The following is a 144179-nucleotide window of genomic DNA, read 5'->3' as shown; positions in this document are numbered from 1 at the left end:
GCAGATCATAGGACTCAAGGAATTTATCTATGCCTTCACTATCTTCTATTTTATTGGAGTATAAGGATTCAAAGTAATTTCTGATTATCTTCTGTATTTCTGAAGTGTCTGTTGTGATATTGTCTTTTTCATCCCGTATGCTAGTAATTTGGGTTCTCTCTCTTCTTCTCTTCGTTAGCATGGCTAAGGGTCTGTCAATTTTATTTATTTTTTCAAAGAACCAGCTTTTAGTTTTGTCAATTTTTTCAATTGTTTCTTTTGTTTCAATTTCATTAATTTCAGCTCTGATTTTAATTATTTCTTGCCTTCTACTTCTTTTGCTGTTGTTTTGCTCTTCTTTTTCTAGGATTTTGAGATGAAGTATGAGATCATTTATTTGTTGGTTTTTTCTTTTTTTGAGGAATGAACTCCAAGCAATGAATTTTCCTCTTAGAACTGCTTTCAATGTGTCCCATAGATTCCGATATGTTGTGTCTGTGTTTTCATTTAACTCTAGGAATTTTTTAATTTCCTCCTTGATGTCTTCTAAAACCCATTGATCACTCAGCAACCTATTGTTCATTCTCCAGGTGATGCTTGCTTTTTCCTTTCTTCTTTTATCATTGATTTTCAGTTTCATTCCATTATGATCAGATAAGATGCATGGTATTATCTCTACCCCTTTGTATTGTCTAAGAGTTGCCCTGTGACATAGTATATGGTCTATTTTTGAGAAGGTTCCATGTGCTGCTGAGAAAAAAGTGTAGCTACTTGATGTTGGGTGGTATAGTCTGTATATGTCAATTAAGTCTAGGTTGTTAATTGTGTTATTGAGTTCTATAGTTTCCTTATTTAACTTTTGTTTGGAAGATCTGTCCAGTGGTGAGAGAGGTGTGTTGAAGTCTCCCATGATTATTGTATGTTGGTCTATTAGACTCTTGAACTTGAGAAGAGTTTGCTTGATGAATACAGCTGCACCATTATTTGGGGCATATATATTTATGATTGTTATGTCTTGTTGGTGTATGGTTCCCTTGAGCAGTATGAAGTGTCCTTCTATATCCCTTTTGATTAGCTTTGGCTTGAAATCTATTTTATTAGATATGAGTATGGACACTCCTGCTTGTTTCCGCGGTCCATATGAGTGATATGATTTTTCCCAACCTTTCACCTTCAGTCTATGTATATCTTTTCCTATCAAATGCGTCTCCTGTAGACAGCATATTGTTGGGTCTTGTTTTTTGATCCATTCTACTAGCCTATGTCTCTTAATTGGTGAGTTTAAGCCATTAACATTTAGGGTTATTATTGAGATATGGTTTGTTCTTCTATCCATATTTGTTTATTGATGTTACTAAACCTGATTTGTTATCCTCTTTGACTACTTTCCCCCCTTTACTGTCCTACCTCCCATTGTTGGTTTTCAATGTTGTTTTCCATTTCCTCTTCCTGTAATGTTTTGCCAAGGATTTTTTGAAGAGATGGTTTTCTAGCTGCGAATTCTTTTAACTTTTGTTTATTGTGGAAGGTTTTAATTTCATCTTCTAACCTGAAGCTTAATTTCGCCGGATACACGATTCTTGGTTGGAGCCCATTGTCTTTCAGTGTTTGAAATATGTTATTCCAGGATCTTCTAGCTTTCAGAGTCTGTGTTGAGAGATCAGCTGTTATCCTGATTGGTTTACCCCTAAATGTAATCTGCTTTCTTTCTCTTGCAGCTTTTAAAATTCTCTCCTTATTCTGTATGTTGGACATCTTCATTATAATGTGTCTAGGTGTGGATCTCTTATGATTTTGCACATTCGGCGTCCTGTAGGCTTCTAGGATTTGGGATTCTGTCTCAATCTTCAATTCTGGGAAGTTTTCTCGTATTATTTCACTGAATAGACTGTTTATTCCTTTGGAATGGAGCTCTGTGCCTTCCTGTATCCCAATGACTCTTAAATTTGGTCTTTTGATATTGTCCCATAATTCTTGGATGTTCTGCTCATGGTTTCTTAGCAGACTTGCTGAGCTGTCTATGTTCTTTTCCAGTTGAAATACTTTGTCTTCATTGTCTGATGTTCTCTCTTCTAAGTGATCTACTCTGCTGGTAGTATTCTCAATTGAGTTTTTAAGTTGGTTTATTGTTTCCTGCATTTCTAGAATTTCAATTTGTTTGTTTTTTATTACCTCTATCTCCCTGTGAAATTGATCTTTTACTTCCTGGATTTGTTTGTCAATGTGATCTTTCATTGTCTGATTTTGCTGTCTCATGTCTTCCTTGAGACTCCAGATCATCTGAAGCATATATATCCTGAACTCTTTATCTGATATTCCATCTGTTGCAGCTATTACCTCTTCTAAAGTTGAGTTGACCTGCATTGCTTGTGGACCTTTCTTTCCTTGTCTTTTCATACTGCTCGCGTTTCTTTCTGCTTGGTGCAACTGTTGTGTTTTGAAATTTACCCCCTATTTATTTATGTTGCTCTTGTATACTTGAAAAGTCTCCCTTGCAGGTGCAGGCGGCGGCTGTGCCCCTACTCCAATTGGGGTGATGTGTCTACCACGCTGGCGGCTCTCTGGGCCTGTTCCGGGAGTGGAAGGCGGCTCTGCTCTGTCCCTATTCCAATTGGGGTGTCGTGACTACAATGCTGGCAGATCGCTGGGCCTGTTCCGGGCGTGGGCGGTGGGCTTGGCTGGCGGGATTCCACCTAATGGCAGTCCCTAACCTCCCTGCTTGCTAATTAATGGCTTCTCTGAGGCGCCACGCCTTCTGTAGCTGCGGGGCAGGCCGCGCGAATCAGTTGGCCTGGATCTCCGGGGTCCTGCTGCTGGCTGTTTTGATGTTGCAAGCTGTTGGAGAGTGGTGGTGTATTCTTCAGCTTTCCCGGATGGTGTCCACTGACTGCCTGGATGGAGTGTCCGCTGTTTTGATGTTGCACTCTGAAGGAGAGTGGCGGTGTATCCTTCAGCTTTCCCGGATGCTGGCCGCTGACTGCCTCGGTGGAGTGTCCGCTGTGGGGGATGGGACTGTACCGCTTCCTTCCCCTTCTGAGAACCCGTGCTCGGCCCAAGGGTCCGTGTGGGCTTGGCTGGTGGGATTCCACCTAATGGCCTTCCCTAACCTCCCTGCTTGCCAATTAATGGCTTCACTGAGGCGCCACGCCTTCTGTAGCCACAGGGCAGGCCACGCGAATCAGTTGGCCTGGATCTCCGGGGCCCTGCTGCAGGCTGCTGGGATCCCTGGCACTCTATCACTTTGATTTTTTCTGCTTGCCCCTCCCCCAGCGCTGGCTAGCCAGGTTTCCTTTTGGCTGCTACTGGGAGGAGGGGTTGGAGGTCAGGTGTCTCTGGTTTCCCCCTGGCCTGTATGGAGGCTCAGCTTGATACTCCCTCTCCCGGCAAGCCTAGGAGAGATTTTATGCGAATTCCCGCTGTCTGGGGGGTGAGCTGAATGACTCCGACCTGTTTTGATGTCGCACTCTGAAGGAGAGTGGCGGTGTATCCTTCAGCTTTCCCGGATGCTGGCCGCTGACTGCCTCGGCGGGGTGTCCGCTGTGGGGGATGGGACTGTACCGCTTCCTTCCCCTTCTGAGAACCCGTGCTCGGCCCAAGGGTCCGTGTGGGCTTGGCTGGTGGGATTCCACCTAATGGCCTTCCCTAACCTCCCTGCTTGCCAATTAATGGCTTCACTGAGGCGCCACGCCTTCTGTAGCCGCAGGGCAGGCCACGCGAATCAGTTGGCCTGGCTCTCCGGGCCCTGCTGCAGACTGCTGGGATCCCTGGCACTCTATCACTTTGATTTTTTCTGCTTGCCCCTCCCCCAGCGCTGGCTAGCCAGGTTTCCTTTTGGCTGCTACTGGGAGGAGGGGTTGGAGGTCAGGTGTCTCTGGTTTCCCCCTGGCCTGTATGGAGGCTCAGCTTGATACTCCCTCTCCCGGCAAGCCTAGGAGAGATTTTATGCGAATTCCCGCTGTCTGGGGGGTGAGCTGAATGACACCGACCTGTTTTGATGTCGCACTCTGAAGGAGAGTGGCGGTGTATCCTTCAGCTTTCCCGGATGCTGGCCGCTGACTGCCTCGGCGGGGTGTCCGCTGTGGGGGATGGGACTGTACCGCTTCCTTCCCCTTCTGAGAACCCGTGCTCGGCCCAAGGGTCCGTGTGGGCTTGGTTGGTGGGATTCCACCTAATGGCCTTCCCTAACCTCCCTGCTTGCCAATTAATGGCTTCACTGAGGCGCCACGCCTTCTGTAGCCGCAGGGCAGGCCACGCGAATCAGTTGGCCTGGCTCTCCAGGCCCTGCTGTAGGCTGCTGGGATCCCTGGCACTCTATCACTTTGATTTTTTCTGCTTGCCCCTCCCCCAGCGCTGGCTAGCCAGGTTTCCTTTTGGCTGCTACTGGGAGGAGGGGTTGGAGGTCAGGTGTCTCTGGTTTCCCCCTAGACTGTATGGAGGTTCAGCTTGATACTCCCTCTCCCGGCAAGCCTAGGAGAGATTTTATGCGAATTCCCGCTGTCTGGGGGGTGAGCTGAATGACACCGACCTGTTTTGATGTCGCACTCTGAAGGAGAGTGGCGGTGTATCCTTCAGCTTTCCCGGATGCTGGCCGCTGACTGCCTCGGCGGGGTGTCCGCTGTGAGGGATGGGACTGTACCGCTTCCTTCCCCTTCTGAGAACCCGTGCTCGGCCCAAGGGTCCGTGTGGGCTTGGCTGGTGGGATTCCACCTAATGGCCTTCCCTAACCTCCCTGCTTGCCAACTAATGGCTTCACTGAGGCGCCACGCCTTCTGTAGCCGCAGGGCAGGCCACGCGAATCAGTTGGCCTGGCTCTCCGGGCCCTGCTGCAGGCTGCTGGGATCCCTGGCACTCTATCACTTTGATTTTTTCTGCTTGCCCCTCCCCCAGCGCTGGCTAGCCAGGTTTCCTTTTGGCTGCTACTGGGAGGAGGGGTTGGAGGTCAGGTGTCTCTGGTTTCCCCCTAGACTGTATGGAGGTTCAGCTTGATACTCCCTCTCCTGGCAAGCCTAGGAGAGATTTTATGCGAATTCCCGCTGTCTGGGGGGTGAGCTGAATGACACCGACCTGTTTTGATGTCGCACTCTGAAGGAGAGTGGCGGTGTATCCTTCAGCTTTCCCGGATGCTGGCCGCTGACTGCCTCGGCGGGGTGTCCGCTGTGGGGGATGGGACTGTACCGCTTCCTTCCCCTTCTGAGAACCCGTGCTCGGCCCAAGGGTCCGTGTGGGCTTGGCTGGTGGGATTCCACCTAATGGCCTTCCCTAACCTCCCTGCTTGCCAATTAATGGCTTCACTGAGGCGCCACGCCTTCTGTAGCCGCAGGGCAGGCCACGCGAATCAGTTGGCCTGGCTCTCCGGGCCCTGCTGCAGACTGCTGGGATCCCTGGCACTCTATCACTTTGATTTTTTCTGCTTGCCCCTCCCCCAGCGCTGGCTAGCCAGGTTTCCTTTTGGCTGCTACTGGGAGGAGGGGTTGGAGGTCAGGTGTCTCTGGTTTCCCCCTGGCCTGTATGGAGGCTCAGCTTGATACTCCCTCTCCCGGCAAGCCTAGGAGAGATTTTATGCGAATTCCCGCTGTCTGGGGGGTGAGCTGAATGACACCGACCTGTTTTGATGTCGCACTCTGAAGGAGAGTGGCGGTGTATCCTTCAGCTTTCCCGGATGCTGGCCGCTGACTGCCTCGGCGGGGTGTCCGCTGTGGGGGATGGGACTGTACCGCTTCCTTCCCCTTCTGAGAACCCGTGCTCGGCCCAAGGGTCCGTGTGGGCTTGGTTGGTGGGATTCCACCTAATGGCCTTCCCTAACCTCCCTGCTTGCCAATTAATGGCTTCACTGAGGCGCCACGCCTTCTGTAGCCGCAGGGCAGGCCACGCGAATCAGTTGGCCTGGCTCTCCAGGCCCTGCTGTAGGCTGCTGGGATCCCTGGCACTCTATCACTTTGATTTTTTCTGCTTGCCCCTCCCCCAGCGCTGGCTAGCCAGGTTTCCTTTTGGCTGCTACTGGGAGGAGGGGTTGGAGGTCAGGTGTCTCTGGTTTCCCCCTAGACTGTATGGAGGTTCAGCTTGATACTCCCTCTCCCGGCAAGCCTAGGAGAGATTTTATGCGAATTCCCGCTGTCTGGGGGGTGAGCTGAATGACACCGACCTGTTTTGATGTCGCACTCTGAAGGAGAGTGGCGGTGTATCCTTCAGCTTTCCCGGATGCTGGCCGCTGACTGCCTCGGCGGGGTGTCCGCTGTGGGGGATGGGACTGTACCGCTTCCTTCCCCTTCTGAGAACCCGTGCTCGGCCCAAGGGTCCGTGTGGGCTTGGCTGGTGGGATTCCACCTAATGGCCTTCCCTAACCTCCCTGCTTGCCAACTAATGGCTTCACTGAGGCGCCACGCCTTCTGTAGCCGCAGGGCAGGCCACGCGAATCAGTTGGCCTGGCTCTCCGGGCCCTGCTGCAGGCTGCTGGGATCCCTGGCACTCTATCACTTTGATTTTTTCTGCTTGCCCCTCCCCCAGCGCTGGCTAGCCAGGTTTCCTTTTGGCTGCTACTGGGAGGAGGGGTTGGAGGTCAGGTGTCTCTGGTTTCCCCCTAGACTGTATGGAGGTTCAGCTTGATACTCCCTCTCCTGGCAAGCCTAGGAGAGATTTTATGCGAATTCCCGCTGTCTGGGGGGTGAGCTGAATGACACCGACCTGTTTTGATGTCGCACTCTGAAGGAGAGTGGCGGTGTATCCTTCAGCTTTCCCGGATGCTGGCCGCTGACTGCCTCGGCGGGGTGTCCGCTGTGGGGGATGGGACTGTACCGCTTCCTTCCCCTTCTGAGAACCCGTGCTCGGCCCAAGGGTCCGTGTGGGCTTGGCTGGTGGGATTCCACCTAATGGCCTTCCCTAACCTCCCTGCTTGCCAATTAATGGCTTCACTGAGGCGCCACGCCTTCTGTAGCCGCAGGGCAGGCCACGCGAATCAGTTGGCCTGGCTCTCCGGGCCCTGCTGCAGACTGCTGGGATCCCTGGCACTCTATCACTTTGATTTTTTCTGCTTGCCCCTCCCCCAGCGCTGGCTAGCCAGGTTTCCTTTTGGCTGCTACTGGGAGGAGGGGTTGGAGGTCAGGTGTCTCTGGTTTCCCCCTGGCCTGTATGGAGGCTCAGCTTGATACTCCCTCTCCCGGCAAGCCTAGGAGAGATTTTATGCGAATTCCCGCTGTCTGGGGGGTGAGCTGAATGACACCGACCTGTTTTGATGTCGCACTCTGAAGGAGAGTGGCGGTGTATCCTTCAGCTTTCCCGGATGCTGGCCGCTGACTGCCTCGGCGGGGTGTCCGCTGTGGGGGATGGGACTGTACCGCTTCCTTCCCCTTCTGAGAACCCGTGCTCGGCCCAAGGGTCCGTGTGGGCTTGGTTGGTGGGATTCCACCTAATGGCCTTCCCTAACCTCCCTGCTTGCCAATTAATGGCTTCACTGAGGCGCCACGCCTTCTGTAGCCGCAGGGCAGGCCACGCGAATCAGTTGGCCTGGCTCTCCGGGCCCTGCTGCAGACTGCTCCTGAAATATTTATAGAGTGCTCAGTGTTTCTGGAGTAAATTATACCTAGATCTTGGTAAAGCTAAAATCACTTAAATTACCTTTTTTGCTCAATTATTTGGAAGAATGGAGAAAGAAAGCTTGACAGAATAAAAAGATATATTAAGCAATGGCCATTTCATAGCTATAATTGCATAGCTAAGTGGATATTGATGCCTTGAGGGCTATATGCAGTCACCACAGCTATTTTTACCAAAGGCTTCAAATAAAATCCAAATCAATTTATGTTATGTGAGCATACACATTATACTTGAACATGAAAGTTCTTAAGCCAAGTATTCCATCAGTATGTATGTTAGGAATAACATAGAAAAACACATATTAGCAGTACACAAAATGAACGTATGGTACTATGTTAAGCACACAAGTATAAATACCTTCCAAAATAACCACTCAATTCTAGAAATATTCTTATGATATGCCATGAAATTCAGAAAATGTTCCAAATTTGGAAATCACTGTTATGGACTGAATGCCATTCACCTTCCCCAAGATTCACATGTTGAACCCTGAGCCCTCAATGTGATTATATTTAGTCCTCTAAGGAAATAACTAACCTTAAATGAGAAAGGGGTCCTGATCTGATAGGATTAGTGTTCTTATAAGAAGTGACAGACAGCTCTCTCTTTCTCTGCAAACTGTACTGAGGAAAGGCCCTATCAGGACATAAGCAAGAAGGTCAGCTACAAGTAAGGAAGAGACCTCTAATCAAAAATTGACCCTGCCAGGCTGATCTGGGACTTCTGGTCTCCAGAATTGTGAGCAAATAGATTTCTATTACTTCAGCCACCCAGTCTATGACATTTTGATATGGTGGCATATACAAACTAAGACAATCACTATTAATATGACTTTGATGTGGAGAATCCTGTTTTAAAGTTACTATATCACTGTGAAGCACTGCATGTGAAAAGTACATTAGACCCACTCACTCAGCAATTCAATCTTTCTTATATCAAAAATGTGATAACTATCAAAAGTATATGGGAGTGTATACACACACACACACACACACACACACACACAACTCAATTCATAAATGCCTTGTGGGCTCTACTTCTATTTTTCAAACCATTAAAGAAATAATGGGGGAAATTTCACAATGAAAGACAAGTCATCAACTGAGGCCACAATGTCAGATATTTGATTTTGAAGGCTCTACAGCTGCCCAAGTCCAAGTTAATTAGGGTTGTACTAAAGATCTGGAACCTGATCTTGTAGGATAATATTTCACATAATTACTTTTAACTTAGGAACTGCTTCCACAGTAAAATATAACGGTACTCCCCTCAAGAATTATTTCAATTATTTTTGTCACTATATAAAAAAGTAATTTTAAGTTTAACAAAAACTTAATTTATGAGATTACAAAATTATTTTTAAACAATTAGTAATATTCATATATGACTATGTATTTAATCAACACTATACCATTTAAGTTGAAAATTATATACAGAAAACATACAATGCCAGCAAATATTTTTAAAGATTTTTTTTGGGAAAAGTCAAATGTATATTAAAATGACCAGATTAGAAATTCAAAATTTCACCTACATGTAAAGTATAACAACATGCATTCATCATTCATATCATATATTGTCAGAAATATCATAATTTATACAGAGACCAAAAAATAGGAAAAATACCATGCCTAATTTCATCTGATTAACCACAAACATACAATGTATAGTAGTTTTTGATTCATAATTCACCAAGTGTGATACTGGTTCTAGAATATTATAGATCATTAGTAAGAAATGCTACAATAAATGTTGTTGTTTGTTTGAGGGTGAGAAAATAGATTTGAAAAGGGAAACCTAGGAGTATGGTCAACAGATAAGAAGACAGTGCAATAATACAGGTAAGAAATAATAAGTGCTTGAAGAATGGCAAAAAGCAGGATACAGAGAAATAAATGTGTACCCGAGTAGTAGAACTGACACTATCCATGAACCAACTGGCCGTAAGGGCTGGGAGAAGACTGTTAAGAATGACTCTAATGGAGATTTCTAATCTCACAGTGATGACAAGTAAAATTTTGCTATCAACCTCTAGAGGCTTGCTTAGACACATGGACACACACATAAATATATGCAAATTACCCTATGTTTCTGCTTAATAACGCCATTGTCTCATGCATCCCTCTCTCAGTAGCTGACTGTGCACACCATTTACACAATGAGATAATTAGATGTTAACAAATGGTAGGGATGACACTGTGTGCTAACACTATAATTCTAAAATGCCCCAACACAAACTAGAACACCATTTCAGTATGAAAGGAGGACTGCCAACATGGAGACTGGAGATAAGAATTGATTTTGCAATAGAAATTATTTGTGTCTCTCTCTTATCTCTAGACAAAACATTTCAGCAGCAAAAAAAGGAATCATCTCCTATAGCACTAATTAGCAACATAAATCTCACCAGGAGCAATGCCAAAAGATTGCAACTTAGTGAAGCTGTAAGAAAATCAACAAAACCCTTTTTCTTTATAGAATAATTTATTAAAGACTGAGAGTGTTTTTAGCAAAAAAGCATATCTGATTTCAATTTGTAATATGAGAGAGATCTTGCAAAAATAAAAAAAAATAATCAGTGACACTCTTAGTGTCAAGTATGTAAATAATTTTAAAGTAATAGTGAGCTAGTTGGAAAACACATCTAGGTTGTTAACTGATGCTTTGGAAAGTTAGTCTGCTCTCCAACATATAAAAGTGAGAGAGGAATTCTTTATTAGGGTGTGTATAAGAAAAAAGGGGAGTTTTGACACAGCTTTTAGTTGACCCAGACTGGGTCAACTTTAGTGGGTGATTAGGGTTCTGCCAAGATGATAAATTCTTGATTTATTTGAAATAATGTGATTTTATCTAGTCTTCATAAACAAAGATTGAGATCTAATATAAATCAGGCTTGGCTAAGGAAAAACATTTCAATGAAAAGTAAATGTATGAATAAACACATAAAACAATATTTAACAAAAAGTTAACATTCAGAATATTTATGCAATTATGTAATGATGAGTAATGTAAGAACAATGACAACTAAAGAAAAAGTGAATTAATAAAAAAACAAATAAATAATGTAATGGATTAATTAATGAATGAATAACTAACAAGTACAAAGATGTAATGTGACTGGAATTGTCAAAGTCAGCTCATAACCATGAAAAAGTGTAAAGGTACATAGAAATAGTGTTTTACTACTTACTGAGACATACCCTATGAACTATAAATTCCACTCCTAGGTGGGAAGAGTTGAACACAGAACCCATTCACCTGGCTCTCTCACTTGGGATCTGTGCAAAAAATTATCATTTTCTTTCCCCTCAAATTTTATTGCTGCTTCCAAGAACACTAACCTCTATATTGGGTATCATTGTAGACTTGTAGCATCTGAACCCCTCTACTGTTCAAGTTTTTCTTCTCTTTTTTCATTGCTCTTTTTCTCCCTACCCCCATATCATCCACCAATACTTATTTTGTATAGCAAAATCTACATACTCAGCAATCACCAGTCTTATATCTTACTATATCCATTTCCTACCTTGTGTATGACCACTTTGAGATCCCCTCCATCAAAACGTCAATAGTCCAAAGTGATCAGAATTGGGGGTAAAATTTGCAGAATATTAAAGGTCAGTTACATAACAAGAAAGCTATAAAATGTGGGCTTCATTTAAAAATAAAAAGAAAAAGAAAACCTTTAGACTTCACTAGTTAAAATAAAGGATCCAAGATTTATGAGTCTCAATAATTTGAATTATACTTGTGAGTCACTTTTTTGTGGGGAAGGGATATAAGGACATTGCTAATGAGTTTAAAGCTCAAACTATTTTTTATGAGACAAAGAACAGAAAAGTTAAAAAATATTAAAGTAATTGAGATATCATTTTAATAAATAAAAATATATACATATTTATTCACAAATTGCTTTAACCTTATAAACAGTTATAAGTGTCAATGCACTTCTCTCTGCACTAGCTCCTATTATTGGAAGAAAACTTTGCCTTAAAATAACCCCATACACAGGTATTTAATGCAATTTACAGGCCATTAAATAATAATAATAATAATAATGATAATAATAATAATAATAATAAGTGAGGTGTGGAGGATTTCAGGGTTGTAAAGCATACCTGTAATATAAGTTAATTGAAAAGCCATCACAGGAGAATTTTATACACTGACATATATATTTAAGACATATATGTAAATATTATTTATAAAAAGTGTTTATGGGTTCTGTAGTCTTTTTTTTCCCCACAGTCTTTTTTTTTTCTTGAATATTTTTTGTTGTAGATGGATACAATATCATTAGTAGTTTGTTGGTTGGTTGGCTTTTTAATGTGATGCTGGGTGTTCAACCCAGTACCTCACGCATGTTAGGGAAGCACTCTACCATTGAACCATAACCCTAGTCCCCAAAGTTCTTTACTTAATTCATTTTTTTGGAGGGAGTGTGTGCGTGTAGTGCAGGGGATTGAATCCATGGCCTTATACAAGCAAAACAAGCACTCTACTGACTAAGCTATATCCTCAGCCCTGATCTGGAGTCTTTAAAAAAAAATTAAAAAGCGAGAGAGAATTTCTGCAGACATAGCACCTTTGCTTGTACGTGGTGGTGAGGATCGAACCTGGGCCACACTCATGCCAGGCGAGCGCGATACCCCTCGAGCCACACCCTGAGCCCCAGATGTGTAGTCTTTATACAGTGACAATGGAGCAGCCTGTCATTCAGACTTTGATTGTGTGTCCACTTGGCTCAGGTTGGGGGCAGTGCCTGAAGCCTTGACCAATCAGTCACTTAGGTGAGAACTGTCCAATCCTCAAGCAGCCGGTGATGAGGGGGGGGCTTCCACAATCTTCCGTTCCCTTTTCGTATGGAGCCCGCCATTTTTTCAATCTTTTGGTAGGCTTCTGTCCTGGATCCGGAGCCCAGGTGTCTGTGCTATGCAGAATCTGAAAACAAACCACAGGGAGAATCCTGAGAACCCTGAGAGCCAGGAAATGGTAAGTGTGCCTTGTTATATTGAGACTGGGTAGGAAGGTGGCTTAAAGCTGACAGGAGTGGCAATGGTGGAAACTGGCAGTCATGGCTAGGGACTCCTCGTGGTCCTCTCCAGAGTCTTGTGGCCAGAGGGTCTCTCTGTGGTAGCTTAGCCTTCACCTCCCTCTGACTAGTCTAGTGAGGCTTAGATCAGCAGTTGAAAACCTGGGCATTTTATTCCATAATTGTATGGTGTTTTCAGCTTCTTTCTAGAGCCCTTTGTGGGCTTCCATGTGCCATGAGTCCAGCATGTCTCCAGATTGCATAGTGAAGACTGAGATAATTACCAGGAAAGAACTCCAAATCCATTTATTGTATTCATGCATGAGAGAGGCTGTTGATTTTAGGGCTTGTTACTCATGAGGGTTTTGTTTGTTTGTTTATTTATTTATTTATTTTGTATGTGTCAGTGTTTGTCTGTGTGTGTGTGTGTGTGTGTGTGTGTGTGTGTGTGTGTTGTTTTCTTCTTGGTACCAGAAATTCAACCCAGAGGTGTCCATCCACTGATTGACATTCCCACCCCCTTTTTTAGAAATATTTTTATTTAGAGACAGGGTCCCTTTGAATTTCTTAGGGACTCAGAAATTTGATGATGCTGGCTTTTAACTCATTCTCTTCATGAGTCCTGAGATTTTTAAATGTAGCAGAAGCAGTATCTCAAATCCAGAACAAAAATCTGAAATCCAGAACTTCAGCTCAGCTCTCCATAGGTCTCAGAATAAACCCCTAGTTTTCTAGCTCTCTGTTCACATATCCAAAACTAGGGTTCTCTGTTCACAGAGAATGAGTATAAAATAGAATAGATGATATAATGACCATGTAATTCGAATAATGGGCCTCACTCAAACACACCTGGTGGCTAACTGAAAGATATGTTAATGAGCACCATTAAGGCCTATTTGACATGTAAAAGACCTTGAAGCCCACTTGTGGGAACACCTTCTACAAAGTCCTTTGCCCCAGAGGTGATTCCTGATTGAATTTGAAGAAAAAAGGACGGGTCACAGAAAGTGAACCTATATGGTAGTCAGGATGCCTTTTCCAAAGCCTATTCTAAATGCAGTATGCTCCTTGTTCTGCCCAAAACCATCAGTAAAGTTGTAAGATGGTACACAAAAATGAATTTTTTTTCTGGTATCATTCCTCATACCACATGGTGGTCATTCTATTTCTTTTTGCTTAAATAGATTTTTTTCTTCAAAATTTATGAGACAAGCACCCAGATTCAATTGGCAAACTGAGAAATTTTGGTTCATCTCAAAACTGCACTTTCAGCATTATTAATCATTATTTTCCCATGTTTTATTTCAAATGTATGCATCATTTATAATGTTTTTCTTCAAGAACTTGAGGGCATTTTTAAAAGATTTTAATTTATCATCTGAGATTTTCACATGAGAAAAAAGCAGAATAAAATTAGGTGACATTAAAAAGAATGAATCTCTCCTAAATGAGATTTATGTGTCCCATTTAAGGATTTTTAAAAAGTTTAATGGGTCATCAATTGAGGATTTATTCATTTATTAATTAATTTGTTTATTTACTTATTTATGGTCAGATCATTTCATTAAAATAACCCACAGAAGGGGATGGGGTTGTGGCTCAGTGACAGAGCACTCACCTAGCATGTGCAAGGTCCTGGGTTCGATCCTCAGCACCACATAAAAATAAGTAAATAATAAATAAATAAATAAATAAATAACGCACAGAAACGTTCCAAACATTTCAGGAAACTCTTTTATTCTGGTGTGGCAGGAAAAAATAAAAGTGGGACTAACTTGAATTTAAATTACATGCAAGTTAAATCTCTCTCTCTCTCTCTCTCTCTCTCTCTCTCTCTCTCTCTCTGTGTACTGGGGATTGACCCCAGGGCCTCATGCTTAGAAGGCAAGCACTCTACAAGCTGAGCTATTTACTCAGCCCCATTTATTTTTTTTTGGGGGGGGGAGAGACCAGGGATTGAAGTCAGGGGCACTCTACCACTGAGCCACATCCCTACCCCTATTTTGTATTTTACTTAGAGACAGGGTTTCACTGAGTTGCTTAGTGCCTCGCCATTGATGAGACTGGTTTTGAATTCATGATCCTTATGTCTCAGTCTTGTAAACAGCTGATATTACAGGCATGCACCACCATGCCTGGCCAACTTCAATCTTAAGGGCTAAAGTACATAGCAAATTAGATCAAAGTCCATGTCAATATCTTGGTACTATATATAAAAGTTGTTGATAGACCTTATATTTCATTTACTTATATGTGGAGCTGAGAATTGATTCCAGTGCCTCACATGTGCCAGAAAATTGAGCTCCACTGAGCTCCAGCCTTAGGCCCCTGGTACTTTTTTTATGGGGGATATTGGAGATTGAACTCACGAACACTTGACTACTAAGACAAATCCCCAGGATTTTTTTTTTTTTACTTTATTTAGAGACAGGATCTCACTGAGTTTCTTAGCACCTCACTTCTGCTAAGGCTGTCTTTGAACTTTTGATACTTCTTCCTCAGCCTCTTCAGCAACTGGGATTACAGGCTTGCACCAACACACCCAGCCCCTGGTACATTTTAATACTGTTTTATGTAGATTTTAACCAGTAGCTTTAACTTTTTTTCTAATATATATTTGATTTGAATCCATAACCCAGAAATCAGTGAAACAGAATCTATTTTTTTTTTATCTCCAACACTGCTTTTGGTTATGACAGTGTCTGAGTTCAGATTCCCCATTAAAGAGTTTACTGTGTGTTGTGTTCTCATTCTGACCCCCCATATGACCTATTTCTGAGTTTTAGAATATCTGAAACAAGGTTCCCAGAGATTCCAAATTTTTTGGAGTATTTAGAAAACACCACTATCTAAGTCTTGCCTTCTAGGGACCAGTTTGAATTTTAAGTGTATAGCATCTGAAGGGATGGAGTAATTAGATGCTTTGCAGTTGGAAGACATTTTCTGATATACTTTCTATCTAAAAGGTACTTCATTTGTTTCCTTTAATTAGATACTGTGAATAAAGGTACAATAAAAATAGATGTGTGGCAATATATTTAGCAAAACGATTCCAATTTTTTTACATATATACCCAGAGTTATTATTACTGGATTGTATGGCATTTTTTAACCAAGAATTATTATTTATATCTTTTTATTTATTTAAATAATGGAAATTAACCCCAGGGCACTTTACCAGTGTGCTACATACCCAGTCTCCAACACTTTTATTTATTTATTTATTTTTGAGAGAAAGTTTTACTGAGTTTCTTAGGACCTTGCCAAGTTCTTGAGGCTGGTCTTTAATTTGAGAATAAACCCATAGTTTTCTACCTCTCATCCTCCTAAGCCACTGGGAGTACAGGCATGTACAACCTTGCACTGCTACCCCAAATTATTACTAGTGGATTATGTGGCATTTTTATTTTGGGCTTTTAAAGAACCTTAACCCTTTTATAAAATATATTTATTAAATTTACTTAAAATATATTTATTAAATTTATTTAAAAATGTCACCAACATTTTTACATATTTGTGTACCCTGGAATCCCTATTAATTATGAGATATTTGCTTGGTTTTGTATGGTTTGGTGCTGAGTATTGAACCCAGGGGTGCATACCACTGAGATACATCCACATTCTTTTTTATGTTATATTTTGAGATAGGCTCTCATTAAGTTGTTTGTAGCTTTGTTATGTTAATGAGGCTGTCTTTGAATTAACAATTCTCCTGTGTCATTTTCCATAGCTTCTCGAATTTCAGGCATCTGCCACCATACATGACAATTTTATATTTTTATAATAGCTATTCCAACAGCACTGCATAGGCTGCAGAAAATCTATTTGATTACTGCATTAAATCCCTGAGGCAGTTTATGTGAAGTAGCCAGTGTAGGAGTGTTGAGTAAAGATTATCAAGGATTGTGGAATGTGATAGACATTATTATCTAAAGTACATGTATGGGGCTGGGGATGTGGCTCAAGTGGTAGTGTGATCACCTGGCATGCATGCGGCTGGGGTTTGATCCTCAGCACCACATACAAACAAAGATGTTGTGTCTGCCGAACACTAAAAAATAAAAATATTAAAATATTCTCTCTCTCTCTCTCTCTCTCTCTTTTTAAAAAAATAAAGTACATTTATGAAGACAGGAATTGATGTGAACATACTTTATATACAAACAGAGGTATGAAAAATTGTTCTATATGTGTAATAAGAATTGTGATGCATTCCGCTGTCATTTATTTTAAAAATTTAAAAAAAAAAATCTTTATATGTATTGCTGAGAATCAAATTCAGTGCTTTGCACATGCTAGCAAAGTAGTCTACCACTGAGACATAACTCTAGCTCATGTACCCAGCTTTTTATACTCTCTTTGTAGTAATCAGAAACAACTTTAAAAATTAAAATTGCATTTATATCATTTTTCCTAGTATAGTAATGTATTACTAACTAAACTTATTCTTAGTATTTTTTAAAAATAATCTAATGGATGACTGTTATTTTTTCCAGAGATTATTTTATCACTTCTTTAGGGCTTGGTGAAGAGTCTTTTTTTTTTTTCAGAATTTAGATGTCTTCTATTATCAAATGGGTCCATGCTAAGTGTGTTGAAAATAGTGATTCTAAAAGTTTGCACAATCCACACCTTTCCAAGACTATAGGAGAAAGGGAAAGACAATATTCACAACCAAGAAACCATTTCCCATGGAAGCATAGTATCAATGTCCAACCTTTCAGTGGTAAGGTTGTTTAAGAACCACAACCATAGGTTTCTGGGATCCTCTAAAGAACACTGAATGGCTAAAAATGACTTACTCTTCTTCAAAATAAAATTTTTGCTACCTACTTAAAAAATAAAGCACTATGAATGAGAAAGGTGAATGAGACTTAAGTTCTGTGGAGGTACTGAGGTTGACATTTCATTATAGTTTATAAATAGTCAAATAAGAAGGGCCTTAGAGTTGTCTCATCTTTTCCAACACATGATATGGAATACTTAGATGAACTGACATGAAATAATGAAAATGCATTTCAGGGAAGTGATATCACAGAAATTTTCAGGGTAGAATCTTGGAAATGTGGGAAAAATATATTCATATTCATTTCTATAGAAAAAAATAAGTGATAAGTACATGAGTAGGGTAAATTCACTGTGCCTCATGTATTGTAGGTTGAAAGTAATGAGAAAGTAGAACTGAGGAGATCCAGAACTCTATAATTGTAGGAGAAATTAATAGCAATTTAGAAAAAGAAAATATAGTTAAATCCCTTTAGATTTGCCTCTGTCCTCTGTTCCTCTTATGAATTTGATTCTGTCAAATGAGATTATGTGGGTATGGTTCTCTTTGAATTTGTTTTCTTTTGTTTTTAGGATTTTGTCAGCTATGTCATGTAAAGCCCTGTGTAAACTCACTTTGGGGGCTCTTTTACCTCCTGTTCTGGACTGCAGAGCAGAGACCCACCTCACTCATTGTGTGCAATGAATTGACTTTTGTCAATCTTTGCCAACAATGGTTGGAAGAACAAGCATATTGGAGGGTCTTTCATATCCTATAATATGGTTGTCAGACCCTGTGGGTTAAAGGGTAATTACTTGCTATGTTAAAAACATCTTCCCTATGAGAAGGGCTTACCAATATATATATATATATATATATATATATATTGTTTTGGAAGCCCCATAAACACAAAAGGGAAGCATTTATGCTCAAAAACAAAGGAAAGCCAGAAGCCATTAGATGTGAAAAAATACAAAAAATAAAATCTTCTCTTAGAGCTTTCAGAAGTAAAAAGTTTATTTCTGTTTTGTGCAAGAAAACTAAAATTTCTCTTTGGCCTGACAATATTTTGATGTTTTAAACTTACTTGTAATTTCTACCTGTGTTTTGAATTCACCTATGCCTGGCTATCCCTTACCAGATAACAACCCTCTCTAAAACCTTACTTGTGCCTCATAAATTCTGGCTTCCACTGACCAAACAACAATTCTCTCTAAATCTCAGTGGCAGCTCATAAATTCTAATGTCTGGAGCTGAATTTATTCCCTCCCCTGAAATGTTAGTGATGTAGATCCTTAACCTGCTATCTGCCTTTGTATTATGATTGTCAAAATCTTGTTAGCTGTAAGCACCCTATACACCCACCTCCTTTGTAACTTTTTGTGCTTTAAAAACTTTTTCCTGAAGATCAGCGGGATGATCTCTAGCATGGAATCTTGAAAGAGACAGTCCTGGCCAGTTTTTGTGTACACAATACAATCTTGATTTAATTTGATTTAAAATTGGAGTTGGTGGTCTTTTCTTTGTGATTTGGTTTAACATTAACCTTTTTTTAACTTCACTGTAAATAAAACCAAAGAACACAACAAAACTCCTGTAAATGAGCCAGGTGCATAAAAATAGTCATTCTTTACTGAAAGCACAGTATTCATTATAGAAATGATATAAGCTTAAAAATTAAAAGATAGCTCAAATATCAAGGTAGTTTAGGAGTTAGAATTCTTTTCTTTCAGAATATAGGTAGTAAAATAGGACAAAAGAGAAAATGTGAAGCCTAAATATATTAAGTAATATGCAAAAAAAATCACCAAAATATTTATTATAAAAAATTGTTTCCACAGAAATGGTTCAAAAGAAGCAGTCTTTTTGTCAGGAATAAACATTTGGACAGGAATGGAAGTTTTGGTTCTCTCTTTAAGTAGTTTTACTCATGGTGAATAATCTTTACACTATTTCTGCATTTTACTGGTTGGAATTAATTGTAATTCATATGTCTGCAAAAAAGGTACTAAATGCAGAAAAATATTATCTCTGTATATTAGCAGCAACTGAGTTATAAAATTTGCTATGATAACTTGTCTCTTCATGTACTTAAAGACTATGAATTTGCTGCTTAGCACTTAGGTATAATTCTCTATGTTGTTCTCTAGTTATTTATGTCTCTATGTTTTATACCAAGCTCTTAGTATGTGCCTTAATTACTGTGTGTAGCAATGTAGGATTTATGTCTTATTTGTGACACTTTGTTCCCAGAACTGTGTCTAAAGGGAAATATTAACAAAATGATTCTCTCTAATATTATATTATATTTTATATTTATTTATATATTTATGTATACATATATTTATAATTTAGAAACATACTTTGGTCTGAAACTACAATGATACTAGTGTATTTTAGCTTGAATTGGTTGTGAGAAACAAACTAAAAAGACTTTTCTTTTTGTTGGTTGGTGATTTCTGCAACCTCAGGAACCTAATGAATAATGGCAGAAATAAATAAGTAACTCTCTAGTGTGAGGCAGAACCACCAAACTAGATGATGTTTTGCTTCTACTTTCTATATTGATCATTAGAAACATACCTTTAAATTTACATGGAACACTTTTGGAATTCTGTTCTGTTAGTTCTTCTAAAAAAATCAATGAAAGTGAAAAATAATGCAGGAAAGATAAATAATTAATTTCAAACAATTCATTTCTTAAAATAAATATTTTTTTCAAATCACCAAAAATTCTGAAAAGTTAGAAAAGTTGAAAGCTTTAGAAATAGCCTAAGGTCTTTAGTCTGCATTTATTCTCTTATTCAGTTGTTAGATCTTCTTTTAGATCATTGGACATTTTAATAATTAGTTTTTCATTATCTTTATCTGTGATTTTATGTACTTCCATAACTGTGGGATCCTTTGTTGGAGCATTGTGAAGGGGGGGGCGCGTGCCTGTTTCCTCATGTTTTCTGAGATCACGGACTTTCACTTCAAATGAGATGGATTTTCTTTCCTCTTTTTTTACATGTGTCCCTTTGTTGGTATCTTTCTCTGTTTCTGATACGAGTAGATGTCCAGGAGTAGAACCTGTGCAGAGGATTTTTTAGTTTGATTCATCTTGTTTATCTGTTTTTGCTTTTGTTTTCTAAAATAGGGGTCTTGTCTAAAAAATCTTTTCCCATTACAATAGCCTTAAAATGTTTAAAAATAAAATTTTATTTTTTTCAATTAATCCCTGGTTCTCCTGCATGGTAAGCAAGCATTTTACCACTGTGCTACACCCCCAGCCCATTTAATCCACTTTGAGTTGATTGTTTCTGAGTAAAGAGCCACAGGGTTCTAGTTTCATTCTTTTTCCTGTGGATTCCCTACCCTGTTTTCCCAACACCATGTATAGAAAAAAATGTCTTTTTTTTAAGAGAGAGGGAGAATTTTGTTTAAGATGGACACAACACAATGCCTTATTTTTTTATGTGGTGTTGAGAATCGAACCCGGGTCCCTCCTGTGCTAGGCGAGCGCTTTACCACTGAGCCACAATCCCAGCCCCAAAACTGTCCTTTTTCTACTGTACATTCTTACACCTTTTTCAAAAATAGGCTGCTGTAGGTGTGTGGGTCGAATTCTATGCTCTCTGTTCTGTTCCATGGGTCCATGCTTCTGTTTATAAGTCAGCACCATGCTGTTCTGATTACTCCAGCTTTGTCCTGTATTTTGAAGTCAAGTCATGGAACTCCTCTTGCTTGGTTCTTTTCATTCAGGATAACTGTGACTCTTCAGGAGCTTTGTGGTTCCATAGAAATTTTAGGATTGTCTTTTCTAGTTCTGTGAAGAATGCTCTTGGTGTTTTGGTAGGGATTACATTGAATCTGCCGATCTTGTTGGGTAGAATAGACATTTGAACAATATTGGTTATCTTTTTATTTGTGTGTGTGTGTGTGTGTGTGTGTGTGTGTTATTTTCAATTTCTTTCCTCATTGCTTTATAGTTTTCATTTTAGAGATCTTTTACCTCTTTATTTTAATTTGTTCCAAGGTTTTATATTTTTTGCAGTTATTGTAAGTAGTATTGTTTGCTTGATTTCTATTTCAGATGATTTGCTATTTGTATATAACAACTCTAATAATTTTATTTTTTGTATCTTGCAATTTTGCTAAATTCATCTATTACCACTACTAGTTTTGGATGAAGTCCTTGGAGTTTTCTAAATGTAACATCAGCTCATCTGCAAACAGTGAGAATTTTATTCCTTTTTTCCCAGTTTGGATGCCCTTCATTTTTTCTCTTGCCTGATTGCTCTAGCAAGCACTTCCAGAATTCCATTGATTAAAAGTGGTAAAATGGGCATCATTCTTCTGTTTCAGATCTGAGAGAAAAAACTTTCAGTGTTTATCCATTTGATATGATGCTTGCTGATGGCTTATTTGACACACCTTTTATCATGTTGAGATGTATTCCTTCTATACCTAGTTGTTCAGCATTTTCATCATGAAGAGATGTTGATTTTATCAAGTGCATTTTCTACATCTATTATATCGGTTTTGCCCTTCATTCTGTTAATGTGGGATATTACATTTATTGATTAGATAGTGTTGAACCATTATTGCATCCCTGAGATGCATTCCACTTGGTCATGTTAAATAATCTTTCTAGTGGGCAATTGAATTTAATTTGCTAGTATTTTGTTCAAGATTTTTGTATCTTTATTCATCAAAAATATTAGCTGTGGGGGCTGGGGCTGGGGCTCAGCAGTAGCACACTTGCCTGGCATGTGTAAGGCACTGGGTTCGATTCTCAGCACCACATATAAATAAATAAATAAATAAATAAAAAGTTTTATCAACAATTAAAAAATATTCTAAAAAAATAGCTGTGGATTAGTTTTTGTGTGTGTTGTCAGGTTTTGGTATCATGGAATTGCTGGCTTCATCAAATGTATTTGGAAGAATTTCTTTCTCTTCTATTTTTGGGAATTACTTAAGGAGAACTAGGAACTGTTCTTCAAATATTTGGTAGAACTTTTAGCAGTAAAGCTCTCTTGTATTGGAATTTTCTTTTCTGGAAGGCTATTACTACTGATTCAATCTTGTTACTTATTATAGGTCTGCTCAGCTTTTTTATTTATTTATGATTCAACCTGGGTAAGATATATATGTGTAAGTGTTCAGGAATTTTTCCATTTATTCTAGGTTACCAAATTTTTGCAAATAATAACAAACATGGGTATCTTTGTTCCTAATAATCTCAAATGATCCTTTGTACTTTTGTGGTGTCAGTTGCAATCTTTCCCTTTTCTTGTCTGAATTTGAGTCTTCTCTCTACTTTGCCTAGTTGTCTAGCTACTGACTTTTCACCTGTGTTTAGTTCTTTGAAGAACCAGCTCCTTATTTCATTACTCTCTCGTGCTCCTTTTTAGTCTCTGATTCATTATTTGTGCTCTGCTCTGAACTTATTATTTATTTCTTCCTTTCCACTAATTTTGGTTCAGGTTTGGATACCAGATGTTTTTAATACACTTGATAAACAATAATCTCCCAGGCTTTCTTAAAAATCACAGTGGACTGGTCATTTTTCTGGCTTTTCTAGTATATCTAACCTGGCATATACAATTTTATGAACCACAAAGCACATACTTCTGATTCCTTCCTTTACTACCTTTCTTCAAACTATGAATTTTTCATTTTATTCAGATTACAATATCACTTTCCAACCTAAAAAGGGCAATCTCCTGGGACAGTAGTGCCATCTCCTAACAGTCAAGCTAAAAGCTATGAACCATAATTATGAACTCTTTCTCATGCAGCTGTGATCCCATCCTCACTGCACCCACCATGACTCAGCATGCACAGTCCCTTCTCCTGCGTCTGATCGTCCTCTGCCAGGCAGGCCCTTCCCTCACAGCAGGCCTGGCACTGCCATTGCCAGGTGATGTTCTGCTGGGTGTAGGCATCTTTCAAAGGGCAGAGGGGAAGTGGGCCTCCTCTTCAAAGGAGGGGAACATGCCCAACTTAAACAGGTGAAGCAGAGAGCTTGGGAAGGGTCATTCTTGGTCTGCCAGCTCAGCCCTTCAGAGGGATGGGGAGGGGGTGCCTAAAGGGTCCTTTCTCACCAGCCCAACCCTTACTCGCCCTTTTCCCTCACAGGCACTCACTCCCTTCACTATGACTTCACCGTCAATTCTAAGGCAGCACCTGGACAGCAATGGTTTACAGTCCATGCCCAGGTGGACCAGAAGAATTTTTTCTCCTATGACTGTGGCATGGACAAGGTCAAATCCTTGAGTGCCCTGGGAGGGAAAGTGAGTGCCACAGTCACCTGGGAAGAGCCCAAAATGTCACTGAGAGATATTGTGAATACGCTAAAACAGAAACTGGCTGACATTAAAGCAGAAAATGACATGGCCAGAGGTATGTAAGGATAGTCCAGGGATATGAGAGAGCTGATATTGGTTGAAGGAAATTGATTGTGTGCATATATATAAAAAAAGAGTTAGATGTTGGTCCCTCTAAAAGCCCAGACATAACTGTTTTGGAGGACAGAACACAGCCAGATTAGAAGGAAAACAGGGAAGGTGGTACTGGGTTGGACAAAGGATTTGTTAAGAAAGGAGGCTGATTTCTCTCTGATGGGGGCAGGTCTGAACACCCTGGAGGGCAGGATGTGTTGTCAGCATAAATCCAACAGCTCCTGGAAGTTTGGCTTCAATGGACAGATGTGGCTCCTTTTTGACTCAGACAACAGAAAGTGGAGAGAGATACATCCTGGGTCCAACTGGATGAAAAAAATGTGGGAAAATGACAAGGAGGTGACTGAGTTGTTACACAGGTCCTCGATAGGTGACTGTAGAACCTGGATTCAGAATTTGAAGGAATGGGAGGCAGAGTTGGAGCCAACAGGTAACTGGCAGGAGGGGGAAGAAGTGGGATTCACATGAGATGCTTCTACGTGTGTGTGTGTGTGTGTGTGTGTGTGTGTGTACAATCCATCAAGCATGAGTCAGACCTGGGTTAACATTCATAGGTATAGTCTTCCTATCTTTTTCCCTTCTCACCTCCTAATGCCTCTTTTTTAGTGCACATTCTTTTGGTCTGACATTTGCTCGTCTCTTTTTGGAAATTCCTCTAAATCACTTCACATGTCAGCTCCTGAGACCCTTCTCCACCACCATCCTCATGGGTCTCCTCATATTCTGCCACCAGGAAGGATGAGTTGTATGGTCACCCAGGCTTCTCCCATTAGCTGTATGAGCCCCTTAAAGACATGGCCCGTTTCCTGTCTCCCTCATTTCTCAGGACCTGTCACAGCAGCTGCCACATAGCAGAGATCTAGGAACTATCTGCCTTCCTGAATGACTTGGGGCAGCAGGATCTAAGCAGATATGTCCTCATATTTTGGTCTGAAGAAGGGCTAATACTCTTATGTTTTCATTTCAGGACCTTCAACCACCACCCCAAACACAGTAATTGCGAAGTCCTCAGCCAGTACCTTTAATCACTGGAATTCAGTACCTTTAATCACTAGAATCCTCATCATAGGATGCATCATAATTTTTTTCTCACACGTATTGTAGGCAGATTGAAGAGAGGGATGGGGGAGATGGGGAAGCAATGAGGACAGGAAAGTGAATTCCCAAGATCCTAGTCTGTACCTTGACTGGTCCTTCCCATTCTGAGGTGAGACAGAAGAATCAGGCCTCCTGTCACTGGAAGCAATAGCTTGACCATGCTCAGCCCTGAGTTCTGAGAAATCCTCCCTGTCAGGGCCCATGGGAAAGAGGAGTGGCCATACCAAGGCAGCCTGTGGGCTCTAAAGGGTTTTAGCTTATGCAGGTCTGATTCAGACCAGATTTCTATTAGAGGGACACAGTGGGGCATGGTGTGGAGATAAAAGGAACACAGGAAGGAAATACCCAATCCTGGAAGATGGCAGCATGGTATCTCCATTTAATGTGTACAGAGAAAGGGACTTCATACCCACAGTCAAAGAAGAGGGTCCTGGGACCTCAGTCCTGGCTCAGTGGTAGAGTGCTTGCTTAGCATGTGTTAGGCACTGAGTTTAAACTTAAAATCAAGGTATTATGTTCATATGTAAAAGAGAGGGAGAGAGAGGGTCCTAGGGCTAACACCAGGGTAAGGCGCAGGGAAGGCCTTTCCCAGCCCAACCTGGAAGGCTGGAGTTCAGGGCTGCATTCCGACAGGAGGCTCATTTCCAGAAGCTGAGTTGAAAACAGAGTGGAGTCTGTTCAGGATGAAGGCAGAGGATGCCAGCTCTCTGGGGACTCCTACAACTCCAGGATTGGGCTGTGGCCCTGGAACCCAGCCTCCTGCAGACTCCAGATCCTGAGCCAGCTCAGCAGCCTCTGCCTTGAGCAGGGCCTCTGCAGAGACTGGTGGGGCTGAGCAGCTGCTGGAGCCTGATGCTCCAGCTGACTTAACCAGAGTGGAGGGAGTAGGCAGGGCCAGTCACTTTTAGAGCTGTGCTGCTCCCAGGTAAGGAGAGGTTGAGGGAGAAGGGGGAAGAAAGATGTCATCTGCAACCCCACCCAAAGTCTGGGAACTAGGTTCCATATCCCCTCTCTTTGGCAGGACTCTCCGCATCCCCAGGTCCTATGGACCCTCCTATCGGGGGAGGAGCAGACTTCCAGTCAGGGAGCAGATCCAGTCATTAGGGCTTCAGTCCTGAGACCAAAGCCTATAGCAGGGCAGGAACTGATTCTGGCCTGTGGGAAAGAAGGGAGGAGGGGATAGAGGCTGTTGGATCCTTGGGTAATGGATGGAGGGAAATACATGACCCAAGCTGAGCACCCAGAAGAATTGAGATAGAATTTCTTCAGAGAGTTGAAGTAACACCTGTTTCTTTTCTAAAGGTTCTCCCAAGAAACTTCTGAAAATGTGATTCAGTTAAATAACTGGCCTTACTGGTCTTCTGCCAGTCTACTCCCTGCTCTTCCTCCATAGAGCAGATGAAGATTGAAGTACAAATCCAGAGGCCTCCAGCACATCATCACGTATTCTAACTTAGCCTACAGCTCTCCGTTCAGATCCAGCATGGGTGAGGTACCCATGGGAGAGATGGGCTGGCTGTGAAATAAAAACTGTGAAAGTAATCTATCAAGAAATAAATACAAAACGACAAGAATCATATTTTCAAAGCAGGGCATGACCTGTTGGTAAAGTGCTTGCCTTGCACAAGGCCCCGGGTTCAATCCCTAGCACCACAAAAAAAAAAAAAATTATATACATCATATTGTTAACTTTTAAATAAGCCAGTGTGTCTTAATTGTCTTTTAGAAATATAGTTTACTTTGCAGTGTAGAGAGTAACATAAAATTTTATAACGTATTTATTTAAATATAAAATATTAAATGACACCATTAATTTCCAATTAATTTGTTATTATTATATAGTTTAAGAGCTATTGTTGTAGAAACTTTTGTTTGAAGAACATCAGCTTAGTAAAATGTTCTTTTAAATCTTGTACTTTAATGACGTGTGTATTTGGGAAATAAAGATACAATTAATATGTTATTAATAATTATCATAATTACACTGATTTTTTATATTAACCAAGTTTAGCTTTTAAAGAAAAATTTGAAATATGGAATGTAATGTGGTACTTTTAAAATAACAGTTATTGTTTAATCAAAATGTTATATACCTTAAATCCTTTAAAACTAGTGTTTTTTTTAAAATAATAAAACTCAACAGACATAAAAAAATATTTTATTGGAATGAGAGTAGATTAATATTTTCAGTATTTCTTATTTCTTTTATCCTTTAGTTAGAATTCCCAAGTAATAAAAGTCTGTGAAAAGATCTTATCTATATTGGTAAATAAGCCTCATGTCAGAACCTTAGCAGGATTTAAAGAGTAAAAATCTTTCAATAACTTCAGCTGATTGTGTTAATTTCATGTAACCAATTTAGCTATATGTAAACATTTTGAAAATTATTTTGTACATATTTTGTTTTAATTTACTGAGACATTTATAGCCTTTCACTTTACTAGGTTAAATTTTTCTTAAACCTTTCTATATAAATCACACCTGATAGAAGTTTAACTCCCAGCCCCTTGGTTCTCATGAGGACATAGAGAATAAAGGAATTTTAGATCTTATTTTATATTAACCAAATTACAAACACATCTAAAGTTTAAGTATATTTTAGTTAATAGGGTCTGATGTTTTTATATTTAGTAGATGATATTTTAGCACCCAATGGATGACATTCTAGCACTCTAACCTTGCAAATCAATAAGTACCTCTTTTAATAAAGACATATAATTACTCCCCTTTACCTTAAATGTATTTATTCTTAACTGTAAGATACAAGACATCAAACAAATTTAGATAACAGTATTAATTATCTTTTTCCTGTTAAAGAAAATTGTTAGAAACAAATAGATATAAATTTTAAATATCATAGGGATTAACAACTTTATTATTATTATTATTTTAATATCTGTATTTATCAAGGGGGTCAGTAGATAGTTTTCAATGTGGTAGGAGGCTTGTTTTGGTGCTTGTTTCTTGGTGTTGCAGGGATCTTGAAGGAAATAGGTTGTTTGGTCCTAAAGCTGTGAGCCAAGACAAGGGCCAGCATGATCTGGGCTTTCTTGAACTGGGGAATTTCACCCAGGAGTTCCCAGAAAAGTGGCTTCTGTGCCTTAATGGCTCAAACAAACCCCTAATTTATATATGGTTCTTTTGCTTATTCACATCCAGTCAGGATTTAGAAGACCCTCAGGTATTTCACTTTTAGGGACACAATGGGGTGGACTATTCTGATAGCTGCTTTCACTCTCCTGTCTATTGCAGCAGCCACACCCACCTTTTCTTTGCCACCCATTGATTCCTGCTACCCCAGGATATGATGACCCTCATGAAGATCCTGTAACTTCAACTTTGAACTTTTTTTTAAAAGACATTTATTCAGCGTCATGATCAGACTATTACATTTAGCAATCAACAGCCCAGGTGCCAAAAACAAAGTAGATTAATACCCTTTGTGGAATGCTTTGAACTTTTCACAGAACAGAAACTAAAAATAGCCTGTTATACAATTAGTCACAAGTGTAGCCCTTGAGTTTTTTGCCCATACATATGAGTATTGTCTAAACCATGTCTTCTTTGTAGCAGCTAGGCCCTGCCAATACTGCTTGGCTGAGTTCACAAATCTATTGTAACCTTTAGCTTCCCTGTCACTTCTCTGGCTCTCCTCTCCTGCTAAGCTTTGTTTCCTGGCAGTATTAAAACCTTCTGCCACTGCCATGGCTACTGCTGCTGCTGCTGGAACCACCATTACCATCATGGTTTCATAATTTGGCAAATATTGGCCTCTACCACCATAAGGTCCAGAGCTTCTGCCTCCAAAGTTTCCACCCTTCATGGGTCCAAAATTTGATGACTGATTGTTATAACTCCCAGAATCATTGTAGCTTCCACCATCTCCAAAATTGCTTCCATCATTACCAAATGCATTTTAGCCATCCCCACTGCCACCATATCCACCACCATCATGGCTGCCACCAAAGCCACCATGACCACTGAAGTTCCCTCCATGACCAAAATTGTCATTTCCACCAAGACCACCTCTATGACCACCACCAGTTTCCAGAACCACTTCGACCTCTGGCTAGATGAGGCACTAGTCACCTCTTGCTTTGACAGGGTTTTCCTCACTTCACAGTTGTGGCCATTCACAGTATGGTATTTTTGAATGACAATCTTATCCACAGAGTCATGGTCATCAAAGTTACAAAAGCAAAGCCCCCTTTTTTTCCACTGCCTTGGTCAGTCATGTTTTCAATAACTTAGATTTTCCCATATTGTTCAAAATAATCTCGTAGGTGATGTTCTTCGGTGACTTCTTTAATGCCACCAACAAAGATCTTTTTCACAGGTCAGTGGGCCCCCGGTCTTTGAGAATCTTCTCTTGAGACAGCTCTCTTTGGTTCCACAACTTTTTTATCTACCTTGTGTGGTCTTGCATTCATGGCTGCATCCACTTCCTCCACAGTGGCACAAGTGACAAACCCAAAGCCTCTGGAGCGCTTGGTGTTTGGGTGTCTCACAATCACACAGTCCGTGAGTGCTCCCCATTGCTCAAAATGGCTTCTCAGACTTTCATCAGTTGTTTCAAAGCTCAGCCCTCCAATGAATAGCTTCCACAGCTGTTCGGGCTCTTTAGGGGACACTGATTTAGACATGATGGCAGCAGGAAGAGAGACTTTGACGATGCTTTCTATGCTCATCCATGGGCAGAAAAGCCAACTTTGAGCTTTTTTATTGTGTTTTGTGATAGTTCAATTCTGCACTTTTCATTAACGTGATAAGCCATGTCCTTTGCTAACCTGTGGAAATATACACTTAGCCTCTGGCTATTGGAACAAGAAATAACAATAGTTTCCATCTTGGTTTGTGTAACCAAATATTTCTCCGCACCTTGAGTTGACCTTTGTTATCGTTTAGAACTGGGGTATCCCCCAAAGATCCATGTATTGACTATGGTGCTATTGAGAAGTGAGGAAAACTTTATGAGGACAGGAGCTGGGTCACTCCCTGAAGGGCTCTTTGTGTCCCAGGCCCCTTCCTCCCTCTATTTCCTCTCTTCTCTGTCTCTCCCCCCCCCCCCGCCTTCTCTACTTTCAAAAAGAATAAATTGTTTACCATTGCTACCATAAAGGGAGCAGTCTCTTTTGCCACAGATCCTACTGTCAGGATATTCTTCCCTACCTCAGACCCTAAAGCAATGCAGTCAGCCAAACTTGGACTAAAAATTCTGAAACAGTGAGGCAGAAATTAATCTTTCCTCCTTTAGTTTACTGTCTTCAGTAGTTTCCTCACAGTGATGGAAATCTAACAACCTTGATGGTGCAAGCAATATTGTTTGTAAAATACCATGGCAGACTTTATTTTTAACTTCAGGGACTCTCTTTATATGATTTGTTGTACTTAAATAAACATCTCTGTTTTTAAGCAATTTTTAATGAATTGACAATTTTTTAATGCAGTGAATGTGATGGTTAATTTTATGTGTCAACACACTGCCTAAGGAATACCCTGATAGCTGGTAAAACATTATTTCTGGGTGGTGTTCTGAGAGTGATTCTGGCAAAGATTTGCTCTCAAAGAAGTAGACTGAGCAAAGTCTCCCTTCTTAGTAAAGCAAGCATCATCCAGTCCTTTTAGGGGCTCAACAAAACCAAAAGTCAAAGGAAGGGCAAATTCCTCTGCATGATCTGAGATGTCCATCTTTTCTGGTTCTGGGATATGACAAACCTTCACTATTTCTCAGTCTCCATGACTCAGATCAGGACTTAAACTATCAGCCCTCAGTCCCAGGTCTTTGGTTCAAACCGAATTATACCCCTTGCTTTCCTGATTCTCCTGCCTGCAGACAAACACTAAAATTTCTTGGCTCCATAACCCATCAGCCAATTTCTACAATAAGTCTCTTGTTTCTGATTCCCTGCAGAACTCGGACCAAAAAGTCTTGGTAGAGAATGAATGATATTTTATACTTTCTTCATATTATAGAGTAAAAACAAAACAAAACAAAAACCAGTGATTCTGCTTAGTTGGTTCATATAAGTAGAATGTAACGATCACTCTTAACAGGTAGTCTAGATTGCAATCTCAAACATTTTGCTGGCTCAAAACAAATGTTCTTGTGCTTAAGGTATGAAATTTTACCCCAGTGAACTTCACCCTTGATAGTGATTTTTTGTTGTTGTTGTTTTAACCACAATAACCTCAACCTGACCTCACTTTCAATTAGTAGTCCTGCTGCTTCCACCCGCACCCAGAGGTCCATTGCCAAGTTGCCTGCAGGTTTGATTGCACACAGCCATCTCCATCTTGAGACACTGTCCAGTGCCTGGGGGATGGGGGGAAGGATGCTTGCAGGTTTGCTGCCACCACCACCTCACCTCGTGGTGCAGCCAACTCTGTCTGGGGACACCAGCCAAGACCTGGAGGTCCTGTGCCAGGGTGCCTAGGGTTTGGCTGCCCTAAGGTCCTCCTGCTGGGAGTGCTGGTGGCCACCATCTTGCCAATTCTTTGCAGGGTCCCTCCTTTGAGCACATCCCTCATGGTCTTTCTGCAAGGTGAAATGGTGTTCAGATCCTAAGACTGCAACATGGCTGAGCCTGGGGTATCTTACATCCTTATCTGTCAGATAGTGAGTGGGTCTGCATGGGTCATTCATGTCCAGGCAATCCTGTGAAACTTCACAGACGAGGGGCATTTTGCCTGGGGGAAGCATTGGTTGGAAATGCTGGAGAGAGCCAAGTTTCCCAGCACCACTAGTCCTGAAGTGTCTGGGGACAGATGGAGCTGGTCAGAAGGTTGTAAGAGGGTGTGAGGGCATCTTGCTATCAACTTGCCCAGCCAACCAGTCTGGCACCCACCAGACTGGAGCTATCATCAAACTCTAGATAATCCCACCTATCACAACTCTAAATGATCTCAAGTCTAGCCTATTTTGCAGCCATTCTAACATGTAGTAAGGTGGGATGCAGACTCTTATTTCAGGTAAGGTGGGGATCCTGACAAAAAAAAAAACACAATACAACATTACATCTGAAACATAAATTAAACAAAGACTAAGAGAAATTTTAACTTTCTTTTTGTGAAAAAAAAGCAGCAAAATGCTTCCTTGTTTTACAACTTCACCTTTAAACAGATCAGACTCTCATTATTAGCTTCCAAAAATGTATTTAAATTCCAATTCCAATGTGAAGATTAACACCAAATTATATATATAACTTATTCAACATGTTACTTGATACAGCTATAAAACCTCAAATGACATGAATAAATACCAACCAAATTTGTTATTTTTATACAAATAAGAGATTTTGCTACACATAATTTTAGTTTGGAGAACACCAACTTGGCAAAGCTTTGCATTCAACTAAGTTTAACTTTAAAGTGCAATTTAGAATCCAGAGTGTATGGTAACACTAATCACAGGTCTGTATGGATTAACAAAATCAATAGCCTTAAGTTTCTTATAAATTTAGGAAACAGGGTTAATGATAAGAAATTGACTTACTCAAAGCAAACATATATAAGACAGGTCTTCAATTGAGAGCATGGTCCTTCAATGTCAGATACAATGTATAAAAGAGAGCACTTAGTGGTTATCTTGCCAGTAAACTTGCATATACTTTCATTTTATTAACTTTTTAAAAAATATTAATTTTCAGTTGTAGTTAGACACAATACCTTTATTTTGTTTGTTTATTTATTTGTTTGTTTGTTTTTATATGGTGCTCAGGAAAGAACCCAGGGTCTCTGCTCTACTGCTAAGCTACAACCCCAGCCCCTCGTTTTATAAATTTTTACATAATACTTATACAAGGCTTAGATAGCCATAGTTCTCAGTATATGTGACTAGGCATAATGAATACATTATACCTAGTCACATATACTTAGGGTGACATCTATATTGGTAGGTTTAAGTAACAGTTGTTTGATTAACCAGTTACAAAGTAATTGTTTCAGACTTTCAAACAGATACAAACCCTAATGACTTTAAGACTTAGTTTCCACAAGCCGAACAAATAGAATAAAATTATCTTGATAGATAAATTATAGCCAAATTAAACAAACACACTAAATTTTTGAGATTCATCTTCTTCAAACTTTCTGCAACTTACTTAGACATTCACAACTTTAAATCCTTAGTTTTGTCATCTTTAATCTGGGACGTTAGCACAAGAATATTACTTTACCAGACAAAATATTTTCTCATTCAGAAACATTTCTCTTACTTTCTAATTTTCCATACTAAAATATATTTCTATACCTGTAATTTTCTTTTATCTTTACTAGTTTGGGAACTTTTTTGAAATTCATATTTTGAAACAATCCTTATGGATGTTATCTGTGCATTTAATTTACACAACAAATTTCATTCCAGGAGAGGGTTGGACAATGCAACATATACAATAATTATGATTTAATCTTTTTTCTCCTATGTTGCTTTCAATGACATTTTTGAGCCTGACCTGTCTCCATGAACACTATCACAATGCCATCAACTTTAAGTGAGTTCCCCACTGTCACTTGTACCCAGAGGCTCCTTTTGGGCCTTTTCTTATACTAGCAGACTGATATGCAATGCAAAAAGCCCTTTCCATTTTTCTCTTTAGGGGTTCTTGAAGATCCCTTTGCAGAGGCTGCCTATGAAACACAGGTTGTCCTTAGTTTCTGTCTTTTTCTTTTCTGGGTGCAGTTATTTGTCCTGCCAGACTCCCCAGGCTTTTAGTTTATGGGATAGTGTTGTAGCAACAACACCGCTTTGTCCCAGTGATGAACTTGCCCTGGCCAAATGGAGTGTCCTGTCAGATCTTAACAGTGGAGACTATTCCTGTCCCCAGGTCATAAACTGACAGTTCTGGGACCGACTATCACATCCTTTGTAGCCAGCGGCCTCCACCCCCCACACACACCAGAACAAAAGGGGCAGAAAGGCAGGACAGAGGCCAGGCTCTCTTTGGCTATTGTTCTAGAGCCCAGGCAGTTTTCTGTGATTTTCCCCCAGGTTTAGGGCTGGTGTCCATGACCCACAGTGAGATGACCTGCAGCTGACAGGGGCCAGGATGAGGAACAGTGCTAGGAGTGCCAGCTCTGGGTTTAAAGACTGAAATCTTTTGACCCTTTCCTCTGGTGTCTTGCTATTCTTGCACACCAGCAGCAATGCCTTTGGCACCTTCCACTTAGTTCCTGATGGTTGAGAACCCTGATCTTCCTAAGTGCCCGCCCATACAGGATCCTTCATATACTTTACCCCTGACAGGCCTACTTCAACTTCTGAATTGTATAATAATCCAGAAAAACCATTCAAAGGTAAGACGGTGTTACAGTAAACTGTCTTTCTCTTAGGTTTATACCTATTCATGGTGAAAGGAAAGTAATCACTACACTCGGAGCAATCAAGGGATCTTTATTGCAGCGGTGTCTGATTGACTCGGAGAAAAAGAGGAGAGAGAGAGGGCCCAGCAGGAGAAGGTTTTTAATAGCCCTTTACTGTGCTAGCTGCCTTGTTGGTGTACAGTGATTGGGTCACACTGTAATTGATAAGGGTGTCATCTTCTGCCTTCAAGCAGATTGGGCATGGGCTAGGTGTGGGTTTCAAACTAAAAAACAACAAGAGGAAGTAAAGGGAAAAGGTGCCAAATAATCATCCCAAAAGAAAGGGCTAATGAAGGGTGGGAAGCAGACAGGTGAGGGTCGGGTGTTCAGCCTGCCCCACAGCTAACATTTGTTCAGCCTGATCCGCAACTAACAGTACTTCCTTATATGTGGAAGGCACTGGGTTTGACACTTAGCACCACATAATACTAAATAAGATAAAGGTATTGTGTCCATCTAGAACTATAAAAACTTATTTTAAAAAATGTAAAACCACGGACTGGGGCTGTAATTTGGTGGCAGAGCACTTGCCTAGCATGTGCAAGGCACCGGTTTTCATACTTAGCATCACATAAAAATAAAATAATTTTAAAAAGTAAAACTATGAAAATGGTATTACCTAATATTTTCCATAAGGTTAGTCCTCTATTCAAGTTCATCTGAAACATGAATACTGTTCAGTCTTACTGTGTGCACATTCATCATAGCCCAGGAATGGAACTTACTTGAACGGGAAATTAGAACTCACTGAGAACACTGAGGACTGTCTTTATCCTGGCTCTCTGCCCCGACCCAGCACTCCCATTTTCCTGTTACCAGGTCTATTCTCTTCCTCTAAGTCCAAGATTCACTCCACTTGGCTGAACACTAGAATTCTTGTCTCTATTAAAGTTAGGCAGAAAATCATTCAGTGCTTGAAGCTGCCAAACATGAATGGCAATACAAGAGTGGCACCCAGTCTGAAGCAAGGGATGGTGATCAGAAAAACATGGAAAGGACCAGACATTGAAGGGAGGTTTATAACCAATTATTGTAATTTCTGACTGTAAAATTGATTCATACGGATCACACACCATTTGAAATGTAAGAATACATAAATAACAAAATTAACTTACATGTACATTAACAACCCAAAGATAATTAGTGTGAGTGACATTAGGAAGATAGCCATGTAGGAGTGCTTCAGCTTCATCCTGCCCCTCCCATACAAATTCACCCCACAAATATCCACAGACAAGAGTGACCAGAGACAAACATTTAAATCCAGAAAAGCAGGGTTCAAGTGGTAAGAGAGACCATTTTTTCCCATGTTCTCCCTTCCCCAGCTGGAATGAAACCACACACAGCCCATCCCCCTACACACCAGGGTTTCTACAGTGGAAAATGTGAGGTGAAGATGGACATTCAGCTTCACCACCATTCTGGAGCCCTTCACAAGAGGCAGGCCCCTGTCTCTCCCCACTAAAAACATTGAGAAACCTTTCAAAATTGGATCAACTGTAGCAACTATAAACAAAGACAGAAGAGAGCTCACAGCAACAGATGTGTAGATCTTGGTGGTTGCCCTATGCTCTGGGCCAGGGCACACTGCAAAATTCTGACCTGGCTGGGCAGTTGTGGCAATCCTAGTCATATAGTGATAACTAGTGGTCCAACAGGTTCTGCAGAGAGACCAATCCAGATAGTCTGATGGGACTTTCTGAATAGGATGCCTCTTGGAAAACCTCACAGGACAAAGTTAACTAGGAAGAATGGAGTAAGTATACATACTTCAAGCTTTATAGTGTACATGACAAATATACACAATATTATCTGTCCATTTTTTAAAATAATAAAAATTGAAGTTTCAGCCAATTAAAAATAAAAGAGAGCTAGGTATGGTGGCTCATGCCTGTAGCAGCTCAGGAGGCTGAGGCAGGAAGATTGCAATTTCAAAGCCAGCTTCACCAATTTAGTGAGGCCCTAAGTAAGCAACTTAGTGAGACTGTGTCTCTAAATAAAATATAAAAGGGCTGGGGATGTGGCTCACTCGTTTAAGTGCCCCTGGGTTCAATCCCTGTTACCCCCCCAATATATATATATATATATATATATATATATATATATATATATATATATTTTCACATTTCACAATCAATTAAAATATAGCCTATAGGATCTGGAGTTGTAGCTCAGTGGTAGAGCACTTTCCTTGCAAGTGTGAGGCACTGGGTTCAATCCTAGGACCACATAAAAACAAATAAAGGCATTGAATCCATACACAACTAAAAATGTTTTTAAATAATTATTTTTTTAGCTCTAGGCGGACACAATATCTTTATTGTATTTTTATGTGATGCTGAGGCTCGAACCCAGTGCCTCAAGCATGCCAGATGAGAGCCTACCACTTGAGCCACATCCTCAGCCCCCCAAAATTTTTTAAATAGAGTAAAATATACCTATAGACTACATAAATTTCTCTCCCATGCAAGCTTGCACCCTGACATTAGCCACACACTCAAGATAAAAAATTTTATGGGATTATTTGTTATCCTCCCAGGGAGTCTTAACTCAACTCATGGGAATCTATTCTCCACTGGAAATTTTGTTACTGTTAGGCTCACTATGAATACTGTCACATTCTTGTTGAGAAAAATTGGACCGCTTTGCATTCCTACCATAGTAACAATTTCACTTCCCTTGTCAACGCTGGGTCTTAACAATTACAAGTTTTTACAAAAAAGTTGCCCTCGATGAAATGATGCACTTTTAAATTGAATCAATTTGCACAGCATTTTATTCTAGGAAATTGTATACAGGTTTAAACATGTATGATTATTGCAATGTTCTCTTTTTGCTAAAGTAACTAATGGGAGACCATCCTCATCTTCATCAAAGAGCTGGCTGCATATAAATCTGATGGACAGTCCATAGATTGCCATGCAGAAGGAAAAAGAAAAGTCCTTATAAAATGAGCTAGTCTGGGAGGATCTTTAAGATGTAATATTTTAAGATATATACTGAGAACAGCTGAACGTATATGGGCTCCATATTTGCTTTGAAAATAAACATTAATACTAGACACAGCTCTCCTTTCCCTAACGAGAAGTGTTCCCAAACTCATTCCAGGTTTTCCTGTCTGATGTCGAAAAATAAATGTATTTGAAAAGCCACTAGCATTAGTTATCAACTCCCCTGATTTTGCAGGGTCCGACAATCAACCTAGTTTATTGTCAAATTAGAACAAGAACATGGACCCAGCTCAGAAGCTTAAAGGTGTTGCTTGCTTTGGTAGCAAAGAAAAGCAGAGTGTGCTGGACATGACTAAGCTGGGCCCACTTCTCTGCCCTAGCTTCCCTGGGCCAGGTTCCAGGATCTGAGTGGGCGCCTGCTCCTCACCCACCTCCCCACCAAGTACAGCAACAGCTGCCTGACAGGACATTACCACTAGACAAAAAAGTGCTGTGCTTTTTTAAACACACGTGTAAGAAAAACAGAAAGAAAGAAAGAAAGAAAGAAGGAAAGAAAGAAAGAAAGAAAGAAAGAAAGAAAGAAAGAAAGAAAGAAAGAAAGAAAGAAAGAAAGAAAAAACAGCACAACTCGTTTGGGAAGAAAAGACTTGCAAAACATGTTTTTGAAAAAACCATTTAAAATTTTTTTTTAGTTTATTTATTTTTATTTTGTTATATGTGACAGCAGAATACATTACAATGCATACTACACATATAGAGCACTTTTTTCTTATCTCTGGTTGTATGCAAAGTAGAATCACACCATTCGTGTCTTCATACATGTACTTAGAATGATGATGAAGTACATGAAGATGTATGAAGGCACGAATGGTGTGATTCTACTTTGATAAAACCATTTTTATGGAAAAGAAAAGGGCGGAGACTAGAAACGATGATGCAGAAATCAAGGGAAAGCGGCCTCACTCCCTTCAGTGAAAAGTCTCGGGCAAGAGGAAAAGAGAAATCAGTAAAGTACTAAAGCGGAGGCCTAGAAAGTCTCCAGGATGCATCCCCACCACCGTGCCTAGCCCGGCCCACACCCCCGCGCCTCCCCCGCACCCAGAAATTCCCAGCACCCCCTGCTCGCCCTTACCAGCATGCACAAATTCCCTGCTCCCTGCTCCCCACTCCGCCCGAAACCCGCTCCCCCCTGCTCCGGGTGGATCCCAGAGCCCCACTCCCGGGCCCCAGCCCCGCCCCCAGGCCCCAGCTCCGCCCCCTGGCCCCAGCTCCTCGGGACCGCCCGGCACCCCTCATCAAGCTGCGCCCACAGAAGGTCTGTGCTACGGGCCACCCGCCCAGCATCCAGCTTCTCGCCTCATCCTGCCTCCTGCCTCCTGAGTCAAAACCGGTCTTAGCCCTATGTATAGAAGTCTCCACGCCCAGCTCCGCTCTCTGCCCCGCGCCCGCGGATCTTTTAAAAAGCGGCCGGCACACACGGGCACCCCCTCGCGCTCCAGTGTAATCCACACATGGCTCTGGATACCCTCACCTGGCTGCTCTTTTCGGTCACCCTAGCTCTGCTTCTACTGCCCGACTGTTTCTGGTCGGCGGGGACCGGTGAGTTCAACTATAGAGGACTTGGACCAGGTGGGACTGAGCCTGTGGGGGCGGTGGAGGGGCCTGAGGAGGGGACCCAGGCTCAGTCCTGCCATCAGGTGTACATATGTGACGCCTGTCACATGACTTTCTGCCACCCCTTAAGTTGTATCTTGTCTGGTTCTCATCCTCAGGCCATTGAGAGGAGCTGGAAAGAAAAAAGTAAGGGCAGGAGGTGGGAGGGGCAAGAGGAAAGGAGAATGCAAGCTGGCAATCCCTGCTGATGTCTCCCAGCCTCACCGCTGTCTCCCCAAAGCATGCCTGAGCCACAGCCACCAGGGCCAGGTGCACAGAGGCGTGACCCCACAAGGTTAGGACAACAGATATCCCTAGGCCCATCTCTGCTCTACAGACTCTCATCCCAAGGCTGTTGACCCTTGAACTTCCCACCACACTTTGGGAATCTCAGCACCTGCGCCCACAGAGCCTCAACTGCCACCAGCCACAATCACTTTTTTGTGATTCAGTGAGCCACCACCCAGCTCACCTCCCTTCACAGCTTTTCTCATCTAGCCACGCCCCATCCAGGGCCTCCCTACCTTCCCATCCACCTAGGGGACCCTAACCTCCACCAGGACCACCTGGCACCATATACCCATGCCTGAGGACATACCCTGCAAACATCCCCGCCTCACCCACAGATCCTAACACAAGAGGAGGGGGCCCCATTTTTCCAAGTATGACCTTGGTAATGGTATAGAGCTGGGGTCATCTAAGAAACAGATAGTGCAAAGACCTCCTCTTCAAACCCCAGTTCTTTTGATCAAGTCCTAAAGATTTCAGACATTTTACCAGAATAACAAAAATGAGTTTATTGAAGAGAGAGGAAAAGGGAAAGGCAGCACTCTCAAGGGAGAGAGTGGGTTCTCTCAGAGAGGAAAGAGACAACCTGCCTCTCCTGTGCTCCAGTTGTATTGGGGATCCCAGGAAAGTTTCCAGAGAATCCTGCCCAGGCCCATCTCTTGGCTTTTATATATATATATATTTTAGGTGTAGTGGGACACAATACCTTTATTTTATTTATTTTTATGTGGTGCTGAGAATCGAACCCAGGGCCCTGCATATGCTAGGCGAGCGCTCTACCTCTGAGTCACAACCCCAGCCCACCTCTTGACTTTTGACTGACATCAGGGTGACATCAGATTTCAAGTTAGCATTGCCATGACAACTCTCTCTCCTTGGCCCATGCTGACTGGTTCTAAAAGGAATTTTAATCATTTTTATAGGTTTTATGGTTAGGAGGAATTATCTTTATATTCCAAAATCTGTTCTGTGAAACACCCTTCACATAGCTCTCCCTTCAAAGTAACTTGGGTTCCTCTTATCAACATTATTTTCTGCCTAAATTTCTTCCAGATAACAGGTACTTTGCTGAGGAATGTGACATATCCTGTCTAGTAGAGTTAGATAAATTGCTTTTTAGCAAAGAAAGCATATGGGGGTCAGCACATTGGGACATTTTATAATTATTATTCAATTATTCTCTTGACATCATGTTCCCACCATTGTCAACTGTCTGTCTAACAGCAAAGGTGCCATCTATATGTTTCTGTTGTGGGAGCATCTATAGACTCCTGACCTTGGATCCTAAGCCTATGTAGTCTATCTCTTGGGGAGCCAACATCTTATAGTGGTATAAAGTAGGCACAAGTTGCAGACAGTAAAGGCAGACAGTAAGCACTTTCAACTCTGCAGGACACACTATACCTGTCTCTATATCAAGTACTCAATTCTGCTTTACTGTGAGAGGAACTAAAGACAACATGAAAATGAATGGGGCACTAGATTTGCCCACTGTCCTAGTCATCTGACCCTAGATTAGAGTGTCTCCAATGTTGGTGCCCATTCCCAGGTTGTCTTCCCCAAATAGTTCTTCAGATGCATATTTCATAGGGAGACGCAGGTCCTATGTTCCTGTGGCTTCAGGTTGGACTGGTTTTTAGGAGGGGTTCCTGTAGATTGGGGCTGACTATCACCCAAAACACACCATTTGCTACCCAGTGGATTCCTTGGTTCACTGGGCAGTAGGCTCCTTTCTGAAGTCACAGGTGTGAGCTGAGGGTGAGGTGTTGCACTAAGTAGAGGACAAATGTGTGTCCTCCAGGATGACATACTATTTTAAACAAACTGTCTGCGCAAGGCATTGTCAGAAGATTGTACTTGGCCTTCACTAAGAGTTGTCCTGATCTCACAAGTGACTTACTAAGTCCGTGGATGATTCATTTTGGTTATAAATTGAAGGAATTTGAAATGACCATTGAGGTTGGTCTGTGGTCGCAGACCTCTGTGAGCAGGACCTGAGTCAGGTCCATTCATTCCTGGCCTCACATGCACCTACCTTGTCAGTACCAGGGGGCCATGTGATACTTCAGATGCCTGGGCATGAGGGCAGCTCACACTGCCTCCAGGATGAATGTCGGCATGTTTTCTCTGTCTCTATGCACACAGACCCAACTGAGTGGGTGGATGGCCCTGTGGGACAGGCTGAAAGGGGACACTGACTGGCTCTGTGGTTGAAGGGTCCCTCCTGATAGGACCCTGGCCTCTCCTCCTAGGAATGAGTTCAGGCTCTGAGACATGGCTGAGGTCTGGAAACTGAGCCAACAGCCAGACTTTGGCGGGCATCAGCCATCCTTGGGTTTTGCTTCACTTCTTGGAACTCAGACAGAATCTGGGTTGCCTGCCCAGGTGCTTTGCCATGAGGTACCCTGTGATCTCTCAGCCCAGGCTGCCTTTCTGCTTCTAAGAATGTGCAGACTCTTTCCTTCCACCTGTTCATCACGTCCATTTGGGTTCTGTGTTACCAGAATTTTTCTTCTCCATTACTTGCTGAGAGTCCAGTTCTGGAATTCTGTCACCCAGCAAGCACTTTGGCCCTTAGCAGTCATCATCAGTGACCTCCTAGACAATGTTGGTGCCCTTCTTGCCAGGTTTTTTATTTTGTTTTATTTTTAATTGCTACATATAAACATAAAATTATATATATTAAAGGAGGTGCCATGTGAAGTTTTAATACTGTGTGAGATTTAAATCATGTTAAATGTGTCTGTCGCTACAAGCATTTATAATTTCTTTATGGTGAAAACTTTCAAAATCCTTTCTTTTAGCTACTTGAGATACACAGGACTTTGTTGTTGTCTATAGTCACCCCCACTGTGCCATAGCACACCAGAACTTCTTACTCCTACATAACTGTAACTGTAACTTAGGACCCATCAGTCAACCTTTCCCCAGCCCTCCTTTTTCAATTACCACATACAGCCTCTGGAACCATTCTCAATTCTCAACTTTTGGGATCAACTTTTTCGGATTCTATCTCCAAGTGAGATCATATGGTACTAGTCTTCCTGTTCCTGACTTACTTCCTTAACATAATGATCTCCATTTCCATCAATTGTGTTGAAGATGACAGGATTTTGTCCATTTTATGGATGAATAGTATTCCAGTGTGTGTTTTGTATCACATGGTCATTATCTGTTCATCAGTAGATTGTTTCTGTCCTTTAGCCTTTGTGAATAGTGCTACAATAAACATGGGAGTGCAGGTGTCTTTGGCCTTTGTGAATAGTGCTACAATAAACATGGGAGTGCAGGTGTCTTTGATAGACTATATTTATTTCCTTTGGCTAATACCCAGTAGAGGAATTCCTGGATCATATCCTGGTGTTATTTCTTAATTTTTTGAGGACACTCCATACTGCTATTCCTAGTGGCTCTATAAATTGACATTCCCACCAATAGTATATAAGGGTTCCAAGCCAGCACTTATTATCTTTTGTGTATTTAATAATGACCATTCTTAGTGGAGGGAAATGATATCTCATTGTAGTTATGATCTGCATTTCAAAGACAATTTTTGGTACTGAGTACTTTTGCATATGCCTGTTGGCTATTTGTGTGTCTCTTCTGAGAAATGTCTGTTCAGATTTTTCTCCATTTTTTAATCAGGTTGTTGGGTTGTTATTTTTTTTTAGTTCCTTATGTAGTCTGGATATTAACCTCTCATCAGATGTGCCATTTACACACATCTTCTTCCATTCAGTACAGTGTCTCTTCACACTGAAAATTGTTTCCTTTGCTGTGCAGAAGCTTTTTATCCTGGTCTAAGTCCAGGCCTTCTGGAATGGTATAGTGAGGATGCCTAAAAATCTGTTCCTCATAGAACTATTGAGAACAGGTACAAATGTTTTCAACAATCAGCTTTGTCAGGCCTCTGAAGATCAATCAAAACTTACACCAACGTGAGGAGCATTTATTCAAGAAAAATGCCAAATTTCAATAAGAACTGTGAGATTTATGGCATGTTAACATGACCCATTCCCATTCCCCACACCCATCTTGGAAGTGGCCTGGAAATGGAGCGAGTGCACAATCTTCTAGGAAAACTAGCATCCCAGCCCAGAAGGTGCACTCTGGCCTTGGTGCACTCTGGAGTTGCCCCATTCATAGGTCTCATCATTATTTGACTACACAGAACTCATTCTTGGCAAAAGTGGGCAAGGGGAATCCTGACAGCAACTTTGTCTTTATATATATATATATATATATATATATATATATATTTTTTTTTTTACTTGTAGATGGATATAATAACTTTAATTTAATTATTTATTTTTATGTGGTGCTGAGGATCAAACCCAGTGCTTCACATGTGCAAGGCAAGCATTTTACCACTGAGCCACAACCCCAACCCCTACCTTCTCGTTTAAAAGCAAACTAATTTTATTCTTAAGGGACTCCATCTTCATGGCCTAATGCTGCTACCTGAACTGCAGTTAATTCAGGAAACCAGACGAGGGGCAATAGGGGATTAGAAAAGATAAATAGATGGCAGAGTGCTTGCATTGCATGCACAGGTCCTGGATTTCATACTTAGCACCATAATAAAAAAGACAGACACAGAGGAAGAGAAAAAGCTGGGACCTGGTAGATATTACACTCTGGTGGAGTGCAGTGACCATGAGTCAGCTCAGCACATTTATTATATGTTTTATCACTAAAAGGGTTTTGTGAGAAAGTTTCTTTAAAGCAAGCAGAATCAAGATCATAGCTATAAGCAGCCCAATTATGATAATTAGCTTGCACCCATAACTTTCTACCCCTGAACAGCTGGCATCTGAACCTCAAGGTCAAGAACTGGATAACTCTGTGGCTAACAACCTCCTATTGAGCAGGGTGTCACCACAGCAACTGGGCTATCTTAATAGCACCTTCTCCCTGAGAGTTCCCAAGAGAGGCATCGCCTCTGTCACAGGACAGTTCAAGACCCATACTTCAGTCACCACTCCCAACAACCTAACTACCAACCAATGACTTTGTCACAGGAGAAGAAGTTTCTGGAGAAGGGGTCTGAGGATTCCCAGAAGCAGGCTGACTCGGCTCAGGACTAGCTGGGTCCTTGGCATATGCATCAGAGAAGAATTTCAGCATGAGCCAGACAAAGACATAGACTGGGCTTTATTTAGGAAGGTAGATACACATCCAAGGGAGAATGCAGCTGACTTGAGTGAGGAGCAGCCCTGACTTGGGCTGGGGGCCCAATATTTAGAGATGAGCTGTACTAGAAGCTGGAGTGGAGATGGATCCAAGGTGGGGCTGCAAAATTTCTCCCAAGTTTTTCTGCACTTGTGTATTTCCCTCATTTTACAAGGGCATGGGCCAAGGTTTGCAACTGTGTCTTCTGCATCTCGGTGGCATGATTCTGCACTTCAGTGGCTTGAGGGTGTTTCCCTTAAGATTCCATATTTCTCTCTCTTTATCCTAAATCCCTAATACACATTGTTGATTAGGTTTCAACATATAAATTTGAGGACAACTCAAATATTCAGGCTATAATAATCCTTCTGCTGAATTGTCTCACCATATAGATGAAGAAACTTGAATAAGGCACATAGCCCTTGTATTTGTCACTTGAATATGATCAGAGTAAAAACCAAAGGCCTAGGTATCTCTATAGTCAGGCCAACCATTCCCTACTCTGTCCCCTGCTCACTTAGTCCCTAACCCAGTGTTTACTCGCTGGTCTTCAGCATATTGCAGAATTCTCCAGCCTCAGAGCCTTTGCACTGCCATCCCTTCAGACTGGACTGTTCTTCCCTGAGGAATCTACTTGTGTCATTCTCACATCTAGTTCTCAGGTGACACACCCTTCCATGCCTCCCCCTTTTGAATCCTTTATTCATTTATTCTTTATTTAATTTTTAAAATTGTCATATAATAGAGATATATATTTCTTTAACCATTTTGTTTGTAAAGGTATCTATTTAAAATTATAATACCTCCACCTGCTGGAACAGTCCTGAACCTTCTCAACCTGAGTTTCCCCCCCCCCTCATTCTGTGACCTATTTAAACACACTGTGCCAGATTTTGATTGCTACTGTAATAAATTACATATATATATTCTTTCATTGTTCTGAAGATGTAAACACCAAACTCACAGGGTTATAATCAATAATCATTTCTTTGTAAGGCTGTATTCCTTCAGAAAACTCTAAGAAAGAATATATTTCCTGGCCTTTTCCTGATTCTATTCTTTAAGTCTATTGATGTGATGAATTCCAAAAATCTAAATGGAACACTGGACATCATTTTTTGTTTTAAGTTTAGTTTTAATTTACACTTCTCTAATTGCTAGAGATGTTGGACATTTTTTCATATAGCTTTTGACCATTTGGATTTCTTCTTCTGTGAAGTGCCTGTTCATTTCCTTTGCCCATTTATAAATTTTGTTTGTTTAGTTTTTTGAGTTCTTTGTATATCCTGGAATATGATGCTCTGAGGTACAAGTTGCAAATATTTTCTCCCATTCTATAAGCTCTCTCTTCATGTTCTTAATTGTTGCCTTTGCTGAGAAAAGGCTTTATAGTTTAATGCCATCCCATTTATTGATTCTTGATTTTATTTCTTGTGCTTTAGGAGTCTTCTTGAAGAATTTTGTTCCTAAGCTGACATGATGAGAGTTGGGCCTACATTTTTTCTACTAGGCACATTGTCTCTGCTCTACTATCAAGGTCCTTGATCCACTTTGAGTTGCGTTTTGTGCAAAGTGTGAGATAGGCGGTCAATTTCATTCTGCTATGTATGGATTTCTAGTTTTCCCAGCACCCTTTGTTGAAGAGGCTGTCTTTTCTCTAATTTATGTTCATGGTGCCTCTATCTTGTATGAGATAACTGTATATATGTGGGTTTGTCTCTTCTATTTGTTTGTCTCTTCTATTCTGTTCTATATATTCCCTTCATACTGGCCTGTTCTTCATAAATGTTTTTATGCTAATACCATGCTGTTTTCATTACTACAGCTTTGTAGTACAATACAAGGTCTGGTACTGTGATGCCTCCTGCTTCACTTTTCTCACTAAGGATTGCTTTGGCTATTCTGGGCCTCTTATTTTTCCAACTGAACTTTATGACTGCTTCTTCTATATCTATGAAGAATGTCATTGGAATTTTAATAGGACTTGCATTAAATCTGTATAGGACTTTTGCTAGCATGGCTGTTTTGACAATATTAATTCTGCCTATCCAAGAACATGTAAGATTTTTTTCCATTTTCTAAGGTCGTCTTCAGTTTCTTTCTTTAGTATTCTATGGTTTTCATTGTGGAGGACTTTTATCTCTTTGTTAGATTGATTCCCAAGTTTTTGTTTGTTCTTTTTTTTAGGTTATTGTGAATGGAATAGTTTTCCTAAATTCTCTTTCAGCTGATTCATCATTGGTGTGTAGGAATGCAATTGATTTATGGGTGTTAATGTTAAACCCTCTTACTTTGCTGAATTCATTTATGACTTTTAGATGCTTTTTGGTGGAGTTTTTGGGTCTTCTAAATGTAGAATCATGTCTTGGCAAATAGGAATAGTTTGAGCTCTTCTTTTCCTATTTATGTTCCTTTAATTTCTTTCTTTTGTCTAATTGCTTTGGCTAGGGTTTCAAGAACTATGTTGAATAGGAGTAGGAAAAAGAGGGCATCCCTGTATTGTTTCAGTTTTTAGAGTGAATGCTTTAATTTTTTCCCCATTTAGAATGATGTTGGCTTGGGTTTAGCATGGATAGTTTTTACAATGGTAAGGTATGTTCCTATTATCCCTATTTTTATCCTGTTTTGAGCACAAATGGATGCTGATTTTTGTCAAATGCTTTTTCTGCATGTACTCACAGAATCATACGATTCTAGTCTTTAGGTCTATTGAATTACATTTATTAATTTTCATCTGTTGAAACAACCTTGCAGCACTAGAATTAACCCCATTTGATCATGATGCAGTATCTTTTTAATGTGTTTTGATATGCTACTTGCAATTATTTTATTAAGAATTTTTGTATCTATGTTCATCAGGTATATTGATCTGAAATTTTCTTCCCTTGAAGTGTCTTTGTCTGGTTTTGGTATCAAGATGATATTAGATTCATAGAATGAGTTTGGAAGGTCCCTCTTCTTTCTTACTTCATGAAATAATTTGGTGTAAGTTCTTCTTTGAAGTTCTGGTATATCTTGGCTGAGAGGCTATCTGGTCCTAGGCTTTTCTTTGTTGATAGCATTTTGACGGTGTCTTCAATATCATTGTTTGAAATTGGTACATTCAAATTTTCTATGCCCTCCTGATTCAATTTAGTAGATCATATGTTTCTAGAGATTTAAGACAGAAACTTTTGACAAACTGGTAAACTGTTTTCTTAAAGAAACTTTCTCCAATACCAGAGATCTTGAATAGCCTCCAGATCAATAATCCAGAAACATCTCTCCACATAATTGAAGAACTTGGCTTCCATTTTGGGAAGAGAAGGACCCTTTTGTACTTTCTTTCATTTCTGTTTTTTTTTTTGTTGTTGTTGTTTTTGTTTTTTTGGGTTTTTTTTTTTTTTGCTTTGGCAGAAGTGGGTCTTTGGTTTTTCAGGAGTTTTTCTCTGTGTTCTGGAGGATTCTTGACCTCTTGATCTAGGTGTCAGTGGTTTTTCATCTTCCCTGTTCTTATGTCATTGTTGTGCAATTTTAGCTGGAGAGTCACAAAGAGGTTTCCTCACTAGTGCTTTTATTTAGTTTCTTCATCAACAAAATCATCACCTTTAGCAGAAACAAGTTTTACTGCTTTCTGTTGAACCTTGCTACTGCTTCTAGGGTCCAACAGCTTTTCAGATTCACTAAAGAGCTTGACATCCCTGGGATATTCCTCCACAGTGTGCACAGACCAGGAACCACACTTCATATCAAGACCATACATGGTGTAATTTTCAAGTCCCCAAGGGAAATTATTTACTGCACAGATATTTTTCAAAACTGCCACCATTGCCTTACTGGGACTGCCTTCATAATCTATTGCCTCTGTTTCAGCAAGGTGCAGTTCATTCTTTGCACCACCCATCAAAAGACCATTCTTAAAAATTACTTGTGTTCATTTTCATCATTATCCACCTGAAAGTGATCATCTTTGTCAGCCTCTATTTCTCAACCAAAAAGGTAATTCTGGGGCTCTAGGGCTCGTGTCTGTATTGACTGAATCTCTCATTGTGGGGTATTGAATGCAAATGGATCTCAGTCTTTAAGAGGAAGGGTTTGAAAGGTTAGAGGTAATGGGACAGAGGAGAGTGAGGTTGGGAGAAAATACAGACATGGGAAGAAAGCAGATAGCAAAAGAGGCAGGGAAAAGAGGAGAAGCAGTATGTAGAAGGAAGGAACTCATATAACCTCCAGCAAGCTCTGCTTCCCCTACAGAGACTGGGTATTCACAGTGAATTTTGTTTTTTAACATCTGCATTTCTAATTTTTAGAATTCTATTAATAAGTAATTCTGTTTTGCATTACCTGCTAAACATGCCTTAAACAACCTTTTTCTTCATTGAATTTCAATAGACTGGTCCTTAGTCCTCCAATGGTAGGTTTGGGGCATGCCCACACCCTAGAGGCTAATTTTGCGTGTTTCTCTGAGACTTATTCTCAATAGAATGTCTCCGGTATATTCCAATAGCTATCTTCTTTTGCTACTTATGCTGCTAGTAGAAGCTTGGAAGACTGTGAGTCATGAGCGTTAGCAAGAACTGGTTAGGGGTTGGGTTTGTAGCTCAATGGTAGAGCACCTGCCTTGCATGTGTGAGGTACTGGGTTTGATCCTCAGCACCACATAAATAAATAAAATAAAGGTTTTGTGTCCACCTAAACTAAAAATAAAATAAAAATAAAAAAAAGAACTGGTTGGAAACAGGGAGAAGAGATTGGGGCTCCATGCTGGGCACAGATAAGTGGATACCTCTTCTAAAGAATGGGGAAAGGGTGTGGTTTGGCTAGAGAGGTTCCCTGGAATCTGATGATCAGCTCCTAGGGCCCCAGCCTAGGACACCAGACTAGGTTCTGTGCTCCTGTGTGGCAGCTCCCCTCTGCTGCCATGTTCCTGTATCTACTCCATGATGACCTCCCTGAACACCAAGACCATGATGAATTGACCTGTGATCCCTGATGCCTCCTTTTTCTCTCTATTGGAAATACTGACTGTTCAGCTAGGTTTTAAGTTTAAGGAGAACAGATATCATCTTGTATTTTTTGTACCCAGAAGTTGGTAGAGGTCACTGAAAGTGCTTTCAGATTTTCTCCTGGTAACACTGTGCCTGTGAGGGGTCCCTGATAGCATGAGAGCATCCTACAATATCAGTTAAATGTGACACCAAAATAAGGATCTAGAAGATTGAGGGGGTCTAGGATGAAGAGTCCTCTATCTGCCAGCCTGGCCCTTCAGAGGGAGTCTGAGAGTCACAAAATGATGGGAACTAATGGCTGTCTTCTCCCTGTCCTGAATCTCACATCCACGTTTCTCTCACAGGTACCCACTCTCTTTGCCTCGACTTCACAGTCAAATCTCAGTCCAGACCTGGGGAGTCCTGGTGTGAAGTGCAGGGCTCAGTGGATAAGACCACTTTCCTTCAGTATGACTGTGAGAGCAACAAGATCAAACCTTTGGGTCACCTGGGAAGGGAGGTGAATGCCACCAAAACATGGACACAATTGACCGAAATGCTGAGAGAACTGGGGCAAGATCTCAGGATGATCCTGCTTGACATGGACTTGGAAAAAAAATAAGACCATGGGTAAGTATGGAATGGGGTGAAGAGATAGAGCAGGAGAGAGGAAGGGGTGGAGTGCACATGTGGAGGAGGCTCTGGATGTATTTGTGTAAAAGAGATTAACATTGGCCCAGCCTTAGAGGGATGTGGGGCTTAATGGGCAAGAAAGGGCAAATCTGGGAGAAAAGAATACAGGCCTCTAAATGTGCAGAGAAATTCTCAACTTATTGGGAGGTGATGAATCTATCAAGAGTGGAAGATGATAGTTTTGTTGTGTATTGCAGGTCATCTCACCCTGCAGGCCAAGATGTCTTGTCAGTTTGAAGGAAAAAATCACATTGGTTCATTCTGGAATTTCAGCATTGATGGACAGCCATCTCTCTACTTAAACGTGATGCACATGGAGTGGACAGTGATTAATCCTAGAGCCAGAGGGATCAAGGAGAAGTGGGAGAATGAGAAAGAACTGACAGAATTTTTAAGGAAGGTCTCCATGGGAGATTGCAATCACTGGCTCGGGGAATTCTCAGAGCACTTGGAGGAAATGCCAGGTAGAGAGCTGAGTTACTATGAAACTCAGCAGGATGTGAAAGATGTAGGAATTCTCTTTAAAGGTCTGATGACTTCCCTGTGGGATGTGAGCATGTGCATATAATGGAAAATTTGATGGGCTGAATGACTGACTTCTTCATCAGCTTCTTGACTGGACAATCAGTGATAGCCATGTGGATTTGTCACTAGCCTCCTTTCTCATCTCACCTCCCAAGGTCTCTTCTTTACAGGAGCCCCCATTGTCCATTAATCAATGATGCAGTCATTAATGGTCGGCCAACTAGTTCCCAGGTCTATATACATTTCTGTAAACTTCCAGGCCTTCTCTTGTTACAACAAATTGGATGAACTTTTGCTGTCCCCTTCAGTTGTAATGTGAGCTCTATAAGGACATAGCACAACCTCTGTTCATCTCTGTACTCCCAGGACCTGGTAGAATAATTGTCCCATAATGAGTCAGTATATATGAGTTGAATGCACTGTATGGGGAAAACGGGTGCTGAACAATGGATATTTTTAATTTTGACAGGGATTTTGCTCTTTTGTTTGTTTTAGCACCAACATCAACAGTCCCAGTTACCAGCAGATCTCCACGTACCTCATCTGTTTCAGTGACCAGCTTAGGGATCATCATTGTCTTAATTTTAGTCATCAGTCATCATCATCATCTCCATGGCCAACAAGTTCTACAGGAAATAAACAGACACCATGAAAGGTGAGGAATAGTCTGTCCTCTGGCCTTTGGGTGGCGCTGTCTCAGTCTGGTAGGGCCTTAGGACAGGTGTCCCACCAGTTTCACCCAAGCCCCTGGCCACTGATATCTCTCCACAGAAGTAATGCCCTTCCTTAGCCTTGAGCACTACCCACTCCACAGTAGTGCTGGAACGACTGCTGCTGAGTAGAGGAGGCCACTGTAGGTAGCACAGCAGTGCAGTGAGAGGAGGGACACACAGGAGTCTCCTCCTGAGTGGGGCAGTGCCTCAGATCTGGAGAATCTGGTGGGTGTTGGCTCCAGATCTTTGGTTGAGGAGTTATTTGCTCTCTGGGATAATATAACACAGGTTAATAATTTTCCTTAATGTTGTAGAAGCTGTTCCATCATCTACTATGTCTTCTGTGGACCACAGGAAGGCAACATCATCAGACCACCCTTGGTGGCAAGAAGTGTCCTTAGATGACTGTCTCTACTCTGCCACTCTTTCCAACAAACTTTCCTCCATTTGAGTGGAATTGGAAAGCCTGCAGACATTTCCCTTATTTATAGAGGAAGATGATTTAAAAGGATATTTATCTTGGTTTAATGAGGTTTATCTATGTATTCACACTTATTTTTGTATATAATTAAGTTACTGATGGACAGAAACCACAAGTCAACTCTGCTAACTCACTAGATATTATGACACAAATGATTAAGGCCATAGAGTGAAGTGACATGTGGATATATTAACATCTTGTTAACACTATTAGACTTTATTAGCAAAAACTCCTCCTCTGGCTAGTAATGTTTCTGATATGGGGCTCTGGCTCCAACATCTAAATGGAGAATCTCCATTGTGACCTGAGCTGCAGAAGAACAGTTCTTCCAGCTAATAAAGACTGAGCTGACTCAGAGCAGAACATTCAGTTGGGTTTCTTGGAGGCTTGTTTATAAAGACCATTCTCTGATGGAACAATTCCATCTTCAGGACGCCAGAGAGCAGCAGGGCTTGCAGACTGGCAGGCTGTTGGTGAGGACAATTATGCCCATCTTCAGAGGAGTTACTAACACCCCCCCCAGGACTTTACCCTCCGTGTGCCTTGAAATCTGGGGCTTGGGAGGGGTCCCCAGTGGCATCTGCCTCCTCCTCCTCCTCTAGCCTGCCTCAGAGAGACTGGTGTCTCTTGTTCTCCTTGATCTTCAGAGAGGATCTTACAAAACCCTCTAATACTTTTTTTGGCATTTCTAAAAGGAAATCATTATAATGCCAACTTCTTCTTAGCATTCCTGTGGTTTTAAAGCCTGGGCATTTAGGCCACCTATTAGAGACTGGACCAACAAACCTTCAAAGAAAACAAATTTCCTCTTGGTCCATTTGGCAGAATTATACTGGTCTGGGCTAACAATTGCAAAGCAATGAACCCCCAAAGAAAATCATCAGAGTTCTCATGTAATAGAGATATTTTCCCCTTTGAACTACCTTTTTAGAAGGTCATCAGAACACTAGACAATCAGCTTTCTTCAACTACTTGCTCAATGTTTTTAGCGAGACTCCTTTGGTATGAGTTTCTCTCTCCCAAATAATCCTCTAGTCCTTTTAACTTTTAGTTCAGCACTAGCTACTCTAATATTGCTATCTGTGGATGTTACATTTTGCCTATTGAATTTCTGAAGGCCAAGTTCCTGATTTGTTTTTCCTTCTATTACACTCCAGTACCTAAAATAAACTTTCCTCCATTTGAGTGGAATTGGAAAGCCTGTAGACATTTCCCTTATTTATAGAGGAAGATGATTTAAAAGGATATTTATCTTGGTTTAATGAGGTTTATCTATGTATTCATATTTATTTTTGTATATAATTAAGTTTCAGAGGTCTCAGTCCATCGACAGACGACTCCATTGCTCTGAACTGGAAGTAAAGCAGAACATCATGGCAGAAGGGTGTAGAGGAGGAGAAACAGCTCAGGAGGTGACCATCAGGAAGCAGAGAGTGCTCTCACTGAGCAGGGACAGAGGCATACTCCAGTGACCTAGTCACATCCTACCTGTGGATTTAGTTACCACCTAGCTAATTCCTATTGTTAATATATCCACATGTCACTTCACTCTATGGCCTTAATCATTTGTGTCATAATATCTAGTGAGTTAGCAGAGTTGACTTGTGGTTTCTGTCCATCAGTAACTTAATTGTCCTCTGCCTCAGAGCATGTCACATTTTCCATCTTGTAGTAAAGCTGTGTATGTATATTTTGTCTCCCCAGTATAGGGACAAAAGATATTTATGGAAGTGTAGGATAGGTATTTCTGTAGTTCAAATTCAGAAGTTAAAAAGGGTAAACAGAAACTCTTAAGCATGACACCATAGTACCCAATTCCTTTTCCCCCAGACTACCAATGGGACCAGTTTCTTCGAAATTGTTGATGTAAAATAATAACTCAACTTTAAAGGAAATAAGAAAATAGTTTACTTTGAGCCAAATATCAGTGTGACCATGGCCTTGAAACACAGATTCAAGTTAGTTTGGATGACGTTCCACTGTGAAAGAGGTTACATGAACTTTCATAGTCACAGAATAAAAAGTCATGAGTCAGTGTACTTACTAAATACATGGGTGAGGTCCTCCAGCACGTGAACCCCAGTGAGATGGCGCAGTCTCCTCCACAGGGTTCAGGTGTCTCAGCTTTGAGGTTGGTGGAGGCTAGAGGTGTTTCAAGCTTAGCAATACATTCTGAGAGTTTTTTCTGTAAGTCACAAGGGTGTCAGATACAGAGGTTGATAAGAAGTGACTGTTAAAAGGGACAAAAGTAGCCCAAGATAACTTTGACTTCCAATCTACACCACACCTCTGATGTTCCACTTAGCCAGGGTCACATGTCTGTAGGGTCTTTGGTACACAGATGCAGCTTCTTCAACCTCAGTCCATAGCAGAACCGTACTCATCATGCCATGTATTATTTATTCCCTCTATCAAAAAGCAGAAATGCTAATGTGGAGGAGGAAAATGTTTTCTACTCATCTTGGGTTCATGATTAAGATCTTATAACCAAAAATCAAAACAGAAAACAGAAAAGCATACAAATTATAACTTCCGCATGACTTGAGAGCCTTTATAACAAAATGGGAACTCAGTTAAATTAAAGTGATTTTTATAGTGGACTTGATGAGGAACGGTCAGTCATGGAGAAATATGATTGAAGGCAAAAGGATATGAGGTACCAGTGATCAACAAGGGACTTAGGAAGGCCTGTTCGGATTCTTCTTGGCTCATAGTCCTGGAGGGAGGATGCTCTTTCCTCCAGGTAGCCAGGAGGGCACTTCCTATAGGAAGGTCTCATGACCTGTGTTTTAGTCAGATTTCTCACTGCTGTGACTAAAAGACCAGACAAGAACAATTTTAAAGGAAATATTTATTTGGGAGCTCATAGTCTTGGAGGTCTTAGTCCATAGACAGCTATTTTTTCTTTCTTATAGAAAAGGTAGCATATCATGCATGTTTTTCTTCACTTTGCTTCCCTCAACACTGTCCCCTGGCAATCACTGTAGTGAGAAACCCTCCTTGGTGTTTCTACAGTGTATTTTGCTGTGTGGTGGAAGCTCTGCCTATTTAACTATTGACCCATCGGTTCCAGCTGCTGCTAGTCTTTATCACCAATAGTGTTGCAATGGTACCTGCACATCTTGTCTTGTGCTATTCTTGCTAGTATGTTTTTGGGATAGTGTTGTAGAATTTCGATTCCCAAAAGACTAACTTCCAGGGTGACTGCTTTGTCAAATGGTATCTTTCTGCTAGGTTTGGCCAAGTTCCTCTTCATCTGAATTGTGCCATTCTCCCCTCCCTCCAGCAGTGCCAAAGGGCCCTCCTGCATCACGGTTGCCTCACCAGTAGAGCACGTGCCACATTTTAGTTGTTTGCCAACCTAACCGGCAAGCAATGGTATCTTACTGTAGTTTCAATTTACATTCATCTTGTGATAAGAGAAAGTGATATTGGGCACCTTTTCAAAGGGCTAACAGTCACTTTCACTTATTTTCTGTGCATTGCCTGTTCATATCCTTGATGAAGCTTTTCTTTTTATTTTGAATTATTACCTTTCTGTAAACAGTATCAAATCCTAGCAAAAATACTCTGTCCAAGAGACCTCAGCTCCTGTGAAATACAGTGGAAGGTGGCATGGGACTCTAGAGTGTAATAAGGAATATTGGATTTCTTGGGTATTTTAATTCACATAATTAACTAATCAATTCAACTAATAATGTTTGCATACACACTGTGTCTGAGCACTGTTCTCTCTCAAAGAGTGGTGGAGAAGAGTTTCCTCCACAATTTGTTCTTGTCAGGATTTTTGTCACATATAGCAACAAACCACAGGGTCTTGAGAGGGGAAATCAAAGGATCCCATCAGGACTTGACAGGGGCCTATTACACTCAGTGAAGAAGATCCTCTGAGGATCTTTGGAGATAGGGCAGGAAGAAGGGTCGCTCATGTTCTCCTGGTTGAAATCCTATATAAAGAGGTTTAACTGAATTTGTGACACAGGAATGAAAGAAAGGCAAATGTGAATCAAAGGCCCCATCCCATTATTCCCACCCTAACCTCAGATCCCCTCCCAGCGCCTCTAAATCCAGGGAAGCCATTTCACACTACTCTCTAAGACTGTCTTTAAGCCCACCCACCATACACATGCACAGCAATTCTCTCACACTCTCCAGATGAGCCACTTCTGGAGGGTAAGCCTGGCTCAGGGGATAGGGCTGTGGTGTACAATGGGAAGCCCTTTCCTCCCCTTCCCACTAGGTGTTTATGATTATGCACAGCTTCCCTCTGGAAAGGAAAGGCATGAAGTCATGTCTCCATTTAGGGTCTGTGTGGCTTTGAGCTCCTTCTCAGCCCTTCTCATACTATCTGTTACCCCAGACAAACACAGGACTGAGACTGCATCTGTCCTCACAAGTCTACCTGACATGTGGACAAGGACATTCTCACGCCCATGGGTTTCCTGGTCACTAGAAACTACTAGTGTTTTTTCAGCTACTTGTGGTGATAGGGACAATTGTCCTGGGCTGGGCTGGAGAATCATTATGCAGGAGTGAGAACTTATGTTTTTATGTATGTCTATTTCTCTATTTTTTTAAGGTACTGAGACTGAATTCAGAACCTCACCATACCAGCAGGTGCTCTACCACTCAATGTACTAGTGAAGCCAGACTTTGAGAGCAAACTCCATTCTCCTCTTCTCCTGGCAGGTGGAATCAGCTCAAAGTGTGGCACCTGGAAGAGCCAGCTTCTTCCTCTGGTATTGAGAGTGTGTTACGGCTCTCAGGGTGGGAGCTCAAGATGGTGGGCCATGCCCACCACTGTTGCCATGGACACCATTGCTCATCACCAACTTTTCCCTGGGTTCTTGTCTTACAAACACGACAACAGAATCCAAGGGTGGAAAGAGCAGGATTTATTCAAGTGTGAAAAAGAACAGAAAGTATATCTAAAATGAACAAATAAAATTAGAAAATAGAAACAGAACTCTCACAGGGACAACAGGTGAGCCTAATAGAGGTTGCCGCCTGAATGTGCTAGTCTAGGGGGCTTTTCTACACTTGGGTTAACACCATTGGTCCAAATTCATGCTCATCAGGGCTTGGGAAAGTGCCATGCTATTGGCTAGCCCTACAATCCCATTCAGCTCTGCCTCACTTGTTTTATACCCATTTGTTGGGAAGCGAGAGGTTCGTGAAATTGGGGATGTTGCAGGGTGTGGGTGTATGTAGAGCAGGTGTCCACACCAGGCCAGCCTGCCCCTGTGAGGTGACAGGTCTGCACCCTCTGGCTCCCAGCTCCTGAGACCCACACTGTGATGGTGGTTCTGTGGCCCTCCAGGGCCACAGCTCCAGGACAAGGACTTGGCTTCATTGTTTAAATATACTTCAGTGGCACTAGAAGGAGCTTCTCACCTCTGTGTTCAAGTCGTGTTCAGAGCACTGTGGCCTCTGACATTTTGTTTTGGTTGGGGGTAGGTTAAAAACAGGTCCCAGAAAATGAGAAAAGTTGAAAAAGGCTGTTGACAGCATTTGGTAGAGTCAGGGTCTGAGGTCATTAGTTAGAGGCCTCTTAAGTGCTTGCCAGCCTCCTCTGTGACCTGTCCAACGTTCAGGTAGCTGTGCTGAACACCAGGGTGTGCCAGCAGGACCTTGCTACTCCCATGGCACCCCTGGCCTTTGCATGTTGTCGTGTACAAATGTTTGTCATGTACATGTTTGTCATGTACAAATTTCCTGAAATATTTGTGCACTCAATTATCCTCCCTTAACTATCTGACTTTTATTCATCTTTCATATCTACTCTGAAAAATCCAGCCTGGGTTAAGTGTTCCTGCTTCCTGTTCCCATGGCGTCTTATACTCTCAGTGTCATATCATTGACCTCACTGCATTATAATTGCCCATTTATTTGTCTGTATCCTTCACTAAGCTGTAAATTCCATGACAGGGACTCCTTTCTATCTTATATGTGGCTGTATTTTTATAGCCAATCATGTCAGTAAATTATAGGCTTTTGGTTAAATAAATAAATATTTTGGAGACAAGATTTCTCTCTACAATATGTGATAATTCATAAGCATCAATTAAATATTTATTCTTATCAAATACATTTAATATTTTTAGTCACTAAAATGTATAGCTTCAAATTGTCACACACTTGAATTTCATTTGGAGACATTTGAGATGTTATAAATTATATCAAGAGTGACACTCTACTCCAGGCACAAATGCACACAGCCAAACACAAGAAGTGTTATTAGACACAGTACTGCACAGGAAATTGGGACATTTAAATTCAGATCCCCATTTCACCACAAACATTGTGTCTTTGGCAAATCTCATCCTTTTCAGGATTCATCCTCATTTGTAACATAAAGGGATTATATTAAAATGTTCCACTTGGTTCTCAAAGATCTAGCCTTAAAATTCTGAGTACTAACAATATTAGCTTTGAAATCTGGTATGTCTTAGTTCAAAATCTGGTCCTTAAACTTACTGGCAGGATTTCCTAGTCTGTATAATGGGGGTAATTGCTACTCAATAATGTTGTCATTGATGAATTAAATAAGATCAAGTTAGTTCTTGACCTGGATCAGGTACTTAGTAAGTGTTCATTTCTTTTCCCTTTAGGAAATGTGAAATATCATAAATAGGATTTAACTGGGATAAAAGAAGATAGTTTATGTAATAAGTTCTGTTTTTCACCTTGCTAACTGCTAACACTGCAGGTGTGACTAGGGAGCAAATACCACTTGACTTTTGGTTTCATTTTCTTAGAACCCTATTCTATTGCCAGACACCCTGGTGTTGGTCATCTTGCTTAGGAGGTAATTAAACCTGGAAATTTGAACATGACAGGATAGCAAGTACCAAGCCGTTGATGTATGTATATAATGGGGGAAAGGAGAATCTAAATTGATGACCTTATACCACCTCCAAAGATAAGTAAAATCATACTTGATCATTCAAAAGAAGGACACAGATTAAAGTGATTCATAAAAAAAAGACCCAGATACTGGTGAAATCTGTTTACCAAGCCTTAAAATTTGGATACCATTATTAAGTCATTTCCAAGCAATAAGGAAATATAGGAAAAAATGGTCTTCTGATTAGAGCCAGTTCCAGAAGATAGACACCAAAAGGGTTCCCATTGTCAGATTAGCAGTTGAAAGATATCAGCAAAGTTGCTGAATTTTTTTTTCTATTTTCAAGCTATTCTTAGTTTTATATAGTGATTTTAGCCTTTATTTATTTGGTAATATTGAGAGCAATTTCATGTAGAATGTATTTTTGCCTTGCTGAAGTTCCTTGTTATCAATAGTTTCCAGAGAGTCCCACCAGGCCCACCTCTTGGCTTTTGACTGACAGCAGGGTGACATCAGAATTTCAAGTCTGCTCTGCCATGACAACTCTGTCACCTTGGCCCATGCTGACTGGTTCTATCTGGATTCTTAATCATTTTTACAGGTTTTATGGTTAGGAGGAATTATCTTTATCTTCCAGAATCTGGTCTGTGAAGGGACACATAACTTGGGTTCTTCTTGTCAATGTTACTTCCTGCCTGAATTTCCTTGTAGATAATAATTTGCTGAAGAATAAGACATATCCTTTCCACTTTGGTTAGGCAGAGCTGCAGGTAAATTGTTTTTTGGCAAAGAAAGCATGTGGGGGTGAAGAAAGCATGTGGGAGTAAGCACAGTGGGACATTTCATAGAATTATTCTCTTAATGTGTGTTCCCACCCTCCTCATCTGTCTGTCCCCTAACAGCAATGGTACATCTATACATTTCTGTAGTAGCATCTATAGACTTCTGATCTTGGATCCTAGGCTCATCTAACTCTTGAGGATCCAGCATCATATAAGGGTATAAAGTAGGCACAAGTTGTTTACTTTCTCCGTAAAGGCAGATAGTAAGGGGTGGCAGGCCTCTGCAGGCCACACTATAACTGTCTCTATATCAAGTACTCATGAGAGCAACTGAAGACCACATGCCAATGAATGGGGCACTGGCATAGTTTTCTATGCCCTAGTTTTCTGACCCTAGATTAGGGTATCTCCTGTGTCTCCAGTGTTGGTGCCCATCCTTATGCTGTCTTTCCCAAGTGATTCTGCAGATGCATATTTTAGAGTGAGCAGCAGGTCTTATGCTCCTGTGGCTTCAGATGGTCTGGTTTTTAGGAGGGGTTCCTGTAGATTGAGGCCTACTGTACCCCCACCCACACTCACACCCTTTGCTGCCCAGTGGATTCTTCGGTTCATGTTGATTATAGGGTACACTTTCTAAAGCCACAGGTGTGAGCTCAAGGTGAAGTGATACACTTAGTAGAGGACAAATGTGTGTTCTCCAGGATGAGATACTATTTTAAGCATTGGTCTGGGGAAAGTAGTGTCAGAAGATTGTACTTGACCTTCTCTACCAGGGTATCCCTGACCCCACAGGTGACTCACTAAGTCCATGGATGATTCATTTCAGTTACAAATTCAGAGAATTTGAAATAACCATTGAATGGATCTGTGGCCCCAGACCTCTAGGAGAAGAACCTGGGACAGGTCCATTTATTCCTTATTCCTGGCCCCATGTGAACCTTGTCAGAACCAGGGGGCCATCATGATGCATCTTGAGACAGGGTCTCCCTATGTTGCTTAGGCAGATGAACTTCTAGTCCTCCTGACTCAGGGTTTTGGTACCTGGGATTACAGACACATGCCACCATAACAGGATCAACTTTTAAAAATTATTGTTATATACATTTTTAATGGTTGATTTTTTTGCCCATTTCATTAAACTCTTATTACAATATGATCATTTCTGTGTTTTTGTTTCTGATATGAGTGAGACATGATCTTTTTGTTACCTGCTCCCCATTCTTGGTATCTATTCCATTGTTGTGTAAGTGATAAATATTTATTAATATTACTTATTAATATTGAGTTGATTTAATAGTTTAGTAACAATGATCATGCAGAAGTATAGAAAAGATGTTCTTGTATTAAAAAATAAATAGTACTTCTTAGTGAGATAAGAAATATTAGGATTCTAGTCAACTAGATCAAGAAGGTCATGGAGAGAGTGAATGTCCATTTTAGATTTTCCCTTGCCATTTTGTATAAATTTATTTAGGCTGTAATTCTCTCAATAGCCTGTAAAGGAAGTAGCATTTTCATTTTAGAACTGGGGAGATTAGAGTATTTATGTAAATGTTCAAGTTATTGTTGTAATTGTAGGGCTAGGTTTTGATTTAAACCTTCTACTTTGATCTTCTGCTGCTTCCCCTTTGCTTGTCAGACTTAAGTTCCCACAGTCCTTTCTGTGCCTCGAATAAGGCAAACTGTTTCCTACTTGGAAACTTTGTTGTTGCTCCAGCCTGTTCTCTAATACCTGGGAAGCCCTTATGCTAGAGCCACTTGTGGATGATTCCTCTCATCTCAGGTCTTGGCTCAAATGTCTTCTTACAGTTTAGTTTTGAAAGGCACCCTGTCTACCTTAGCTACTCTACCAAGTTCTCTCTGCTTTTACACAGCATCCTGTTTGTATCCTTCATACCACTAATCACATCTTACATTATCTTGTTTATTTGTTGGCATATTTATTGTCTACTTTTCCTTAGTAAGGTCTAAGGTCCAAATATGAGTTCTTGATTACTGTGTATCTTTAGCACCTAAAACAGTGATTGGAACATTGTGAGTACTCGGTATGCATTTATTGAGAAGAAGAAAGAGATAAAGGATGAGGAAGAGCTAAAGGGAGAGAGAATAAGAGTGAGTAATGAGAATCTAGGTACAAGTTTCCAACTTCTTTCTCACTGGATGATTGACTCCTATTGGAATAAGTTATGTAATTACAACCTGTTCTTTTTGAATTTCCTTATTTAGGAATCCAATATGCCATACTCCTTTTAACTCAAATCTGCAAGACTCCAAAATTAAAGTCTGAGTAATTAGAGTAAAAACCATGGGTTGCACAATTAATAATGCTAAATATTCACCTTGAAATAATTGCAGGTAGTCACTAGAACCCATAAATTGGGGAATGAAACAATAAATTTCATAAAATACTTTTCCAGATACAGATAGAATTGTAGATCAACCAGGACACAAGAGGTGATAGCATTATGTTGTTTGATGACTTCCCTGAGGAGAAAGTCTGCTGTGTGTGTGTGTGTGTGTATGTGTGTGTACACAAGTGTAAATATATATATATATATATATATATATATATATATATGCACACACATATATGCATGTATATATGTGTGTACCACTCAATGTACTAGTGAAGCCAGACTTTGAGAGCAAACTCCATTCTCCTCTTCTCCTGGCAGGTGGAATCAGCTCAAAGTGTGGCACCTGGAAGAGCCAGCTTCTTCCTCTGGTATTGAGAGTGTGTTACGGCTCTCAGGGTGGGAGCTCAAGATGGTGGGCCATGCCCACCACTGTTGCCATGGACACCATTGCTCATCACCAACTTTTCCCTGGGTTCTTGTCTTACAAACACGACAACAGAATCCAAGGGTGGAAAGAGCAGGATTTATTCAAGTGTGAAAAAGAACAGAAAGTATATCTAAAATGAACAAATAAAATTAGAAAATAGAAACAGAACTCTCACAGGGACAACAGGTGAGCCTAATAGAGGTTGCCGCCTGAATGTGCTAGTCTAGGGGGCTTTTCTACACTTGGGTTAACACCATTGGTCCAAATTCATGCTCATCAGGGCTTGGGAAAGTGCCATGCTATTGGCTAGCCCTACAATCCCATTCAGCTCTGCCTCACTTGTTTTATACCCATTTGTTGGGAAGCGAGAGGTTCGTGAAATTGGGGATGTTGCAGGGTGTGGGTGTATGTAGAGCAGGTGTCCACACCAGGCCAGCCTGCCCCTGTGAGGTGACAGGTCTGCACCCTCTGGCTCCCAGCTCCTGAGACCCACACTGTGATGGTGGTTCTGTGGCCCTCCAGGGCCACAGCTCCAGGACAAGGACTTGGCTTCATTGTTTAAATATACTTCAGTGGCACTAGAAGGAGCTTCTCACCTCTGTGTTCAAGTCGTGTTCAGAGCACTGTGGCCTCTGACATTTTGTTTTGGTTGGGGGTAGGTTAAAAACAGGTCCCAGAAAATGAGAAAAGTTGAAAAAGGCTGTTGACAGCATTTGGTAGAGTCAGGGTCTGAGGTCATTAGTTAGAGGCCTCTTAAGTGCTTGCCAGCCTCCTCTGTGACCTGTCCAACGTTCAGGTAGCTGTGCTGAACACCAGGGTGTGCCAGCAGGACCTTGCTACTCCCATGGCACCCCTGGCCTTTGCATGTTGTCGTGTACAAATGTTTGTCATGTACATGTTTGTCATGTACAAATTTCCTGAAATATTTGTGCACTCAATTATCCTCCCTTAACTATCTGACTTTTATTCATCTTTCATATCTACTCTGAAAAATCCAGCCTGGGTTAAGTGTTCCTGCTTCCTGTTCCCATGGCGTCTTATACTCTCAGTGTCATATCATTGACCTCACTGCATTATAATTGCCCATTTATTTGTCTGTATCCTTCACTAAGCTGTAAATTCCATGACAGGGACTCCTTTCTATCTTATATGTGGCTGTATTTTTATAGCCAATCATGTCAGTAAATTATAGGCTTTTGGTTAAATAAATAAATATTTTGGAGACAAGATTTCTCTCTACAATATGTGATAATTCATAAGCATCAATTAAATATTTATTCTTATCAAATACATTTAATATTTTTAGTCACTAAAATGTATAGCTTCAAATTGTCACACACTTGAATTTCATTTGGAGACATTTGAGATGTTATAAATTATATCAAGAGTGACACTCTACTCCAGGCACAAATGCACACAGCCAAACACAAGAAGTGTTATTAGACACAGTACTGCACAGGAAATTGGGACATTTAAATTCAGATCCCCATTTCACCACAAACATTGTGTCTTTGGCAAATCTCATCCTTTTCAGGATTCATCCTCATTTGTAACATAAAGGGATTATATTAAAATGTTCCACTTGGTTCTCAAAGATCTAGCCTTAAAATTCTGAGTACTAACAATATTAGCTTTGAAATCTGGTATGTCTTAGTTCAAAATCTGGTCCTTAAACTTACTGGCAGGATTTCCTAGTCTGTATAATGGGGGTAATTGCTACTCAATAATGTTGTCATTGATGAATTAAATAAGATCAAGTTAGTTCTTGACCTGGATCAGGTACTTAGTAAGTGTTCATTTCTTTTCCCTTTAGGAAATGTGAAATATCATAAATAGGATTTAACTGGGATAAAAGAAGATAGTTTATGTAATAAGTTCTGTTTTTCACCTTGCTAACTGCTAACACTGCAGGTGTGACTAGGGAGCAAATACCACTTGACTTTTGGTTTCATTTTCTTAGAACCCTATTCTATTGCCAGACACCCTGGTGTTGGTCATCTTGCTTAGGAGGTAATTAAACCTGGAAATTTGAACATGACAGGATAGCAAGTACCAAGCCGTTGATGTATGTATATAATGGGGGAAAGGAGAATCTAAATTGATGACCTTATACCACCTCCAAAGATAAGTAAAATCATACTTGATCATTCAAAAGAAGGACACAGATTAAAGTGATTCATAAAAAAAAGACCCAGATACTGGTGAAATCTGTTTACCAAGCCTTAAAATTTGGATACCATTATTAAGTCATTTCCAAGCAATAAGGAAATATAGGAAAAAATGGTCTTCTGATTAGAGCCAGTTCCAGAAGATAGACACCAAAAGGGTTCCCATTGTCAGATTAGCAGTTGAAAGATATCAGCAAAGTTGCTGAATTTTTTTTTCTATTTTCAAGCTATTCTTAGTTTTATATAGTGATTTTAGCCTTTATTTATTTGGTAATATTGAGAGCAATTTCATGTAGAATGTATTTTTGCCTTGCTGAAGTTCCTTGTTATCAATAGTTTCCAGAGAGTCCCACCAGGCCCACCTCTTGGCTTTTGACTGACAGCAGGGTGACATCAGAATTTCAAGTCTGCTCTGCCATGACAACTCTGTCACCTTGGCCCATGCTGACTGGTTCTATCTGGATTCTTAATCATTTTTACAGGTTTTATGGTTAGGAGGAATTATCTTTATCTTCCAGAATCTGGTCTGTGAAGGGACACATAACTTGGGTTCTTCTTGTCAATGTTACTTCCTGCCTGAATTTCCTTGTAGATAATAATTTGCTGAAGAATAAGACATATCCTTTCCACTTTGGTTAGGCAGAGCTGCAGGTAAATTGTTTTTTGGCAAAGAAAGCATGTGGGGGTGAAGAAAGCATGTGGGAGTAAGCACAGTGGGACATTTCATAGAATTATTCTCTTAATGTGTGTTCCCACCCTCCTCATCTGTCTGTCCCCTAACAGCAATGGTACATCTATACATTTCTGTAGTAGCATCTATAGACTTCTGATCTTGGATCCTAGGCTCATCTAACTCTTGAGGATCCAGCATCATATAAGGGTATAAAGTAGGCACAAGTTGTTTACTTTCTCCGTAAAGGCAGATAGTAAGGGGTGGCAGGCCTCTGCAGGCCACACTATAACTGTCTCTATATCAAGTACTCATGAGAGCAACTGAAGACCACATGCCAATGAATGGGGCACTGGCATAGTTTTCTATGCCCTAGTTTTCTGACCCTAGATTAGGGTATCTCCTGTGTCTCCAGTGTTGGTGCCCATCCTTATGCTGTCTTTCCCAAGTGATTCTGCAGATGCATATTTTAGAGTGAGCAGCAGGTCTTATGCTCCTGTGGCTTCAGATGGTCTGGTTTTTAGGAGGGGTTCCTGTAGATTGAGGCCTACTGTACCCCCACCCACACTCACACCCTTTGCTGCCCAGTGGATTCTTCGGTTCATGTTGATTATAGGGTACACTTTCTAAAGCCACAGGTGTGAGCTCAAGGTGAAGTGATACACTTAGTAGAGGACAAATGTGTGTTCTCCAGGATGAGATACTATTTTAAGCATTGGTCTGGGGAAAGTAGTGTCAGAAGATTGTACTTGACCTTCTCTACCAGGGTATCCCTGACCCCACAGGTGACTCACTAAGTCCATGGATGATTCATTTCAGTTACAAATTCAGAGAATTTGAAATAACCATTGAATGGATCTGTGGCCCCAGACCTCTAGGAGAAGAACCTGGGACAGGTCCATTTATTCCTTATTCCTGGCCCCATGTGAACCTTGTCAGAACCAGGGGGCCATCATGATGCATCTTGAGACAGGGTCTCCCTATGTTGCTTAGGCAGATGAACTTCTAGTCCTCCTGACTCAGGGTTTTGGTACCTGGGATTACAGACACATGCCACCATAACAGGATCAACTTTTAAAAATTATTGTTATATACATTTTTAATGGTTGATTTTTTTGCCCATTTCATTAAACTCTTATTACAATATGATCATTTCTGTGTTTTTGTTTCTGATATGAGTGAGACATGATCTTTTTGTTACCTGCTCCCCATTCTTGGTATCTATTCCATTGTTGTGTAAGTGATAAATATTTATTAATATTACTTATTAATATTGAGTTGATTTAATAGTTTAGTAACAATGATCATGCAGAAGTATAGAAAAGATGTTCTTGTATTAAAAAATAAATAGTACTTCTTAGTGAGATAAGAAATATTAGGATTCTAGTCAACTAGATCAAGAAGGTCATGGAGAGAGTGAATGTCCATTTTAGATTTTCCCTTGCCATTTTGTATAAATTTATTTAGGCTGTAATTCTCTCAATAGCCTGTAAAGGAAGTAGCATTTTCATTTTAGAACTGGGGAGATTAGAGTATTTATGTAAATGTTCAAGTTATTGTTGTAATTGTAGGGCTAGGTTTTGATTTAAACCTTCTACTTTGATCTTCTGCTGCTTCCCCTTTGCTTGTCAGACTTAAGTTCCCACAGTCCTTTCTGTGCCTCGAATAAGGCAAACTGTTTCCTACTTGGAAACTTTGTTGTTGCTCCAGCCTGTTCTCTAATACCTGGGAAGCCCTTATGCTAGAGCCACTTGTGGATGATTCCTCTCATCTCAGGTCTTGGCTCAAATGTCTTCTTACAGTTTAGTTTTGAAAGGCACCCTGTCTACCTTAGCTACTCTACCAAGTTCTCTCTGCTTTTACACAGCATCCTGTTTGTATCCTTCATACCACTAATCACATCTTACATTATCTTGTTTATTTGTTGGCATATTTATTGTCTACTTTTCCTTAGTAAGGTCTAAGGTCCAAATATGAGTTCTTGATTACTGTGTATCTTTAGCACCTAAAACAGTGATTGGAACATTGTGAGTACTCGGTATGCATTTATTGAGAAGAAGAAAGAGATAAAGGATGAGGAAGAGCTAAAGGGAGAGAGAATAAGAGTGAGTAATGAGAATCTAGGTACAAGTTTCCAACTTCTTTCTCACTGGATGATTGACTCCTATTGGAATAAGTTATGTAATTACAACCTGTTCTTTTTGAATTTCCTTATTTAGGAATCCAATATGCCATACTCCTTTTAACTCAAATCTGCAAGACTCCAAAATTAAAGTCTGAGTAATTAGAGTAAAAACCATGGGTTGCACAATTAATAATGCTAAATATTCACCTTGAAATAATTGCAGGTAGTCACTAGAACCCATAAATTGGGGAATGAAACAATAAATTTCATAAAATACTTTTCCAGATACAGATAGAATTGTAGATCAACCAGGACACAAGAGGTGATAGCATTATGTTGTTTGATGACTTCCCTGAGGAGAAAGTCTGCTGTGTGTGTGTGTGTGTGTATGTGTGTGTACACAAGTGTAAATATATATATATATATATATATATATATATATATATGCACACACATATATGCATGTATATATGTGTGTACACATATACAATAAATTTCATCATAAAAGGAATATTAGAATTATAACCTTGCTGCTACAAACCTTACCAGTGTGATAAGTATTGAGGGAAATCTACTTAGGATAAAGAATAAGATGTGATTATCTATTTCTCTTTAATTAGTCATCTTCAGTATCAATCTTTTAATTAAAATACTTCAGGAGAAGAGGTATTCTCTTTCACTGGTACCCCATATCACCTAGGAACTTGTACATTGGAGAACTATTTTATGGTTCATTTTCTATGAGGGCTCTGAGACTTTCCTTGGAGATCTTACAGTACCTGCAGTCCACAATGGACATTTTTATTTTGCTATGACACTCAGTAGTCAATTGCAGAGTCTTGAAATGATAGTGAAGCTCGGAATTTAAAATACATATATTAATGTGTGGTTAATACACTATAAAATATGATTAAAAGTATCAGTTTAAGATATAACGTATAAGACTAACTAATATATAAGTCTTACATAACATGTAAGATTAAGATATAAGACTAATGTTGGTCTATGTCTTTATTCTAGTCCTAAAGAATATTCTCACATATAATAAAGAATTTCCATTTGATGTTCGGCCTGTCCCATTAAGGTAAATAAATAAGCATCCATATTTTGTCTTCTGATTTTATTATCTATTTTATGCCTGTTTTTCAAATATTTCTGGATTTTTTCCCTATCAAATTTGGTATTGGTGATATGGCTGATACCATTGGTAGCAATGAGATGATTGACATTGACATTGATATCAACATTAACCTAATAATCAGCATCTTATCTGGGAAGTTAGTGGCTCTGAGGGTTAGCTGGTATATTAAGTGGAGTAGCTCACTATTTTTTCTATCCTTTTTTATATAGGAGAATTTCAGCCCCTGGTGAGGAAGAGCATTTGGAATTTGAAGAAGATGAAGAAGAAGGTGGCGCTGGAGCAGGGTCTCCTGATTCTTTTCCTGCTAGAGTGCCTGGTGGGTACAAAAAATGTACATTATATAATTAAAGGTCAGGTGTTTGGAACTTACTTTTGTACTTGTTAGTGGCAGGTAAAACATCTCCAGTTTTGCCAATCTTAAGCAAATTATCATGGCCATTCTGTTAGCGGTAGCTATTGGTTTATTGTGAAAGTATCTTACTATTTGTGTCAGGGATCCTCAAAACATCCCGTGTTTAGTGATTGGCTAGGAAGAACCACAGGACTCAGCATATAGCTGTACTCACAGTTGTATTCTGAGTCATTACAACAAGAAAACACAAGAACAAAATCAGCAAAGGGTAAAGGCACACAGGCAAATTCCAGAGGAAACCAAACTTCTAAGAGTCCTCTCCCAGCAGAGTCAAATATGTACTTGATTCTCTCAACATTCTTTCACACCTGTGAAATGAAAAATATTGTCTATTGGGGAAACACTGTAGAGATTCAGTGCACAAGACACTTATTGGGGTTAGCATGAACCAAAACTACAGACTCCAGGAAGAAAGCAAGTGTTCAGCAGAAACCATATTGTTTGCATGGATGGTTTAGGCACAGTGATCTTCTTAACAGGGCATGATAGGAATCCTGCTGAAATCCAGGTTCCCAGATGCTAGCCATGGGCCAACATTGTAAGTAGGCTTTCTAGAGTAACTGTTTGCTATGTTAATTTTTTTCTTTATATATCTAGCTGTTCTTTAAATAATCATATATGATTGTGAAACCTGGACCTGGAGGAAAGGATACTAAACAGTTGCCCTTAACGGGGAAATAAAGAATACATAGCAAGTCCTTTTTATTTGTGGAAGATCTTGACAAGGTTGTAAAATACCCTGGTCAAGCACCCTGAGTAAATTTTTTGCCTCTTCCACTTCTATACTTTCTTCTGTTCTTATACAGTGCACAGTTTTTACTTCTGATGAACTAGTTCATTTTTTGGAAGTGTGGATATAACACTGTACTATTGTGATGCATTTTTTATGCTTTATGGTATAATTAGATATAATATACATATCATCCAGAAAACTTCATAATTAAAGTCATATTCCAGTAATTTAAATACTCTTTGGTAGAAGACGTTTGAAATATAAACAGTATAGGCTTAGACAAACAAGATACCTGCACTTTTGAGTCTATCATCTGCCAATCAGTAGTTAAGTGACTGTACGTAATTCTTTATAAAAGGAGATGTTGACAATGCCTAATTCATAGGGTTACAATGAAAATTAAGGCACCACATACAAAGCATTTGGCATGATACTTTTCATTTGCTGGAGTAGTGGTGGCTACTGTATTTTCATTATCACTTCTAAATGGTGCTAACAGTCCTACACCATAGGATTACTGGAAAAATTACAATCACTATAATATGTTATTGTTAGTGTTTCTTTGATACAAGGTAATTATTTTCAATCTGCTTGTCCTTATGAAGAAAGAGCTATATTTTACTTGTCATATTTGTAGGAAATTTCAAGATTGCTGAGATGATGAGGTAAATAAATTTGCTAAAATTTTTCTGTATTTTTTATTTCCTTTTCAAACCACATGCTGTACTTGAAATAGATTCCAGTTCTATAAATTTCTGGTTTGATTATTTGTTCACTAGCTATACTTCTGTAGCAAACAAGATCCTTGAAGCAGATGATGTAAGTCATGAAATGGACAGATTAAGGTCTTTATGGGTTTCAGGTTGCTGAGTTGAAAAGAAACTCTGTAAATTAAGTCTATTTGCTATGAAAGATTAATCCCAAAGTAATTAAATTTTTGTATTCTGATATAGCATTTTGGTATTTTATTTCAGAGATACAGAAAGCTCACTAAACCCTTCTATTCCCTGAATTATTTTCCTCAAAGTAAGAAAGAGTACATATAGTTCAATTGGCAATATTTGATTTGTAATCATATTTTCCAGGGCCTATGTCATTATAAAATTGAAAATGTCATTGAAGGACAATTTAACCTTTAACTTAATTGTAGAATGGGAAAAAATTGTTATACTGTGGACATCCAAGATTTCAGTCGTGATAAGGCTGTTGTGTCTATATTATCATGGAAGGGTGCTTCTAAGAATTATAACATTTTTATTACCTTTATTTTATGTAATTTATATAATTGTAAGTTTGTTGTACTTTTTTTTTTGGTACTGAGGATTTAACACAGGGGTACTTTACCAGTGAGCCACATCCTCAGCCCTTTTTACTTTTTATTTTGAGACAGGATTTCACTTAGTTGCTTAGGGCCTCACTGAGTTGCTGAGATTAGTCTTAAACTTGGGATCCTCCTGCCTCATCCTCCCAAGTCACCTGGATTCCAGGCTTGTGCCATAGCATCTAGCTTATTATGATCTTTTGAAAAAAAATATTTATTAAGGTGTCCCTTGCATATATAAAAGGCATCTTTTTTAGTGTGCAGCTTTATGAGTTTTGACAAACACACATGCTAAACACTACTACTGTTAAGCTAATGAGATGAAGTATAATATATGACTATGGTATGACCAAGAGTAGTTTATTCCCATTTAAAATTAAAAATGGATTTTTATCCAACCTTTCTTGAAAAGAATAAAAAATTGTTAAACCTTTCTTTGACATTAATATCATTTTCAAAGCCTTCAATTCTCATAAGACAAACAGTAACTTTTGTGTACTGCTTTAAACACTAACTGGCTTAAGTACATATAGTAGTTTAATTTTCTTAAGGTAATCTCAGTAGATTTCATTTAAATAGAGGATATAAATTTATAACCTATTATTTATTACCTGAAAACTTATTTATCATGTTGAATATTAAAGCTTCTAAATGATAAACCAAAGTAATACAAATTAAAAAAAAATAGCTGGCCAGGATTATATGCTTATAATCCTAGCTACTTAAGAAATTGAGGCAGGAGGATTGCAAGTTTGAGGCCAGTGGGGGCAATTTAGAGAGACATTGTCTCAAAATAGAAAGAACTAGGGATGTAGCTCAGTGGTAGGGTGCTTGCCTCACCTGTGTGAAGCCCTACATTCGTTTCCTAGTACCACATGCAGAAATAGCCATGACATAATTTTAGACAAAATTAAAAAAAAAAACATTTCTGAGTGACCTAAACATAAGCCTAGCAATCTCAACATTATTCTAGATTTGTATTGGTTATTCATCTTTTATATAGTCTTAGATATGTACCAAAAATGTTTTTTTGAAACTCAAAATGAAGAGTGAATCTTACTTCTTTAATATCAAACCTGTACTTGTTTCTTTCCTGCATAAATATTCAATTCTGAGTTGAACTTGAGAGTTAAGCAAATATGGATTTCATTTTCAGCTAAAGTGCAGTTTTTTTCTTACCCATGCATATAGGAAGTTGAAAACTGCAACAAAATATTCATTGCTGTTCCATGAATATTAGGGCATCCTTTTTTCACAGAATTTTAGAATATATTTAGGGTTAAGCAGTAAATACCCTCAAAGTGTGCAGTTAGACTCTGGCTCTCCGTGCACTTCCTTTCTCTCAAAGTCTCAAATTCTCAGACTGAGCCGAACAGTCAGAGCCAGAGTCCCTCATCCAGTCATGTACTTATTTTTTTTTTAAAGGAACAGTTTCTTTTTTTTTTAATATTTATTTTTTAGTTTTTGGCGGACACAACATCTTTGTTTGTATGTGGTGCTGAGGATCGAACCCGGGCCACACGCATGCCAGGCGAGCGCGCTACCACTTGAGCCACATCCCCAGCCCCAGTCATGTACTTATATTGAAAGGAAAGGAAAATACCATTCAATGTTATCTGGTAGTTCTCCTAGCTGTTTTTCAATAGTTTTAAGGCTTGCTAATATTCTATTACTCTCAAGCAGTTTTGGAAACATTTTAAGATTTCTTTTTTATAATTTGTTTCTTGTTTGTTTGTAGTACTGGGGATTGAAGTCGGGGGTGCTCTACCACCTAGCTACATCCCCAGCTCTTTGACTTATTTTTTTTTTATTTTGAAACAGAGTTTTGCTAAGTTGCCCAGGCTGGCCTCTTCTGCCTTAACTTGCCAAGTTCCTGGGATTACAGGCATGCACCACTATGTCTGGCTCAGTTTTTTTTTTTTTTTTAATCCATGAATCTTGTCACTTGAAGTCAAAAGGTTTTCTCCAGAGCTTTGCAGATATTGGTTCATAGGAAATGTCTATTGAGTAGGCTCTTCATCAAGGCTCTAAGCAACATCTGGCCTGCTTTTTCTTGAAAGTCCTCTGGCCACTCAAATTTTTAACCCAACACCTGTAGTAACTCTTCCTTGCATGCTAAATGGCAACTGCGTATGAAGCATATACCCACTGATTCATCTTAGGTTTTGTGAGAGTATTTATTATTTTTTTCCAGATATGATGGTGACACTTAAGAATTCAGCCATTATCCAAAACACATATTTCTGAACACAGAAAAATACATATTTCTAGTACCAGTCAATAAAGAAAATAAAAACAAGAATATATTCATATAACTTATATACAAGCAACTTTAATCAGGTATAATTTTTAACAGACCTAGAAATATTATTATTTGAATGCTAATGAACCCTAAGATTTTTATCAAACTTTTAATATAATTTCAAATTGAACAAACTTCTTATGATTTTACTCTTTATCTTGAAAGGTTGGACCAGTTTCTCAACTACTAATCAGTTACCAACCAAAAGAAATTGTGCATGTGTTTTCATATTTTCACACAATTTGTATGTGTGTACAAATTGCAGATGTGCAGTGCAAATTGCAAAATTTTTCTCTTGCTAGATTTTTAAGACCCATTTCATGTTTTGTGCCATCTACAAAATGTTATGACCAAATAATGATTTGACAATACCATTATTTTAAATTATGTTAAAATTATCCCAAAATAATAGAAAATATTATTTTATATATATCCTTTTTATTGGATTTTAAAATTACAAAGAAATGTGCACTTAAAAAATGTGTGTGACAGACTTTGAATTGGTAGTATCAACCATCTGAATTTAATTGCAAGTATGATAAATCTAAAACAAAGAAGACATAAATATATAATCACACACATATGATAATGCTGAGTTTACATTTTAGATATTAGGTTCATCTCTGTCCTAAAAGTATGGACAACAAATTTTGTACTCCTTATTCATGACATTTAATTCACCAAGCACCAAGGCAAAATGAAGACTGACTCACCTCTTATTGAAGTAAATGCCTGTGACAAACATTTGTACGATATCATGTAAAAAGCAAATAAATTCAAATCAGTGTTTTGAAAAAATATAATCTTTGGTAATTTTCCTCTTTTAATGTTCTGACCTAGACAATAATGTACTATTTTGGAACAAAGACTGTCATGCCATTTCCAATTTTGGACTAGAAATTGTCCTTATGGTATGATATGAGATATAAACAATAGCAATTTTAAAAAGCAAAAATAAAAAGTTGAAAGAAAAGAATGACTTCCTCTTCTGCATGTGAGGACAGGGTCTTAAGGATCCCACTGACCTTCATATCCATGTCACTCCAGACTCATTCTCAGGCTGGTGGTCCTTTCATTGTCTGATTCTCCATGATCTCTATGGCTACACAGAGACTATTGAATGTGAGGCCATCCTACTTGATACTCAGACCTTCATTTTTTCTCAGCATCCTCTTGTAACAAAGAAGTTGTGGGCGATGGGCGGGGGGTGGGGGGCTTCAGATGCTCTCCCATTGTTTTTCTGTACCTGTTGCAGGTAGAGTGGTGCTTCATTTCTTGGTCTGTGTCAGTGCTGTGGGGTGCCCAGCAGAGGCAGAGGCCTTACTTGCACAATTCCCTTTCCTCTCCACAGTGGCAGTGGCTGTAACATTCTTGGCTAGGTCAGACGCTTTTACACAGTTTTTAAAACATTCTTGAGCGAACTTGTCTATGTTTAACAAACAGCCATTTGGGGGATCCATAGCTACCTTCATAAATTGTTTTCCATAGATGAAGCACAATGAAATAGAGCAACTTGAGTTTTTACCCAAGTACCACCTGTTAATAAACAGTTTCCATCAACAAGATGGACTTTTTGGTGTCCCCTATTACAGTAGTGTGGTGAAATGGTTCCAAACCTTCTAATTCATTGTCATTACTTTATCAGAGTTGTCTTTAGGTTTAGGCTTAGAATCTTACTCTCGCAGAAAAATCACACTGAATTGAGTAATTCCTTCCAACTCTTTTTGACACCAGTGAGAGCATGCCTGCTCTGGTTGGTGCATAAGAGGTGGTTGGGGCAGATAAGTCAGAAAAAGACGTGCTTTCTGTGTTCAGTACAACTTGGGGCTCACCAGCTACCAATGGCTTCCTTTGTCTTGCAGTAAAAACTGAAAGTGGAATTAACCAAATGAACACAGTCCTGCTGCTCACTGCTATATGAGTGTTAAAGACCTATCATATTGCTATCTGGGCTACTCAGTCTCTGTCCATTCCTGTGAATGTGCATTGCCCAGTGTACAAAGTTCAAATGTTACTCTTTTTTAATCACTCCCTTACTTGGAGTTCTTAGTGACAGCTCAATAACATCCCTGGGATGTTATTGAAAACTTGGTTTGGACAGCAGTAGCCATTTAGAGTTTTCCATATTTAAAAGTATGAGGCATAAATAGTGGCCTCACAAAAATGTCTATATTCTAATCCTGGGAACCTGTGACTGTTATGTTACATGGCAAAAAGAACTTTGCAGAAGCTTGAGATGGGGAGGTTCTGCTGCAGTTCCTTTTAAGGCTTTAGGGACAATTAAAATAAAGATGTTAAAATGGAACTTGATGGTTAAAAGCATGGACTCTGTAGCCAAACTGCTGTGTGATTATGGATAATTTGTTTTTCTATGTCTCAATTTTCACCTCTGAAAAATAGAACTAAACTATTGTTGTGAGGATTAGATGAGAGGATTAGGATAGTATGTGGCACATCACAAATACTCACAAGTGTTAGCTATTTCTTATTTACATAGCAATTCCATGTGGAAGAACATTTCTTCTGATCTTTGCTCTAGATCTGAGAGCAGATGATCTAGCTGGAATAGCACAGGTTACACTGGATTGTGTGTAGGGATTTCTTTCTTATCCTTGTTAGTCTTTGAATTTTATGAATGTAGTTGACTTGTTCTCATATTACACTATGTAATTGGATATGTTAATTCTTCACTTAGAAATCTTCCTTTTAATGCATTGGCTCAATTTACAACTATCATGGTTTTATCTTTGATGCAGAAACATGCACCCTTTTTCATCTAACCTGGGAGCTATTGATGGTATGGTATTATTTTAGTATTTGATCTTCTTTTATGTTTATTATTTCTTCACTCATTGATATAGATTTTCTAGCCATTTTTTTTTTTTACTAGACAATGATAACCTCTAGAACTGGAAATTCAGTCATTCATTCAATAAAATATTTCTTCAACAAAGATCTGTTTAATCCTTGTGCATACTACAAAAGGAACAGTTCCCACACCTTTCAGGATGCTTATTGTGTAGTCAGCAAGACAGAGCCAAAAGCACATGATTATGATTAGAGATGTGTACCAATGTCATAGGTTGGCAAAAAGAAGGACTGAGGGAGTTCAGTAAATCTAGACAGATTTAGGACTCACTGAGTATATAGGAGTTGACCATGCAGAGAGAGAGCACATCATAGACCATTCTGAAACACCTAGGCACCTTTCTATGTAATCTATGATCTTAATTACAGTCAGCTTCCTTCATCATGAAGCACAAGGTTTGACATTCTACCTTGAATTAAAAAAGAAATTCAGACTTGAAATCACTGCCTCCATATTAAATTATTTGAAGCATAATGATTACATTAAACCTTACTGTGTAGTCTCAGGCAAAAAGATTGTTGGTAAGGAATGTAGCATCAGCCCTACCATTTCAACTGAAAGATCTAGATGATGATAGGTTATAAAATTGACTTACCCCAAAGTAACAAGTTTAATATCAACTTAGAAAAAATAATCTTAACATCAAAAAGACTTTGAAAGTTGTAAAGCAATCATCTTTTGACTGTCAAAAAAAGTAGTAAAGAGGTAAGACATAAAAGAGGTAACATTCTTGGGGGTTTCTTAGGGTGGGGTGGGGTGGGTTCTTTTTTTGTCTTTTTGGGAACTGGAGGCCGAATCCAGGATTTTGCAAATGCAAGGCAGACACTTTGCCACTGAGCTACATCCCAACCCAACATTCTTTTTTTTTTTTTTTTTTTTTTTTTTTAAAGAGAGAGTGAGAGAGAGAGACAGAGAGAGAGAGAGAGAATTTTAGCATTTATTTATTTATTTTTCTTAGTTTTCGGCGGACACAACATCTTCGTTTTGTATGTGGTGCTGAGGATCGAACCTGGGCCGCACGCACGCTAGGCGAGCGCGCTACCGCTTGAGCCACATCCCCAGCCCCCCAACATTCTTAATATATAAAGAAAAAATTTAATTGTAATAACCAAAGCAGAATACATGAGAGGAACAGACAACATGAGCAAGTGCGCACTCGTGCACACACACACACACACACACACACACACACACACACACATACACACACACACATTTAAAAATACCCGTTAAACATATAAAAAGATACTAAACTTTATTTTTAATAAAAAACATAAATTAAAGCTACTGTTGGTGAGTCTTAGGAGAAATAGGTACTTATTAATCACTGGTGGGAATAGAAAAATGGTGCAGTTTCTTTGGAGGGGAATTGAGCATTCTCTAACATATAAGTACATATTTTTATTTTTCCTTAGCAATCCCATTCCTGAGAATTTACTCTGAAGATGCACCCATAAAATACAGGAAAAAGAGGGGGAAACACTTGCATATACACCAGATTCTCTGTTGAGGTGTTTTTTATAATGATAAAAAGTTAGAAATAATGTAATTGCCATATGAAGATTGACTGAATAAACTATGATAAATAGGATACTGTAGAAAATAATTCAGAAAATCTCCATGAACTAATGAGTGATTTTTCAAAATATATTATTAGCAGAATTTATCAAGATAGTTCACATTAGCAGATTAAGGGGAAAGATTTCATAATGTTGTCAACAATGCAGAAAAAGTTTTCAGTTAAGTTTGAAATACAGCCTTGATTTTAAACAATTCTTGGCAAAGGACAGAAAAACATTCTTAACTTGATAAAACATGGCTACATGACATTTACAGCCCAAAATCATTTAATGATGAATTTGAACAAAACAAGAGTGTCTATTACTTCTTTTCATCAGCATTGTTTTGGAAGCCCTAGCTACTGCACTAGGACAAGAAAAATGAAATATAAAAGGGGGGATGTTCTTTATTTGCATATTTATGAATATATAGAGAATATGCAAAAAAACCTATTCATAACTCATTAATAAGATAATGCAGTTCCTGGATATAAAATTTGTACAGACAAATCAATTCTATCTCAAACAAGTAATAGTTGCTTAGAAAATGAACTATTATAATATTTATAGTAGTATTAAATAATATCAAGGACCTTATTATAAATTCAACAAAAGAAATATAAGAATTTTATGTAGAAAATAAACCTTTGTTGAAAGAAATAAAAGAATATCAAAAGGAAAAGGAAACTGGAACAATCTTGAAATTAGGGAAAAAGATGGAAGAGTGACTTAATAATTGTTATGGTTGGTGAGATGTTAAATTGTACATTCTCTTTTACTTTTTTCATTTCTCTCAATTGAATTGTTTATGAGAATGCATTTTATAAAAACAGTGAAGTCATTATTCTTTTTTTTCATTTGTGCATAATAGGTATTCTTGACATTAGATTTATTTGGACTAATTATAAATGCATGGAATATAATTTGCTCCAATTCAGTCCCTTCACCCTCCCCATCCTCCCTCCCACTGTTCCCTTTCATCCACTTTACTGATCTATTTACATTTTTTAAAATTAGTATCTTATAGATATTCAAAATGATGAGTTTCATTATAGTATATTCACATATGTGCATTGGAAAGTTAGTTTGGGTTTATTCCACAGTTTTTCCCTACCCACTCCCCATTCCCTTCTTTTTCTTTTACTGATTTTATTTTTTTTAAATACACGACAATGGAGTCTATTACAATTTTTATTACACATATAGAGCACAATTTTTTATATCTTTGTATAAAGTATGTTCATGCCAATTCACGTTATACATGTACTTGTTTTTTTGCATTACAATTCTTATTACACATATATACCACAATTTTTCATATCTCTGTTTGTATATAAAGTAGGTTGACACCCAATTTGTGTCTTCAGACATGTACTTTGGATAATGATGTCCATCAATCACATTCATTCCACATTCATTAGGAGGCTAATCCCCTGCCTCCTCCCTTTCCCTCACTCCCCTCTTCCCTATCTAGAATCCAACTATTCATCCCATGTTCCTCCTCCTTACCCTATTATGAGTCAGCCTCCTTATATCAGAGAAAACATTTGGCATTTGTTTTTTGGGGATTGGCTAACTTCACTTAGCATTATCTTCTCCAACTCCATCCATTTACCTGTAAATGCCATGATTTTATTCTCTTTTAAAAAAGTTCATTGAGTGTAATATATCACATTTTTTAAAATCCATTCATCCACTGAAGGGCATGTAGGTTGGCTCCAGTTTAGCTATTGTGAATTGTGCTGCTATAAACATTGATGTGGCTGTGTCCCTGTAGTATGTTGTTTTTAAGTCCTTTGGGTATAGTCCAAGGAGAGGAATAGCTCAGTCAAATGGTGGTTCCATTCCCAGATTACCAAAGAATCTCCATACTGCTTTCCAGATTGGCTGCACCAATTTGCAGTCCCACCAGCAATGTATGAGTGTGCCTTTTTCCCCACATCCTTGCCAACACTTATTGTTGTTTGTCTTCATAATAGCTGCCATTCTGACTATAGTTGTATCTTAGTTTTGATTTACATTTCTCTGATTGCTAGAGATGTTGAAAATTTTTTCATATATTTGTTGATTGATTGTATATCCTCTTCTGAGAAGTGTTTGTTCAAGTCCTTGACCCATTTTTTGATTGGGTTACTTGTTTTTTGTCAGGGCTTAGCTTTTTGAGTTCTTTATAAACCCTAGAGAGTAGTGCTCTATCTGATGTGTGAGGGGTAAAGATTTTCTCCCAGGATGTAGGCTCCCTGTTCACCTCACGGATTGTTTCTTTTGCTGAGAAAAAACTTTTTAGTTTGAATCCATCCCATTAATTGCTTCCTGGTTTAAATTCTTGTGCCATAGGAGTCTTATTAAGTAAGTTGGGGCCTAACACACATGATGAAGATTAGGGCCTACTTTTTTCTTCTGTTAGATGCAGAGTCTCTGGCTTAATTCCTAGGTCCTTGATCCATTTTGAGTTAAGTTTTGTGCATGGTGAGAGTTATGAGTTTAATTTCATTTTGTTGCATATAGATTTCCAGTTTTCCCAGCACCATTTGTTGAAAATGCTATCTTTACTCCAGTGCATGTTTTTGGCACCTTTGTCTAAAATAAGATAATTGTAATTTTGTGGGTTAGTCTCTGTGTCCTCTATTTTGTACCACTGGTCTACCAGTCTGTTTTAGTGACAATACCATGCTGTTTTTGTTACTGTTGCTCTGTAGTATAGTTTAAGGTCTCATATAGCGATACCACCTACTTCACTCTTCCTGCTAAGGATTTCTTTAGCTATTCTTGGTCTCTTATTTTTCCAGATGAATTTCATGATTGCTTTTTCTATTTCTATGAGGAATGCCATTGAGATTCTGATTGGAATTGCATTAAATCTATATAGTGCTTTTGGTAGTATGGTCATTTTGATAATATTTTGATTTGAATTAACTTCAAACTTTTGAATTGAAGTGGGTAGGATAGTACCAGATTGCTTTGAAGGGAGATTGGATCAGTTATGATCTGTCTTATAGGCTGTTCCTTAGAGCTGGCCTAAATTCACCCTCATCTGATAGTTCTACTTAGAAATAGTGTGCCTTAATCAGATCAATATCTTATATGGGAGTGTTCCCCAGATTGTAGCTGTGATTTTTTTCCAGATGACCAGATTGTTTTTCTGAAAGTGAGCACATTTTTAGTCATGTTGATTAGTTGTTCTACATCACATTGCTATTGTTTCTAGGGTTAACATTAATGATTCTAGGGTTAACATTAAAACCATCTCTCTCAGAATAATTACAAATTTTTGGGTGGTTTACGTCTTCTAAATCATGTCATCTAAAAATAATTGAGTGAGATGCTAATGAGATACTGCAGGAACAACTGCTGTTTTTCTGACAACTGATTGTGAAACCTTAAAACCTGCATACCTTGTCTTTATAAAGTGATGAGTATGCAAAATCTGGAAAGATATTCTATTTTTTAAATATAGGTAGATATGACTGCCATTTATTTCCTATTTAGATATATTGACATTCATATGAAAATATGCAGGTCATTAGCCTATTATAATTTCACTATTTACATTACTTTTAACTTGATGAGACATAAATAAAACTTTCATAGTACACAAGGTGGATATTTGATACACAGAACATAAAGATTTGTGAGGAGCTTTTTTGTGGGTTACATGTAGAACCCACGTATTTTAATATTCACTATTTTAAATGAACAATGCATGAAGGGAATGCAATACTTGGCCTATTTTTAAACTAGTGTAAAACCTAATGATACCATCCGTTTGCTTTTTAAAACGAATAACAGTTATTTTAGCCCTTGCACTTCAAGAGATCTAGTCTTTAATTTTTCAGTTGTCTGTTAGGTCAGTTTTGTTTACTAGATGAATGTTAACAAAACTATATGAGCCTGAAAGAATTATCAACCAAATTTAGTCTTTTCTTTCATCTGGATTGGGTTAATTTCACAAGTACAAAAGTAGTTCAGTCTACAGTAGTTCTAGGAAATGAAGAATTTGCCTTAATAAAATGTTCACTCAACTGAAACTCTGAGTAGTCAAAATTTCCAGACTCTAAACTTCTCAAGAGAAGGGCCTCATGTTCTCCATGTCATGTAAACTTTCCAAGGTGCTTGGCAGCACTCTGTACCCTGTGGAATACTCAGTACCTTTTTGTTTGATGTTACTGATGTTTGATGTTGCTCCCTTAAAATCTACTATTAAAATGTAGCAAAACTGATACATTGTTCTTTCTGTTTTCTCATACTATAAAACATGTATATCAAAGTGATAATTTAAAAAAAACCTTTTTTTTTTGGTTGTAAATGGACACAGTACCTTTATATTTATATGTGGTGCTGAGGATCAAACCCAGTGCCTCACATGCAACCCCAGCCCCTCAAAGTGATAATTTATATGAAGAAACATTTAGCATCCTTCACATAAGAATGCTTTTTTAACCTCTATTTATTTATGTGGCGCTGAGGATTAAACCCAGGGCCTTGCCTGTGCTAGGCAAGTACTCTACCACTGAGCCACAACCCCAGCTGCCACCAAAGAATGGGGTTATATGGAAAAAAAGGATGCTTTGTATGAATGTCTGTTTCATCAGCATTAAACAAACTTAAATTGAACATTGTCATCAGCTTAGCTTTAATTAAGATATGAATGACCAAACCTCCCCCCCCAAAAAAGGTGATTTTATCTTGAAGCAATTAACACAAAGCAATCTGTATCTCACAAATTAGTTGTTTAAATTTACTTTCTAGTGTGGGAGGGGATGAGTCACTGGACAATAATTACAACTATAGCAGTAATACTTTCAGGTTGAAACACTACTGCTTCACAAATGAAATGATTTTAGTAACTAAATTCAAACACAATTTGCTGGAGAGGACTTCTAAAACTTTTGATACAAAAGTATAATTGAATCAAGGGACAGTATTCTCTACACAACCTGTACGTGGGCAGCTACCTTGGGCTTTGCTACAGAAGTGGTACAATCAGATGGATGTAAGGAGAGGCAACTATGGGTGGGTTCAGAACTGCTCAGATAAACTACATAGAACACATTATAACTTACTAATAGAATAAATACAAAAAAGGCTTTAGAGGGAAAACTACTGTTGCTTTGAATAAAATAATAAATCTGCCTTTCCTTGAAAATCTATCTTCCTAGCTGACATCACCTTTATTTAAATGCTATTTTAAAATTAGGAGTTATAGTAACTTCAGCATTGCCTTGTGTCCTGTAGAGGTTGAAAGATACATTCAAAATGTGTTTGTGACTTAAATTTTATTTTACATGGTTAAAAATGGCATAAGCTATTATATGGTTTTCCTCTTACACACAGCTGCTGCTTCTACTATTAAATGGAGGTTATGTAGATTGAATTCTTCCTAAAGGACTCAAATTCTTTTTGATTCTGAGTTATCTTCAGTAGTTTAGAGATTTTGTTTCACAGAGATTTTGTTTCACACTGAAGCTTTTGCCCCTATTTTGAGAATACTTAGGGGACATAAAAAGAACAATGATATGTTATGTTCTAGGTTTCAACAATCCTATTACTTTCTAGAATTTAAAAGAATGGAAGAATCTGGTCTAGCAGTAAGCAAAAGTACCAGGCTTTTATAATTTTATTTAAATCTTAAACCTCTTTAAAATGTACTGTTAAAATTGCCGTAATTAAAATTACAGTTCTGGAGAGCTAGTTCTTAGAAACATTGTTTTAAAGACAGTAGTTACAGATTCAGGACTTGCTTTAATTGATTTTTAAATAAAATATATTTGAGTATCTATCAAAAAAAAGAATTTAATTCAGCCCATAGTTGCTGATTAAAGACATTATAAGCCTTAGAGTTTCATTCATTCTTAGAGGATTATACTTTTCTAATTTTTTTTATCATATTCCTTGAAAATCAGTGGCAAGGTATGGGAAAGAGAAGAGTGTGTTGTGTACATTTTTAAAAAGAAATTTCCTAATTTTTTATAGACACAACATACCACCTTATATTTTACTGTTATAATGCAATAATGGCAAAAGCAGTAGAACTTCAGGTCAAACAACTCTTGCTACCAATGTAAACTCATTCTCAGAAAACCATTCTCACATGGACAGTGGTTAGAAAAAAGTACATGAATGTGCTACAAAAATAGAGCCACAAGACTTCTCACAAGTAAAAGAAATCCTTTGTAGAAGTCCACAGTTGACCAAGGTCCAGCCTCCTTAACAGTGAGCAACAGGGAATATGCTGACAAGTCACCATCTTCAGTTCTGAGAGTGAGTTGACATGCTTCCCCAATGGCACAAAGTCTCATGACGATCCAATGAATCAACAGACACTTGGGAAATATTAATAAACATTTTTTATGAACTATTACAACAAAGAACTTCAGCAAGAAGGAAAATGAAGTTTATGATCTTTGAGTAAAAATTTTTAGTGTAGCAGTCTCTGCGACCAGATATTGAAAGAGAAAAAAAAATCAAGCTTATAAAACACCATTTCTCTGTTATCAACTGGAATACACTAAAAATAGGATAATGGAAATACATGTTCTTAAAGCATTTCCACAGGAAATGTCCATAATTATGACACTCTAAATCATTTAGCAATTGTATATGCTACATTAACTAAAACAAATGTATTCCTTATTGCACATTTTAAAATTGGAAGGATACTCTAGCTTAAGTGGGGGATATTTAGGGGGAAAATATTTTGGCTCAAAATGTATACTGCACCAAGGCAGCTTCATTCTAAAAACATAAACCATTTAAAATAAACTTTTATATTTTGAAGCCAATAATCCTTTAACTTGATGAATAGTTTATAGTCCATTTTCTGACTAAGTGTCAAAGGTTAATTTTATGGGCCCTGTTTTAAGGCCTGTGAACAGCCCTCACTAATCTGAGAATTAGGTGTAGGTGGAGGTTCATCTTTAAAGCCTGAAGGCATTAAGTCTTTTGCAGCAGGTGGTGGCCCATAGTCTTGGGGACCATGAGTTGGAGGTGGTAATGGGGCACCAGGAATGAAGTACTCTCTTGGGCCAAATGAGCCTAAAGGTCTAAATGGTGCTGGTGCGGGTCCTGGAAAAAAATCACGAGGGTCAAAAGGCAAATCCCATTTTCCAGGTGGAACACCTGGTGCATATTCTCTGAAGCCTATTGGTGGACACATACCAGGACCTGGAAAATAAAAAGGAAGTTATGTAAATACCCAGAAATTTCTGAACTAGGGTGATTTCAAGTATGTTAATATAGTCTTTAATTTCTCCCAAGCCTAGAACATCAACTGGTGAACATCCTGACTTGCCAGATGAGGCAAACTGAGATGGAACAAGTTTAGTTATAGCCTTTGACCAACCAGCCATGAAGCAACATATTAAGGATTTAAACATGGCTCTACCTAGCTCCAGGCTTGTCTTTTTTCTTTCCCTACTATATAATTGCAGAATTATTTCTATCTCACAAGAGCTCCATTTATATTTGGAAGTACTATATTACCATGACAAGATGATAGATCATGAAATAAGAACTTCACTACATCAAAGAAATATTGATAAAAGGAAATTCCACTATAATTACTGTATCCATTAAAAATTCATGAAGTATTTCAGCATGGACTTTACACATGCCATCAGAATCAAGGTGCATGCCCTCCTGAAAAAGGCCTTCCAAAGCCACCTAATTAAATCAGCAATATTTATTAGGTCACTGTTAAATCCTCCTCTTTAACACTTCCCTCTGACTTTTCTCAAGGTAAGGAGGGTTTGACTTTTCTATATTCTATAACCTACTGCTTATGCTTCCATTATGGGTGATTACAAACTTTATGTTATAGGATTTTCATATCTGTGACAAAATTTTAAGTTATGGCATGTGTCTCATCCACCTTTCCATCTATTGCAGTGCATATCAACAGATTTTCAACAAACATCTGCAGAAGTAATATTTCTGGCTTTTCTGTATATAGCCCCTTATCCTTGTCTATGAGAGATAGCTATTGCCTATCTCAGTATAAGATTATGTAGTGTCCCATATGTCCCAGAAAACTGGAGGAAAAGTTAAAATGTACTCAGCTTTATCCTTCCATTGTTAAGACCTGAGATAGCAACCAACTGTTTTAGCAAGCAATAGAAATGAAAGATGAATGTGATTTATAAGTCAATCACTACTGTTCAGATCATCATACCAAACGGTGGAGGAATTGGCCGAGGCCCAAAAGGCCCACCAAGCTGACGTGGCGGTCCATACCAAATGGGAGGTGGTGGGGGCCGTCCCATCGGGGGTCCCATGAAGGGTACCCCTGAGAAAGGAGGGGGCCCTTTCATAGCCATATGAACCTGCAATTTAAGATTTGAAAGCAGTTAAAAGTTTTAAAATTCCTATGTATTAAGACAAAGTACCAACACCGATAAAAGCTAAAACCCAAAACAGGCACCTGTCCAGAGAACACCATCAGTGCAACAAAACTACCCACCCCTCCTGTGTATTCCCACCGACAGCTTACAGAAGTTGGAAGGATGCCACAAGAGGGAGCAGTTTGTTACTGATTATATCTGCACAGGAAAGGGAAAGGCAAGAGGACTGGCAGAGGTTATTAACAGAGGTGATTTCTGACCAGTATGTCATGCTGTATTCACTACAATCTATTTCAAAGGGAGTCCCCCCCCTCCCCATCACTTCCCTTTCATCACAATAGCTCATTACTTCCATATTAAGAATGAACAGAATAAAATGAAAAATCCATTCTCTACCCATGTAATAATAGCTACTATTCAGAGTATCTTCAGTAAGTCTTTCATATATTATTCAACCTCTGAGATCTTTAAGTAGACTGTCTTATTTTAAATAAGAGGGAACAAAAGCAAATGGAATATCATAATTTGTTGAAGGCCACACTGCATATTAAAGGAACTCAATCCCAGGTTTGCCTCCAAGCCATGCTTTTCCCACCTCTACTCCTCTCTAACAATGGGTCTTTTCTCTCTTTTAAATCTTCTACTACAAAGGGATTTGGGGTCTTATCTAAGGTGCCCTTAGATTTCTCTAGAGATGTATATTCCTGGAATATATATACACTGGAACTTGAGAAGTATTTTCCATCACAGTGCTATATACACAAATTAGGAAGACAAAGCTTTAATATTTACATTCATTTACTGTACACCATTTGAGATATTGATTTATCATTTCCTATGAGTAGTGGGTTTGAAACTAAACAATTAAAATTTATTTTGTTATAGAGCTGCAGAAGACCTACCAGATATAATAGCAACACAGTTACAAGAGAATACACTTATGTGAACAAATGAGACCATTTCTTGGGACTGGCTCAAGAGGTCATTTTAGATGATCATTGTTTCATTGAAACAGTATTTCAATTTCAGAAAATCTGATACCAATCTAATTCAAATCACTCAAAATAGGGTTTGCACAAATGGAGGAATTCTTAAATAACATTCTTCCAAAAAAATAAAAAAATATATGAATTATATAATTTATAATGAATTTACTTTGCCTTAGAACATTCAACACAAAACACCATATAAAGTTAGAGTGATAACTTTTCACATTCTGTAGTTCATTACAGTTGTACACACTTAAGCAACATTCCCAAGTTAAGGAGAAAAGTAAGCTCAATATTGCATGCAGTTTACAGCAAACAAGATCAGTGTCATGCTCTGAATATCCTTCCCAGAAATGCACAGAATAAAACCCAATTCAGTTCTCAACCTCTAAGCATCCAACTGGATGCTCAGTCAAAGAAGTAATGGTGGAGACTGAGGGGGTCTCAGGTTCTTGGGGAACAGTTTGCTTTTTAAAAAACAAATGGGATTGTACAAATAGAACACAAAGAAGGATAAAGCAAAGAGCAAGTACTGTAGGAAAGCTACATGTTCCTGCATGACCACATGATTCACAGTAACTACAGAACTTACCTTGCCCTCATTCGTAACCTTAGCTGGAGAAGAACTTCTGGAGCTGCTGTTCATGTGAGGTGGAACACATCCTGGGTCTGTTAGAGATCAAAGAATGGATTCAGACTTATTCTAACATGAAAAGAATAAAAATCATCCATCCACAATTACAGATTCTTTGAAATTACTTGGTCCCTTTACCAGAGGCAACAGGTTTCCCAGATGCCTCAGAAGACCAGTACGAGGTAAAGGTCCATCCATTGACCCTTGGGAAAGAAAGATCAGAGCCCTTGTATGTATTTTTCAGAAGAAATAAACCACTGGTGGACAGGTCAGGATTCAACAATACCTAGAAAGCAAAATGAAAAATGGGTTGCCCAGAGGTTGGGGTCATACCTCAGTTGTAGAGTGTTTGCCTAGCATGTGTGAGGCACTGGGTTTGATTCTCAGCACACATTTAAAAAATAAATAAAGATATCATGTCCATCTACAATTAAAAATATTTTTTTAAAAAAAATGGGCTGCCCAATACGTAAATCACAATTTATGAAGAGACTTAAGTAAAATAAAGAACTGCCTTGGGTTGATAGAACAGCAGATTAATAAGTATTGGTCCTAAACTTTAAGCTATAGACTTGAAGTATGTGTAGGCTGGCTTTTCTTTAGTCTGTATAACCTGACTTCCAATCTTACCAAGACTACAGTCCTATTTAGAATTGGAAATAAGACTCAGTATTTTCATGTAGGAAATAAAGTATGCTACATAAAGTTTAAGGCTACTTTTATAATATTTGGGAAAGGAACACCATAGAGATTTAATTTAAAGATAAAGGTTTACACTTCACAGAGTAAAATTTAAAAGAAAAAAACAATACAGAGACCTCCAGGAAAAAAAAAAATGTTTTCTATTCTAGAACAGATTTTACAGAAAACATTCACTAAGATAAAGTAAGAAATTATCTTCTATATATTGTACAGGCCCAAATTATATGTTTTCATTAAAATATTCAAAAGGGAAAAAAAAAAACAAAACCTTGAAGCAACATGTGAATGCTAACCAAATCCGTTTCTAGGCATATCTTTTCGATTAAGAGTAGCAGAAGGAGGTCTCCCAGCTGGCTCTGCTGTCAGTGGAGGGGAACATTCTCCACCACTCAAGGGGGATGGACCAAAAGAGCCATTATGGCTCAGTGGACCTAAAGACAACAATGCCGTGCTACTACTTTAAGGCAGCCTTCTCCCTGACACCAACCCTCACCTCCCGCTTTAGCAAATCATTCAGATTATTTCATAACCATTACACACAGAAATAAAAAGTAATTTACATACATTATGCACCAAGAAATAAAATAGCTCCTTTTACAAAGTGCCCCCTACCTCTCCGAGGAGGATTTTGTAAATTTGGTCTTCCCGGCATAGGTTTTACAATCACGGGTTCATCTTGCCGCACTGCCATCTTTTGGGTCATTTCCAATAGTCTTGAATATTGAGAAAGAATGGGCTGAATTATGAAACAGCAATCTATTCCTTCATAGATAATATCTAGGATAACCTTAAAACACTATAAAACATATAGTAAGATACCAAAATCACATACTTCTGTCTCAAATCAGCAGCTTCCCTTTTCTCTTCAGCTATAGCTCTTTCTGCAGAACGAGCTTTGAACTATTAAAGAGAAAATATTCAAATTCAGTTGCGGTAGGCTATGCACAAAATAAAGAAAAGGGGGAAAAAATCTTACCCAATTATCATGAGCTTTCTTCTCATGCATAGCAATCTGAAAAAGACAACACATTAAAAAAATATGTTTTTAGGGACTCATTATAATAGCCTATAATTGTCTGTATTAGATATCAAAGAATTCTGCAACTACAGGACAGTATTAATTACTACCTGGTTTTTAAATGAGCGCTCAGTTTTCTGTAGTTCTTTTTCCATCTCTTCAATTCTCCGCCTAAGAATTACAACAATTGAATAACATTTGAAACATTCTGACCATTTCCCTTTATTCCATCAGCTATACTTTTAAAGACGTTATCATACATAAGAAAAACATTTCTATGGTTATATGAATCCAGTGTGATCAAAACTAATACTACAGGCCAGGTGCAATGCCACATGCCAGTAATCCCAATGATTGGGAAGCTGAGGCAGGAGGATCACAAGTTCGAGGTCAGTCTCAGCAATTACGTGGGAACCTATGCAACTGAGACCCTGGCTCAAAGTAAAAAAAAGGTCTAAGGATGTAGCTTAGTAGTAAAGCACCAAAAATAAATAAATAAATAAATAAATTAATTAAATAAAAACCTAATACTAATAACTTCTTTATCATTTAATTGCTAGAGATTCTGAATGATAAATTATAGTTTCCTTAACTGTTCATGAGTGTGTTCTCAAGTAATTCTGCTAGAAATATCTTCCTCCTTAAAACTTTTTTTGTTTTTTTCAAATTATATCCATAGAAGATTTCCAAGGTCTATCAAATGCCACACTTTTGTGGGTCTTGATACATCACACAGCAAACTGATTTCTTAAAGAATTACTACAACATACAAAACCCCCAGAACTGTTTGCATTGACCAAGTTCCCTATGGTCTTGCCCATTAGGTATAAGTAAATCTTTGTTAACATTTTTCATTTGTTAAGTTGAAATTTATTTTTTCTCCTGTGTGAATTGAATGTATTCATATCCTCTCGTTATTTATACTTCCAAGCTATTTTCTTCTATCTACACAATGTAAAAAAAGATTAAAAAGAAAGCTAACACTAGTTCATTAGACACTGACACCCTCCTTTAGAAACTGAACTCACTTGTAATTTTTAACTTCCTGTACAGCGGAAACCACCTTTTCATCTGCAGCTGACAGCTGCTGCTCTTTTTCTAGTCTCTCGTATTCTTCTTGGCTCAGTTTCCTAAAATAAAGCCAGTTATCAAATCAAAAGTTTTTCTTTGTGAATATCACTTCCCACAATTCTATAAAATGCTTAGGCACATAAAATAGAAATTCAAACCTGCAATTTCGTAAATCAAACTCTGGCAAATCACTTACATTTTCTAACTTCTCCTCTTAATTCTCTACTTACCAGTAAATAAAATAAATGTGAAAACAACATGTGCCCCAAGGGCAAGTCTCCTGTGTGTAAGATAATAAAAACTCACTTTACTTCAATGTGGAAGATCAGGACTGATCAACCTAACATAATTAAACATATTAGGATAAAGCAGGGGATAATTCTTTTCTCGTTTCTGCCATGGGTAGGACATTAAGTATATCTTTGTCATGGGGGAACTCTTCTCAATCCAAGACTGGTACCATAATAAAGATATAGTCAGTCAAAGAAAAAATCTTCTAGAATATGTCTTTTAGCTATGCAATTTACCACAGAACATTTTTCACACTTTAGATATCTATTTCAAAAGAATTGTAATTAAGCAAAAAGACCAATCTGAGTTTTGATAATGCCTGTCAACCAGAAAAAGAAGCCAAACTGACCTACAATCAGAGTATTATCTACTGACAAGTTTTAACTCTGATCATGAAACTCAAGATGTTCATCTACTGAGACAAAGGTAGACACATTTAATGATTTAAAAAATACTATTTTCTGCTATCCTTGTACTACCCTCTTTAGCCATAGTTCCAATTCAAAAGATAATTAACTTGAAACTTAATTTTCCATAAATCAGAAGAACTATAGTAAAAAAGGATTATTGATACCAAATAGAAAAAGGGGATTATATATTCTTATATAGCTTCTCATTTAATTCTTCAGCAAGTATTTTATGAGTGGCTATAATATACTAGTTACCTTGTAAGATGCTAAAGAATAAAAGAGTTCACTGTTTCAGGTATAAATGATGCCTAAAGGAATATAATAATTTTCCCCACTGGCTTAAGATGGAATATGGAGAAAACTAAATCTTGAAGGACAGAGAGAATTTTGTTTCCAATTATCAAAGAGTTAGTCTGAGGAGCACTAAGAAAAATCAAAATATCTTTATAAGAATATAAAATTGTGTTTGAAGGGATCCAAGCTAAAAAGGCAGTGGAGATATATGGATGTGGCCAAGATCCATTAGAAAAAGGAATCTCAGAATTACAAGTAAGGTTGGCACTTTAAGGTACTTTTCTCCTAGGTTTACCCACATATTGAACATAACACAAAGATATAATGAGTCTGAACTAAGCCTTCATCCAATTCTTGGGCTTAGAAGAAAAAAAGAAGTGTTTGGGGCTACAAATAAAGGGACCCTTAATAAAAGCCCTAGCCTTTGAGTTTAGATTAGAAAATACTGCACACTTAAGTGATGAACAGGCAAAAAATCCAAAAGGAATAATACTGAAACATTGAAAAGACAAGTCATTTTTGAATTATCTTAATTGCTGACTAAGTTTAAAGTGACAATCTTACTCAAGTAACCTCAACACTTTTCTATAAGAAGATAACTTCATCTTAGTCCTCAAATTTCATCTATAATTATCACAACAATGTTAGCCAATCAAAACTGACCAGGCACTCCATAAGACAAAATTCTGTGAGAAAAAATCCCACAGAAAAGAAAACCACCTAATGGGGTTATCTGCACATGTTTTAAAATCACTGTGCTTTATACAGTCAAAAAAGTAAAGTCAAGATTATGAATTTCAGGGCTGGGAATATAGCTTAGTTGGTAGAATGCTGCCTTGCATGCACAAGACTCTGAGTTCAAACCCACCACCACAAAAGAGGAAAAAAAAAGATTATGAATTTTGTCAAAGGATTAGAAACTATAAAACCAAGAAAAGGTTGGGTGTGGTGACCTACCTACAGTAGAAGATACTCAAGAGGCAGAGGCAGAATGATGAGATTAAAGATAGCTTGGAAAGCAGTAAGACACTAGTCCCTTATGAGAAAGAGCAAGGAGTCTGGGGAGGTAGCTCAATAGTAGAGCACATGGCTCAATGTCCTGGGTTTGAGCTGTAGTACTGAAATAGGACTGGGGTTGTGGCTCAGTGGTGAAGCACGTGCCCCACATGTGTGGGGCATTGGGATCAGTCCTCAACACCACATAAAATAAATAAAATATTGTGTTGGGCTGGGGATGTGGCTCAAGCGGTAGTGCGCTCGCCTGGCATGCGTGCAGCCCGGGTTCAATCCTCAGTACCACATACAAACAAAGATGTTGTGTCCACCAAAAACTAAAAAATAAATATTAAAATTCTCTCTTTCTCTCTTAAAAAATCCTATAAAAAATAAAATAAAATATTATGTCCCTCTACAACTAAAATAATATTTTAAACCCTGAACTTTTTAAAATCCTAAACTCAATGAATGATTTTAGCAGCAGATTTGGGAAGTAAAATAAATCCTAGCACTTTTAAGATAGGTCAGAAGAAAATATCCAGAAGAAGTAAATCCAGAATGTAGGAGGCATGGGAAATCAAATTCTAATATGCATTATTATAATCAGAAGAGAGAATGAGGTAAAATCAACATTTAGAAAAAGACTCGAAAATTCAAGAAATGTTTAATGGTCCCAAGCAACATAACTGCAAGAGAAAAAGTGGGTGGGGTGGGGAAAACTACACCTAGGCACTTCCCAATACAACTGTTAAAAAAACAGAGAAATGACTACAGGAACTAGGGGAGGGATAAGACCAAACAACAATGATAATGGATTCCTTAATGAAAAAATTTAAAACAGATGGTAATTAATTGGATATTTTTAAATTGCTAAAACTAAGTAACAGTCAAAATTCAGTAGCCAAAAGAAAGAACCTTTAAAAAATGGAAACTGGTTTTAACTCTAATCATGAAGTTCATGTCAACCTAACACAGATTATAAAGGTAGCAATATTTAGTGGATAAAATACTATTCTCTATTTATCCTTGTACTACTTTGATACACTAATCAAATCTATCATTAAAGGACAATGTTCAAATAGAATGAAAATAATTTCAAATAAGAAACCAACAGTGTAGAATGCAGAACTACAGAAACTTTAAATATGTGTATAAATTGAATGAATGTTTTGTGGAGTTCACAGTATATGAAGTACTAACATACAATGCCACAACAGTTATCTGATTCAGGAGCTACTTAAAGCCCATAAAAAGATAATAAACCTATTAATCTATGTCAGGTTGTTATTAAATCCAGAATATATACCATGGCCTTTAAATTATGAGAAGATAAATAAAATTATAATTATAATCATATAATTATAATTCCATTATAATTTAGGATTACATCAAGCTTATACAGGGGATGAGGAAAATAATTAAAAATATTTAAACTATTAAAAAGATACAAGGGGGGCTGGAGATGTGGCTCAGCGGTAGCGCGCTCGCCTGGCATGCGTGCGGCCCGGGTTCGATCCTCAGCACCACATACCAACAAAGATGTTGTGTCCGCCGAGAACTAAAAAATAAATATTAAAAATTCTCTCTCTCTCTCTCCTCTCTCACTCTCTCTTTAAAAAAAAAAAAAAAGATACAAGGAAGAAAAAAAAGAACAGGTCATCAAATAGAAAGCAAATTCTTCATAAACCACAGGCACATATTGACATGGACAGACTTATATTTTAGAAAGTCCACTCAAGCGGCTATAGAGAAAATTAATAAGAATATATTATATAAAAGAATATATATATTATATAAAGTAATATATATTATATATTATATAAAGTAATATATATTATATATATTATATATTAATTATATATATTATATAAAAGAATATATATATATAAATGCTGAAGAGTAAAATCAGGTGCAAATAAATAAAATCTGACACACAAACTATTTTTAGAGAATTCAAGTATTTTTGTGGATTAAAAACTTCAAATGAACTTTCAAAAAATAACTAGCTCCACACTGAGAAGATTAATATATAAATATATACTACAAACAAGTACTTCTGTAATCATAACTCCTAAGGTCCTTGCCACAGTTCAATTTTTAGTGTGAACATCTGAGATATTCAAGTCCAAAACTTGTACCATCAATAAGTAAATATTATTCCTTTTTGAAGTTTTTATTCTACTAAAACATGTCATTCCAAATCACTCAGTATTTTTAAAGGTCCAGAGTTAGAGATACAAGTTCAAAACATTAGAATTACATAACTGATCACAATGAAAGGTAATTAAAATAAGTAGTGGGATCATAGAAAGGGTCTAGATCTTTGAGAGGTATTTCCACATAAGTGACTGTTAATACCAGTTTACCACTTCCTGCCTTCATATGAATTTGACAATTGATTACGATGTCCTCACAGCCTTAGTTTATGGTTCCAACTACCTCAGGACTCTTAAGACTGACGATGGAAAGAAAAATGCAACTTATAGGAAACAAAACACAAAGGAAAAAAGACAAATCTCTACTTATTACAACTAGAAGAAATTGTAAATAATCTTAAGAAAAGATAAAATTATCTGTTAGTTCACACAGTGATAACAATAACAAACAATGAAAATCTTACTTTTGTAATGCCATCTCATTTTGCTGGTAGAGTTCATTTAAAATCTCCACTTTCTGCCTAAGAGTTTTGCATTCCTCTTCCAGTCCAACTTTAGAAGACCGTAGTGAATTGCAGTCACTTTCTAATTTCTTTATTTGGTCTGTAAAGGATAAAACAGTTTATCTCTATATGTGTACAAGGACTCAAGAACTTGTTTGAGGGAGTAGTGCCAAGAAAAGTAAGAAGCATGAAAGCAAGAAGCTTTATCTTTCCAATAAAATTTTAAGTCTTTCCAACATGGCAATTTCTTCTCAAGAAGAACCCACCTTCTAGATTACATTTTGTGGACTTCGAGGCTCTTAGCTCAAGTTGTGAAAGTTTTAGATCCTCTTCAACTACTGATATTGTAGTTTGTGTCTAAAAATTGCAGAAAAGAGAGGTATTCTTAAAAGTGAGGCACAGGAAGAATTCACAGGCACTATGGGACTCTTACAAAGAACTATACCCGAGAGACATCCATCATCTGCTTAATTTGATCTTTGATCTTCTCGTTCCGATCACCTAAAAAACAAAAGACTTTAGCTTTTTCTTTCCTTACTTTTAACTCTATATTCTCCTAACTTCCCCAAACTAAAGAATGATCGTGTTCAAACACCGGAAGAAAAAAAAATCAATTAAATAATTAAACTGATTAGACTAATGACTTTTAAGAGAATTGCAAGCTTAGATTTAAAAAAAGAGAGAGAGAGGTGAATTTCAGGTTGGGGTTGTGGCTCAGTGGTAGAGTGCTCACCTAGCATGTGTGAGGCACTGAGTTTGATCTTCAGCATAAAAATAAATAGAAGTAGAAACCAAAAAAAGGTGAATTTCTAGTTTGCACAACTAAAATGTTATCTCTGCTATTCTTGTAAGATAAAAGCTTTTCTTCTCTCTCAGATCTATCTTCACCTGGGCAAGTAAGTGTCTTATTTAGAAAGATTCAATCCTATATTTTCTCCCTGAATCTACTACCAGGTGTGGTTTGAAATACTTGCTATGTAAGCAATATCCAACTTGGGAGAAAACATCTGGAAATATTTTCCTCATCAGTAAACACTGTTACACTCCCTCTCTAGCTTTCTGATAGTCTCTAGCCTCTGTTCTCACAGCCTTAGTTTATGGTTCCAACTGCCTCTGGACTCTTAAGACTGACTGTGGACCTTAAAACCACAGAGCCATAGAGATGATGAGTATCAAAATCAAGTATCATCTGCATAAGTTAAGAAATAAATTTCTCTTACTGTACAATGTTCAATACTTAGAGGTATAGGATGTGACTATTGTAGCTGCAGTGTACTTACTAGTTTTCAATGGGATAGAAAAAGTCAGTGTTCTTCACATGCCTATTGCTACATTATACCGCAGCAACCCACCTCTGCCAATGCAACAGACATATCTATAGATCCAGTGATATGTGTCTACAACCCTGAAGCTTAAGAAGAAATTCATCCAGCTGAAAAGTGGCATCTGTATACTTAAAGACAGGAAAGCAAAAAAGGATTCAACCTCCCTGAGACTGATCTTACCTGCTCTCTCTCCATTGGTTAATTCATCTGACTCATCTTCTCCATTTTGATCCTCAGATTTAGATTCACATTGTAACCGATTCAACAGTGTGATATAATTAGTCAAAGCCTAGAAAAGAAGCAAAAGGTTGGAAGACTTTCGATTTTAATTCAGAAGATTTCAGGAGAATTCATGAGATGAAACATGTATTTGGAGTATAAACTTACTTTATTAGTATTATCTTCGTAACTAAGAGCTACTTGTAAATCTTTCTGGGACTTCTCAAATGATTTGATTTGTTCACTGAGCTCAGCATGTGATGTACTCCAGTCTTTGACTTCCTGCTGCAACTGAAAAGTCAAAACACATGAATTCCTATGGGTTAGGTAGGGGTTTCTGCACTGGATACATTAGGACTACAAGACTTAGACAAAGAAATAGAGAGCCATACTCCTCGGTGGCCTGCCTCAAACGAGGGGGTTGAGACCTTGGTTAAGGAAGAGGGCAGAGTGGCCCCAACTCTCACAGCTGCAGTAAGAACATCAGAGCTATCAGGAAGTTGACCCTGTTTTATTGCATTCCCCAGAAAATTGCTGTCAATTCAAATAATTTACCTCCAGCAGGAATGGCTGGGCACATATGACTGTCTCCCAAATTTAGATTCCTTATCATGTAATCTTCCCTTGGCCGGTGAATCAGTAACTACTCAAAACAGGATCATAAAATACTTAATTTTCTGTTTTAAAAAGTTTCTTTGAGGCTATGCAAGTTAATAACTGATTGATATTTGATAAGAAAAGCAATAATCCAAAAATCCAAAACAGATGGAGAACATATATATGCACTCAATTTGGGGAGCATTGTTTAAACTTTGCATATCTAGAAAAGGTCCTACATGAATATTCCTTACCTCAGAAACAGATCCAAGAAAGATTCACTTCTCTAGTTTACATTATGTATGACATCAAATTTTCTTTACCTGCTCTTTCTCCTTCTTAAGCATGGTATTTTCTTTCTGAAGCTGACAGCATTCCAACTTCACCTTCTCTTCACGAAGCTTAGTTTCATTGAGGATAATTTGAAGCTAATGCAAAACACTACAGTTAGTGAATTAGTTCCAAAGAAAAAACAAAGTTATACTTTCCCAAACCAGACATCATATAGTTCTTATTTTTTGCACATTTTAGCACACCTCAAATTTTTGGTTCGCAACAAAACTAAGATGTAGTATTAATATCCGTTAGCAAGAGTTGGCAGCTTTACCTCTGAAAGCTCAGAAGTATTCACTGAAATGACATCTTTAAGCTTCTCTATAGATTTCTTATTTTCCATTATCTGCCAGGTAAAAACAGAACACAAAATATGCATTAGGATTTCAGTAGAAATACTGATACATATGTGTGTGTGTGTGTGTGTGTGTGTGTGTGTGTACACACACACATATATATATATATACTAAAAAAGATAAACACAACAAAATATTTGTCAAGCCATCCCATTAAATTTCAGGAAAATGCAGGGGATCCAGCTTGGACTAAGCAAAAAATCAAGAAATGAAAGAGATGAGGGAAAATGAAGTCATAAATATTTCATGGCATCCACAACATTACTGTTTATGAGATAACCAGAAAAAAAGGACAAAGTATAGAAAACCATAATGCAATAAGTAAATAAAATGTTTTAAAGCATAGAAAATTAACTAATTAATTACTGTTTCAAATAAACCAGTTCAAATTAGTAATTTTTTTCGAGTGATAGAGAAAAAAATTTCCCAAGATCATTTTTAAAATTTTCTTATCTGAAGTAAAAAATGATAAAATTTAAGGAAGAATAGACTAATCTCACATACAGAAGAATTCCAAAAAAATTATAAAGATACTCGCTCCTTAAGGAAGTGGACATAACTCTGCAATCTTTGTTTGCAATGCCTGGGATTGAATCCTGGGCCTCATGCATGCTAGGCAAGTGCTCTACCATGAGCTGCATCCTGAGCTTGTAACTCTTCATACTTTAACTGTGGGCTGTGCATGGTAACTTCCAAAGAATGCAATATGACAAGGATTGGAAAGAATTTTTACAGTGGAGAAATCTGATAAATACTACCTCAGCTAGGTGATCAAGCTTACTTGGGGGTAGGATATTTCAGAACACACTCTACTATCTTTTGCAACTTTTATGTAATTACAGAAACTTATAGAAATTGAAAATGAAATATGTAAGTAAAATTTTTTTAAGTGCAGAAAATTCATTAATTCATTACACTTTCAAGTAAAAAGTAAACAAATACTATTCAACTGGACAATAGTTTTTTAGTTGTTCTGCATGTTTCCAAGGGCAGAGCAAAGCAATATGAAAATTATCCAAGGTTGAGAATAAAAATATTTCCTAGGCCCATAAAAATAATTTGTTGTATCAGTACTTAAAAGTTCCACAAAATGGGCAGAAGTGTGTTCAACTTCCTTGACTCCTAATCTTACTTTAGTTAACAGCTGGACTAAGTTCAACTTAACCAATTTTACAAAATATTTCAAAAGCCAAATTGCAGTAACACTTAGCAGCAAAACTCATACCAAGTCCTGATTCTTAGCATTCTGTTCTCTCTCAGATTCTAACATAACAAGAAGACTTTTAGCTCTCTCATCCAGAAGTTCATTAGCTTTTTCAAGAAGCTTCATTTCATCCTGGAAAAAAAAGGTGTCAAGATCACTCACTCATTACATTTACTTTTGAGTTTAGAATGTAATTCCCCCCAAAGAAGGGATTTTTACCTTATATTTAGTTACTTCATCAGAAAGAATCATATTTTGTTTCATGGTCTCTTGGACCTGCTGTTTCTTTGATTCCTTCATCTATGTAAATAAAGCATTCAGAATTAAGATACACAAATTATAGTGCTACTATACAAGTTACTTCCAGACAAGTGACCCTTTCCAGAAGAAAGCAGTACTTAATACATATGACTGCTTAGAATTTGGATGATTTGTAGGAAATAATGAAACAAAAATTTTAAAATACGATTTTAAATTAAAACAGGTAGAAATGATTCAAGCTAGAACCAAGGGAGAAAGAAAAAGAATAATTATACCTTCTGTTCATAATTTGACAATTTCTGCATTAGTTCCTCATTTTCTTTCATGAAATTGTTCACCTTTTTGGAAATTTGCTGTTCATTGACTAAAAGGGGGAAATACACAAGATTATTACAATCACTAAATGAAATTCAATTACTCAATCTACTAAAAGCAAAGACATGTTATATGGTACTATGAGGAAATACTTCTTAGCATAACTATTATGCTTTTAAAAAGCAATCTATGCTTATTAGCAATAAGAGTATAAAAATTATTAAAATTTAAGAAAAATATAAGAACAATGATATTTTGCTGGGTGCAGTGGTGCACACCTGTAATCCCAGTGGCTCAGGAGGCTGAGCTAGAAGGATCCCAAGTTCAAAGCCAGCCTCAGCAAGAGCGAGACACTAAGCAACTAAGTGAGACTTGGTCTCTAAATATAGGGGGTTGGGGATGTGGCTCAGTAGAGTGCCCCAGAGTTCAATCACAGGTACCCCTCCCATCCAAAATGATATTTCAATTTAAGCTTATTTCACAGATGGGAAATACAGTAAAGTGTTGTAGCTTGATATTCCTCCCTTCTCAAAACACTTTCTTTTCAGAAAATGGAATCATTTCATTCTTTGCAAAGAAAAACAGAAATGAAAACATACTGATTCACATTACCATTCTTTAAATTATCTACTCAATTACTTAATGCATGATTAAATAATTAGCATAGAAATACTCTTCAAATGTAATACATCTGCATTACATCAATATTCAAAGTTAATCTGCCCCAAATTAAAACTTATCATCATCTCCCTATCCACAATTTGTTCCTCCTCTTTATCTCCTATCTCAGAGTTGGAACCATCATCATCTACTCTATTATCCATGCTAGCAACCTAGGAATAGTAAAATTTTCAGGAGGTAAAAAAGATAATAGACATTAAAAGTCACTGTATCTATTTCTAACATACATAAAACACACATCAAACACCAATACAAAGGGTTATTACAAGTTTAAGAAACCTAAAAATTTACCTTGATATACTCTATCTTTTACCTAGGAGAGAGAAAAAAGATTAAATTTGATGTCAAACATATGCTCAATAGAAACAGTAAAACAACAGTCAGAATCATAACCAAGTGAGAATTTAATAACATTCTGGTTCAGGATAATAATTTATAGGATTAAAAATAAGTAAAGGTTAACAAGCCTTTTAAATTTAATTGGTAGTGAGATTTCATAAATAGCCTCTGACATAAAAACACTAAGATATGTACCTTATTTCACAGTAAAGATGTGTGTGTGTGTATATGTGTGTGTGTGTGTGTGTGTGTGTGTCTTCAAAATCATTTACTTGACAATTCTAAATAACCAGGATAAAGTCTAGAAACAATGACTATTCAAAAGGAATCTGAGGAAACAATATTAAAGGCATAATCTTTGTACTAAGATATGCCACTTTCACTCACCAGAAAACATCTTAGAACTCCAATTTAAATTTGGCTATTGGCTGAATTTAGAAACTAAGAGGCTACATCATCTTATTTCTGCAAACCACTAAATATATAGCAAGAAATCTGAAAGGGAAGACTGCTAGAAGAAAATGCACAAGCAACAAGAGAAATGACAATTAACATATTCTGGAAAGGACAAAAACAATCATTTCCAAAAGACAGCAATAAACTGCCTGATAATAAAACCTAAGCAGAATTTTTTTTAAAACATCACTAAATTTCTTTGTAACTTAGCATATTACTTGTCCTTTCAAACTTATGTTATTAATGGTGATGGGATACTCAGATGTGTCCATGGATCATCCATGGGATCTTCGTAATAGGAAATTGCATTCAGAAAACTCCAACACAGAAATAAATGAACATTTCTTTAATGTCATAGCCTTGCTAACCTTTTACTCAAAATGGCAACAGAGGAAAATGGGAAGTAGCATAAAAGCAGTCATCTAAGGTAGGGACTAAAGTTCCAAAGTCAAATGCTGAAACTGAGGAGCAACAAGTTAGGAACCAGATCCCACATAACCTAGTGAAAAGAGAAACAGGTACCGCAGTTCTTGAAATGAAAGAAACAAGAGGGAGAAATATAAAATGGTTTCATGTTTTTCCCTTCTCTTTATCCTTCTATTTCCTTTTTCCTTTTAGCTGAGACAAAGTTCAATGAGATTAGAAAATTCCTCACAGGAATCCAGGCAAACGATTCTTCTATTTAAGAAGGGAATACTTTTTAAGAGATTTTACTCTCAATTGTACAAGGAGAGGAAACTTATCTTAACAATGATATGTCTGAAATAATTAAGAAATCAGAAAAAGAACACTCAGATTTGAAAAGATTTGTATCCAATGCTTTTGGCCTCTTTAAATGTTAGGATTTTCATATGCAAAGTCCATTTACCTAAAATAATTTTCTTCCAATTATGTTAAATAACTATGAAACAGAATAACCTACAGTACAAACATAAGTATGTATAAGCCTACACACACACACACACACACACACACACACACTTATACATATATGTACACACATACACAGACATAGACTAATTCTGCTCAGGAAAAAAAAAAAACTTAATGAACAAAACATTTAATGGATTTTTGGACAACACATAATCTATACTTCCAAATAAAAAGGTATTTTCTGAACATATGATCAAATCATAAAATCTGGGAAAATTTATATAAAAGACTGGAAAAATTATCTCATCTCCTTTTTCTCATTTTACTGTATTTCTTTGCAGCATTTCCCCCTGTTTATATGTGTTTATATTAACATACAGTTCATCAACATTTAAATCTTAGTTTCTGCTTTTTTCCCCACTTCACATTTAATTGTGAGCATTTTCTGTACCTCAAAGCTTTGAAATAAATAAATCTGCCTACTATTCCATTAATCAAACATACAATAACCCCTAAATAATGTTGTGCTAAGTCTTCAATCTAATACACTGTTCCATTGAAAAACATTACCAAAATCTTCAAAGCATAGTTATTTCTTTAAGATAGACTACTAGACATATATGCTACATAAAAGGATATTTATCTAACCTATCCCATCTTTTATCCCACTTTTAAGACTTCTGATACATATGAAACTACTGGTTAGGATGGCTGTAAGAATTACCAGTTATACCAACTGCACCCACACTAAATTATTTTATAAGGTTAGTTTGACTTAAACCACTAATTTGTGTTTTAGCAACTGAAAAAGAAAAAAAAAAGGGGGGGCAGTGACTATATAAAATAATCCTTGTGCTTATGTGCTAAGGTATAAGTAAGTCAATTTACTCACAACAACAACAGTTCTCCAAAAGAAAATGAGAAAGGATACAATCCCAAAGAAAACAGTGAAAACTACAGGCTTCCATGGTAGTCCATAAAAATCAGGCCCAGGTTGAGTATCATCAGGCAATGTAGTAAACAGCTGAAACAGACAAATTAGAAAAAATGGGAAACCTTAAATTTATAACAAAACAGTCACAAAGAATCATGGCAATTCTAAACCAACCTCCTCATCAGAAATCCACCTCCTCAATATTTTCCAATAGCGTCTTCAAGAGAGAGGATACTGGCAGTCTCATATTTTTTGTTCTCTTGCAGTGTTTTCAAGTATAATGAATCTAAATACTTTTTTAAAAATATTTATGTATCTTTAGTTTTAGGGTGGACACATTGTTTTGTTTTTTATATGGTGCTGAGGATTGAACCCAGTGCCTCATGTATGCTAGGCAAGCGCTCTACCACTGAACCACAACCCCAGCCCGAATCTAAATACTTTAAATTGAGCATACATTTCCAGTTTGTAACAGGCCCTATATCATCACATTGTCTAACACCTGGCTAGAATCCCTCTGGATCATTCTTTTCTCTGATAACCTGGTTTTTAGAATTTAAAAAATTCATTTAAGACAAAAACTTAAATATATGAAAGAACTAATTCATTTTATGGCAACAAATAAAAACAATGATGATGTATGTATAAGATTTTATATCTTACTTCCATTCCACTCTTATATAAACAGATAAGTGACATGTAATTTCAGACAACTCTTGAAAACTGGCTTAGATAAACTTCTCTGAATTTAACATCCTTCTATAAAATTCAAAGCCTAATTTTAAATGGTTGCTCAAAGGCAGTGTAGTAAACACCTGCCTACTCTTCCCTGTTTTCACCGCCCTCTACAGGTAATACCAGATAACTGTCATCTGGGCCCAATTCCCCAGCAGTCTCTAAGGGAAAAGACCTGTAGTAACGTTAGCTGTTTGGATTGTTGGCTGCATTTCGGAACATACCATGAGGTTGTCACCTCTATTCCGTCAAAAAAAAAAAAAAAGTGCAAGTGGGGAAAGCTCAAGTCCACTCTCACCGGCCTCGCTTAACAATACAGTCACATCCTGCCTGCCTTGGGCCTGACACACTCCATTTCTCCGTCGCCATGACAGTCAGTGCACCCACTCTGCCAGAACTCAGCCACCCGCCTGCCAGAGCTGGGGTCCCTCCCTGGGAATGGGACCGTCACCTCCAGTAGCTTGGCTATGAGGGCTGCGTAGAGCATGGACAGGGGTCCCAGGAGCTCCGGGTCCCCCGGGGAAGCACAGTGGCAGGTACTGTGAGTCCATGGTGTAGGGACAGGTGAGCAGAAGTGATGCTTCCCTGCAGAACAGCACAGGACCCTGTCTTTCACTGTTTCCTACTTTGGGAGGACCCAGCGCAGGGGGCGGGTACTGGGAGTGAACTTTGCCTTCCTCCACAGGCGCTTTTTGCCCAAAGCATGTAAAATGCGTCATCAGAGAAAGCCACTGGGTGGACTGCAGTGAGCAGATGGAGGATGCCGAGGGGCGGGGCTGGGAGCGGAAAGAACCAACTGCAGAGCCCAGCGGGGGACAGCTCAAGGAGAGCCAAGCGGAAGAGTCCAAATGAAAGGACTCCAGAAGGAAAGACACTTACCTGTCCCTGGATTACTGCTGTACATAGGTGTAATCTTAATATAATCTTCTATTTGTTCCTTCTGTTCTTTGTTCTTTTTCTTTTCTTTCTTTCTGTCTTCTTTTGCAGAAATACCACTATCGGTATTTTTAGTGATTCCTCTATTGGCTTATTATTCCTCTATTGGCTATAACTCTGTTTTCTAATCTTAGTGCTTCAGAGTTTAGAATATACATCTTTAATTTGTCACAATCTACCTTCAGATGATACTATATTACTTCACATATTCAATAAGAACGTTACAATAGTTACTACCCTTCTGAGATTTATACTGTTGTCATGTATTTTACTTTACATGTTTTCTAAGTCCCATACTACACTGATATTTGTCTTTAAACAGTCAATGACTTTTTAAAATGTTCAAATAAGAAAAATTATTTTAAACATTTATGCACACAGTAACCATTTTCTTTACTCCTTTATTCCATTATTTCCATCTGCTGTCTTGGTGCAAGTGTAGGGTGAATTCTTTCAGCTTGTATGTAAGTACAAGTCTTCATTTTAGAAAGATATTTCACTGGGCACGATATTATCGGCCAACATTATTGCTCTTCAAATATATTAAAAGTATCACTCCACTATATTCTGTGTTTCATTCGGGGTACTTCTCTTGCTATGTCTTCAAGTTCACTAACAATTTCATTGCAATGCTTATTCTGGCATTAATCCCATCCACTGTATTTATCATATATTTTCAACTCTAGAAGTCTGATTTTCTTAAAATATATCTTCTATATCTCTTTTTACCTTTTTAACACACGAAATATAATAGTGATAACTTTAAAAAAAATGCCATTACCTCATTCTAACATCTCCGCCAGTTCTCAGTTGGCTTTGATTGGATGATTCTTCTCCTCATCATTGTGGATTGTATTTTTCTTGCTTCTTTGCATGCCTGGTAAGCTTTGATTCGATGCCATACATTACGAATTACTGTTCTTAATATTTTGTATACAGTTAAATTACTGGAAACAATTTGAGTCTCTTGGGTCTGAATATTTGTTAGGTATGACATAAATTGTAATAGTCAGTCCGAGGTAACACCCTTCTGATTATTCTACCCAACTTCCTTAGATAGTTTTTTCCAGGTGCTATTCTGGTCCCTGTGTTAGGACCTATTCCTTCTAATCACTTAAGATTGTTTCTCTGACTTGCTAAGCAGTTTCATCACACTTATGTGCTGATCAATACTCTGCTGAACACTCAGGGAGCCTTTCACAAATTTCCAGAATTGTCTCTCAATGTAGAAACCTTCTTTTGTTACTCCACCCTGTGAATTCTAGTCACTTTGGTTTTCCTGGAATCTCAGCACCATCTCTCAATTCATGGTATCCTCTGGTTCTGCCCGACTTCCCCTTCTTTGTCATGGCTTGGGAATCTCTTAACATAGTAAAAGCTGGGACAACTATAGAGCTCATAGCATTTGTTCCTTATGTTTCCAGAACCATTCTTTGTTGCTTGATCTTCAATGTTGCTTGATCTTCAAATTTTATGTTTGTGGGGTTTTTTCATATTTATTTTAGTTGTTTCAGTTGGGAAGGTGAAGCCAGTACCTATATAAACCTATCATAGCTAGATGTAAAAATCATTTGCTTTTCTTTTTCTTTTTATGGTGCTGGGGATTGAACACATGGCCTCTTATATGGTAGGCAAGTGCTCTACCACTGAGTTACATATCCCTTTTCTCATTTGCTTATTTTTTTAATAGCAGAATACATAATGAAATAAATTTTTAAAGTTAACTATAAAAGAGAGTAACATCAGGATAGACAGAACTGGGACAAAAGCTAGAGTTCTTTCAAAATCAGGCAGGAGAATCACAAGTTCAAAGCTAGCCTCAGCAACTTAGCAAGTCCCTATGCAACTTAGTGAGAACTATCTCTAAATAAATATAAAAAGGCAAGGTATGTGGCTCAGTGGATAGGAGCCCTGGGTTCAATCACCAGTACAAAAAAACAGAAACAACTTATTTTTACAAATTAACTTTGGCTCTTCTAAATATTTAAATAATTGTAAAATAAATTAAAAAATCTTAAAAAGTAATACCTAAATATTGAAAGCAAAAATGAAACAACCTGTGATATCAACTTGGTGACAAACCACAGAAATGAGTTATTTCAAACACACCTTAGTGGGATATAGCTTAAAGACAAGAGAATTTCATTTCATTTCAGGAATACATTTCTGAAAGTATTTTAAATAATATAAATATAGTCGTATGTTGCTTAATGATGGGAATAAATTCTGAAAAACACATCGTAGGCAATTTCAGTGTGCAAACATCATTGAGTATACTTATACAAACCTAGAAAATATAGCCATTTCCACACTTAGGTATTCATATATGGTATATTATTGCTTTGAGGATAAAAACCTATAAGATATTATTATACTGAATACTGTAGACAATTGTAACATTGTAAATGTTTATATATCTAAACATATCAAACACAGAAAAGATATTAAAAATACTAGGTGACAAGAATTTTTTAGCTCCATTATTATGCACTAATGACCAAAATGTCATTAAGTGGCACAATACTGTAAACAATTATATTGATGTCATTGAAAACTGGAACTCCAACATCAGAGAAAGAAAACACAAATCTAAGATAGATGAAGTGAAGTAAAATCTCTAGCATCCTGAATTTTCATGGGAATTATCTAAATGACATGATGAAAAACCCCCACATATTTCTGAGCTTTGTTCACTAAAAAGGCCTACAAATGACAGTCAATTTGAGCAATAAGCAATCCTAGTACTTGGAATGTAGCCTCTAAATATGACTTCTTATTGAAAGGAACCAAAGTTATTTTAGAGAAGTAGTTCCTTCAAGGTCTGGACAGGAAATGTTTAAGATGAACGTGGAACATCTCATACTTCAAAAGCAAGGGAAATAGGTAACAATGACCACTAGGTGGTGGCAAAGGGTCCCAGGAGCCAAGATAAAGAGGCTTCTACAAGGCAAAAGGGGGGGGGGAATGGAGCATCAGGTAAGAACAATTACTATTCCTAATTGGATTAAACACACCAAATATTTTTAAATGCATGATAATCATATTGACAAATAAAAGTTAAAAAGATTTCAAGCCCCTTTGTGTATCATTTGATAATGCTAGAAGAATACCTTACTATTCTGAATTGAACCTAAACCTGACTACCAATTTGCAAGAAATATAAAGCAACAGACAGAGGCTGAGGTTGTTAGCTCAGCACTTGCCTAGAATGCATGGAGCCCGAGGTTCAATCCCCAGCACCACCAAAAAAAAAAAAAAAAGCAATAGAGAAAACAGGTTAAATTGTTGTACCAGGGGATGTCATTTATTCACCAAAACTATAATATATCCTAGAAGTCCCACAAACATATTTTTTCAATTATTGCAAAAAGTTACATATATATATATTTGGTACCAGGGATTGAACTCAGGAGCACTTGATCACTGAGCCACATCCCTAGTCTCAACCCCATTGTGTATTTTATTTAGAGACAGGGTCTCACTGAGTTACTTAGCACCTCACTTTTGGCTTTGAACTCGTGATCCTCCTGTCTCAGCCTCCCGAGCCGCTAGGATTAAGGCATGTGCCACCATGCCCAGTCAAAATATATTTTAAAAGAGCTATTTTTCAGATAGAAAGCCACAAGGGACATGCAACTGTCACCCCTAAGAGCAGGAGAACAAATAGGTGAGCATTCTACCTGGAGGCACCCTCTAGACCTCAGTTTGGGAAGGAGAACCCAAATGGGGCATAACAGTCTCACTGTGCAGAGAGAGACCAGAGTTCCAGGAGATTAAGCAGCCAAAAATATGTAGAGAAAACTACCAGAAAGATGGGAGCCACAAGAAAAAGAGTTCCAGAAATCTGCATGGAGGTGGTCTTCAGTTTGGGGCTACATTCTAAGCAGTACCTGTGAGGGCCAAGAACAACTATAAGCTAACCAATCCCACAGTTGGCACTGAGCTGAGAGAAGTCTGGATTCCAGCTAGCCAGAGAGAGTTGACATACAAAAACAGTATGGTCAACAAGCTCATGAAGAAGTATTTGATCCAGGCATCATGGCACATGTCTGTAATCCCAGCAACTCAGAAGGTTGAGGCAGGGGCTGGGGATGTGGCTCAAGCGGTAGCGCGCTCGCCTGGCATGCGTGCGGCCCGGGTTCGATCCTCAGCACCACATACCAAAGATGTTGTGTCCGCCGAGAACTAAAAAATAAATATTAAAAATTCTCTCTCTCTCTCTCTCTCCTCTCTCACTCTCTCTTTAAAACAAAAACAAAAAAAAAAAAAGAAGGTTGAGGCAGGAGGATCCCAAGTTTGAGGCTGGCAACTTATCAAGGACCTAAGCAAGTTAGTGAGACCCTATCTCAAAAGAAAAAAAAGTTCACTCAGTATCATTAATTATCAGGAAATAAACTCACAAAGACATACCCACTAGAATGGCCCAAGTGCTAGTGAAGATGAAGTCAAGTGGAAGTCTCCTAAATTGCTGGTGGAAGTATAAAATGATTGTAGTCATTTTTAGCATGGCTTGACAGTATCACACAAGATAAAAACATACATTAAACGTAGGAGGCAATTGCACTCCTAGATATGAGTCCACTTATAGTGGCATATATATAAAATAGTACTGTAGGAAAAATGAATCTATAGTTAAAAAAAAAAACTTATCAGTGGTTGCCTGAAACAGGTGGTGAAGGAACTCACTGGGAAGGATCCCAAGGAAACCCCTTTTCTAGTGAAAAAACTGTTCTATATCTTGATTATGGTAGTTTTTATATGGGTATCTACATTTGTTAAAACTCAGAGTGTGCTTGCTTTGGCAGCACATATTCTAAAATTGGAACAATACAGAAAAAATTAGCATGGTCCCTGAGCAAGGATGACACCCACATTTGTGAAGCATTCCATAGTTTTGTGGAACCAACCCTTCAACAGATGAATGGATAAAGAAACTGTGGTACATATATGAAATGGAATATTACTTATAGCATTAAAAGAGAAAAAATTATGGCATCTGTGGGTGAATGGGAATATCAGGTTAAGGGAAGTAAGCCAATCCCAAAAACCAAAAGCTGTATGTTCTCTCTGAAAGTGGATGCTGACCCATAATGGGGGTGAGGTGTGTGGTAAGGGGCATGGAAAGAATGGAGGAACTTTGACTGGGCAGAGGGGAGGTAGGACAGGTGAGGGGGCATAGGGATAGGAAAGATGGTAGAATGAGATGAACCTGATTACCCGAGGTACATGTAGGACTACACATGTGTTGTGTACAACTAGGAAAAGTTTTGTTCCATTTATATTCAATGAATTGAAATGCATTCTGCTGTCATGTATAACCAATTAGAACAAATTAAAAAAAAACCTCACTGATATTGGCTATCAAGGAATTACTGTTAAGTTGGGTGATGGCCCGTGGGTTCATTATACTATTCTCTATGCTTTTCTTTAAAGCTTTTCTAATTAAATTTATTCTTTAACTAGTACATAGAAACAAACACTACAATTATTGAAGTAGGTAACATGACATTTTGATGCATGTATACACTATGTAACGTTTAAATCAGGTTAAATATATATCTACCTCCTCAAACATCATTTCTCTATGGTAAAACTTTCACAATCTTTTCTTCTAGTATTCTGAAATGGACAGTATGTTATGGTTACCTATAGTCCCCTACTATTCTCTCTGCTCTTATTTGAAAGTTTCCATGATAAAAATACTAAAAATAATTTTTAAATTAAGATATAACTTCAAATATTTAAAGGATTTCTATGTAGAAAAGAATTCAATTTTATAGAGAAAATCATGTGAAGGAAAATTTGGAGTCAATACAAGGATGAACTAGACAACAGAAGAACATATAGCCTTGTAAGAGAGTGACTCATGCTAGGAAATACTGGTGTACAGGCCTCATAACTACTCGTCAGGGCCACAGTAAAGAAAATTACAGCAATGAATGAGAAACTAGACTAGCTGACTTCCAAGGTTTCTTCTAACACTAAGATTCTACTAAGATTCCATTGATCAATGAATCTGATTGGTGCACATCTCCCAAACACATCAGAGCCTATTACTCTCCAGTCCTATCAGATATCATACTACTTGTTTAAGATTTTACATTGACTTGTTCATAATTTTTGCATATATTTGTTAAGTCCTTTTCTTAAGGCTTTCAAAAATCACAATCGTGCCTTATACCTGTTAGACTCTTTTAGTCCTCGCACAATGTCCTGTACATACTGGGCCATCAAAATGCCTTTTTGAAATCTCCTTTCAAATCAGTCTCCTAACATTGTGCCTCTCCTTTACCACTCACATCTATGTCTTACCTATCACCGTACAATCACTGACCATACCTGCACCACATTTGTGTCCCCCGACCTAGAACTAGAGGAGGGCTCTGTGCATACCTAAAAATATGAATAAAGTAATCCTTCCCATATCGTGAGGCTGTTAACTTTCCAAGTGATGCTGATTCATTCTGATAATCAAATTATGACTGTGGAAGACTGCTTTAATCACTGGAAATATCACTATTCTAACTGCCTGGCTTCTATATACCTCTTACTCAGGTGGCTGCCACCATCATGAACAAACATGGAGCCAACTGAAAAATGATTTGTTTCTCCCCACCACATCTTTTCCACCCTGGTGGTCTTTCCTCCCCAGGTATATTCATTGTCTTTATACCACCTTCTGACTGCCTACATGAGAATTAGGGGGTACGTGGGGGTAAAACCCTTCAAAATGCCAGACACCTCACCAGACACTTTACCTTGTCAAATCATTAAATTCTTATGATTGGAGTAAGCATTATCTACATTTTTCAGATGAGGAAAACTTTTTTCAAAAGTTTAGTTATTTGCCCAAACTTCTAAATGATAACCTTGGGATTTGAAACCAGATCTACCTGGCTACAAAATTTATACATTTTACAAGGAAAACAACATCATCATCTTTCTTACTCAAGCCTTGAAATAACACAATCTACAGGAAACAACTTCAGTTTAGGAGGATTACTGTCACAATGGCCCTAGGACCATCTTATCCTCCAACCTCTAAAAGCTTTCTCATTCCTATAATTAAATTCTAAAAGTCCAATATCAACAAATACCAATGGGGGGGAGGTAAGCCCTAAAATGCTTAGATAAGCTTCTAGACAGATTAAATGTCTTGTTTGGATCATGATTTTCTTTAGAAAGATCAGCCTTAAGTGACTCTAAGAAACAGATCTAACCTAATTCCTTTCATTCTTAAAACTTTCTAAGGATCCCCACTATTAATGGTCTAATGCTACTTTGGCTCATGACTTCCTTTAAGATTTGCTGGCCTCTCCAACAGACCATCCCCTTCCAACTTCACACTTTACAACACCAATTATTCACATTCTCCTGCCCTCCCCAAATATCCTTTTCTTGATGTTTCCATTTCTCTGAACACATTTCTTCTGACTACCAGCTTCCCCCTCCGTCTTCCACCCCAGCCTGTCTAATCAACAACAAACTACATGTCAGACTCCTGTTTGCCCTTTGCCAGTGCTTCAAACACATCTCAACTACTTTATGACCTTATTGATCACCCTTCCAACCATAATAAATGCATTTATGGACAATAATGTTCTACCATCAAATAAATACCTCTCTTTCTGCCATTATCTTACTGTGTTTCAAGTGAATGCTGTTATCTCCCTGCCAGAAAGAAAGGTTCTGAGGGGAAGAACCAAGTTTTTACAGGTATGCAAATGACCAGCCTTGGTAGACAGCAAATCTTCCTCATGTGCTAAACCAAGTAGCCATTTAAGCCACACCCCTATGGCTTTTGTTTCTGGAGCTATCTACTCAAAGGGTCAGGAGTCATTTTCATAAAGACATTTTAAGTTCTTCACTTCATGACCAGAAGCCACTTACAAACTAATAAATAATCAACATTCTAAATGAAGAAACTATGTCAAACTTACCATCTTAGACAAATAAAGCAAGAATGAATGTAACAAGAAAAGTATGCTGTCCAAAAGGGTGGCATCTGCTGGCTCTTCTACCTTTATCTCTAGTTGGTTTTCTGTATCAGCAGCATCAACAGGAGTACCTTCTGTTATAAGTAGCTCTAAAATTGAAAGGGGAAATGGCTATTTTATTTTATGTTATAGAATAAGAATTGTCTCTCTTCAGTTTCAATATTCATCGAGTGTTTCACTAAATATATGAGTCACAGTGCCTGGAATATGTGGCTCTCCTAAAGACAATTAACACAGAGAAGAAAACTTCAAAATCCTAATTAGAGCTGTCAGACCCTTCAATTATAAAATGAACAATCTCCAGTCTACTCTCCACTACTTCCATGGCCATACAACTGCTACCAGAACAATATTAACTCAAGGAAAAATTTTAAAACCAGAGATATGTAGACAGGGTCACATTCAACAAACATGGATTTAGTGCTGGTGAAACTTTGTGTTTAAAATTTTAGGAAAGCTGAAAGAGAGGGAGTCTTGGTTTGCAGATTTGCAGGTGGAATGAGCCAAGGCTTAACACAGCATCTGGCACCTGGCAGAGATACTCAACAATTATGTATTGAATGGACAGATGACAGCTATTTAAAAAGAACACAGTAATACCAAGAGAGACTAAAGGGAATTGGGTACAGACCTGCATTGAGGCTCTGTGAATGAGGTAGAATTCCAGTTAGAACTGAGAGCTTGTAGGGGTGGAATTTCAGTATGAGTTACATGAGCCTGGGGTACGTTTGATTAAACAGCAGGAGTCCAACATGCAGTTATTAAGAAGTTGGACCAGTTGCTTCTAAGGTCTTTCTCAACCCTGAGATTCCATTCACTACTATTCTTTTAAGCTTTTGCCTAATTTTTTTTTTTAGTTTTTTTTTTTTTTTGAGAGAGGAGAGAGAGAGAGAGAGAGAGAGAGAGAGAGAGAGAGAGAGAGAGAATTTTTTTCATATTTATTTTTTAGTTTTCGGCGGACACAACATCTTTGTTTGTATGTGGTGTTGAGGATCGAACCCGGGCCGCACGCTTGCCAGGCGAGCGCACTACAGCTTTAGCCACATCCCCAGCCATTTTTTTTTAGTTTTTGATGGACCTTTATTTTATTTATTTGTATGCAGTGCTGAGAATCAAACCCAGTGCCTCACATGTTAGACAAGTGCTCTACCACTGAGCTATAACCCCAGGCCCTCCATTCACTATTGGTCTATGAATTTGACTGCTGGTGAAGTCTGCCCCATTGCCTCAGCATCTCAGCACCTGAGACACATTAAATGACATTTGGGAAGATTTTACCTATAGAGGTCATTGACATCACTTTGTGGTGGAACCTAAACATCTCCTGAACATCTGTCTCTTTTCCTTTAATATGAAGTTCGATGTCCACTTTTGGCTCTTCATCATTATCTGTCTTAGAGGTTTCCACAAAAAGACCATATTCTGCACTTTCAGGATAAATATAATCTGTTGCTGCTTGTGGTTTCTTCTTTTTTCTATCTGGGACTAAATCTTCCTCATCTTCTTCTTCTTCTTCTGAATAAGAATTCTCCAAATCCATCATATCTGTTTTCTCATCACCACCTGTGCCAATAAATAAAGTATCCTCCAAGGTTGTCAGTATATTTTTATCATCATCCTTGATGCCCGGGGGCAGAGTTACCTCAGCCTTATCTTCTCCATTTGAATTCTGCTCTTCACCTATTGAATATTTCTCCACTCCAAACTCCACTGTGAATTTCATGTCTTCTTCATTTATAAAGGTTAGTAACGGGGGCTCCCCAAAGCTTTCCTCATTCTCCTCTTCTTCCTTATCAAATGCATAATAATCAGCATTCAATTCCTCATCATCAAAATCATCTTCTAATGAAGTCACCAGTCTGGTCGTCTCACCATCAGACACAAGTGCATCAGCAGTAGAGCCAAATTTGGTTTTCAAGTCGAATGTCATTTCTTTTTTCAAAAGTTTATAAGCATCAGTCTTCTCCTGTTCGTTTGAGACCTGAGAAATGTTGCTGGTTTTGTTGCTTTCACTTTCTGGCACTTTCAATTTATCTGGTAGTATTTCTTCAAAAAGTTCAAATGAAGTTTGTTCACCCTGAGCATTATCTGTTTGACTATCTGCATGAGGATGGTTCTTCTGAGACAAAAATTGTTCCTACCATCCATAGTGTTTTCTGAGAATGCACTTTCAATGCGCTCTGAGTTTTTCCCAACCCCCGCCTCAGTCAGTAGAGAAAAATAAAACGCTGGCAACAAGTAGGAGGGCGCCGGCAGAGACGGAGGGGACACACACAGGGTCCCGAGGCTCTGTCACTCCTGCACCCCACCCGTTGTCCTTCGAACCCCTAGCCCAGACCACAGGGCTGGGGACCAGGGGATCGGAGCCCCATGCAGCCCCAAAGAGCCACCGCAGAGACCCCGGGCCGCCCACCCGCCTGCTCACTCACTGGTGCATTCGTAGTCTGCACAGAGTTTGTGCTTCGAGCAGCGCCTGCCGGTGCTTGGGTCCGGGTGGCCCGGCACTCGCCAGGTGGGACAGAGCACGAACAGCCAGAAGAGCAGCCCAGGCACCGCAGCCATGTTGTGGTCACCTCAGTGAGCCCGTGATGCGGTGGAGTAGGCTGAGGCAGGCAGTGGCAGGCGGCGCTGGAGGGGGCTCAGGGGGCGGGTGGGTAGCGAGGCAGGGAGGGGTGGTGGGTAGCAAGGCGGGGAGGGGTGGCGCCCGGGAAGGCTTAAGCCTTTCCCGGGTGACACGTCAGCAGGGATATCTGGGGGTAGATGCACAGACTCTACTGGAGAACTCACAGAGCCAGAGCTCTGTCCTTCTCTAGTCAAGACCTTCTCCTCAACTGAAGACCTTCTCCTCTAGTCGCTGCCTTGGCAACTAGAACTCTCCTTCTCGTCCAATCACCTGCCTTTGCTTCTATGCCCTCACAAGTCATCACCCACCCATCCCCCCCCACTCCGCCAACCGGTCCTTTCTGGCTTTCCTCAATGTCTCCTTTCTGGTCCATCCTGAACTAGCCCACTCCACTCCACCATGACTCCCATCCCCCATTCCTGGTCTGGTACCTCCTTTTCTGAACTACCAAATCCCACCCATGACTTGTCACAGCTAGTCTAGGGTTCCAGGCTCCCTCCCCTTCAAACTCCTTGAGGATCCTTGAAGCCCCACCCCAAGATCCCTCTGATTAGGAAAGGGGAAGGTGAATGGAACTGTGAGTGAGGGTGTAAACTGGAGACAGTGGCCTGCTTTTTTTTAAGGCGGGGACAGGTGGGGGCAGAGAGATGGACATTAGTCTTCCAGCTAAGATCTTGAGATTCTTATCTTTATCCATAAGGGAAGAAATTATTTAATTCAAAAGCATATTTTTAACTCTCATTTTGTGCTACCATTCATGCCAGACGCTGGACAAGGCCCTAGAATGGTGTTGGAGTGGATGAAAATCAAAAGACAAGATATCTGGTCCTGGTCGGAAAAAGTCCACAACTTAGTGGGAACCAACTGACAAAACCGATTGTCAGAGAAGAAAGCTACTAGCTAACGTTTCTTGAACGCTTTATGTCCAGTTGTTATTCTGAAGGTTTTATATATATCAATTCATTTAATCTTCATAACAATAGTACCTTACAGTAGTAGTAGGTCCTATTCAAATCCTTATTTTAGAGTAAATTGAGGCAGTCACACATCCAGTGAGTAATGAAGCTAAGTTTCAAGCCAAAGGAGTAGACTCCTTTTCATCACAACCTATCAACTAACAAGCAATTGTTGTACTTTCTGACAAGAGGAGCAAAATCTGATTTAAATCATAATATAGCTGAATTATTGATATGTACAGTTAACAGGGGGAAGGCACAAGCTAGCCAGCCCAAGGAAGAGTGTCTGCAATGCTCCCGTCCTGGGTGGAGCCATTCTCGTTTGTCTGTGACCAAGGGCTTGTCACTATAGTCTCTGCTAAGGTTATTCATCAACCTCCAACAATGAACCCATCAGTTGTTTCCCCAAATTAACTGAATCTTTAAAACTTAGAGAAAAGAATGTAGTCCACCATGCTCATAATGTTAAATAAAGAAAACGATGGAAAAAAGGTGTGCACAAACATTTGTCTACAGGGGCCATGAGAGGTCCCGGTTGGTCCAGTGTACTTCTGCGCTTTCTGGAGAACCAGTGGATCATAGAGAGAAACTGTCTGAGTCATTCTTCATTTCTTTTCTACCATGTATTTATTATAAAATGTATCTAGTAGGCATCTCTAACAACATGTTGAAAAAACTGAACTCATTTTTCTCTCAAAATCTGCTCCTTTCAGTCTTCCCTATCTCAGAAATAAGAATGACAATTTAATTCCCATTTTCCAGGTGCTCAAAGCCCAAAACTTACAAACCATCTTTGATCTCTTTTCTCTCACATTCCAACTCCAGTCCATTAGACAATATTATGTCTTTATTTTTATAATTTTATTGAGATATGGTTGACCTACAATAAATTGCACGTTTAAGGTGTACGATTTGATAAGTTTTGACATGAGTATACCCATGAGACTATCACCAAAATCAAAAGAGTCTTTCATCGTTCTTTGTAATCCCTCCCCTCTCCTTTTCTGGGCTGTCTCCAAACATCTCCTGTCATTATAGATTGTTTTGCATTTTCTAGAATTTGATATAAATTATACAACATTTTATTTATTTATTTTTCTGACTTCCTTCTTTCCAAATAAGCATTTGAAACATGCCCCCAATCTGACCACTCCTCTGCATCTGCTAAGCCAATATACAGGCCAAACCCACATCATAAGTCACCTGAATGATTCCCTTAGCCTTCTTCTGTCCTTGCTTCTGCCCTCATTTCCCCCAATATCTATTGTACTGATGGCAACTAGAGTGATATTCTTAAATATAAATTTGATTGTGTCTCTCTGCTCAAAATCTTCCTATAGCTTCCCATTTCCAAATAAAAGGCAATGACTTTAGCCAGGCCTGGTTGTATTCATCTGTAATCCCAGCAGCTCAGGAGGCTGTCAGGAGGATCCTGAGTTCAAAGCCAGCCTCAGAAATGCAGTGAGTCCCTAAGTAACTCAGTGAGAGTTATCTCTAAATAAAGTATTTTAAAAAGGACTGTGGGTGTTGCTCAGTGTTTAAGTGCCCCTGGGGGTTCAATCTCTGGTATCAGGAAAAAAAGCCATGACTTTATTATGGACTGCCCTGGCTTATTATGGACTGCTCTTATTCAATGTGACTCCCCTCATCCTTTTCTCCCCATTTCCTAACATTCTTCTCTTGTCTGTTAGTTCCATTTAAATACACCAAGCCCACCCCTGCTTCAGAGCATTTACACTTGTAACTTTGCCTCAACCTTAACTCCCCAAATCATCTGACTAGCTAACTACCCCTTCACTTTATCATGTCTCTGTAACAGTGGCATTTCATGTGATAAAGGCCTTCCCTGGCCATCCTACACAAAATAGAGCCTCTTGCCATGACTATCAAGCCCATTACCCTGCCTTTCTTTCTCTTCAGACTTGCCTTTCCACTTTCGACTTCTCTTACCACTTTCCTTACATTTGTTTATCTACTTCACTGCTCTGAGCCAACCTCAAACACAATTTCCAACAGGAGCAGGAAATTAGTTGTTTTGTTCACTACTGTTACATCAGTGACTAGGGAAATGCCTAGAATGTATGAGAGAGTTAACAAATGATTTGTTGGGTAAACTCATGGTTCCAATGATATTATAAATATACTACACTATTAACCTAAACACCTATATTAACTATTAAGCCCCCATATATAAATAGTACTGAGAGGAAATAAGCTATGAGAACAAGGCATTTAAGGTCTACCTCTCAGCAGCATGCATCCTCAGCTCCAGGAATGTACCCCTGAATGTGTTTGTTGTTGAATGAAAACATACTTGTGTGGAGAGTAGTTGTTTGGTTACATGATACTGGAATATTTAAGTAGATCTTTTAAAACTAGCTTTAATTTTTTCTTATTTTTCTTATTATAGAATATGGTATGTTGTAGAATTTTTCTTATTGTAGAATAGAAATTAATGATAATTCATTGGTGGAAAAATCAGAATAGCAAAATGATCTAATTGCATATTATCTTCTTGATATTTACCTTGACTCATAATCAGATATACTTTTATATGCATAGTCAGTGCTTCCAGTTACTGAAGAACTAGCTTCTTATTTTGTAGAGTTTTCAATACTTTGATTTATCAGTATTATTTTTTAAACTTATTGCCTTAAAGACATATTAACTAGTCTGGTGGATAATGAGAAGAAAATTTCTCAACTGGCCACAATAAGGTAGTGGTAGTTCTTTCTATCAGGATACATACAATTAGTGGATGAATCAGCATTCACTTTTACTCATGGCATTTAAATTTGTGGCATTGATGTTTAACATGATGTTTAATATAAGGTTATATTAAAAACCTTCAGAAAAGGAACAGGATAGAATGTGGTGGTGATTGTTGGCATGGAGATAAATAATCTCAAGTGCATTATTCTTTAATACCTCAAAGGGAAATCTTACGGGGTAAGGGATGAGTAATGGTTAAAGGTAAATGTGACCAGTTTGGGTGGAGGGGACATAAAATTCTAAGATATGAAGGGTTCCTAATGTCAGAGTACAATCTAAATGAGACAAGAAAAACATATCTGAAACAAATAATTGGCAGCATAATAACATATACCATTGGAAACTTGTGAAGGCACTTGCCTAGGAGCATTCAGTAGGCCTAACGCTGCTGTTACCAGGAAGAACCTCATCTATTGTAAATGATGAGTCAGAAAATAGTGTTAAACATTTATGGAAGACTAAATCTCTCCAAGAGGGGCAACAGATTTACCCTCACATATAAAACATTGGAAAAAAGTGGACAAAATACAAACAACAGTTCTCAGATATTAGATAATAAGCAGCGTAAGAGTGACCTCTAAGATAAAGTTAAGCATGAGAGATGAGTGCTAGGATTATCCCAATTTACTCCCTGGAAAGAATTTTTTCAGGCCACATCCAGAGAAGGGAAACTCAAATAGAAAATCTCCTGAGTTGAAGAGATGGATTTTAAAGTCTGAAGAGACAGATGCAGCTAGAAGTCCCAGAGCAGAATAAAGGGGAGAGTAGGGAATTGCAGAGGGAGGGAGAGTGTGTACATGCACTAGCTCTCTAGACATCTATGGACGGTTCCCCTGAAGTCTGTGGCTATGTAACAATGGGCACACATGTAAGGCCAGAGAAAGAACCTTCAGAAAAGAACAGAATGGAAGGTGGTGGTGACTGTTGGCATGGAGATCAATTTTTGTAATCACCAGCTAGAATGGAAAATCTATAATAAAAGGGCATCAAGTAACATAGTCAGTAAAAGGGAAAAATTAGCCCAAGATTGAAGGTAACTCCAGTCTAGCAGAATCTTAAAAAGATAAAAATGCTTCCAAGATAGTTTAGAAAAAAAAAGCTATACACAGCTCAAGAATATTTAAACGAATACAAAATATCCAGTACTCAACAAGGTAAATTCACAATGTTTGGAATCCAATAAAAATGTATGAGGCATGCAAAGAGGTAGGAAAATATAACCCATGTTGAAAAGAAAATTAATAGAAATGATCATTAATTACACTGTGATAGAGTTATTATACAAGGACATTAATACAGTTGTATACCATATGTTCAAGATGCTATGGAAAAGAATAAGCATGTAAAGGAGAAAAAGAAGATATAAAAATGTCTGAATTAGATAAAACAGATAAAATTAGATAAAATCAGATAAAACAATGGCTAAGGTGAAAATTACACTGAATGAGATTAACAGCAAATTCGACATTGAAGAAGTCAATATCAGCAAACTGAATATGCAGTGATAAAGACTCCAAAATCAAACATGGAGAAAGAGACTGAACTGAACAGAGCATCAGTATGCACAGCTTCAACCAGTCCAACATATATATATGTATGTTATGGTAGTTCCTAAAAGAGGTGAGAAAAACACATTTGAATAAATAATAAATAAAAATGTTCTATATCTGATGAACACTCAGATTCAAAAAGCTCAATGAATAAGAAAAATGATAAAGATGACACAAATATACACTAAATGCTTAAAACCAGTGCTAAAAATTGAAAAGCATCTACAGAAAACAGACACCATTATGTACAAAGGAGTGAAAGTAAAATGTCAAAATTCATTCAAGAACCATGCAGAAAACAGTACATCAACATTTTCAAGTTCTGAAAGAAAAAAACACTGACATCCTAGAATTGCATTCCAAATGAAAATATATTTCAAAATGATGTAGTCTTTAATGCAAAAGAATTAAGTTAAACCCTACCCCACATAAAAATTACCTGAAAATGGACCACAGACATAAATGTAAGAACTCAAAATGGACCACACACACACACACACACACACACACACACACACACACACACATATATATATATATATATATACCAAAACTAAATGTAAGAAAGCATAGGTAAATCTTGGAGTAGACAATGACTTTGTAGTTAAGACACCAAAGGCCCAAGCACGAAAAGAAAAAAATAATAAAGTAATGAACTTCATCAAATTTAAAACTTTTAAAGGCTACCATCGAAGAAAGTGAAAACACAATCATAGAAGAAAATATTTACAATTCATGTAGTTAGAATATAACTACCTAGAATATACAAGCAATTCTTATTGTTCAATATGAAAAAAAATGGCAAGAAATTAGAATAGACATTTTTCCAAAGAAAATATGCAAAAGCAAATAAGCAAATGAAAGGATACCCAGCACCATTAGGGAAATGTACAACCTCAGTGAGATACTACTTCACATCTATTAAGATGGTTATAATCAAGAAGATAATAATAAGTTGGCAAGGATGTGGATCAATAGGAGCCCTCACACACTACTGGTAGGAATAGACTACAGACCTAAATGTAACAGCTAAACCTATACAACTTCTGGAAGAAAATATAAAAAGCTGCTTGGCAGAGACTTTTAAAATTAACTAGCTCTCTCTGCCTCATGCTCTCTTTTTTCTCTCTCCTCTCAGAAATAAATCAGACTTAAAAACTTTGTCTCATGCTGGGCGTGGTGGTACATACCTGTAATACCAGTTGCTCAAGAGGCTGAGACAGGGGGATTGCAAGTTCAAAGCCAGCCTCAGCAAAAGTGAGGCACTAAGCAACTCAGTGAGACCCTGTCTCTAAATAAAATACTAAATAGGACTGGGGATGTGGCTCAGTGGTGGTATGCCCCTGAGTTCAATCCCCAGTACCAAAAACAACAACAACAAACTTTGTCTATTCTATATTCATTGTTATGGAAATGGAAAGGTAAGCTGACAGACTAGGACACAGTATTGGCAAAACATATCTCTCTCAAGGGAATGATATCTAGGATATACAAATGATTCTTACAACTTATTAATAAGAAAAATCACCCAATTTGAAAAGATGGGCAGAAGATTTTTTTTTCTTCACCAAAGTAGATACAAATATGGTGAATGTGCACATGAAAGGATATCCAACGTAAGTTGAAATGTAAATCAAAACTGCAATGTTATTACACATACAGTAGGATGGACAAAATTTAAGACTGATCATAACAAATGTTGACAAAGATGAAGACTATGGTATCTCTCTTAGAACTGCAGACTATAACATGTAGTACAAACAATGGCACAAACTGTTAGAAAACTGTTTGGCAGTTGCTTTAAAAGTTAAATCACATCTGTCGAGATATTTACTCCAGAGAAATAAAAGCATACATCCACACTGAGACTTGTGCACAACTATTCATGGTGGTTTTATTTGTAATAGTCAAAAAATCCCCAATGTTGGACTGTGGGAACATGTCTGTCTTACATGCCTCAGAACCCTTATACTCATATTAACCATATAGTAGGCATTTGATTACTAACTTTTACATGAATGTAGAGACTGATTTTTTTTTACTGTTAATAGAGCTTCTCTTTTATTAAATATAACAGACAAAAGAAAATCACGTATAGCACAATGAATTATCACAAAGTAAACATATCCACTGAACCCTAACCCAGGTCAAGAAACTGGACATCAAATGCACCTTCATGAGCCCTTTCTTATTGCTCCCCTAATTATTCCCTCCGCTCCCCCAGAGTTAGGCACTATTTTAACTTCTAATAACAAGGGTTAGTTTTGCCTGTTTTGTTACTTTATACACTGTAATCATACACATGTGATCTTTGGTATGTGGCTTTTTTTAGCTCCATATGTATTTTTATAAGATTTATCCAAGTTGTTGAATGTGAATGTACTTCTTATTTTCATTGCTTAATAATTTTCCACTGTATAAATATAACCTGGTTTACTTAAAAAAAATCCCCAATGTATATCAATAGGAAAATAGATAATAAATTTTGGAAACATACTTAGCAAGAATAAAGAACTATTGATAATAGCAAAAACAGGGAGATTCTGAATGAAATAAACTAGACAAAAAGTAATATGCATTGAAAATTCTTTTTTTTTTTGTACTCCCTAGTACAAATATCCAGGGGTGCTCTACTGCTGAGCTACTCCCTAGCCCATTTTATTTATTCATTTATTATTAATTTTTTTTTTTGCTATCAGAGATGGAACTCTTGGGAACTCAACCACTGAGCCACATCCCCAGCCCTCTTTTGTATTTTATTTAGAGATAGGTCCCACTGAGTTACTCAGGGCCTCGTTAAGTTGCTAAGGTTGGCTTTGAAATCCCAATTCTCCTGTTTCACCATTCTGAGCTGATGGGATTACAGGTGTGTGCCACCAGTTTAGTTTTTATTTTGAAACAGAGTCTGGCTCAGTTCCCCACATTTACCTCAAACTTGTGATCCTCCAGCCTCAGCCTCCTGAATATCTGGGATTACAGACTCTGCCACCACCTTCCAGCAGATTCAGTTATATTTAAAGGTAGAAAGTTATAAACCAGGTGAATCCTAGTAAAGGTCTTAGTAAAAAAAAAATAATAAAAATAAAAGCACTATGCTTGGTCACAATATGGTAAGTCAGAAAATGACAACAAATACCCATTTTCTGTCAGGTTGACCAGAACAGTATCATTTCTCAATGGATTTCAAAGGGTCTCCCTCCCTTCCTTCCTTCGAGTTTTGGCGCGTGTGTGTATGTGTGTGTGTGTGTACATCATCTTCTGTGCCAGTGTAAGAGGTTTAGGCAATGGATCAACCTTTACACCTGTGCCGAAGGACCCCAATCTGGGATCTATCTCCAAGGGTGGAGGTGACTCTAGATCCTCATTATAATCCCGAGAGTGGGAACTCCTAAAAAAATAAACAGGTCTTTCTTGGTAACACCAGTTTCCTCCTTGGTAAAAGTTAGTGTAGTGGGGGGGTGGAAAGGGCACTACCCTGCCACAAAATAAATGCTAAAATGTATTTTGGTACAAATTGTAAACACTAAAGAGTTAAAAGTAAGAGATGAGTCTTGGGATTTGAGCTAGACCTGGATAAGTACATAGGATTCAGATTCTAAAAAGAGAATAAAAGGCAAGTGAATTAAACAGCATAAGAAAGACTCAGCAGAAAGAAGTATGTTTAAAGGACAGTAAGGACACCTCATTTTGCTAAGAGGAAAGGATTCTATAAAGGATGACATATTTGTGTGCTTAGGTCAGATTATGAAATTCCTTGAAAATCAAGCATAAGGATTTAGACTTAATAGAATAAAAATGCAGAAAATATTAGACTTTAAGTAAAGGGATCATATAACTTAAGTGGAATTTAAACAAGTATCTTGCCCTTAAATCCAGGGAAGATGGAGGTTTAGGCTGGGCATGACCAGTAGGGCTGAGGCACTCCCCACAATTAAAAAGTCATGTTGAAGTGTACTGTACTAATGGAAGTGAGTCATATACAAGGCAAGGTCTTCTGCCAGCATCTACTGTTTGTCTAGCCCTGAAATATTATTCCACTTTCAACTGTACAAAGAAAGAAACTCAAACATCTGAAATTGCCACTAATATATGGCATATATGAGTTCCTGTTTCTGGTTCTGCCTAATTTACCTTGGCATTCTTTTCACGGAGGTCAAATATTTGGTGTGTTGAAATAAATGCAGAACAGATGTTGGGGACTTGTGGCCTGCACATCTCAATTTCCACAGTGCACTGTTGGGCTTTATACATTTAGTTTTCAGAAATATAAATTACTTCCTTACTAGAACAGCAGCAGAAGTAAGGAATATAGCCAAAAAGATTGTAGTAAGAGTCAGAAGTCTAATTGTGTGACTATAGGGAAATCATTAACTTTTCTGAGTCTCAGATATTTCATCTATACAAATATGGGGTCAAAGTTAAAATTTTATAATTCACTTTTTAAGAAGAAAATGAGATAATATATGAAAGATTGCCCATTTATGTGGTTTAAATAATTAAACAGCAAAATCCTGGCGGTTACAGCCAATATAGACAATTGACAAAGCAACAAAAGTCTTGGCAATAAATGCTTTCATCACTAAGAAGACATTTTTAGATAGTGCATACTCTGGAAACTGTTCTCTTCTCACTGAAACAAAGTAAGGCTGATAACATCCTCCAAAAGTGTGCTTGGAAGATCACAAGCACCTCTTGGAGGAGACAGGGAGAGTGGAGGAGAAAATATGTTCTTGGGGATAACATATAGTCTACCAGAGCATACACTGAAGCAAAGCAAACCCTCCTGAATCTTCAGCATTTTAACTGATGCATGCAGTATAAAATTAGAAACAGGACCATAAACACTATTATGAAGACTATACTTAGTGGGGGACACTGAACAAATATATATGGGAAAGTAAGTTCTCTGTGATTAGCATGAAAGCTCAGTCTTACCCAAATCCAAATGAAATTTGAAATGGTTTGGAATACATAAGGAGGATCAGTGAATGACATCAAACGCAAATGATGAAATAGAGAATCTGAACATGATCTTTCTCTTATTTCTCACTGATCCCTTAGAACCACCAATAGAAATATAATATTAACTCTACATGTAAATTAAATTTTCTAGAAGTCATATTTTAAAAAGTAAGACAGATGAGCTTCATTTAATAATACATTTTACATAATTCAATATATTCAAAATGACATCCTTTTAACTTGTAATCATAATAAAAATATAACTGTTATTTTACATTCTTCATAATAAGTCTTTGATATCTGACTTATGGCACATCTCAGTTCAAACTGGGCACATTTAAAGACAGTCAAAGCATAAGAAAGTAGGGATTGTAAATTAACACTAGGCCATATCATATACTTGCACTTATTTTAAAGAAAAGCCAAGTTTAATAGCATGTTTTAGGTTTTAAAATATTTTTGGCCAACCTCTCTTGGTACTTACTCAGAAGTGAGAAAAGATGATTGAAGGTATCTCAACATCCCTCTTTTTTTTCACTCAGAGGTTAGGATTTCTGTTGCAGTAGCTAGGGATTGCATTGTCATTTCAGATGAATGTCAAGTCTGTAATCAAAAAGTGTAAGTCATCATTAGGTTCCTACACTTGTCATTCTTTTATTATTTTTCATTGTTATCTTAAATATATTTACTTCTTGACAAACATAAAGAAATAAAGAATTATATTTAAATGGATAATAAAACAATTTGACTGCATAAAATCCCTTTTCGTTTTAGGTAGACCTACTGGTACAAACAAATCACTTGGGTGGTCTATTTTTCTTTGGTAACAGGGATTGAACTCAAGGGCTCTAGACCACTGAATCACATCTCCAGCCCTATTTTGTATTTTATTTAGAGATAAGGTCTCACTGAATTGTTTAGGGCCTTACTTTTGCTGAGGCTGGCTTTGAACTCACGATCCTCCTGCCTCAGCCTCCAGAGCCACTGGGATTACAGGCATGAAGCACTGTACCCGGCACCTGCTCTGTTCTCTTAACTTCAACTGTGTTTTCCTTGGTAGATTACTTCTTTGCACCAGGGTTTCTTGATAGAACTCTATTGGTACTTTGGTTTGGACTATTCCTACTAGCTGAAGGTTATATACTATCTATGGGCCTGGCCAAAAAATGTTAGTAGTTTCCTCAGTCATGGTGAAACAACAACAAAATGCCCCCAGGCATTTCTAAACTTCTCTTGAAAAGACTAGTATCACTCTCCCAGTTTGAGAGTCACTGCTTGAAATGTTAGTTAAACTCTGATCATTTAACAAAGCACCTTTAGTTGTAAGTATCCTATATTTTGTAGTTTGCAAGTATTCTGTATTTTGTAATTTCTCTTATCAGCTAAAAAGAAAGGATTATAAAATCAACATTTAAGGCTGGGCTTCATGATGCACACTGTAATCCCAGTGGCTCTGGAGGCTGAGGCAGGAGGATCTTGAGTTCAAACTCACCATCAGCAATTTAGCAAGGCCTTAAGTAATTTATGGATTTCCTATCTCAAAATAAAAAAAATGTAAAAAAGGGCTGGTGATGTGGATCAGTGGTTAAGCACCTAGATTCAATCCCCTGTGCCCATCCTCCACAAATCAACATTTTAAAAACCAGAATCACTAAAACATCAAAGAAACTCAAAGGCCCTTGTAAACACAACTGAATTTGCTTCAAAGGTTTTTTTGCTTTTTGTTTTCCACTTCAAGTTAACACTACCTTTAAAAAAATCACATTTTTGAATTTATTTTTTCTGACCTCTAAGAGGGATCTTACATTTTTCTACTTTCCTTTCCAAGACTATTCCCTCTTTTGCACTGTGTAATCTTGAATTTAAATCTGAACTAGTTGCATTGTGTTAATAGTCAAATTATGATACAATTTGAATTATTGAAATGCATATGGAGGGGTTTCTTTTCTTATTTTTAGTGAAAACTCACGTTTTTAAAATTAGCACCTAGGGAACTATAGGTGGAGACTTTACATATTAGAGTCATCAGCATAATTGTAATTAAATAAACACAAATCAGTTCATGATAGCTGATTTCATTTACTATTATAATCAGCTTTCTCCTCTATAAAACAGCCCAATTAGTCCTAAATTGACATTCACTAATTGTATATTAGAGTTTCAAGGAAAACAATGAAGAGTTAGTGACTATCATAATGATTGAGATGTGTTTTGACATCAGTAATTATTATTATTTTTAAGATGGGGGTCTTGCTATGTCGCCTAACCTGATCTCCAACTCCTGGACTCAAGCAATCCTCCTGGCTTGGCCTTCTGAGTAGTTAGGACTACAAGTCACCAAACCAGCCCAGTAATTACTGTTTAGTAGATCTCTTTTTGGACACTAAAATCACTACTAATATGATTGTATATGTTTGAAATTGGTTTTATGAGCAACATACAGATTTGATGCAATTCCCATCAAAATACCCACAAATTGGTGTGAATATACTTTGTATACAACGAGAGATATGAAAAATTGTGCTCTATATATGTAATATGAATTGTAATGCATTCTGTTGTCATATAAATTTAAAATAATAATAATAATAATAATAATAATAATAATAAATATCATTTTTCCAGAAGTAGAAAAAACAGTCCTGAAATCCATTTGGAAGAATGAAATATTCAGAATAGCCAAAACAATTCTAAGTCAATAAAGCAAGCTGGAGGCATCATCACAATACCTGACTTCAAATTATACTACAAAGCTATTGAAATAACCACTGCATGGCTCTGTCATAAAACCAGATACATAGACCAATGGGAAAGAAGAGAAGACACGGAAAAAGATCCAACACAGTTAACAGTCATCTGATTCTTGACAAAGATGCCAAAAACACATTGGGAGAAAAGACAGGCTTTAAACAAATGGTGCCAGAAAAATTGATTACCCATATGTAGACAAATAAGACTAGACCCTGTACAAACTTGAAAGAGATCAAAAGCCCAGGAATTAGACCAGAAACTATGCAAATCCTTGGAAGAAAATATAGGTTTGAGACTCCAGCATATAGGTACAGGCAATGACTTTCTTATTAGAACTCCTAAAGCTCAGAAAATAATGACAAAAGTTAATAAACAGAATGGCATCAAATTAAAAAGCTTCTGCACACAAAGGAAACAATTGGTAACATGAAGAAAGAACCTATGGAATGGGAGAAAATATATTTGCTAACTACTCTTTTTTTCTTTTTTTAAAGAAAGCGAGAGAGAATTTTTTAATATTTATTTTTTAGTTTTCGGTGGACACAACATCTTTGTTTGTAATGTGGTACTGAGGATCGAACCTGGACTGCATGCATGCAAGGCGAGCGTGCTACCGCTTGAGCCACATCCCCAGCCCTGCTAACTACTCTTTTGACACAGGATTAATATCCAGACTATATAAGAAACTTTAAAAAACTTAACACCAAAACCTCAAATATCCTAGCTTAATTGGGCAAATGAATTAAACAGATACTTCTCAAAAGAAGAAATAAAAATGGACAACAAATCTATGAAAATGTTCAACATCAATAGCAATTAGGGAAATGCAAATCAAAACTACAGTGAGCTTTCATCTCACTCTAGTCAGAATAGCAGCCATCAAAAATATGAATGATATGGGGCTGGGGTTGTGGCTCAACAGCAGATTGCTTGTCTAGCACGTGCAAGGCCCTGGGTTCGATCCTCAGCACCACATTAAAAATAAATAAATAAAAATAAAGGTATTGTGTCCAACTACTTAAAAAAAGAATATGAACAATAATAAATGCTAGAGAGAATGTGGAGAAGGGACACTTTTTTCTCTGTTGATAGGATTGTAAATGAATATAACCACTATTGAAATCAGTATGGAGGTTCCTCAAATGACTAGGCAGGAAACCACCATATAACCCAGGTATACAACTACTCAATGTTTATCCTAAAGAATTAAAGTCATAATACTAGAGTAGTATATGCATACCCATGTTTATAGCAGCACAATTCACAGTTGCCAAACTTTGGAACCAAACTAGGTGCTTATCAAGGATGAATAAATAAAGAAAATGTGGCATATACACACAATGGAGCTTTATTCAGCCATAAATGTGAATTATGTCATTTGCTGGAAAACGGATGAAACTTTAGAACATTCTGTTACACAAAATAAGCTAAACTCATAAAATCAAGGGAGCATATGTTTTCTCTCGGATGTGGAAGCAAGAGAGGAAAAAGGGAAAGAAAAGTGAAAATCAAAAGGAGATCAGTAGAGTGTAGGAAAGGGACCAGGAGAGGGAGGAGTGAATGGAAAATACTGGGGAATGATATTGGCCAAACTATAGTGTTATATTGTGCATGTGGAAATATGTTACGACAAATACTGCCATGATTTACGACTATAATGTATCAACAAAAAAATGGAAAAAATAAAAGAAAGCAAACAAAAGAACAAAATTGCTTTCATGTATATATGTATGTATACAGCCTAGCCAAACATCTATTGTGAGCATAAACATTAATACTCTGGAACAGTGATGAGCAAATCATACCTGTCAGCCTGACACTGTTTTTTTTTAAATTGTTCTCTTTATTCCTTTTTTCTCTTTCTTTCTTTCTTTCATTCTTTCCCCACACCTTCTCTCTCCCTCCCTTCCTCCCTCCCTCCTTTCTTTCTTTCTTTCACGGTGTCCAACAATAACACTTGCGTTTGTAAACAAAGTTTTATTAGAATACAGAAGCTTATATTATTTACCCACAGTCTAGGCTGTTTTTGTGCTACATTGGCACTTGAGTGGTAATGAAGACTTGCCTACAAAGTCTAATATATTTATTATCAGTCTCTTTTCAGGAAAAGTTTGTTGATCCCTGATTAGATTATAGATTAAAGTCAGCAGAATAAATACATAAACATTTCTTTTCTTACGACTAAAATTGGCTGTATGAAATGAGATAAATGATCTATTAATTGCCAAGATAAATGTCCCTTCCCTATAGAAAGTGTGTATTCAGGACTAGAAATCTTGGCACTGTGTCATGTCAAATGTAGGAAAAAAACCTGGCAGTTCATTTTGATGAGACTTAAGAAATTTCTTTTCCAGGGCATTTTGAGGTGTATCTAAACTTTGTAGATAATACAGGGAAGAATATTGTAATCTGCAAATAGATTATGTTCATTATTAGTTTGTAATCATTTCACAACTATCATATAATATTAAAGCATCATAAGAGACTGCCTATCATAATAGAAACTTTTATGACTCTAGCCATTAACTTGTATTTTTCTAGTTATTGTAGACCCATACTTTTAAGCTAGTGCTATTGGTAAAATATATGATTATTTAAGTCTGATTGCCTTACTAATTTTGACCAGTTTATTTTTCAGATATCCATTTTGGGGTTTACTCTTTCAATTAATTTTGGGTTCCATGGGCAATGAAATTGTTGTTGAGTATGTAAGATGTTGCAGTTTCTATGTAAGTTCACCTAAGTGCCTCTACCACTATTGATGGGCAAGGATATAAGTAATTTAGTACTTTTACTTGAAACTGTTATAGATCTACTGTACTGGATTTGTTTTCCTGACACAAAAGTGTATAAAACTAGGAAAACTAAACATTTTCAGGTATTAATTTCAGACATGACTGTAGGCCTGGTGCACAAAACACAATTAGGGAGATGAAGCTCAAGTAAGATGGAGGTCATACTGAGTTAAGGAGAAAATTATCAAAGTGCAAGATTATCATAGTGGTTGGAATTTTGTGGACAAGAATGTCTGAGCTATTTATGGTGGGTGCAATGTGATTGTGTGTGTGTGTTAGAGAGAGAATACTAAAAGCCTGGAGGAAATTCATTTTTCATATGAATGTACCAGATGAGACTCTTTAAGGCTTAGCAGAGTTTGACTGCTATAAAGGAGACTGAAGATGATGCTAAATGGCAATGTTGGAAGAAATTAGGTTTCCAGCAGAGTCAGGTTGCAGCAGCTTCACTAATATATCAGGTACTTAATTAAGAGTTCAGAAATAAGCCTTAGCAAAAAGAACCACACACAAAAGAGTAAAGGGAAAAAGGTAGACCTAAATTTGAAACCAAAATTGATTCATGCTGAAAATGTATGTGGCAGCCAGAAAGGAAAAAAGAAAGGTGTGTGTGTGTGAAAGGAATCTGACGACAATCAAAGGGAGATCAGTAGAGGAAAGGGATCAGGGGAGAGAGGAAAGCAGGTAAAAGAGAAATACTCGAGAACGATATTGGCCAAGTTTTATCACTGTATTGTACATATGCATGCAAACATAACAACAAATCCCACCATTATGTACAAGTATAATGCACCATGAAATATGGAAATAAAGAAAAATACCAAACCTAGTGAGGCGCGGTGGAATATGCCTATAATCCCAGTGACTCAGGTGCATGAAGCAAGAGGATCACGAGCTCAAAGCCAGCCTTAGTAAATCGAGGTGCTAAAGCAGCTCAGCAAGACCCTGTCTCTCAATAAAATACAAAATAGGTCTGGGGATGTGGCTCAGTAATTGAGTACCCTGAGTTCAATCTCTGGAACCAAATAATAATAATAATAGTAATACCAAATCTAATATGATCAAAACAATTCACCAGTAATTAGCCTGCATGACAAATAAAACAGAATATCCTTTATAGGAAGACAACATAATCCAGACTTCCTATGATGTATCATCTATAAATGACCAGAATATAATTAAAAAAATTTTTTTTGGTACCAGGGATTGAACCCAGGGGTGCTTAACCATTGAGCCACAACCTCAGCACTTTTTTGCATTTTATTTAGATACAGGGTCTCACTGAGTTGCTAAGTGCATCCCTTAGTTGCAGAGGCTAGCTTTGATCCTCCCGCCTTAGCCTCCTGAGTCGCTGGGATTATAGGCATGTAGAATATCATTAAATTTTGCCAGAATGCAAAGAAGATAGAAAAATGAGAACCACAAGAGAAAATATCACATATAAAAAAAGTTCCATGAGCTGACCCAGATGTTAGGATTAGCCGAAAAAAAATTTAAATAGTTTTAATAACTAATTTCAAGGAGTTAAAGAAAAGCTTAATCATAATGAATAAGTAGATATGGGTGTCAACATATAAATGAAAAAATTCTTTTAAAAGAAATAAAAAGTATAGTATTTGAAATGAAAAATTCATGAAACAAATCTATCATCAGATTGTATAGTGCAAAAACAGCAAAAAGTTAACTTGGAGATAGACCAATAAAAATTATCTGTTCTAAAAATCAGAAAGAAAAAAATAGAGACTTGGTTACTATCAGTACAAAGTGACCTAACATACATATAATTAGATTTCTAGAAGAATAGACGCATAAATTGTACAGAAAAAAATATTTAAGACAACGATGGCTAAAATTATCCCAAATTAACAAAAAAGATGTTAACAGATTTAGGAAACTCAGTGAATACTAAGGTTAGTTACAAAGCAAATCACACCTAGATGCATCAGAGTCAACTGTAAATAATCAATTAGGAGGAAAAAGGTCTTGAAGGCAATTAGAAAAAAGTGGTGTGTTTTACATTGGTAAAAATGACTAAAATGATAGCTGACTTCTTATCAGAAATGAGAGGTTAAAGTTAATGGAAAGGTTTAAGGTGCTAGAAGACAAAAACTGCTAATCCAGGATAAATACTCTTCAAAACTGAAAGCAGAATAGACTTTTTCAAATAAATAAAAAGAAAATTCAATACCAATAGATCTCTACTATTAATGCTAAAAGAACCCTCTTCAGGATAAAAGGAGATGATCCATCAGGTAGAAACAGATGCACTGTGTGCTTTAGTTCACTGTGTAATAAACTTAATGGTTTAATATAAAAATTCTTTGTTATTTCTCCTTATTCTATGATTTGGCTTTACATAACCTGATGGGTCCTTTGCTCTAGGTATTTATTACTGCTTACGTGGTTTCCTTTAGCAGGAATTGTTTAACCAAAGGTAGAACTGACAAAATAGCTTCGTTTACATGTCTGCTAGCTCAACTGGTTGGGTCAGGCTTATCTCTTCAAATGCTTTTAGTCATTCAGTCATTCTAAAATTTTTTATTTGTTGATTAGATTTCTAGAGGATAATAGTAGAATGTATACACCTTCCCAGGGTGTTATGTCTAGGATTGGCATGGAATCACTTTCACCAAAAATATATTTTGTTCATTAAAACAAGACAAAAGACCAGCCCAGACTCAGTGGGTGGGAAAATAGATATTACTTCATAATGAGAGAAGCAACATGATACAGGAATGTGGAGAATTTGGGGTAGATATTTTTAAAGACAATGCACCATAAACAGAAATGAAAAGTACTAGAAATAGTAAAATGTAGGTAAATATAAAAGGCAATATGTATACATATTTATTCTTTTAATTTCTTGGAAACATGACTAAGGTAAAAAACATAGGGTATACAGCTGTAATATGTATGACGACAAAGCACAAAAGACTTGGGGAAATGTGAGAAAGTATCACAATTTAAACTATGAAAACTGTGATAAATTAAAGAATGCATTTCATAATTCCTGGAAACATTGCTAAAACAATAATGTAAAGCAATACAGCTAAAAGCTAGTGGATAAATTAAATAAAATTTAATTTTTATTTAATGTAATTTTATTTAATTACATTAAATAAAAATACATCATTAATAGTAAGCCAAGAAGAATGCAGAGGCTATACTAACATCAGATGAATTTAAATTCAAGATAAAGAGTTTTATAAGAGATAAGAAAGACATTTCATAATACTATAATGTGTTTTTTAAGAACACAGAAACATGACACCATACAACCAAACATTTATATGCCCCAAATATATGAAAGCTGACAAAACTGAAGAGATAAATCCATACTTTGAATTTTTAACAGCCTTTTAACAACTGATAGTAACAGTATAAAAAATCACTAATGATACACAAGAGTCTGAACAAAACTATCAACCACCTTAACCTTATTGACACTGACTGACAATGCCCAACAACTCCAGAATATATATTCTTTTCTAGTCCTCATGAAAATTTGCAAGATAGGTTATATTCTTGGCAAACTAATCAGTTTCAAAAAATTTTAAATATTGAATATCAGTTTGTTTGCTGATCACAGTAGAAATAAATGGGGTATTCTTTAATAAAACTGGTCATTAAATAAAAGCCCTGCAAATCATCAATAAACAGTGTTTTAGTTATCTATTGCTATATTTTTTAAAATTCCAAAATTTAGTGGCTTTAAAAAATAACCATTTGCCAGGAGTGGTGGTGCACACCTGTAATTCCAGTGGCTCAGGAGGCTGAGGTAGGAGGATCGAGAGTTCAAAGCCAGCCTCAGTAATGGCGAGGCACTAAGCAACTCAGTGACACCCTGTCTCTAAATAAAACACAAAATAGGGCTCGGGATGTGGCTCAGTGGCCGAGAGCCTCTGAATTCAATCCCCACTACCAAACAAACAACCATTTTATTTCTCATAATTTTGTAAGTCAAGACTTTAACCAAGGTTCTGCTCCAGTGTCACCTAGGCTCACCCATACAGCAAACGCCTGATTTAGACTACAAGGTCTGAGATGGCTTTGTATGTCTGGAACTAAGGTGCTGACTGTTGGCTTTATGTAGTCTCCCTTTCCATGTGGTCTTTCAAATGTCAGGGGCTTTCTTCAAATGGACTCTCCCTCTAGCAAGATAGCCTGGGCTTCTTTACAGTGTGGCACAGGGTACCAAAGAGAAGAAAAAACGAGTTTGTGCCTTTAAAGGATACAGTCAGTCCTTCCTCAAGTCTCAATCTTGGGTAGGATCTTGGTCCATGCATTTTGAGGGAATTTATAGTTGGATGACATTTTAATCTACATTACTATGTGAAATGTCTTTGTTTTTATGATTTCATTTTTGCTACATTGTTTCTTTTCCATACAATTAACTACAATATAGGATAATCTATTAACGATAATGTCTCTTCAATTGGTTGTGTGAAGCTTGCTCTATAATAATTTATATAGAAAGGACTCATGGGAATAATATTCTCTAAATGACAATTTCCTGATTTAAAAACATATAATTTGTAGCCAGTACAATAGTGCATGCCTATAATCCTAGCTACTCAGGAGGTTGACAAGTAGGAGAATGGTAAGTTTCAGGAGAGCCTGGGCAACTTGGTGAGACTCTGTCTCAAGGAAAACAAAAACAAAACAAACATTAAATGACTGCAGATGTAGCTCAGTGGTAGAGCACTCCTCAGTTCAATCCTCAGTGCTGGGGGGGAAAAAGGTCATTCATCACCATACTAAGATACTCCTTAGAGAAAAGTAATTGCAAGAACATTGTTCTCCTCCCTTGGGATATGTTTGTTTTTTTTTCTAGATTGGAATCTAGAAAGCCTTTTGTGTGCTTTGTGCTCTCATTATGGTTATGTGGCTTTTTAAATCTTGTTCATGCCATTGGATATAATATCAGATTTTTTTTTCTGGTGGTGCTGGGGATTGAACCCAGAGCCTTGTGCGTGTGAGGCAAGTACTCTTCCAACTAAGCTATATCCCCAGCCCCAGTGGATTTGTTTTTTTGGAGGGGAATCTCTTCTCAACACATTTTGTGCCAGATTGTACTTGAGAAAGGGAAGTGATATGTACAGCATGGAACGATATTACTTTCTGATTTTCCCACTTTTTTTATCTTTTTAAAAAATTTATTTATTTTTAATCCTAACTTGTTATATATGACAGGATAATGCATTATAATTCATATTACACATATGGTACACAATTTTTCATATCTCTGGTTGTACACATAGTCACATCAGTTGTGTCTTTTTTTTAAGAGAGAGAGAGAGAGAGAGAGAGAGAGAGAGAGAGAGAGAGAGGGGAGAGGAGAGAGGAGAGAGATTTTTAAATATTTATTTTTTAGTACTGGGAATTGAACTCAGAGGCATGAACCACTGAGCCACCTCAGCCCTATTTTGTATTTAATAGAGACAGGTTCTCACTGAGTGCCTCGCTTTTGCTGAGGCTGGCTTTGAACTCATGATCCTCAGCTTCTGGAGTCACCAGGATTACAGGTGTGCACCACTGTGCCAGGCTAGAAAGAACTCTTGAATTAAGAAGCTCAGTAAGGGTGAAAGATCTATATAGTGAAAATTACAGAACCTTAAAGAAAGAAATCAAAAAAAGACCTTAGAAGATAGAAAGATTTACCTTGCTCTTGGATAGGCAGAATTAATATTATCAAAATGACCACACTTCTAAAAGCGCTATACAGATTTAATGCAATTCCAATCAAAATCCCAATGACATTCCTCATATAAATAGAAAAACAATCATGAAATTCATCTGGAAAAATAAGAGACCCAGAATAGCTAAAGCAATCCTTATCAGGAAGAGTGAAGCAGGTGGCATCACTATACCAGACCTTAAACTATACTACAGAGCAACAGTAACAAAAACAGCATGGTATTGGCACCAAAACAGACTGGTAGACCAATGGTACAGAACAGAGAGAGGATACAGAGACTAACCCACAAAACTACAATAATCTTATGTTAGACAAAGGTACCAAAAACATGCACTAGAGAAAAGATAGCATCTTCAACAAATGGTGCTGGGAGAACTGGAAATCCATATGCAACAAAATGAAATTAAATCCCTATCTCTCACCATGCACAAAACTCAACTCAAAATGGATCAAGGACCTGGGAATAAAACCAGAGACTCTGCGTTTAATAGAAGAAAAAGTAGACCCTAATCTCCATCATGTGGGATTAGGCTCCAACTTCCTTAATAAGACTCTTTTGGTGCCAGAATTAAAATCAAGAATCAATAAATGGGATGGACTCAAACTAAAAAGTTTCTTTCTTCTCTGCAAAAGAAGCAAATCTGTGAGGTGAATAGCAAGCCTACATCTTGGGAGCAAATCTTTACCCCTCACACATCAGATATAGCACTAATCTCTAGGTATATAAAGAACCTCAAAAGCCAAACACCAAAAAAAAAAAAAAAAACAAATAACCCAATCAATAAATAGGCCAAGGACCTGAACAGACACTTCTCAGAAAATAATATACAATCAGTCAACAAATACATGAAAAAATGTTCATCATTACTAGCAATTAGAGAAATGCAAATAAAAACCACTCTAAGATTTCATCTCACTCATCAGAATGGCAGCTATTATGGATACAAACCACAATAAGTGTTGGCGAGGATGTGGGAGAAAAAGGCACACTCATACACTGCTGATAGGACTGCAAATTGGTGCAGCCAATATGGAAAGCAGTATGGAGATTACTTGGAAAATTGGGAGTGGAACCACCATCTGACCCAGCTGTCCCTCTCCTCAATCTATACCCAAAGGACTTAAAAACAGCATACTACAGGACACAGCTGCATCAATGTTTACAGCAGCACAATTCACAATAGCTAAACTGTGGGACCAACCTAGATGCCCTTCAATAGATGAATGGATTAAAAACTGTGGTGTGTGTGTGTGTACACACACACATACAATGGAATATTATTCAGCAATAAAAGAAAATAAAATCATAGCATTTGTAGGTAAATGGATGGAATTAGAAAAGATAATGCTAAGTTAGCCAATCCCAAAAAACCAAATGCTGAATGTTTTCTTTGATATAAGGAGGCTGATTCATAGTGGGATAGAGAGTGGGAGATGGGAGGAACAACAAGCTCTAGATAGGGCAGAGGGGTTGGAGGGGAAGGGAGGAGGCATGAGGTTATTAAAGATGGTGGAATGTGATAATTATTATCCAAAGTACAGGTATGAATACAGGAACTGGGTGTGAATATACTGTGTATACAATCAGAGATATGAAAAATTGTGCTCTATATGTATAATAAGAATTACAATGCATTCTGCTGTCATATATGAATAAAAAATTCTAAAAAAGGTCAGTAAAACCCTCTCACACCAGCCCAGATTGACTCCCTATTGCTGATACAGGAAAACAGTCATTTTAAAAATAATCATGAGGAAAAAAACAAAACAAAACAAAACTCCTTTCAAGTCTGAAATTCAAATATTTCAGAACAGAAAACGGACAAAAAGATAAATAGTGGGGCTAGGGCTGTAGTTCAGTGGCAGAGTGCTTGCTCAGCATGTGTGAGGCACTGGGCTCGATCCTTAGCCACCACATTAAAAAAATAAAATAAGGGCATGCTGTCTATCTACAACTAAAAAAAATATATATATATATATAAATATATATATATATATATAAGAGAGAGAGAGAGAGAGAGAGAGAGACAGACAGACAGACAGACACCAAATCTGGGAAAAAAGAAAAAGGAAGACAAAATGATCTCCTACACCTCATGGGTCTTTTTTTTTAATATGTATTTTTTTAGTTGAAGTTGGACACAATGCCTTCATTTTTACTTCTGTTTTTATGTGGTGCTGAGGATTGAACCCAGGCCCTTGCACGTGTGAGGTGAGTGCTCTACCGCTGACCCACCACCCCAGCCCCCCACCTCATGGGTCTTAAAAGACCTAAAGCACATGACATAGTCAGCACTGTTGATGAACACAATAAATGTCCATAAATATCATTTGCAATTTAAAAAACATTCTACTATTGAGAAGAGGTATCACTGTGCAAAGCACCATCATAAAGATAGCAGGTTTACCAAATAAACTCCAGAGAAGAAGTCTGTGTCAAGAGAGAAAAGGTTCAAATTTAATCCTTGAGACTGACAGGACCATAAACATTAATATCATCACTTGGATTCAAAGTCCAGCTTCAAGGGAACAAGGATTACTCTGGCAGTTCTTGGACCAGGAAGCCTTAAGAATGTCAACAGATGACTATAGGGCTGGGTAGGAAAGAGAGGTGCCAGAGCAGGACACAGGACTACCCGTGGGGACGCATCTCACTCACACCCTAGCTTGAGGTGATGGAGTCACTGGCTCACCTAACCCCAACTCACTTCCTTCCTCCCGCTCTCTGATCCCTCCTCCAGCTGCAGGCAGGGCATCAGAGGCCCACTGGCTGTTCTCTGTCTCTCCCAGGATGGACTCCAGGTCTACGTCCTCCAGGATGCTCCCCTCAGAAGACAGCAGTTTATCCAAGCCAAATTTCAGTATGTCACTCAACTTGAATGAAGAAAATGAGAGATCCAGTTAGTTCTCATGAAAACACAGATGAGGATGTGTGACTTGCTAAGTGTCTAAATGACACCAGGTAATTCTTTCCCTGATGGACTTTCTTCTCTTCCATCACAAATGACACCTGCCAGGCTGTTTTGGAGTTGGATGAGGAATAAGCAGAGAGGTGATAAATGATGATCAGAGATGTTGACTTTGACAATTATTTACAATACCAAAAAAATTTTTTGGCCTCCAATTTTTTTGAGGAGTGGGGGCAGATAAAATGATTCCCAGCATCTTCTATAGCACTTCTCACCAGCAATTTTTACAGGCACTTCCAGCAGTCCCCAGAGAAGTCAGAGACCCTGTTGGCTACCTTCTTACCTCTCCCACTGCCAAACTCTTATAAAGAAAAGGTGCCACTGAATACCTCATCTCACCATGAGCTGCCACCTGTCCTTGCCAAGCCGCTTTGCTACTACAGTGCTTTATGGGACCCACTTTGGCAAAACCATAACCACCCTGATCACCAGACCCAAAAGCCCTTTCTCAATTTCAATCTCCCTGGATAGTCCTGCGGCACTCCCCATCCTGCCCTCTTGCTCCACCTAGGGGATATACTCAGCCTATTTCCTACGGCTATTGGAACCAGAATCTTAGATAGTGTTACCTGGCTTTCATTTGCTACTTGCAACTCTCCACCTCCCTAAGTACTATCTCTTAGGAATTCTGAACCAATTGGGATCCACATCATGGGACTTCATTTTCATTTTGCCCTTTTAGATTTGGTTAGTTATCTCTATATTGCCTATTCTGTAACTTGGAAACTTTAGCTTGAAAATATCCAAGATAAAAACTATGACAAAAACTAAGCAAAACCATAACTGTTATATTTATATTTAACCTTGGTGTACATATATATATATGTATGTGTATATATATATAAAACCAAGCCAAATGGCTTTGGCATTTAGTACCCAAAACAGAAGAAAGCCAAGTATTTATGATGAGGCTCAGTCCATACTGGGACCCTTCACTCGTCCACTCCTTGGACTATGTCTCCTGGCTTCCCTCGCTACTGCTCACTCACAACATGTCTTTAAGGAACTACCCATTTTTTAAATGAAAACCACTTTATTATAGTAACTAAGAGCATGTAGTTGGAAGTTAAAGAGTGCTCGGATTAGAGTCATGAATCTGATGTTTGGAAAATTTCTTAAGATGGAGGTAAAGACAACGTCTATCTCATTTTTTTGTTATTCTTCTTCTGAAACAACTGGAAAAAGTGCACGTCACACAATGCTTAGCACACAGTAAGCATTCAATAAGTGTTCACCGCATCTTTATCTGTTCTCTGTTTCTGTTGTGTTCTCCTTCTAAGACAAGGAACCTGCTCTCCTTTTTCAGGACTTCACTGCTCTATACTGCTTAGATTTATCAAACCAGAACCACGTCTTTTACTATTAGATTCTTTTAATAACTTAAAAAAAATGTCCTGCTGTATTTTGAGACAAGGCAGTGAGTTATCACCCTTGTTCCTGGCAACCATAAATAACTCACAGTCTGGTGGGGAGGAAAGAATCAAGACAGAACCAGAGTGTGATTTCTTGCCATGGCTTGTGCAGGAAGTCCCACCGAGGTCCTCTCCACCAGCCCATAGTTTGTACTGGCCCCAAGATCTGGTCCCATGGCAGAGTTTGTGCCTGTGCATTTCACAATGATGTGCTAGCAGCCAATGTCATAGAGAAACCCCTGACTGAATGCCTGGAGCTCCCTCCACTGGGGAAGCATCGAGCATCTGAGAATTTGTCTCCTCTAACTCCTGACACCTGTGCCTTCACAACAGCCCATGATGAGCTCCTCTCCCAAGATCCTGTGAAGAAGTGTATTTAGACACCTACAGTGTACATGCACCTCTCTCTCAAGCTTTCACCTTCCATTTGAAATTGCCTCTTCAATAGTGTGAAAATAAAATGCACAGCCTGCCCAGCCACCATGACAGATGAGCATGCAGAAGACTCAAAACACAAAAGGCCAAAGACTCCAGTTACTCTCTAAGATATACAAACGTCAAGCAAACAAACAAAACCTAGAGTTCTTCTTTCAGGTTCTAGTACCCCCAAATCTGTGAACCTTTCCTGCAGGTCAGTGACTCCCTAACAAAAACAGCACCTTCCCTGTCTGCAATGCTGATGTGTAAAGATACAGATGTGAGAAAACTGCCATTTTTAAACTCATGCTTGGGCTAGTTGTAAATTTGATGATTCTGCTTGTAATACTGTGTAATTTTTTCCCTTTCACATACCTCTTGAATTTTTTGTTTGATAAGCTGATCCTTTTAAAGCCTGGTTTTTCTTGCAAACTTTTCTAATTCCTTTCTTTTCTGAGTCTCCTTCTAACAATAATGTATATTGATTTTTACTACAAACTCTGTTGACTAAAGCCTACATTATCTTCATCCTTCTAATTTCTATCCCTATCTCCTACTTTCTACTCTCATCTTTCAGGCTTAAAGCCATCTTTGAACTTGCTCTCTCTCACTGCCTGCCTCAAAACAAGAGCCAACTCCTGTCATTTCTCTGCAGTTTCCTACAGCAGATCTTCCCACAGCTACTACCTTTTCTCAGACATTTATTACTCTCTTCATGCCTGAATCATACTAGATACTAGGGGTTGATCTCTCTGCATCTAATCCCTCAAAACGACCTGGGGTATATTATAATATAGGTTCAATTTTATCTCAAAGGCTGCTGCTAAGGAATAACTCCAAACCTCTTACCAAAAGAGAGCTCTCTAGGATATTCTAAGACAGCATTTGACTCCCATCTAATTTTTCCTTCTTCAACAAATTAACTCTAGTGCTTTCATCCCTATATCCTATGGCATAATTTTGAATTCCTAATCTTGTTCACTCATCTCTGAGTATGGAATGAGTACTGTAAGTCACTACTCAAAGGGTCTGGGATTAAGGAGGAGGTATGAAACTAATCATCACTGATTTAAAGAAAAAAAAAGAACTTAAACAAATTCTGAGGTAACTCGTGGCACACTCATCTTTAGAAGCCATGAAGAGATTAGATCCATGATGTTCAGTTACATGCTCAAAGTCATCCATCCAATAAGGGATAAGATGTGAATTTCAATCCAAGTTAGATGGTTCAAAGCTCATTTTCTTTATTCTATTTTCTCTGCCTTTAAATGCCACCCTCATTTTTAGCTTGTATGGCACCTTGCATGTAGTTAGGTACTGAGAGGGTAAGAATTAGGCCAATGAAAAAATGGGTAATTTGCAACAATGGGTGGTTAATGCTGGTCCTTTTTATTTGCATTCTCATCCACAGAGAGTACTAGTTATAAATCATGAGACTCTAAAAAGAATACATTTTACCTGGAGGTCAGGATCAGCCAAAGGTTTCTGGGCTCCCAGAGTAAAATGGTCTCTTTCTATGATTGTGTTGGTGAGCTGCAGTTTGGAGGCTGCTTTCCTATAAACTATTTCTTCCACAGTGTCTCGGCCAATCAGCCGGATCACTTTCCCAGCCCTGTACTGGAGTCAAATGAGAGCAGTGTTAGGAGTCTGCAAAGCTGGGGAAAAAAGCATGCCAGGAAAATACACCCAAAAGGAAGCAGAACCAAATGCCACATTGAGGGAAAAAGGAAAAAGACACTGCTCATTGGGACCTGAGCATTTGTTAGAGAAATCTGGCCTCAACTTCTTCCTGAACTTTTCCCCAAAAGAGGAAGAGGAAGGAAGACGAAGTGACCACTATTGGGCCTTCATCTGTAGCCAGGATAACCCCTGGCAGGCATGTTACCTCAAGTCAAAGGGTAGCTGAACACAACTTTGTTTCCTCTTTGTGGTACTGGGAACCCAACCCAGGGGAGCTTTACCATGAAGTTATAATCCTAGCCTTAAAAAAAAAAAAGTTTTGAGACAGGGTTTAGGTAAGTTGCAAGGTTGGCTTTAAACTTGATCTTCCTGCTTGTCTCCCATGCTGATAATGATTACAGGCATGTGCACCCACTGGCTTTAACTTCATTTTTAAACTGAATTAGGATCTAATGTGAGAAACATGAACTAAATAAATTCTAAGTTTCTTCTAATCATTTTGGAATTTAACTGTTCTTTTCAACAAAGTGAGTCTGAACTGATCATGTGACCACTGATCCCCCAACATGACTCTACAAGCCAGTAGCACAACGGGGTTCAAACCCAGTGGTCTCTAACTCCAACGTGGCACTGTTGTCAGGACTACACGGTCCACCTTCCTCCCCAATCCACAGCTGCAAGCCAACAGAGCAGAAAGGTGCCAATGTCTAACTCACTCACTTGTTCTGGCCAATTTGGTGAGCTCTGGCAGCTGCCCGCAAGTCATTTTGAGGATTAAAATCACTGTCAAAAAAATAACAGTATCTGCTGCTTTTAAGTTCATGCCAACTCCACCTGAAAACCATAAAAAAAAGGAACATGATGAGCAACACACAAATAGGGAACTAGAAAATACACAAGGCAGGACTAGGTCCTAGTGAAAATCAGAAATCAGTCCAACTGACTGGTTTCATCCTTCAAACTGACATTTCTGCCCCAGACTTCAGGTTTGACCACCCTACAGTGGTCAAAAGTGCTACCTCACCTTCCATTGCATGAACTGGGAAAATTTAATTATCAAATATAACAGAATGAGAGGTAAGCAGAAGAAAAGGATGCTTAAGTTAATTGCGTGAAGACATTTAATATTTGTTTGAAAACCTTGATTGGATTTTGCTTCAAACAGTCTGTGAATAAGGACACAAGTTCTTTCAGAAAACAGCTCC

General features: G+C 38.2%; 1 non-coding gene and 3 pseudogenes across 1 annotated transcript; 1 reads left to right on the top strand and 3 right to left on the bottom strand.

Annotated features, from left to right (window-relative positions):
- Positions 1 to 28595: 28595 nt before the first annotated feature.
- LOC144252781 (heterogeneous nuclear ribonucleoprotein A1-like) lies at positions 28596 to 29555 on the bottom strand (annotated as a pseudogene).
- Positions 29556 to 81785: 52230 nt separating this feature from the next.
- LOC144252760 (transport and Golgi organization protein 1 homolog) lies at positions 81786 to 143773 on the bottom strand (annotated as a pseudogene).
- LOC144252804 (U6 spliceosomal RNA) lies at positions 109182 to 109288 on the top strand. Its single transcript, XR_013343060.1, has one exon. It is a non-coding gene; the product is annotated as a U6 spliceosomal RNA (small nuclear RNA).
- Positions 113642 to 114951, bottom strand: LOC144252793 (transport and Golgi organization protein 1 homolog; annotated as a pseudogene).
- Positions 143774 to 144179: the final 406 nt, after the last annotated feature.

This window comes from Urocitellus parryii, unplaced genomic scaffold (genome assembly GCF_045843805.1).
Source record: "Urocitellus parryii isolate mUroPar1 unplaced genomic scaffold, mUroPar1.hap1 Scaffold_59, whole genome shotgun sequence".
Lineage (NCBI taxonomy): Eukaryota > Metazoa > Chordata > Mammalia > Rodentia > Sciuridae > Urocitellus > Urocitellus parryii.
Note: the sequence above shows the minus strand (reverse complement) of the source record. Positions and strands in the feature narration are given on the sequence as shown.